Source organism: Peromyscus eremicus, chromosome 1 (assembly GCF_949786415.1).
Source record: "Peromyscus eremicus chromosome 1, PerEre_H2_v1, whole genome shotgun sequence".
Lineage (NCBI taxonomy): Eukaryota > Metazoa > Chordata > Mammalia > Rodentia > Cricetidae > Peromyscus > Peromyscus eremicus.
Genome location: NC_081416.1, coordinates 53058204 through 53188965, shown reverse-complemented (window position 1 = coordinate 53188965; position 130762 = coordinate 53058204). Strand labels below are relative to the sequence as shown.

The 130762-nt window shown below is 49.1% G+C and overlaps 3 protein-coding genes across 10 annotated transcripts; 2 read left to right on the top strand and 1 right to left on the bottom strand.

Annotated features, from left to right (window-relative positions):
* The first annotated feature begins 29964 nt into the window (after window positions 1-29964).
* Window positions 29965-35925, top strand: Rcor2 (REST corepressor 2). Its single transcript, XM_059261813.1, has 12 exons — window positions 29965-30443; window positions 31110-31166; window positions 31414-31494; window positions 31715-31767; window positions 31856-32017; window positions 32130-32254; window positions 32343-32412; window positions 32492-32707; window positions 34045-34122; window positions 34984-35041; window positions 35170-35399; window positions 35479-35925. Exons 1-12 carry the CDS (start codon window positions 30317-30319, stop codon window positions 35791-35793), a joined length of 1572 nt encoding a protein of 523 aa, XP_059117796.1. The 5' UTR covers window positions 29965-30316; the 3' UTR covers window positions 35794-35925.
* Window positions 35926-36540: 615 nt separating this feature from the next.
* Mark2 (microtubule affinity regulating kinase 2) lies at window positions 36541-104570 on the bottom strand. 8 transcript variants are annotated; one of them, XM_059261743.1, is made up of 19 exons: window positions 103940-104569; window positions 51603-51782; window positions 51321-51374; window positions 48524-48572; window positions 48183-48248; window positions 47992-48062; window positions 47729-47785; window positions 46876-47112; window positions 46098-46217; window positions 45893-45992; window positions 45699-45811; window positions 44551-44683; window positions 44149-44321; window positions 43838-43935; window positions 42919-43080; window positions 42136-42393; window positions 40280-40447; window positions 39220-39264; window positions 36541-38620 (listed from the first exon to the last, which is right to left on the bottom strand). In XM_059261743.1, the coding sequence occupies exons 1-19, from the start codon at window positions 103991-103993 to the stop codon at window positions 38260-38262; spliced, it is 2499 nt and encodes an 832-aa protein (XP_059117726.1). In that variant the 5' UTR covers window positions 103994-104569; the 3' UTR covers window positions 36541-38259. The 8 variants fall into 8 exon arrangements, with proteins under 8 accessions (XP_059117726.1, XP_059117753.1, XP_059117745.1 ...); XM_059261770.1 differs by lacking the exon at window positions 40280-40447 and adding an exon at window positions 41158-41184 and having other exon boundaries at window positions 103940-104567; XM_059261762.1 differs by lacking the exon at window positions 103940-104569 and adding an exon at window positions 91363-91417.
* Window positions 104571-119728: 15158 nt separating this feature from the next.
* Window positions 119729-124546, top strand: LOC131909851 (uncharacterized). The gene is given in 2 exon segments (XM_059261730.1): window positions 119729-120810; window positions 120812-124546. Coding segments are annotated over 2 exon segments (4719 nt in total). The 5' UTR covers window positions 119729-119739; the 3' UTR covers window positions 124460-124546.
* The last annotated feature ends 6216 nt before the right edge of the window (window positions 124547-130762 follow it).

Below are 130762 nucleotides of genomic sequence, written 5' to 3'. Positions count from 1 at the left end.
GGGGACAGCTAAGTCTCTGCAGGCGTTCCGCTTTCCAGAAGCTGACCCTCGGCATTGCATGCGTTTTCTAACCAGTCCTACTATACTCATTTATCCTGCTCTACATTCACTCACACATCATTAACGTGCACCTACACTGTGCTGAACCCAGAGGACACAGAAGTTACTGCAGTCTATTTCTGTTTAAAGGGAAAATGGGCGTGCAACTACTGTGCAAGAGTTGTCTAAAAGGCTGCTGTTAAAATAAGAACCCCGGATGTCCTCAGTCGTATTCATTTCAGTCTGTGCAAACACCTGGGGAGTGTGACCTCCGTATAACCTTGCATAGGAATCACCTGGGGAGATGGGGCAGTTTGCAAACCCCTGAGACTAACCCAGGAATCTAGGGTAGGAACGAATCAGAGATTTAGCTTTCTTGTGATTTTTGTTTTGCTTGGTTTGGGTGTTCCCCCCTCCCCCGGCCCTTACCCGCCGCCGCCTCATACTGAGGGTTAAATCTAGGGCTAGGAGAGTTCTGTCACTGAGCTACAACCCCCACTCCAGAGTCTTCACTGATACACAAAATTAGAGAGCCAGCGCTCGACTTAAACTTCATGGATTTTTCAGATTTTAATCGTTATCCTACGTTTATTGCTCAGAGAAGTTGTAGCCCTGGCAACCTTCAGTGAATGCCTCCTGCACCGTAGACACTGTTCTAGGCAGCAAAGAAAAGAATGCCAAGCCAGGTGTTGTAGCTCACACCTCTAATCCCAGCACTGTGGAAACAGAGCGGGGGTGGATCCCTGGAAGTTTGAGGCCATATTGGTCTATATAACAAATTTCAGTCCAGCCAGAGTTACTTGATGAAACTCTGTCCCCAGAAAAGAAAAAGGAGATGAGAAGCTAAGAGAAGGAAGGGATGGCTCAGCGGTTAAGACCACTGGCTGCTCTTCCAGAAGACCGGGCTTCACTTCCCAGCACCCAACATGTTGGCTCACAGTTGTCTGTAACTCCAGTTACAGGATCTGACGCCCTCTTCTGGTCTTCACGGACACTGCATGCACGTGGTGCATAGGAATATATTAAGGCAAACACATACATAGAATAAAAAAAAAAAGCCGGGCGGTGGTGGCGCAGGCCTTTAATCCCAGCACTGGGGGGGGGGGGGGGCGGGGGGGGAGGCAGAGGAAGAGGCAGGCGGATCTCTGTGAGTTCGAGGCCAGCCTGGTCTACAAAGTGAGTTCCAGGAAAGGCGCAAAGCTACACAGAGAAACCCTGTCTCGAAAAACCATAATAATAATAATAAATAAAATTTCAAAAACTTTAATGAGAAAGAAAGAGAAGGAAGGAAATAGTACCAAACAGGAAAGACACTGTTGGTATTTTCTAGAAAGGAGATAATAAATCAATTAAACAAATAATCTACACAGAACATTATGTGACCTAGATTCCATGAAGGGAAATAAAGCATGCCAGGAAAGGGCAGAGTTTATAGTTAAAACTAGGATGCTTGGGGAGAGCAACATGAGGTGGTAGTTGAGCTAAGATAGATAGATATAGATATAGATATAGATAGATATAGATATAGATATAGATATATATCATCCTATAACTAGGATGCAAGTCATAGCCAGGTGTGGTGGTGCCTTTAATCCCAGCACTCAGGAGAGGCAGGCAGATCTCTGTGAGTTCGAGGACAGCCTGGTCTACAGAGTGAGTTCCAGGACAGGTTCCAAAGGTACACAGAGAAACTCTGTCTCGAGAAAAACAAACAGCCGGGTGGTGGTGGTAGTGGCGGCGGCGGCGGCGGCGGCGGCAGCGGCGGCGGCGGCGGCGGCGGCGGCGGCGGCGGCGGCGGCGGCGGCGGCGCACACCTTTAATCCCAGCACTCGGGAGGCAGAGCCAGGCGGATCTTTGTAAGTTCGAGGCCAGTCTGGGCTACCAAGTGAGTTCCAGGAAAGGTGCAAAGCCACACAGAGAAACCCTGCCTCAAAAAACCAACCCTCTCCCCCCAAAAAAAGAAAAAGAAAAAAACAAACAAAAACAAAAAGACCTGCACCACCATGACCCAGCCAGGAATTCTATTTTTAATATTATTTAAAGCCATCAAGAGAATGTAGGAAAATGAATGAATCTCCAGCCAGCTCCTTACCTGGAGGTCAGGAAATGTGTTGCTGATGGTCACTTGCTAGCACTCTGGGGGCCAGACTGGGAGAGGAAGCTAAGGTATGGGTGGGTAGAGAGGACATCTGGATTAACTCTTGGAGGACAAGGCAGGAGTCCAACAGGAAAGCCTGGAGGAGGGAGGCAATAGAGGCTCCAGTCAACTTCCTGCCAGGCTTTCCTCTTCTCCTTCCCTGCATCCGTTGTCATGGTCTGCTCTCTGTCCCGACTCAGCCACGATGTCCCTTCTGCTACCCTGCTCCACCCTCTCCCAGGCTTCTGGAGTTTTCTTGCTTTTGGTTTTTTGCAGTATTGGGTATTGAAGCCGGAGCACCACTGAATTGCCTTTGAGCTATGTCCCCAGTCCTAAAACAAGGAGTCCAGACAAACCCACCCCCACCAAGCCACCTGAGAAGACCAACACCCTATTATCGTCCCCAAGGCAGCATTCTCCTGGATGTCTTTAAATGCTGGCCCTTTCCTTGTTCAGGGCTTCCTAGGTCCTGGGTCTGGCCAAAGCCTGCCTTAGAGTCACGACCAGCCTGGCTTTAAGCCCACTCCCTGCTGCTTACTGGCTTTGTTACTTAACATTTCTCATTTCTTTTTTTTCTTTCCCCTTTTGGTTTTTCAAGACCGGGCTTCTCTGTGTATCCCGGGCTTTCCTACTCATTCTGTAGACCAGGCTGGCCAGGGTGGCCAGGCTATCCTCCAACTCAGAGATCTACCTTCCTCTGCCTCCGGAGAGCTGGGATTAAAGTTGTGCACCACCACTGCCTGGCAGTTACTTAACATTTCTTTGGTTTGTTTGTTTGTTTTTGTTTTGTTTGGAGACAGGGTTTCTCTGTATAGCTTTGGAGCCTGTCCTGGAACTCACTTTGTAGACCAGGCTGGCCTTGAACTCACAGGGATCCACCTGGCTCTGCCTCTCAAGTGCTGGGATTAAAGGCGTGCACCACTGCCACCCCGGCTACTTATCCTAAGCCTCAGTTTCCTTGTTTGTGAAAAGGACCAATGAAAGCAACCCTCTTCTTCCAGAGGTGGTCGTGAGGCTTAACTGGACAGCTGCAGGTCTGGCAGGGGAAGGCCCCTCCTCCTCCCCCGTCAAACATCTCCCATTTTGAGGACGCTTTCTATGAATACTTCATTCACCATTCCCCTAGGGTTGAAGAAACTCTTCTCTATTCTTTCTCTCTGACTTCACAGACAGGACTTTAATCCCTGGTCTCCTCCATGTCTCAAGTGTGTCTGGCAACTCTTCCCACCTGCCCCCTGGATAATCACACTCTTTTTTTTTTTTTTCCCTTGACACAGGGTCTTGTGTAGTCCAAACTGGCCTCAAATTTGCTATAGAGCTCAGGCTGTCTTTGAACCTCTGATCTTGCTGCCTCTACCTCTCAGGTGCTGGGACTTCAGGGTGAGCCAGCACACCTGAAGTCCTCCCCTGTTCTTCCTCCCCTTTCCTCTAATGCAGTCATTCCTCCAAACATCTACAGCCCGGCAAGGGTGTGTGTGTGTGTGTGACAGGAACCCCTCTTCCTGGAGGTACAGTGTGGAAGGAGAGTCATCATACAGCTATCAGGGGAGAGTCTCCCAGCTTCCCAGGGAGAATCTGATTTTAGCTTCCTCACCTCTACACCCTGGGCTTCATCTCTGAACATACTAGTTTTCCTCAACTCTGCTCCTCCCTGCCTCCCGCCTGCCCTAGGGCCTCCCCTCTACAAGTTTTTCGGAAAAGCCAGCCTCCTTTCTGTTTGCATCCCACCCGCTCCCACACAGACTGGGCCAGTGAGCTTCCGGCATGCCCCTCTTCTCATGCCCACGGAGGTTTACCAACTCCAGCTGAGATGCTCTTGTCATTCTGGCCCTTTCCACAACATCTGCCTCTATTATTCACTCTCTTTCTCCTTCACTCCAGTAACATGCACATCCCTGTTTTTGTGAGGTGAACATCTGGCTGGATCAGTTAAAAGCCTGTTAGGGAAGCTGCCTGCGCATGCCTGTAATCCCAGATGAGGAAAACGAAGCGAGAGAAGGGTGAATTCTAGCACTGAGGTGCACAGTGAAATCTTGTCTTTCATATCCAGTCCTGTCTTCATACCACGGCTCAGCATCACGGCCCCTTTTTGTTTTGGCTTAGTTTGGGTACTAGGGTTTGAACTCAGGACCTCATGCATGCTAGACAAGGGCTCTACCATTGACCTACATTCCATGACCTCTTCCTGAATTCTGGATTTTATGCTGTACTCTGTCAGAAAGCCTTTTTTCCCCTCTTATGGTCCACCGTCTCTCATTTGCATGGATGACCTGGGTACCCTGCTGAGGACTTCCACCACCCTTTCCATTTTCTCTATTGTCTACACATCTACCCTTGTTTTGGAAACAGGGTTTCACAAAGCCCAGGCTGCCCCCAAATCTATTATGTAGCTGAGAATGAGCTTTAATTCTTTGTTTGTTTTATTTTGCTTTTTATTTACGTGGAAGTTATGCCTGTATGTTTATATGTCTGGTGATGGAGAAAGCCAGAAGAGAACTCATCATATAGCCTGGAACTGGAGTTACAGGTGACTGTGGGCCGCCATGTCAGTGCTGGGAATTGGACCCAGGTCCTTTGGAAGAGCAGCTGGTGCTCTAAACTGCCGAGCCATCTCTCCAGCGTCAACCTTGAACTCTTGATCCCCCTGACTCTGCCTCTCAAGTGCTGGGATTACAGGAATGTGCTACCGTTATGCAGGGCTGGTGGTCACACGCAGGCTTTCCTGCTTGCTCAGCAATTGCTCTCCCTTCTCAGCTACATTCCCAGGCTCTTCCATCCCTCTGCTGGCTCCCTGCAGCTGGGGATTGTACTTTTCTCTGCCGTGGCTGTTAGGACAGCAGATTCGATAACAAATTCCAGCTTCCCACTTATCTGACACTGAACTGGGTACCCAGTTCAATGCAATTTCAGAGAGATGTTTCAGATGCTAAGGTCGGCACCTCTGTCAGGTCAGCTGTACCTCAGGGACCCAGCTGGTCCTTCGCAGACAGCAGGTGCTCAGTAAATTTCAGTAGGAAGAGTGGTGGCAAGCGTAGGTGCTGTTATGGGTCACCCAGGAGGGAGCAAACTTCTTAGATGAGGGGATACCTGAGCCAAAGCAGGGGGGATATTAGGTCCCAGCATCAGCTATCTCTTCCATGGTGATGCCTCCTGTGGTAGCCTGAGCTGGGTTCTCTCAGGTGCTATGTCCCAGGCCTAACCCTCTGGTACCTGTGAATGTGACCTTGTTTGGAAATAGGGCCTTTGCAGATTGTCATGATCTAGGCTTTTCTCTCTTGAGTTTATGAATTAAGATGGTCCCCAGTGTGGGACTTTTTTTTTTTTTTTTCAAAGATTTATTTATGTGTTATGTATACAGTGTTCTGCGTGTATGCCTGCAGGCCAGAAGAGGGCGCCAGATCTCATTACAGATGGTTGTGAACCACCATGTGGTTGCTGGGAATTGAACTCAGGACCTCTGGAAGTGCAGCCAGTGCTCTTAACCTCTGAGCCATCTCTCCAGCCCCAGTGTGGGACTTTTAAGGGGAAGAGCGAAGGGTAGGGTAATTAGGCCATGGTAGGCACTGTCTGGAAGAAATCAAGTCAGTTCTCTTGGGACAAATTAGTTAGTGCTTGTGTGTTGTCATAAAAGAGCAAGGGTGACCCCAAGCTGCTCTCCCTGGCTTCCTGTCTTGACATGTGACTCCCCTCGTCAGAGGCCAACTCAACGAAGCTACTGATCGTAGACTTTCAGCCTCTATATTAGTTAACTTTGGTCATTGTAACCAATGTACCCAACAGAAACAGCTTAAGAGAAGGTGACTTGATTGGCTTGTGAATTCAGAGGGTTCAGTACAAGATCCCTTATCCCATGTGCATGATTCGAACATGGTGGTGTGAGCACGTGGAGAGGCTGTTGTTTACTACCTCTTGGAAGACAGGATTTAGAGACGGGCAAGCATGAGGCCAGGTCAAAATGTCTCCCCAGGGACACTAGAGGAAGTGATGACTTCCTCTAACTAGAAGTTACTACTTCCCACTGTCCACCACCTCCAATAATTCCAGCATAGGAGTCTTATCCCTTCATGAAGTCAGAGTGATCAAGATACCTTCATAGGTCAGGCGGTGGTGGCACACACCTTTAATCCTAGCACTTGGGAGGCAGAGGCAGGTGGATCTCTGTGAGTTCAAGGCCAGCCTGGTCTACATAGTGAGTACAGCCAGGACTACACAGTAAAACCCTGTCTCAGGGAAAAAAAAAAACCCAAAAACAAAAACAAACAAAACCCTTCATAGACATATCTAAAGGAATATTCCATTAATTTTCTAGCTGTTTCTTTCTTTTAAAAAATTTCTTCTCCTCCTCCTTCTGTCTTCTTGTTTTTGAGACAGGGTCTCACTGTATAGCCTTCACTGGCCTCCAACTCTGTAGACCAGGCTGGTCTCGAACTCACAGAGATCCACCTGCCTCTACCTCCCGAGTGCTGGTACTAAAGGTGTGTGCCACCACAGCCCAGCTCCCTTGGTATTTTGCAGGGTGTTTACCCACAAACCCCACAGCTCCCCAGAGTTTTCTTGAGTGTGAGCAGCAGGAAATATTAGATAGAAGGATTTAGATTGTAGAGATAAACCTACAGAAAATACAGGATAGCCTCAAGAGGGCCTGGAACCTATTCCAACAGGCCCTGACTGTCTCTGCCTCAGGGTATTTATAGAAACGCCAAGGGGTGGAGCAAAAGACCTCCCCCCAGCACAGCCAAGTGCAGACCATCTCAGACACCTGCACTCAGGCCCGTGGTCCTAATCATCCTCTCTATGCAGACCTGCTGAGTAAAGCCACGAGGAACCTGAGAACAGGCTCCTACAGTATTTCTTAATCCAATTAAACTGACAACCGACTCTGGATGGACAGCTAGGGAGCCTGAACGAGACTGACCTAGGCCCTCTGCATGTGTGTGATAGTTGTGTAGCTTGGTCTGTTTGTGGGGCTCCTAGCAGTGGGATCAGGACCTGTCCTTGGTGCTTGAGCTGGCTTTTGGGAACCCAATGCCCATGCTGGGTTGCCTTGCCCAACCTTGATGCAGAGGGAGGAGCTTGGTCCTGCCTCAACCTGATGTGCTGTGCTTTGTTGACGCCCATGGGAGGCTTGTTTCTTTCTGAATTGAGACTGAGAAGTGGATGGGAGTAAAAGGGAAGTGGAAGGAGGGAACAGGAGAAGAGGAGGGAGGGGAAACTGTGGTCGTGTGTAAAATAAATGAAAAAATTAAATGAATAAATAAATAGATACATTGACAATCACAATTAACCAGCACAGTTTCCATCCCCAGGGCCGTAAACAAACAAATACAGCCTTTAAGTATGAACTAAATAAACTTTACAAAACACCAGCCAACAATAAGAAGAAAAAAAAGTGACAACTTACCTCCACTAAACAGTAAATGGACAACTATATAGATGTGATTAAGAATCTTGGAGGTGGGCAGGCGTTGGTGGAACACGCCTTTAATCCCAGCCCTCTGAGGAGGCAGAGGCAGGCGGATCTCTGTAAGTTTGAGGCCAGACTGGTCTACAGAGCGAGATCCAGGAAAGGCGCCAAAGCTACACAGAGAAATCCTGTCTCAAAAAAAAAAAACAAAAAACAAAAAAAAAAACCTTTCCCCTTCTCCCTGCTCCTGCCTTCGAGGTAGATTCACTCCCAGTCAGATCAGAGGACAACTTCAGCTGTCTACTCCGTTCTGTATTTTTGAGTGTATTTCCTCAATTTATATCTTAATAAATCCCTATTACCCATTAAAAAAAATCTTGGGGGGGGTCAGGCGGCGGTGGCGCACACCTTTAATCCCAGCACTCGGGATGCAGAGGCAGGCGGATCTCTGTGAGTTCGAGACCACTGGTCTACAGAGCGAGATCCAGGACAGGCACCAAAACTGCACGGAGAAACCCTGTCTTGAAACCCCTCCCCCCCAAAAAAAAAGAATCTTAGGGGACTGGAGAGATGGCTCAGTGGTTGAGTGGGCTGGAGAGATGGCTCAGCAGTTAAGATCACTGACTGCTCATCCAGAGCACCCAGGTTCAATTCCCAGCAACCACCTGGCAGCTCCAAGATCTGACACCCTCACTCAGACATACATGCAGGCAAAACACCAATGCACATAAAATAAATAAATAAATAAATAAACAAATAAATAAATAAATAGAATCTTGAGCTATGGGGCTGGGCAGTTGTGGTGCGCGCCCTTAATCCCATCACTCAGGAGGCAGAAGCAGGTGGATCTCTGTGAGTTCTAGGCCAGCCTGGTCTACAGAGTGAGTTCCAGGACAGGTACACTGTCTCAAAAAAAAAAAAAAAACCACCAACAAAACAAACAAACAAACAAAAAAGGCTTTTAGTCCTAACCCTCAGGAGGCAGAGGCAGGTGGATCTCTGTAAGTTTGAGGCCAGCCTGTCTATATAGTAAGTTCCAGAACAGCCGAGCTACATAAAAAGATCCTGTCTTTAAGAAAGGAAGGAAGAAAAGAAAAACGATTTTTTAAAAAAGTGCTCGTTCTTCCAGATGACCCAATATCTGTTCCCAGCATGCAAACCAGACATCTCACTTCCACATGTGACTCCAGCTCCAGGGGATCTGACACCTTCTGGCTTCTGCAGCTACTTACACACACACACACACACACACACACACACACACACACACACACACAAACACACACACACCAAATAAAAAATAAATCTTTAGGTGCTGGAGAGATGGCTTAGCAGTTACAAGCACATAACATAAAAACAAGTTTTGGGGACTGGAGAGAGATGTCTCAGTAGTTAAGAGCACTCAGCTCTTCTAAAGAGCCCAGTTTCAAGTTCCAGCACCCACATGTCAGCTCACAACCATATAACTCCAGTTCCACAGGACCTGACACCTTCTTCTGCTCCCATGGGCACCAGACATATGCCTGGTGCACTGATATACATTTGGGTAAAATGCTCATACACATAAAGAATAAAATAGTAACAAATTAATTTTTAAAAAAGGCAGAGACAAGACTGAAACCATGCAGTTTCCAGCCAGGAGACACCAAAGAGAAAGTACAGAGCAGGCCCTTCCTCATCACCTCCCAGAGGAACCAACCTTGCCCACACCTTGACTTTGGTCTTCTGGCCTCTACAAGCACTGGGAGAACATTAATTGCTATTGTGTCTGGTTTGTGGAACATTGCCCACAGGAATTAATAAACTCCAGAGCTGTTTCCTAAGCTCAATTGTAAGAGTCTCCTCCCTGGTCCCTGGCCTCCAGAAACCCTTCTAGTCCCAGATATCACATCTAGCCTGTGGCCGCCAGCCGCTTAGTTAGCCCCAGTGCCACACAGAGGCTAGTGTTCCTGCCTTTACAGTCCCCTCCTGCACTGGATGGTAAAATCTTGCAGAAATGATGGCATGAGGTCCCTGAGATCAGCTTCCCTAGGGGAGCCAGCTTCCACATTCCAGCTCTAGAAAGCATCTCTGGTCATGTAGGTCTGGGTGCTAAGCATTCAAGCCTTCTTGAAGAGCTTATGTCACAAGGGAACACAGCTGGACAGCTGAGGGACCACACTGGAGTGTGAGGAATAACTGAAAGTGTCCAGTTATTCCTCACACTTTCCAGTGACTGAAGCCCTGGCCAACATTTTGATCTCATGGAAGATCCCAAGTCATGACCACTCGGTTGAAACTGTTCATGGAAGCCGAACGTGGTAACTGTGGTGGTTTTAATGAAAAGTCTTGGCGTTTGAACACTTGGTCCCAAATGGTGCTATTTAGGAGAGGTTTTGGTGATGGGGCCTTGCTGGAGGAAGCCTGTCACTGGGTGCAGATTTTAAGAACTAAAGGCTTCACCCTACTTCCCGTTTGCTCTCTCTGCTTCATGCTTGTCGTTCGAGACATGGACTCTCAGCTGCCTACTCCTTACCTTTATGGCTTCTGCTTGCTCCATGCCTCTCCACAGTGATGGACTCTTATCCCTCTGGAACCATAAGCCCAAATAAAGGCTTCCTTCTATAATTCTTGGCCATGGTGTTTTTGTTTGTATGTGGGGTGGGGTGGGGTGTTTTACCTGTGTGTAATCTGTCCACTACCTGCATGCCTGGTGCCAGACAAGGCCAGAAGAAAGCATTGGGTCCCTCGTGACTTGGGTTACAGACGGGGCTGTAAACCATTATGTGGGTACAGGGAAATGGTCCCTCTCTTCTGGAAGAGCCATTAGTGCCCTTCACTGCTGAGTCATTGCTCCAGTCCCAGCCATGGTGTTTTAGGACATCACCAGAAAAGCAACTGATACAGCCTCACACACCTGGGAGGTGGAGGATCAGGAGTTCAAAGTCAGTCTCAGCTGTGCAGAGTGTGAGGCCAGCCTGGCTGCATGACACGCTGTCTCGAAAGTCAGAACCAAGGACTGGCGAGGTGGCTCAGAGGGCAAAAGCGTTTGTGCAGCAAGCCTCATGACCCAAGGTTGATCCCAGAACCCACAATGGGAAGAGAGAGCCAACTCCGGGAAGTTGTCCACTGACCTCCCTGTGCGTCCTGTAGCCCACACGCACACATCTCTCTCAAACACAAATAAAAATAACTAAAGAGCTAGGGAAGGGGGGGGGCATGCACACCTTTAATCCCGGCACTCGGGAGGCAGAGGCAGGCACAGCCTCTGTGAGTTCAAGGCCAGCCTGGTCTACAGAGCGAGCAGGACAGCCAGGGCTACACAGAGAAACCCTGACTCAAAAACAAAACAAAACAAACAAACAAATAAATAAAACAAAATCTGTCCCTGCTTTTTCCCGAGAAAAACACTAAGAGGCAGACAACACAGGTGCACTGGGAAGGCCCAGGAGGCCAAGTCTGGGTAGCCACGCAGTGTCTCCTGAGCCCAGTTATGGCCATGGCTGGGGCCAGAGCAGAGGTCCTGAGGCTCAGGAAGTAAAACTGAAGACAAGGAGTGGATCTTCATCACCAAGCTGGGCCACCTGGTTAAGGTCATGAACCCTGGAGATCTACCTTTCTCCTTCCTCATGAAGGAAGATTATTATCTTTTCCCCTGGAAGTGTCCCTTAAGGTTGAGTTTTATTTGTTTTGTTTATGGCTGGAGGGATGACTCAGTGACTAAGAGCCAGCACTGTTCTTCCAGAGGACCTGTGTGCAGTTCCCAGCACCTACATCAGGTGACTTACAACCACTGTAGTGCCAGTTCCAGAGGATCCGAGGCCTCTGACTTCCCTGGGCACCCACACTCATGTGCATCTGCAAACATACATATACATAATTAAAAATAAAACAAATCTTAAAAATACTAAAATAAAAGACATGAATTATGTCTGCATGAGTTTATGTGCACCATGAGTACAGGTGCTCTGTGGCGGTCAGAGAGTGTTGGATCTCCTAGAACTGGAGTTACAGGTGGCTGTGAGCTACTTGACATGGGTGCTGGGAACCCAACCCAGGTCCTCTGGGAGAGCTGCAAATGCTTTTAATTGCGAGGCCCTCTCCAGCCCAAAGATAAAGTTTTAAGGATCATGCCTGTTACAGAATATTAGTTAAAGATGTGTTTTGTAGCTGAAGTTTTCTCCAGTCCTGCCTGGCCCATGGTCAGGACAAATCTCTCTCACCCACCAGTCCCGCAGCCGCTCAGACCCAACCGAGTAAACACAGAGACATATTGCTTACAAACTGTATGGCCGTGGCAGGCTTCTTGTTATCTAGTTCTTCTATCTTAAATTAACCCATTTCTATTAATCTATACTTTGCCACGTGGCTCGTGGCTTACTGGTACTTTACATCCTGCTCCTCCTCGTGGCGGTTGGCAGCATCTCCTCCACTCCGTCTTCCTGTTCTCCCAATTCTCCTCTCTGCTAGTCCCGCCCATACTTCCTGCCTGGCTACTGGCCAATCAGTGTTTTACTTATCAATAAATCATAGCAACATATATTCACAACATACAGGACATCCCACAGCAGTGTTTGATTCATTTATGCTGTAGGACATTTGTTTAATGCTGCAAAGATGTGTTACATTCTTTTATGTTGCGTTTGTTTAACTCTGTGAAGCTGTGTTACTTTGACCGTCTAAAACACTTGATTGGTCTAATAAAGAGCTGAATGGCCAATAGTGAGGCAGGAGAAAGGAAGGGCGGGGCTAGGAGGCAGAGAGGATACATAGAAGGAGAAAAAGAAGAGAATATCAAGGATCGAGAAAAGAAGGGGTCAGTCACTCAGCCACACAGCCAGACAAGGAATAAGAAAGAAAGAAAAGATATACAGAAATAGAGAAAGGTAAAGGCCCAGAGGCAAAAGGTAGATGGGATAATTTAAGAAAAGCTGGCTAGAAACAAGCAAAGCTAAGGCCAGGCATTCATAAGTAATAATAAGTTTCTGTGTGTGATTATTTGGGAGCTGGATGGTGGGCCCCCCAAAAGAGCCAAAGAGTAAAAAGCATAAAAACAACAACACCACCATACCAGTGATGAAGCCAACTCAAACTGACCACAGACCGGGTTCAAGCTTGGGTTTGGTTGTTTTTCAAGGCAGCATTTCTCTGTGTAGCCCTGGCTGTCCTGGATTTCTCTCTATAGACCAGGCTGGCCTTGAATTTACAGAGATCCTCCTGCCTCTGCCTTCTGAGTGCTGGGATTAAAGGCGTGGGACATCACGCCTCGCATTGTTTGTTTGTTTGTTTTTTTTTTTCTTTTTTCCTTTTTTTTTTTTCGAGACAGGGTTTCCCTGTGTAGCTTTGTGCCTTTCCTGGAACTCACTTGGTAGCCCAGGCTGGCCTCGAACTCACAGAGATCCGCCTGGCTCTGCCTCCCGAGTGCTGGGATTAAAGGCGTGCGCCGCCGCCGCCGCCGCCGCCGCCGCCGCCGCCGCCGCCGCCGCCGCCGCCGCCGCCACCACCACCACCCGGCTTCATTGTTTGTTTTTAAACAGGCTTAATTTATTGCATTTTTCTTATATAAAAACTACTTAGCCACAGCCTAAGCCTGGATTCCATGGAGACTCTGGTTTGCATTTTCACAAGATGTTCAGTCAATTCTCGATATGGAGACTTGGGGAACACAGTCACTTTCCAGAAGTTGGGGGTCAGATAGCTGTAGTTTTGGAATGGACATCAAAAGTGGCCTTGGTGAAGTTGTCTCTGGGAGCACTGTAGCCCCCTGGCTGATCTGTAGCAGTCATCAATATGAGCAGCAGCACCACAGAGCTGAGAAAATGCCAGTGCCCCTGAGGGCAGGGATGAGGCATCCCAGCAGAGGCACAGTGGCCTGTTACCTAGCATGGGGGAGTGCAAGGCTGCAGGGGTTCCCCCAGTAACCTCTCTGCACAGACAATGGAAAGTTTGGGTAAGATGATTCTCAGATGGCACTGACTACCTTCTTACAGTTAACACCCCAACCAACATAACTGATATAGTCTCCAGTGGTGACAAAGAGCTTGGACCTGGAGCTGCAGAGAGTGGTTAAGAGCTCATATTGCTCTTTCAGAGGACCCAAGTTCAATTCCAAGCACAACCACCTGTAACTCCAGTTCCAGGGTATCTGACACCTGTAGCCTCCAAGGGCTCCAGCACTCACATGAACAGACAGCAATCACATGCGCGTGCGCGCGCGCGCGCGCGCACACACGCACACACACACACACACACACACACTTAAAAATAAAATCTGCTGGGTGGTGGTGGTGTATGCCTTTAATCCCGGCACACAGGAGGCAGAGGCAGGTGGATCTTTGTGAGTTCGAGGCCAGCCTGGTCTATAGAGGGAGTTCTACAGGAAGAGTTCCAGGACAGCCAAGGCTACATAGAGAAACTTGTCTTGAAAAGAAAAAAAAAAGTTCAGACCAGGCTGGGCATCACAGTGAGACCCTGTGTCGATATAGGGAAGTAAGGCTAGAGGGATGGCACAGCCATTAAGAGCACGGACAGCTCTCCCAGAGGCCTGGGGTGGGGTTCCCAGGACCCACATGATGGATCACAACCATCTGTGACTCCAGTCCCAGAGAAGGTCAAGCCCTCTCCTGGCCTTTGTGGTCACTGTGTGTACTAGGTGCACACGTGTACAGGCAGGCCAGACTCTCAAGCACACAAAATAAATAAATCAATAAGTAAGAAGAGGGCTGGGGAAGAAACTCAGCGATAGATCACTAGCCTATCTATCCTGTGCAAGGCCCTCTCTTCCATCCTCAGGGAGTTAATTCCCTGATGTTCTCAACTGCAAGTTCCTCAGGCCCTGCCCCTGGCTCTAGAATGCTAAAGGAGGCGATAAGTAGCAGCTGGATTACAGGACAGCAGCTGTCTGCATGGCCTCGGGAAGATGATGTTACATTGTCAGGAGCAGCTGGATTACAGGACAGCAGTAGTCTGCATGGCCTCGGGAAGATGTTACATTGTCGGGAGCAGCTGGATTACAGGACAGCAGTCTGCATGGCCTCGGGAAAATGTTACATTGTCAGGAGTCATGTGTTAGTCACTCTTTGTCACTGTGACAAAATACTGGAGGAAACAAGTTAAGCAAGGAGGATTTGCTTTGGCTCATGGTGTTACAGGTCTCTTTACTGATTGGCTGGCTCCATGGCTTTTAGGCTTTGGTGAGAACATCGTGGTGGCAGTGGCGGTGGGGGAATGAACATGCTCATCTCGTGGTGATTAGGAAGAAGAAGGGAGGGGAGAGGGGAAGAGGAGGAAGGGAATGAATGAAAGCCAGGGACAAAGTATATCCAATTAGGCCCGTGCCAGTGACTTCCTCTCTCCACCCTAGCCCCACATCTTAACACCCTGCTCAGCTGAGAGCCCATCAGTGGGGTCACCATCCCTGCCCCAGCAGGCTCTCAGTGGCAGCGGCTGGGACAAAGCCTTCAGCACAGAAATCTTTTGGGGGATACTTTATATGGTAACTATAACAACTGTGCAGTGTTTATCTAGTCTATACTTCCTTTTCATGGGTGGAAACCAAGGCTAGAAAAAGGGGCAGCCACTTCCCAAGGTGAGCCGGGAGGGAGAGGTCCTGGTTTGAGACCCTTTAACTTTTTAAAATTATGCCATCAGCCGGGCAGTGGTGGCGCACGCCTTTAATCCCAGCACTCGGGAGGCAGAGCCAGGCGGATCTCTGTGAGTTCGAGGCCAGCCTGGACTACCAAGTGAGTTCCAGGAAAGGCGCAAAGCTACACAGAGAAACCCTGTCTCGAAAAACAAACAAACAAAAAAAAAGAGCCATCATTTATTTATTTATTTATTTATTTGATGTATTTGAGACAGGGTCTCACTATGTAGCCCAGGCTGGCCTGGAACTCACAGAGATCCATATTCCTCTGCCAAGTGCTAGGATTAAAGGTGTGCACTACCACACTCAGTGTCCTGCACCTTTTGCTAAAGTTCAGTTTAGTATTGCTTTCTGTTTGTGTGTGTCTAGATATGCCAGAGTACACACGTGGCGATCATGGGGCAACTTTGGAATTGGGTCTCCTATCACTGGGATACCAAAGGTCCAGCCCAGATTGTAAGGCATGTATGGCACGAGTTTTTACCCCTGAGCAGTCTCAGAAGCACAGCGTCTCCTGTATCCTAGGCTGGCTTCAAAGTTACTATGTAACAAAGGATGACCTTGAACTCCTGGATGCCCCTGCCTACCCCTCCGGAGTCCTGGAATGGTTTATTTAGTTCTGTGTCCTGTTAACTCTGTGTAGAGACTATCCCCCTTTGCATTGGTTTGCTAGGTTGGCTAGCAAAAGCCAAGCAGCACAGTCCGGGGGCTTAAACCACAGTCTACGGTTGTCCAGTTCTCGGATGTGAAGTCAGGGCACTGTGACTAGGGGAATGTGATCATGTCACATAGTGTGTTCCTTGTATGGCTTGGCTGAGTCCTACCACCACCACCACCCTTAGAAATTATCTGTCTGTCTGTCCGTCTATTCACCTATCTATCCATCCGTCCATCTGTGTGTTGGGGGGGCATGTGCCACAGTGTAAGTTTGGAGGTCAGAGGAGAGCTTGTATAAGTTGGTTCTCTCCTTCCACTATTTGGACTCTGGGAATTGAATTTAGGTTGTCAGACTTTTTATTTTTTTTATTTTTTTTATTATGTATACAGTGTATATCCCTTCAGGCCAGAAGAGGGCACCAGATCTCATTACAGATGGTTGTGAGCCACCATGTGGTTGCTGGGAATTGAACTCAGGACCTCTGGAAGAGCAGCCAGTGCTCTTAACCCCTGAGCCATCTCTCCAGCCCCGGGAAATTTTCTTGATTGATGGATGTGGGGGAGCCTAGCCCAGTATGGTAGAACCACCCCGGGGCTAGTGGTCCTGGGTTGTATAAGAAGGCAGGTTGAGCAAGCCATGAAGGGAAAAGCAATAACCAATGTTCCTCCATGGCCTCTGTTGCAGTTCCTGCCTCTAGGTTCCTGCTTTGAGTTCCCGCCCTGACTCTCCTAGTGATGGGGCATGACCTGAGAGTGGTGAAAAGAAATAAGCCCTTTCCTCCCTCCGGTCATGTTTTTTTTTTTAAATGATTTTTTTTTTTTAAGATTTATTTATTATGTATACAGTGTTCTGTCTGCATATACACCTGCAGGCTGGAAGAGGGCACCAGATCTCACTACAGATGGGTGTGAGCCACCATGTGGTTGCTGGGACTTGAACTCAGGACCTCTGGAAGAACAGCCAGTGCTCTTAACCTCTGAGCCATCTCTCCAGCCCACGGTCATGTTTTTATCACAACAGAGCCTAACTAGGACAGTAGCATATGTCCATAATCCCAACCCTTACGAGGTTAAGGCTAGAGGACTGAAAATGCTTCAAAAGAACAGCAGACTCTGGGCTGGAGAGATGGCTCAAAGGTTAAGAACACTGGCTGCCCTTCCAGAGGTCCTGAGTTCAATTCCCAGCAACCACATGGTGGCTCACAACCATCTGTAATGAGATCTGGCGCCCTCTTCTGACCCACAGGCATACATGTAGGCAGAACACTGTAGACACAATAAAATAAATCTTTTTTTTTACTCTTCTTTTTTTTTAATTAATTAATTTATTTTTTATTTAATGTCAAATGCTGTTTATTGAAGGAGGGAAGAGGTCTTAAATACAGGCTTACAGCACAATGGGAGAACCCCGGAGGGCAGAAGTTCGCTGCAGATGTTTTACAATCTTGCATCTAAGCTGTTAACGCCCATTATGCAGGATACACAGATAAGGAACTTCCCTTAAGCATTCAGGAGGGTAGAACCCGGCAGGGAATTAGCATAGGAAGGATATCAAGGTCAAGGTCAGCAAGCATGGCAACAGTTACCCAAAATGGGTGCCAGGGCCCTACAGGTCCCCCTTTTACTAAAAAATGAGCTTCTGACTTAGGTTGTGTGGGATGTCAGCAGGTCACCTTACCCGTCATGGAGACGCCTGCCCAGGCCACACAGGCACTCTGTCTTAGGTTGGTGAGCGCCCCCCAGGCATTACCCGTCTTTGAATACTTATTATCATACAGGCTCAATCGTGTGTGAGCTGCAGAGTTAACTGCTGCCAAAGATCTCAAAGTGGCACTGGGCTTGCAATCTGTGTGTTTGACACAGAAAAGACCAACAGAGGGCTGGAGAGATGGCTCAGCGGTTAAGAGCACTGGCTGCTCTTCCAGAGGTCCTGAGTTCAATTCCCAGCAACCACATGGTGGCTCACAACCATCTGTAATGAGATCTGGCACATAATAAATAAAGAAATCCTTAAAAAAAAAAAAAAAGACCAACAGAGGTCCTATCCCACCCATAGCCAGTAGGCTAAAAGCAAGTGAGCCATTCCCTTCCTTAACAAGCCTTACTGCAAGTTGGAGTCCTTGTAAGATGGTATCCTAAAAGCAAATGGAACTTGAGTTTATAAATTTATAATTTTCAAAGCCAATTGAAATGTATATAGCTATTGAGTTAAATTTATCATGCCCAATAGAATGGAAGATTAACTAACTGTGGTAGCTACTTTTGCTGCCAGGGTCTCCACTGTGCTAGCTGTAGTAAGCAATTATGAAATGTTAATCCCAGAAACAGCAGCAGCAGTGGCCGCCACTGCTATGACAGCAACAACGGCAGCAGCAATGTCAAATTCTCTTCTGGAGCGTGTGGACATCCACTGGCATGGATACAACTCCAGGAACACGAACTTCCAAGGCCCATTTTTCTTGATCCCAGAACAACTTAAGCTTCTGACCCGCAGGCATACATGTAGGCAGAACACTGTATACATAATAAAATAAATCTTTTTTTAAAAAAACAAAAAAACAAAACAAAACAAAAAACCAGCAGACTCACTCTCGCCCCTCCCGGGAAAGACAGGGTTTCTCTGTGTAGCCCTGGCTGTCCTGGAACTCATGCTCCAGGCTGCCCTCCAACTAAGAGATCTACCTGCCCCTGCCTCCCAATTGCTGGGATAAAAGACGTTCTCCACCACACCTGGCTGGAGGATACTGTTTGTTTGTTTTTGGTTTTTCAAGACAGTATTTCTCTGTGTAACAGCTCTGGTTGTCCTGGAATTCACTTTGTAGACCAGGCTGGCCTCAAATTCACAGAGATCCACTTGCCTCTACCTCCTGAGTGCTGGGATTAAAGGCCGGCATCACCATGACCAGCTTGAATTCTTAATTCTCCTGCCTCCAAATCCTGGGATTATAATAGTGTGCCTGGTTTTATGCAGTGATAGAGATCAAGCTTGGGACTTTATGCGTACCAGACAAACTCTCATCAATGGAACTAAAATAACTAGTCCCAACACCAGAGTTTTGGAAGGAACCCATTTAAGCCATAGCCAGGAGGAAGTGTGGTTACTGGGGGATCAGCAACACTGCCCATGCCCACACCTGAGACGGTCCCTGCAATTCTGCCTGTCTGTTGGTTGTAGTGTGGTCGGGAAAAGGTTGGAGACAGTCCTCTTCAGTGGCAGGCCTGGGCTGGGGACCCACAGCGATGCCCAGAGGTGAAGATTCCCCTGAGGGATCCAGTGGTGAACCTACAGGGACATTTAACCCAGCACAGAGAGGTAAGCTGAGGGATGATGAGATGTCTGCAGGTGTGAGCCAGTCATTCACTTAACAAACGCTTCTCATCCACACCTCCCTGGGCCCACCTCCTCTCCGGCACAGTCTTAGCCAGTGGATATTGGCTGGCACAGGGCCCGGAGACTGCTGATGGGGACTCTTCTCTGCAGCTTGCTTCAGCAAGAAAAGCTGCCAGGAGGGATTAGTAATGTCTGCCACCGGCATGAAATGGGATGGCAGGGAGGCAGATGGAAGGAAAGAGGCCAGACACAGAACAAATGAGGCACAGAAAGACTGACTTTAAAGGGGACAGCCAGGGGCTTCATGAGCCGAACTGTGTCTTCTCCGAGATTCCTGCGTTAAAGTCCTAAATCCCAGCACCTCAGAAAGTGACCACATTAGTGACAGGCTGTTTTATATCGTGCGTGTTTTTTTTTTTTATATTTATTTATTTATTTTTGAGACAAGGTTTTTCTAAGTAGCCCTGGCTGTCTTAGAACTCACTATATTGACTAAGATGGCCTCAAACTCAGATCTGCCTTTCTTCCTCCCAAGCGCTGGGAGTAAAGGCTTGACCACTATGCCCAGCTTGTGTGTGTTTCAAAAGCATGCCCTGTTTTGATGTTTTAAATTACATTATTAGTGTGTGTGTTGCAAAACATGGTCAGAGGACAACCCTTGGGAATTGGTTTTCTTCTTTTAATGATGTGGGTCCTGGGGATGGAATTAAGGTTGTCAGACTCGGCAGCGAGTGGATTTGCCCACTGGGCCATCTCATCCGCCTGGTTATGTTTTTGTTTCTAAGACAGAGTCTCAAGCTGGGCTGTGATCATGCACACACCTTTAATCCCTGCACTTGGGAGGCAGAGGCAGGCAGATCTCTAGGAGTTCAAGGCCAGCCTGGTCTACAGAGAGAGTTCCAGGCTAGCCAGAGCTACACAGAGAAATCCTGTCTCAAACAAACCAACAAACAAAAAGAGTTCAAAGCCATTCTCTGCTCTATAGTGAGTTCAAGCAGTCCTGGGCTACTTGAGACCCTGTTTCAAAAACAAACAAACAAACAAAAAACAATAGAGAAGGGAAAGATTGAGAGACAGATAGAGAAAGACAGAGAGAATAATGACCCAGGGCTCTGGCTGTTTGGTATCAGCTTCCAACCCCTCTCCTCTGCCAATGTCAAGCCAATGATCTGTAGGTGACCTGAGACTTGGACTTCTCACCTGTGACAGGGTTTCTGGGAGAGTGGCAGAAAAAGATAACTCAGGTAGGGCCCACTGCACACAGTGGTGGTATTTATAAGTATTCAATTCACTTGCTTATTCATCCACTAATTTATTCAATAATAGTTATTGAGCACCCGCTGTGTACTTCTACTAATTAGGGTCTGGGAATGGAGTGTGAAAAACTAATAGGCACTTCAAGTTCATTCTTATTTCTATGATTATTGCAAGTCTTTGGCTTCAAGCAGCTCCGGGTATGTTGATGAAATAAGGGCAAGCTTGGCCCTGAGGTGGCCAGGGACCTACCAGTGTAGTCTGAGGAATGAGAAGGGTCCAGGCAGTTAGAAGCTGAGGAGGAATTTCTTGGGGAGGCAAAGCCTTCAGCAGGCCTATGTTGAGAATCTACTTTGTCTGTGTCCGTATCGCCATTGTCTGATCTTGGAAGCTAAGCAGGGTTGGGCCTGGTTAGCACTTGGATGGGAGAATCTTCCTTGTGTGGAAACCTTGCTGTGGAAACCTATGAGGAGCTAGAGGTGCCTCCGGTGGATAAGACGGCGGCCTCTCTGTCTGAGCTCATGGTAAAGAGGTCAGTGGTGAGTGCTGAAATGGAGAAGGTGCAGATATACTAGCCAAGGTGACATCTGAGCTACATTTGAAGGCTATGTTAGCTGCATTCCAGGTACCAGCGCTCATACTCAGAGCCTGCAGGAGCACTGGGGGGCTCCATGCTGGGAGTGACAGGGTTGCTGTGGTCAAAATGCTTTCAGGTGGCAGAGCATGGAGATTTCCAGCTGTGCTGGCCAATGAGAAAAAGGTTCAGAGGTTCAGTGGTTTTTTGGGTTGGCCTAAGGGCTCAATGTCACTAAGAAACCAATGTTTTTCCATCTCATCAGGGTGCCCTTGAATATGTTGCTTTTATTCTCTCCTCCCTCTTCCTCCTTCCTTTCCTTTTTTTTGTGCACACACATGTGTTCATATGTGCACATGTATGTGTGTGTATGTAAAGGCTAAAGGTAAAGGCTAATATGGCTCATCCTCAACTGGTCTCCAATTAATTTTTTAAAATTTATTTATTTTTATTTTATGCATATGGTGTTTTGCCTGCTTGTATGTCTGTCCACCACATACTTGCAGTGCCCTTGGAGGCCAGAAGAGGGGATAGAATACCTAGAACTGGAGTTCTGAGCTGCTGTGTGGGTGTGGAAATCAAACCCAGGTCCTTTGAAAGAGCAGTCTGTGCTCTTAACCTCTGGGCCATCTCCACCCCTCCAACATATTTTGAAACCTGGAGCTAGACAGCAGGCCTCAGGGATCCTCGTGTCTCCCCTTCCCCAGGGCCAGGATTACAGTAGCCTACCACCTTACCTGGCTTTTTGTTTGTTTGTTTGTTTTCCAAGACAGGGTTTCTCTGTGTAGTTTTGGAGCCTGTCCTAGATCTCTCTCTATAGACCAGGCTGGCCTCGAACTCACAGAGATCTGCCTGGCTCTGCCTCCCGAGTGCTGGGATTAAAGGCGTGCGCCACCATCGCTCGACTTTACATGGCTTTTTTTTTTTTTTTTATGTGGGTGCTGGAGATTGAATTTGGGCCCTTATGCTTATATAGTCAGCACTTCACCAAATGAGCCTCCTCTCCAGACCCCACCTCCCCCTTTTAAAGACAGTGTTTTCTCTGTAGCCCAGGCTGGCCTTAAATCCTGGATCCTCCCACCCACTCCCCCCATCCCCATCCCCACCCCCAGCCTCCAAAATGCTGAGGCTGCAGTTGTGTGCAAGCATGTGCTACCAGTTGTTCGCCGTACTGGGGGTGGAACCCACTTGTGCACACGACAGATTCTCAGCCCTCCTTTTACTTGTTTATTAAAACAGGTGTCTATATGGATCCCAGCCTGGCCTTGAACTTACTCAGGCCCAGGCAGGCCTTGAGCTTTGCTCTCTGCCTCAGCCTTCTGGGTAGCTAACAGGACAGCCTGTACCAACAACTAGTTGGCTTTTTCTTCCTTCCTGCCTTTCTTTTTGTGTAACAGTCATGGCTGTCCTGGAACATGCTTTGTAGATCAGGCTGGTCTTGAACTCACCTGCCTCTACCTCCCAAGTGCTGGGATTAAAAGCTTGAGCCATCACTGCCTGACTAGGCTTTTGCTTTTTAAAAATTTTTCTTTGGCTGGGGATTTAGCTCAGTGGTAGAGCGCTTGCCTAACAAGCGCAAGGCCCTGGGTTCGGTCCTCAGCTCCGGAAAAAAAAAAATTTCTTTACATACGATTTATTTATTTATTTATTTATTTATTTATTTATTTATTTATTTATTTATGTGTGTGTGTGTGTGTGTGTTGGCATGCATGTGTCAGTCAAATGACATCTTGCAGTAACTGATTCTTCTTCTCTGTCATGTAGGTTCTGGGGATCAAACTCAGGCTTGGCGGCAAGTGCATTTACCCGTTGAGCCATCTCATCTGCCTGCTGGTTGGATCTTCTTGAGGATCCAAGATGGCCACCAAGGGTGGGGATGTTGTTCAGTGGGGAGAACACTTACATAGCACGTACAAAGCCCTGGCCAGCATGGAATAAACAGGCACAGTGGTGCATGATTGTAACCCCAGCACTTCGGAAGTGAAGGAAGGCAGCAGGATCAGGAATCCAAGGTCATTTTTTTCTGCACGTGGAGTTTGAGGTCAGCCTGGTATACACAATGGCCAAGTTTGTTTTCTACTGCTGTGATAAAACACCGTGGCCAAAAGTTATTTGGGGAGAAAAGGGGTTATTTCACCTGACAGGTCACAGACCACCAGGGAAGGAAGTCAGGCAGGAACTCAAGGCAGGCAGGTACCCGAGGGCAGGAGCTGATGCAGAAACCATGGATGAATGTTGCCTACTGGATTGCTCCTCCATGGCTTGGTCAGACTGCTTTTTATGCCACCTAGGACAACCAGTCCAGGGGTGGAGCAATCCACAGTGGTTGAGCTCTCCCATATCAATCATTAGTCAAGAAAATGCCCCCCCCCCCCCGACATACCTACAGGCCAATATAACAGAGGCATTTTCTCTGTTGAGGTTCCCTCTTCCTAGATGACAACAGCTTGTAAGAAGTTGACAAACAAACACAAACCCATGGGGCGCTCTCTTTTGGGGTGTGTGCATGTCTGTGCCACACTCAGAGTGTGGAGACTGGAGGACAACTTGCCAGACTCAGGGTTTTTTGTTTTGTTGCTTTGGTTTTTTTCTTTTTTTTCTTTTTCTTTTTTTTTTTTCTACATTGTGGGTCTCGTGGAGACTGAACTCAGGTCATCAGACTTGGTTGCAAGCTCCTTTGCCCACTGAGCCAGCTTGTTCTTTTGTTTGGGGCAGGATAATGAGAAGCAGGGGACTTAATCAGGTCATGTGTTAGGAAGATCATTCAGCTGTGAAATAATAGACAGGTTAGAAGAGTCTAGAAAGATGGCTTAGTGGTTTGGAGGGCTGGCCGCTCTTCCAGAGGACCTGAGTTCCTTTCCCAGTACCCATATGTGGGTTCCCAACTGTCTGTAACTCCATTCCCAGGGGAACCGATTCCTTCTTCTGACCTCCGAGGGTACTGCATGCACATGGCACATAGATGAACATGCAGGCAAAACACCCATAAACATAAAACAGAAACAGAAACGGGATGTGGGGCAGATTAGAGGGGGAAAGAGGAGGCAGGGAGGTGGTGTGAGGCTGGGAAGTGGGGGAGGGGCACCACCAGCAGTTTGGGAGAGTTAGAACCTGAAAGCAAAGGGGAGGAAGGGATGGCAGGCAGCTGGTGGCAAAGATGGCCAGCTTTGCAGTCTCGAGGGAGCCTGGGGCAGAGGGCTGGGCTGGACATAGTGCTGGGGCTGCTCATAGTCTAGATGGGAACACTGGAGCCTGGGGAGCTGAGGGACTCTGAGCCCCAAGGACTAACCACTAAGACTTTGGAGACAGGTGTCCAGTGTGCCCAGGGCAGAATGACCCCCCCTGCCCAATGTCTTTGGCATTTAGAGATAACCACACTGCTGGTGACCTTGGCAGACAGTTTCTGTGGGGTGGCACTGCTTGGATCGGGGAGTGAGTAGGAGGTGAGGACAAGGATAGAAGGGTGTGAACAACCCTTTCAAGAAGCCCAGCCTAGGGGCAAGGAGGCAGCAGTAGCTCTAGCTGGAAAGGGAAGCTATAGTAAAAGGGGCTAGAGAGAGAGGTTCGAGAGGGGTTTGGTTGGGGTCCAGGGGCAAGGATGAGGCAGATGTCTGGGTTGAGGGGAAAGCACCATGAAGAGGTGGACGAGAACTGAGCACTGTGAGGCTAGGCAGAGGGGTGCCTGGGGCGTGAGGAGGCAGAGCAGAATACAGCCTTGGCAGCTGATGGAGGGGCTGCCCCTGGGGCACATGGATGGATGGTCCAGGCTGGTGTTTGCAGGGTGGGTGAGGTTCCTGGAGCTCCAGGTGAGGCTCTGGGGATGGTGAACAGACCTGTTTGGCTGGACAAGGCACAGGCTAGAAAGCCCTCCAGTACCAGGCTGGGCAAGATTTGCAGGAAGAACTATAGAAGGTTACTGAACGGGAGCGGGCCATGATGGAAGAGGTATTGAAGAAATTGTATCCAGTTACGCGTTCATTATGGATTGACAGGATCAGACGGAGGCAGGGATCTAGATTGTTGGTAAGTCTAAAGGGAAGCTGCAGATTGTCTGATGTCACTGAGAAGGAGCTTCTCGGACAGAGGTCAGACCCAGGAGTCCCTCTGTGGCTCCAATAGACCAGTGGTGATGGCCTTAGGCTGGTCCGCAGTGTGTGGGCTACCTCATGCAGTGGTAAACTAAGGCCTGCTGGGGTGCCGGGTAGGTTGGATGCTGGCTCCACAAGGAAACCAGTATTGAGGGATGTTCCGCATTCCACCTGAGACAGTATTGGATCCTCTTAATAACTGATGAGGTGAAAATTATTCCCTTTTAGGAGTGGAGGAGCAGAGGGTCAGAGAAGGCAAGTCATTCACATATGGCCACACAGCAAGCAAGACACAGAGCTGGGAGTCACCTTGGATTGGAGTTCCCTGGCTTGCTTTGGTCTGAGAGGTTCTGGGTAGCTCTGAGGTGGGACTTACTGCGGATGGATCTAAGTAAGGTTCAGTGACTTTCATGACCCAGGGTAGGTGGGTGGGCACCAAAGGCCAGGTACCCAGTCCAGGAGCTTGGATCCTCTTGGTGCCAGACTTAGCCTCCTTGGGAGGACACTCCTGCCCTGGCCAAGGTGGGTCTCCTCTGGTCTGGACTGCCACCGCCAGAGGGCGCAGCTGTTGCCCAGGTGAGGGTGAGGGGCCATCCACTTTTCAAAGCTTCTGGAACCCAAGCAGCCTCCTGGAGCTGGAAGCTGCTTCTTTCGTGGTCTGGGAGGCCTCTGTCACTTTCCTGTCTGTCAGCCTTTAAACCCTTTGCTCTTAGCTCCCCAGACGCTTGGTTCTAGGTATCAGATTTCCCTGGCCCTGGGGGTCAGGAAGCCTAGAGCCCAGCTCTCAGACTTCATAGCTACTTCTGCTTGGCCCAGAGCCTCCTTCAGCATCCGAGCTGAGGTGGTGCCAGACACTGGATTGCCACCCCTGTTACCTCTCAGCATTTTTTTGCACAGTGGGGGTGGGGTGGGTGTTGCTGGAGGGAGTGTTGATCACCAATAAGGCTCAGGGATGGGGAGGAAGCACCTTGGGTCACGGAGGGCTCTGAAGGAGGAATTCCTGTCTGAGTAGTGCTGTGGGGGCTCGGGAGAACTCCCTATGTTTCTTCCATAGGACACCTCCCATACCCGCCGCCTCCTCCGAGAGGGGACATTTCCCCTTCCCCGTTGCTGCACCAGGTTTCTGCCTGGGTCCTCCCACCCTCCTTCCTTCACTCTAGACCTACCAGCCTGCCTCCCTCCCCAAGTTTAGCCCCTTGGCTGTGGCCACTGAGGGCCTGGCGAGGGTCCCAGGCACCACACCACAGCAGCCAGCCTCCAGCCTCTGCTCCGGACAGTCCCAGTCTGTCTGGCAGGGCTGGCAGATTAGGGATTGGCTGGAGCTGCCCCCGCCTTTGAGAGGAGGGGAGGCCGGGTGGCCGGGTGTCTCTCACCCAAGGTCACCCTTCCTTTTCTTTCCCAGCATCCCTGTTCAACCCTTGTCCCTCTGCCTCACCTTGAAGAGGGAGGAGGCAAGATGCCCAGCAGGTCTAGCACACAGGAGCCCAGCTAAGGGGAAAGGCTGGGCTCCTGGTAGCTGCTGTTTCCCTCAGCAAATGCTGAGTGCCTGCTGTATGCTAGGCTCTAAGAACACAGCAGTGAACACAATGACAAGCTACCAAGCACATTTGTGTCTGTGAACTGAGTGGTAAATGAGTTGTTCTGGGCTGACTGGGCCAGAACAGACCTTCCTGGGGATCTGCGGGCCCAGGAGCCTTTCAGGGCCCAGGCAAGGGAGGCAAGCTTCAGGCAGAGGCCTGTATGGGGCCAAGCAGAGCCCCAGTTCCCTCATCTGGGAGAGCACGGGGACAAATGTGCCTGACTGTGGGCTTGGGCTTCTGTGAGGCAGCCTGTGCCCTGGCTTGCATCCCTGGGAAGAAGGCAGGGCGCTGTTATGCTCGCCATCCCTCCCCGCGGGCCCAGAGTGGAAGCTCATCCGTCAAAATGGCGGGAGAGCATTCCCGGGAGACCTGAGCTCCCGCCAAGCTTGCAGGTGGCCTCAGGGAGGTGAGGGACCGGGTTCTTGCAGCTTTGCTTCTGTGCTTTCCTCAGGCTGCATGAGAGGAGGGGCTGGTCCCCGGCTGCCTCTCTCCCCTATCACACCCCATATTCCTGGCCACGTGGCACCTCTGCACCCCACATCTGAGGGAAGAAGGTTCCTGACCTTAGGACTTGGGGAACTAGAGGAAGGTGGGTGGGACCTGGGGTACTGCGGGGACTAGGTCCTGAGGCCTAGCCACACCCCACAGCCCTAGGGCTGCGGGGAGGGGGAGCTGTCTCTTTAAGAGCTTCCAGGCTGCTAGGAGCAGATGGCCAGACCGGCCAGGGCCCCTTGTCCTTTGTGTGCCTTCGCACAAAAGAGGGGGCCAGCTGGGGAGGGGGCGGCTGCAGCAGGTGGGGGGGGTGGGGCCTTGCCCCTCCCCTGAGCCCTTGCAGCTCGGGGGTTGAAATTGATCATGTGGAGCCGGCCACCTCTCTGCACCCTGTGGCCCCCCACAGTCGTCCCTAAACTCTTCTGATGCCCCCTCCTGTGCTGTGTCTCACCTCTTTGGCAGAAAGCTGACGACATCAGGGCTTCCAGACAGCACCCTTACCTCAAAAAATAAATAATAAAACCTCCCCGCCCTGCCCCCACCCGGAGTCGGATCTTCCTTTGGTGTGGGTGTGGGTGTGGGTGTGGGTCAGAGCTGGCTCCAGGGATAAACGAGAACAGAATTGGGTCCTAGTGTATGGGAGAAGTGGCTGAAGACAGACAGGAAGCCAGCCAGTGCTTGGGCTCCTTGCTAGGCCCTGTGCCAGGGCACGTGGGACAGCCCTGGAGGAAGGAGACAAGAACTAAGCACGATGGCCTGGGGTGGGGTAGGGTCTTGGGCTAGCATCCTAGGTTCACGGATGGATAAGTGGAAGATGGGGGACCCAATGGAAGCCTTGACTCGGTCGCCAGAAGCAAGAAAGACGCCATCAAAGGACAGTGTGGTGTGCACACTGGTTACCAGCTAGGCAAAGGCATAGGAATAGGAACATCTCCCTAAAGGGTAGAGGTGTTGGGGACAGGGTTAGCCCCCTGCCACTCTTTTCTAGGGGTTCCCAGAAGTCGCTTTGCCTCTTGGAACAGACCCCTTCAGGTCAGATCGTCTCTGGTTCATTCATTCTTTCTTTGTCCCAGATCTCCCCATCCTGGGGCTTGGTGCCCAGCTCATGATTAAAAGGGAGGTAAAAGGCCCTATAACTCTGGCCCGAGGTGTGGCGGGCAACGTGGCCGCCGACTGGGTGGCCCTATGTGGCCCGATAGTGCTGAAGTCGGGTGGGGTCATGTCTGCCTCTGTCGGCCGCGGGCAAGGAACCCCCAGGAACAGGACGCCCCAGCCAGGTCGTGGCCTGACCACAGGACCCCGGCCAGTCGGCCACAGCCAGTGGGTGGGGGCGGGGATCCCCGGTTGGGGCCAGGGCTGCTTCTAAATTTAGGAATCTGATTACAGAGTGGCCAAGGAAGGGAAGGGAGAGGAGGGCACGAGTGCAGGCTCGGCTGGATCTAGGCATAGCGGGGTGTGCCTGGGTAAGGCGTGTCCAGGAGTCCGGGGCTCCCCGTGGGAGGGGCGGCGGGCGGGGGCTTCGGCCTGTGTGCGCTGCAGCACGTGCCCCAGGCGGCGGGGACGGGCACAGGCGCAGCTCGCAGGCTTCGAGCTGCCGGTGAGTGCGCTGGCTCTTTGTGTGCCTGGCAGGGTGGCTGGGTCTGGCTTTGAAAGTCTCTGCCCACCCCCTCCCCCAACTCCGTCTGTGCCTCCCAACCGGCTTCCCTGTCTGTCACTCTGCCCATGCCTGTCCGGGGGGAGGGGGAATGCTGCTTCCAGCTGGGGTGACAGTGAATCCGGTGGGGAGCTTCGCCCCCTTCAACCCAGACCTTGCCTTATAGCTTCCGTGCCCCTTCCTCTTTGGCACCACTGATTTGGGGCGCAAACTGCAGCAGTTAAGAGACACAAGGGTGACCCCTGGGGACCCACAGATCCGGCACAAGTCAGGTTCTGGCCCAGTAGCTCTTGGAGAAATTCATCTCGCGCCTGTCCGGCCTCCCATCCGCTTTGGCCCCCAAGGGCGCATGAAAGGGGGGGGTCCCCCTGCGGAAGGGGGGGCAGGGAGTTCCTTGGCAGGAAGAGAAATGGAAGGAAAAGCTGGGCTCCACCCGGGCGGGCGGACAGGCGGCCTCTGGGCCCCCGGGGCAGACCACAGTAATCGGAGCCCACTAGTGTGTGGAGCCGGTGTGATTGTGGGTGGGGCTGACCCCGGGGCTTCTCCTGGGGGACACTGAGGTCTACCCACAGGGGCAAAGCCTGAGAGCTCAGAGGCACGAGGGGCGCTCCCTGGGGGGGGGTACGCGGGCCCCATCCTGGTCCTGACCCCACCCCCTGGAGGTCTAGCCCCGGCCCTAGGCCCCGCCCCCCGGGCCCTCCCTCCCACCCCAGGGCCAGATGTTCAGCTGGCGGAGGCATCGACTGGGGGAGGGGTGCTGAGGCCGCAGCCGGCACTACTTCCCTGCCAGCAGCTTCATTGTGTGCGCGAGGAGCGAGCGGCGGCGGAGAGCGGGCGAGCGAGCGGCGGTAGCGCGAGCGCGGCGGGGCGAGCGAGCGCGCCGGGGAGGGTGCGAGGCGGCGCCCGCGGCTGCGCTCCGCCCGCCTCCCGGCAACTCTGCTCCAGCGCCGCACGCCGTGCGCGCCGTCCCGCCGCCAGGGCCCCCGCGGGCTGGCGTGGCTGCCGTGGGGTCCGGCTGGGCAGGATTCCCCCACTGGGGACCGGGCATCCTCGGCACAGCCGAGGGGCGCGGAGCCCGCAGCGGCGGCCACTGCGAGGCAGCCCTCGCCGGCCGAACGGCGTGGGCAGGCGCGCGGCGCGGCTCCGGGGCTCCCCGAGGGCAGCGCGCCCCGATTCCTCCCGGGGGAGCCCCAACCCCGAGGGGCGCACGGAGCGAGTGTGCCCCCGGCCGCGCCGTCCTCCACGTACCCCCACTTCTTCACAAACTTTTCTGCCGTCCTCGCCCGTGGGGGTCGCAGTGAGCGCTAGGGCAGCCCTCCGGGGCCCCGACCTCTCGGACCCTAGCCACGCTGACCTCCCGCCTCTCGTAGCCTCAGTGGCGACCTCTCCAGGCCGGGCCGGGTGCGGCACTCGAGGCAAGCGCGGCAAGCTCCGACGCTCTCCAAAGGCTCCCGCGCCCCCCCGGGGCAGCCGGGCGGGGTAATGCCCTCGGTGATGGAGAAGCCCAGTGCGGGCTCCGGGATCCTGTCCCGAAGTCGGGCCAAGACGGCACCCAACGGCGGACAGCCGCACTCGGAGGATGACAGCAGCGAGGAGGAGCACTCGCACGGTGAGCCCGGTGGCCTAGGGTTAAAGGCGCGCTGGTCCAGGGAGGGGACACGGAAGGTGGGGAGGGGGAGAGTTGCAAACCACAGATGGTTTCTGCCGCTCCTGAATTGCAGCCTTTGCTTTCTCATGCTTGGGGCTGCCGGCATGGGCAATCTACAGCCTGGGCCGCTGGCCACCCACCTCCCCTTTGCCCTCAGTCGCTGAGGGAGCTTAAGGTGCCTCTCTTGGATGGATTGGGTCCCTCATACCTTGCCACCTTGCCCGGGACTGAGGTCTGATTGGGCCAGGGGCTGGAAAGACACCTCCATGCGGAGCTGTGAAGCTCATGTGGTGGGGAGGAGCCCCAGGTTCCCTGCAGGGACCACTCCAGGTCTAGGGGTAACCCTCCAAGCCTCCACCCCCCCAGCCAGAACAAAGCACTTTGCTCTGGCCTGGGCTTTAAACTGTCCTCTTAACCCCCCTCCCCCCATGGCCATGACTAGGCAGGGTCTTTCTCCCAGTCCCCTCCGCCTTGGAGGGTTGCTGGGGGGACCATCAGGGAAAAGTGAGTCTCCTGGGTGGTGGGGGCCCTGAGTGGTCAGAAAGGAGAACTCTAGATCAGCTCCCTCCCCCGCCATGTCCTCCCCCCACTTCTCTGGAGTCTTGACTGCCTCCCCTGGCTCCACAGACAGCATGATCCGTGTTGGAACCAATTACCAAGCAGTAATTCCGGAGTGCAAGCCTGGTGAGTGGCAGGACAGACATGGAGGGGTGGGGGAGGCTGATGGCTTGGCCTGCAGCCCCACCTGGGAACTCTTGGCTGGCTCCTGCTTGAGGGACAGGCGGTGGGCGGGGTGGGTGGCCCCGTGGTACTGTTACTTTTCCTGCTCTGCCTTCCCTTCTGGGCCTCACCTCCCAGCTTGACAGTGTTGCCCAGTGGTCTCCTGTTCCCGTGAGTGCCACAAAGCCAATTCTGCTCTTCTGACTTCCAGAGAGCCCAGCGCGCTATAGCAACAAGGAGCTGAAGGGGATGTTGGTGTGGTCACCCAACCACTGTGTATCGGATGCCAAACGTGAGTGGGGTGGGCCGCCCTCAGGCCCAGTCTTGGGAGCAGGAGCCCTGCTCTCCCCGGGCCAGCTCTTCCTGAGAAGTGGGCCGTTAGCCTCCTCTACGTGGAAGTCTGTGGTCGGAGCTTGAGACCAGCCTGGGCAAGATAAAGAAGGGGGCTGTAGGCTGACAAGTCTTGCTTCGGGGGCTTACCCTCTGTGACCCCCCACTCCTTCCCCCTGCAGTTGACAAGTACATTGCCATGGCCAAGGAGAAGCATGGCTACAACATTGAGCAGGTGAGCCGGAGGTCCTGAGGGATGGGAGTGGGACGGGGTAGAGCAGTCCTGGGGTGGCCGGGCCTGAGCTGCTTCTGTCCTGGGCCAGGCACTCGGCATGCTTCTGTGGCATAAGCACGATGTGGAGAAATCCCTGGCTGACCTGGCCAACTTCACCCCCTTCCCCGATGAGTGGACGGTGGAGGACAAGGTGCTGTTTGAACAGGCCTTTGGATTCCACGGCAAGTGCTTCCAGCGGATCCAGCAGATGGTAAGACTTGACGTCCCTGGCCCATTGCGTGTTCCTCGGCCCTTCAGTCCCAAACAGCTTACCTGGGGCCAGAGTCTCAGGTGGACTCCTGTTTCTGGCCTTGCCTCCCCAGCTACCCGACAAGCTGATCCCCAGCCTGGTGAAGTATTACTACTCTTGGAAGAAGACCCGGAGTCGAACTAGTGTGATGGACAGGCAGGCCAGGCGGCTGGGTGGCCGCAAGGACAAAGAAGACAGGTGGGGGTGGGGGTTGTTGGTAGGGGCAGGGGGCTGACTGTTTTGGGTTGGGCCTTCCCTCATTTTCTCCCTGGCCCTGTGTCAGCAGTGATGAGCTTGAAGAGGGACGAGGAGCTGTGAGTGAGGGAGAGCCAGACACTGGAGACCCCAAGCGAGAGGTGAGGTCCCTAGCTGCTCTGCCCTGGCCACCTCTCACCTTGGCCTCAGACATACACAGTGTTCTTTATTTCCCTTCAGCCTCTGCCATCTCGACCTCTGAATGCACGGCCTGGTCCTGGGAAGAAGGAGGTTCAGGTGTCTCAGTACCGCCACCACCCACTTCGAACTCGGAGACGGCCGCCCAAGGGCATGTACCTGAGTCCTGAAGGCCTCACTGCAGTATCAGGAAGCCCAGACCTTGCTAACCTCACACTCCGAGGTCTCGACTCACAGCTCATCTCTCTTAAGCGCCAGGTGGGGGCCCAAGGAAAGGGGGCCATGCAGAGGGGGTCATCAGCTCCTGAGACCTGTGTTGGGGCAGCTGCGGTGTAAGGGAAATGGTGCAGTGCCAAGCTTGGCTCTGTCCCACTGTCAGGGATTCAGGGTAACTTGACATTCTTTTCTGGTGTGTGTGTGTGTGTGTGTGTGTGTGTGTGTAGGCATGCACATGTACGTATGATAGGTGCATGGCACTTGTGCTTTGGTGTTCACGTGGTTCGTTTTTTCTGCCTTTTCATGAGTTCTGGGTAGCAAACTCAAGTTGTCGGGCTTTGTAGCAAATACTTTGAGTACTTTTACCTGCCTGTCTGGCCAGCTCCCTGGCCTTTTTTGGGGGGAGTGGGGAACAGGGTCTCATGTATTCCAGGCTAGTCTCAAACTTGCTCTGTAACAGAGGATAACTTTGAATTTCTGACTCTCCTGCCTCCACCCCCCACCTCCAGTGCTAGGATTACAGGCATGTACCATCATGCTCTATTTATGAAGTGCTGGGGATCATGCAATGCTGGGCAAGCAATACCAACTGAGCTACTCTCTAGTTCTTGTAGACTGTAAACATAGACAGGTGGCTACCCTTGGCTACGTAGTGAATTTGAGGCTATCTGGGGCATATGTGAGACCTTACCTCATTTATTTTGTTATTATTTTGTGCGTGGGGCCGGGGCTCCCACATGCCATAGTGTGGAGGTCAGACAACTTGTGAAGTTGGTTCTCTCTACTAGTTAGGTCCTGGGAATCAGACTTGGGTCAGGATTGGTGGCAAGTACCTTTTAAGGGTATGCAAGATGTATGTATGTGTATATGATATGTATATGGGCACAGGTGCCATGTGCTCACGTGGTTCTTTCCTTCCCCCGTTACGTGAGTTCTGAGGATCAAACTTAGGTTTTGATTGGGCTTTGTGGCAAACACTTTTACCTGTCTTTTTCACCCCTCGGCCTCCTGGCAAGCCGCAAGACTTGGTCTCAAATAAGAAAGCTGGGTGCTGTGGCAATTACTAGTAATCCCAGCACTTGAGAGGCAGAGGCAGGAGAATTAGGAGTTCTCAGCTCTATAGCAAGTTTGAGGCCAGCCTGGGTTGTGGTTCCCTCAAAAAAGACAAAAAGACAAAAAACAAAACAAAACAAAACCCAATCAAACAAAAATGTTCCACCCACATGAGCCAATCACTAGTGTCCTACGATTGTGAAGGAGGAATGGACTGGATGGTGGTGGCAGTCCCCAGTGCTCTACTGGGGGAAAAAGGACCTGGGGGAGGGGGCGGCCCTTCCTAGGATGCAGAGGTCCATGCTCCTTTCTCCTTCTTGGCCTAGGTTCAGAGCATGAAGCAGACCAACAGCAGCCTCCGACAAGCACTGGAGGGTGGCATCGACCCTCTCCGCCCCCCTGAGGTAAGGCTGTTATGTTTTTATTAGAGTACAAAAGGGGCTTTTCCCTAAAGGCAGGACAGAAATGAGGAGGGTGTCTGCCTAGGAAGCATAACCCCCCCCCCCCCCCCCACGGTTTCTCTGTGTAGCTTTGGAGCCTGTCCTGGATCTCGCTCTATAGACCAGGCTGGCCTCGAACTCAGAGATCCGCCTGTCTCTGCCTCCTGAGTGCTGGGATTAAAGGCGAGCGCCACCACCGCCCTGCGGAAGCATATGTTTCACATTTATTAACTTGGGTGGGGTGGACTCAGATGGGGTGGCGGGACCTGTCATAGTGCCTGCGTGGAGGTTGGAGGGGTAATTTGTAGGAGCTGGTTCTCTTTCCATGTTGTGGATCCTGGGGATCAAACTCAGGTCATCAGGTTTGATGGAAGAAGCCTTTACCTGCTGAGACATCTAACCAGCCTCCACATACATATTTTAATTAATTGATATTTTTGGTTTTTTTGAGACAGGGTTTCTCTGTGTACCCTTGGCTGTCCTGGAACTCACTCTGTAGACCAGGCTTTCCGCCTGTCTCTGCCTCCTGAGTGCTAGGATTAAAGGTGTGCGCCCCCACTGCTCGGCGTACTTTTAAAGATTATTTCTATTCATGTGTAGGAGTGTTTGTCTACATCTTTGTAAGTGTACCACATGTGTACCTGCAGTCCATGGAGGCCAGAAGAGGGCACCAGACCCTAGAGCTGGAGTTTCAGAGGGTTGTGAGCCTCCATGTAGGTGCTCTCCTGGAGAGCCAGTGCTCTTAACTGCTGAACCATCTCTCTATCCCCTCTCTCCCTTTACATATTTTCAGTATAATGGTTATTTATATTCCTTGTTTTTTAGGCCAATACCAAGTTCAATTCCCGCTGGACCACAGATGAGCAACTTCTGGCTGTACAAGGTGGGTCAGGCAGTGGCGAGAACTGAGAACCCTAGAGACCTCTTACCTTTCCAGGAGTTGAAGTGGAGGGGAAGTAAATAGTTCTGGGGGGGCATTTAACAGTCTGCTGCCCTTTTTGATCCTCACAGCTATTCGTAGATATGGCAAAGACTTTGGGGCTATTGCGGAGGTGATTGGGAACAAGACTCTGACCCAAGTGAAGACCTTCTTTGTGAGCTACCGTCGCCGCTTCAACCTGGAGGAGGTGCTGCAGGAATGGGAGGCTGAGCAGGATGGGGCCCCTGCAGCTCCAGTCCCCATGGAAGAGGCCAGGCGAGGGGCTCCTGTGCCAGCCCCAGCCCTAGAAGAAGATGATGAGGTGAGAAGCAGGGGGGAAATCTCCAGGGCCGCCACGCATGTGCAGGAGCAGGCCTCCTCACCCTTCTCTCTCCCCTCAGGTCCAGATTACATCTGTCTCAACATCAGTACCCCGATCAGTACCCCCTGCACCGCCCCCGCCTCCGCCACCTACCTCGCTTTCCCAGCCACCTCCACTGCTGAGGCCACCTCTGCCCACAGCTCCCACATTGCTCCGCCAGCCACCTCCCCTGCAACAGGGCCGCTTCCTGCAGCCCCGGCTGGCCCCCAACCAGCCCCCACCACCTCTCATCCGCCCTGCCCTGGCTGCCTCTCGCCACAGTGCCCGCCCTGGTCCTCAGCCTCCACCTGCCCTGATGGGAGCCCCCTTGGAGCCCCCTGCACCCTCAATTTGAGCCCTGGATCCTCCACTGCCCAGAGGCTCCTGAACCCCTTGGCTGGATGTCTCTAGCATCACTAAGGACAGAAGGGACTAGGGCTTTTGCCAGGTCTTTCAAAGACCCAGAGCTGCCAGTTGGCACAGCTTGGACCTGTGGGTTCTGCATGCGATCCTGGCAGCTGAGCTTGTCAACCCCCAGCCAGGGGCTAGAGCTCAGGGCCTGCAGGGACTCTGCTTCCTGGCTGTGACTGGAACGGCCGCCTCCTTGCCTGCCTGCCTGCCGAGGGCCTGGCCTCTGGGCCTACCTTTTGTGTGGGGGTGGTGACTTTAGCATGGGGTGGGGGAAGAGGGCAGCTGAGGTGTTGGCTGGCCTCACTCACCTTTCCCTCCTTTTAGCAATAAGTCAGGTGCAGTGGGGAGGGGTCTGGGGTGGGGATGGCAGAGACCTGGTAGGAAGAATGTCGAGCAGCGTGAGGGGCCCACTTTGTCCACCCCCAAGCTTGGAGAAAGGAGGGTTGGGGACTTAACACAGACAAGGGTTTATTTTTCAACATTTTTAAAAAAGAAATAAATGCAACCTCTTAATGTATGCATCTTCATGTCTTTGTGAGGGTGGAAGGGAACTGGCCACCCAGCATTGGCCTCCCCCAGGACCAAGACAGTAACCAATTCTTTCCTGCAAGGCAGGCAGGCTAGGCCACATCTTGCCCAGGGGCGGGCACTGAGTCCCCGCCGGCAGGGAGAAGAGACAGGAGGTGGCATCTCAGATTCCAAACATTCTCTTTATTACGTGTTTGATCCAGAGGAGAAACTAAGTGCAGGGTAGAGGAAGAGGGGGCTAGGCAGGGAGGGGCCACCTTGCCTGGGTGCCCCGGCCCCCACCCCATTTGCTGGGAGCCAAGCCATGCCCTCCTGGCCCCCTTGGAGCACCCGGGCTGTTCCATAGGGCAAGAGGGGAAGGAGGAGGAGCCCTTGGTCTGAGACATAGCCAGTGGAGCATGGGGCTGGAGGGTTGAGGTTGGCAAGGTCCCTTCCTGGAACCCAAGGACTCAACATGTGGCGGAGTCTGGCCTGGTCTGGGAGCCAAGGTGATGACCGGGTGGGAGGGGGGTGACACACGACACTGGGGCTGGGAGTGGAGTCATCGTAAATCAAAAAAAAAAAAAATAATAATAATAAAATAAAAAATAAAACCCATCACAAAAAAAAAAATGTACAACTCAGGTGAGGGCAGGGGTAGCCTCTGTAAGACTCCCCCAATTTCTCAAGAACTGAAACAGCAGAGAAATAAATTAAGGGGTGCAGTGGCCACCACCAGCCAAGCGCCTAGAGCCACCCATTCACACACTGGCCTTGGAGGTTAGCAAGCGGGAGTCACTTTGCCCCACCCTATGGAGGACAGAGGCTCCTGGACCTGCTGCCCAATCCAGCCTTCCGCCAGGCAGCCCTAGAGGCCCTGGACAGTCTCCTGAGAGGAGGGCAGCAGCGCCAGGAAGAAAAGGCAAGGCTGAGAGATGAGAACGGTGCCCAGATTAATGCCAAGGAAGGGGGAGCAGTGGGGTGGTGGTGGTGAGGGGCTGTGCTTTCAGACAAAGACGCCCAGAACGGAGAAGCCTGTGTCCCTGTTCCCAAGCGGCCCCCTGGGGGCTGAGAGCCCATGGCCCAGCCCCCTTCCCTCTCCCAGTACTGGGGTCAGCCCCGCCTTCCGCCGGAAAGGTGGGAGATGGCACAGACTTCTGAGGAGGGGAACAAATATCCCCACAGCAGCTCATGGAAAGAAGTGCCCAGCTCTGGGGAAGGAGAGCAGAGGATATGGTATGGAGGGAGCCAGGGTCCCACCGCCCACCCTCGCCAAGGCTGTGCAGTACCCCCACTGGGCCCCAGCGTAAAGGCCTGTAGCCCAAGGGCCTGGGGGCAAGGGAAGGCCACCTCTGGTGGGTTGCTTGGAGGGGAAAGAAGTGGGGAGAGGGGAGAAGCCCAAAGTGGGCCTGGCGGAGGGCCTGCCCGGGAACTCCACCGCTCTTGCCTGAGAGTGTTCCAGCCCTGAGCCACCCTCCCGGGAACCCCACAGATCCAGTCTTGACTGTCCCAATGGGGCAGGAGGAAAGGTGGCCGCTGGGATTTTTTTTTCTTTTTTTTTTCTTTTTGGTAATAAAAATTTTCTTGGTTTAGGCGAAATACTCTGTGCAACCGCAGTACCGAGGGGGAGCCCTGCCCCCACCCCACCCTTCCCCTTCCTTTGCCTCCTGTAGGGGAAGAGGGGAAGGAGGGACTTCTGGGCAGGGGCGAATGTGAGGGAGGAAGAACCATTTCCCTTCCCCCACAAACATGGAAGAAAAAAACTGAGAAGGGCCTGGAAGGGGACAAGTGCCAGCAGGGGAGACACACCAATTCATCCCGCAGTTTCTCCCAGGGGAACGCAGGGTTGGCCCAAGCAGCCAAGTCCACCGGTGGGTCTCCGCTGCCCCCTCCCGACAGCCTGTTAAAGCTTCAGCTCGTTGGCTATTTTGGAGGCAATGTTTTTGAAGGCCATGGAGGTGCCCGATATCCGCTTGAACCGAACACCGTTGAGAGAGAGCCGGGGCAGTTTGCAGACCTCCATCTCCCACTGCACAAAGTTCTCGTGGCCCGGGGTGCCGTGCATGCACAGCAGCATGTACCGCTCGTGCAGCTCGCTCTGGCAGCTGTTGGCGTCCAGCACCTTGCGGATCTCCCGCATCATCTCACTGGGCTCCATGGAGCTCGTGGTCTTCATGCTCCAGGTGAAGCGCAGGGAACGAGGCTTGGCCTCCCGAAACTCTTCCTTTTCCTTGTCGTTGCCTCCACCGCCTACCACGGGAGGTCTGTGGAGAGGGCAGAGGGAGGCCTAAGATGGAGGCTGAGGCATCCCACCCATGAGAGAACCACCCTGGCAGACAGACCCTGGCAGACAGAGAGGAAAGCAGGAAGGAGTGCGGGCGGCCAGGCTGCAAGAGGGAGCAGCGGTCCCTTGTCCTGGCACATGGGACATGGGAGGCCTCTGGCTCTTGTCTCTCAGGATGGAGGGGTGAGAAGAGCCCAGCTAGGGTAGGGTGACAGTTCCATGCTGTTAACTGGTTCTTTTCTTTGGGGGATCAGGCAGGAAACAAGTGCACTGAGCAGCACCAAGCAGACTGTCCTCCATGAGGATGATGAGGCTGAGCAGCAAGGCCAGGAAGGGTGGGAACCTGGAGCACCCTGCCCTGTCAGGGCTCTGGTTCGTAACGCACCAGGACCTGAGCAGGGCCCAGAACCACTGCAGGTAGGCGTGGGAAAGGGAAATTCTCCTAGGAAAGGGAGCCCCCAAGAGGGAGGCAGAGCAGAATCGCCAGAGAGAGCGCCAGTGGCAGGAGAAAGAGGAGCAGGAGGCTGACAGGCCCGGTGGCTTGGGCAGGGCCGGCAGTGCTGGCTCCGGCCCTCTCACCTGAGCGTCTCCACTCGGTCTTTGCTTTCAGGTTCATTCAGGTTCCTCAAAAAACAGAGCGAGGGAGAGTTTAGTCTGGGATCTCTCGCTCCTTCCACCCTGCAGACCCAGGTGAGGTTGGGTCTGGGGACATGCCACCAGTTGGGGGGCAGGACCCAAACCCAAAAGCTACTTGCCAGTCATCTACAGGCCAACATGGCTTGGCAGCGCCCCACACAGGCAGCTTGACTGCCTCACTCTGACAGGGAACCCCAGCAGGGGGCTGTCCCTCCCCACATTCCCAGAGATCTGTGCTGGTGGAAGGAGCCCCAGCTCTGGGGGAGGAGGGTGTGGCTGTGCAGGCACATGTACCCAGCACACAGCCCAGCACCAGTAGCTCCCCTTCCAGGCCACAGTCAGGCTCAAGATCGCTGGAATCAGGGCTGGGAGCAAATTTTTGTGCCAATAACCAGGGTGTCAGAATGATGATAGAAGAGGGACCGTGAAAGCCTCTTAGAGGTTTACTGTGTCAGAACCTGGAGTTGTTAGGTAGATGACACCTGGGACAGGTGCCTGTGGCCCAGTGGGCAAGGCCACTGTGTTGCTAGTTCCCCTACTGCTGGCTGCCAGGCTGGCTGCTCACATAAGGCAAGGGCTGGGCAGGGCCCTAGGGAGGTGAGAAAGAGATCTGGCCCCGCTGAGCGGCTTCTCCAGCTCCTGCCAGGAAGATGAGTGTCTGGAGCTGGGATTCTGGGGGCTGCAGGGGAGAGGAGGGACAAGAAAGAGGAGAGTGCAGCAGCAGCACATGTAAAAGGAGCAGAAGACACAGACACAGATGCCAACAAGCACACTGTGAGCAGGCCCGAGTGCAAAGGATAGGGCTCCGGCTGCTCTCTCCAGGCCCCTAGGGGGCAGGCCCTGCCAGCCATGCGGTGAGCTGGGGTCAGGTGGGTGGGTGGGTAGGGATGTCTCAAGATCCCATCTGGCCCATCTCGCCTTCATCTGGGGAGCCAAGGCACCTGCCAGGCAAATCCAGAGCTCCCAATCTGGCCCTCAGTCTGCAGCTCAGTACCTGGCGTACCTAGGCCTGCAGAGGACATGGCCAGGCTGAACAAGCCAGGATCTATCCCAGGAAGGGAGATGCAGGAGCAGGGTGTGGGCCTCCTGCTGTTTCACCAGGGCCTGGCGGCAGAATGACCCCTGCCTGAGAATATCCAGCTCTTGGCTCTTTGGCAGGCTCAGGCGACATCTGGAGGAAACAGCCCAGAGGAGAGCAGCGTAAGCGCCCAGATGCTGTGCCAGGGTGGGCTGGGTCAGTTCTGCAGCACCTACCAGAAGGGGGCGCTGTACTACATCTATGAGGTAAAGGCTTCGGGGCCTGGAGGAGTCAGGCTAGCCAAGGGACCCTAAGGTCCCTGTAGTACTCCAAAGTCCTGTCATGCCATAGTCCAGGGGGGATAGGTCACAGCCCTGAGGTTCAGCAAGCCCAGGACACACCAAATGAAACCTCATTCCAGATGTGCCTCAACCCCGTGAGGTGACTTGGAGCACATGCACACAACAGGGAAAGGACCAGAAAGGGAGCCCAAGGTGACCAGACCTGGGTGGGTAGGACACCATCTTAAAGGGACAGTCCCTGAGGTCTCCTCTCCTCTCCTGAGGACAATGCGCCTGCAGACCAAGGGAGGTCCCTCACTTTCAGAGCCATCTGCTCTGAGGGACTCAAATGTCCTCTCAGAACATGTATTTGAAGTCCTGCCAGTGTGAAGGTGCAGGACGGTCAGCTTAGGGCTAAGACCCCAACAGAGAAGTCTTCATCCCTTTAAGATAGCAGACAGGAAGTCCACATACACAAGGTAGAAAGACAGGAAGCATCAGCCAACAGGGGAGTTAGTGACAGAGGCAGGACAAAGACACAGACAGACAGACACACACACACAGAGTGGGCTCAACGCCTACCTTCTGGCAAACCTGAAAGACAGATTTCTAAAAAAAAAAACAAACAAAAAAAGACAAAATAAAAAAAGAAATAAAAAAAACCCAATCAAACAAACAAACAAAAAACAAAAACCAACAAGACGGTGTGTGGCTAAGCAGGTGGGAGCGGGCTTTCCAGGCTCAAGGGTCTCCCCAGTCTCAGAAGAGCCGCTCAGCGAGACCAGAGTCCTGGACTTCAGCTCTGTTCACCCTGCGGCCTCGCTTGTGTCTGGTGGCTCGGATGGGTGAGGGACAAGCAGCAGGGGTGGAGAGGTTTGCTCTCCAAAGCCCCACCTGGTTCTGAACAGTTTAGACTCCAGGGTTGAATAGGGACAGAGTACCCCAGGAGATCCCATGGCTGAGCCACCTTAGGCCCCTCATCTCTGTGACAGGGGCTCAGGCCTGAGAAGCCTCATGAAGAGATTCCCCACCTGGGTCTAGGCCAGGAAGGCACTGGAACCCTGGCGCTGCAGGAGAGGCCACTGCAGCCCTCAGCAGCCATTTCATTTATGGGCTTTGCCCTGGGAAGCCCTGGGGCAGAAGAACATAGTTAGAGCCAGACACAATCTACCTGGGGGATGGAGAACAGGGAAGGAGGTCAAAGGGGCAAGAATAGACTAGGAAAATCTTGTCAACCCAGCCTGGCTCATGCCTCATGACTTTGCAGCTGCGTCACCAAATATAAGTTTCCATGGGAACCCAGGAGAGAAGAGGGGGCTTTTATTTTAGCATCTGAGTTCACACTCCCCTAGAGAGGAGGCGGCATCGCCCATCTGCTTGGGGCCATCAAATTAGGGGTGCCTGAGAAGAGCTGGGGAAAGGCCTAAGAGGATGAGTCTAGGTGCCTAAGATGTTGAGAACAACTCTATTTCTTAGTTCTGCTGAGGCCCCAACCCCAGCTCTGCGGTCCCCACCCCAACCCCCATGCAAGTGAGAAGGCCTGGACCCAGCCCCTCTCACCTGCGGACAAACTTGGAGGTGAACTTGCTGAAGATGCTGCCAGAGGCCCCCCGCCGGCCCTGGCTATGGCCAGAGGGAGAAGCTGGGGTCACACCGTAGGGCAGATTCTGCTGGTCCCGCACCTGTCGGAGCTGCCCAGCATGGAAGGTGCTTCGACTGGACACACCCCGGGGGAAATTAGTTCGGTCTGGGGCTCCACCACTGCTGCTGATGTTGTGGGCGGAGGGGGAGGCGACAGGGACACGCTGGGGGGCTGTGCTGTGGGAAGAGAGGTAGGGCAAAGGCACATGTCAGGTACAGGGAGCCACTGTACTGAGCACACGCAGGCCCTGGGATGGCGATGGGGGAATGCTGGGGCAGAAGCAGCCATCACAGAGGACACAGAAGGAAAGGACTGACCATTGAGGACAGTAGTGAGATGTCTGGGGAGGAGGGAAGGGAGACAAGGAGGACCCATGTATGCAAGCAGTACAGGCTGAGAGAGTCGGCGTGGACCTGCGTGGGGACAACGAGAACCCTCGAGAGCTGACTGTCCCTGAGGAAAGCTAAGAAGGTTCAGAATAGGACAAAGAGCCTTCCCTCTGGAGCTCAGGACAGCTTCCTGTGCGCCTGTTCTGAGGGGCTGGAGGAGGAAGAGGAGGAATTACTACTGTTTGTGTCCTCCAGTTCCTGGTTGTTGCTAAGATGACAAAAAGGGAGCAGGTCCCCTAGGTGGGAAGATACTCTAGGGCAGGGGTGGGGACAGGCTGGGGACAAGTTCATTAGCTACCCCAGCACACTTGCCTGGGCCGAGGCACCTCACAGTTACTCTCCGTGGGGGGCAACCCAGAGGCCTTGTTGGGGTGTACGGAGGCAGACATGGATTTCTGGTGCTGGCGGGGCCGGGCCGCAGAGACTGCGGCAGAAGCAGAAGCCGTGGAGGCCCGGGACCCTGGCATGGTTAGGCTAGGAGACAAAAGCAGCGGAGAGGCCCGGATTAAGGGTGAGATAAGAGCCTGGGTTAGGAAGCAAGGGCAAGGTCAGAGCTGTAGCCTCAGCGGATGCAGGTCAGGCCCAGGGAGTGGCTCCAGGCCAGTGAGAACTAAGGTGAGCCATTAGAAGTGGAGGACAAGGTGAGTAAACAGCCAGGGAGGCCAGAGCCTGGGAAGAGAAAACCAAAAATGAGGGAAGCTGACAAGAGGCCACCGTCTCGAGGCCACACGAGTCTCCGAGGAAATGTGAGAACAAGGATTTTCCCTCTACACAAAGAATAGAATACTGCTGAGGAGAAACGTCCATTAGTCTCAAAAGAGGTGGGACCAGGAATGTAAGACACCAAGCAAGGTGGTAGGCAAGGAGGGAACTCTGCTTCTGAGGCCACAAGAAAGCCCTCACTGGGGAGTCCTGTCCTCAGCTGGGACCCCAACCCAAAGCCGGAAGGTACCTAGAGAGATGGGCAATTCTAGACTTTGTGTGGCGAAGAAGCAGGAAGACTGACGAGCTGCTCACTGGTACCCTAGGCTTGGCAAATGTCAAGGAGCAGAGGAGGACAGGAGGAGGGGATGGCATGGAGCAGGGAGGGTGGATGGCTAGACTGGACAGGGCCAGGACAGGACTCCAGGGACACTGCTCTGGAGAGGCAGCAGATGAGGCTACTGACAGGCATCACTGCCCACTGTGAGAAGTGGGCCCCAAGCGCACGGCAGGCAGTCCAGGTACTCACCTGTCTTTACCATTCTGGATAGAGGACTGGCCAAGGCTGGCCCTGTCCAAAAGTGGGGAGTTCCTGCTTCGGTTTGTGCTGGTGGAGAGGACGCTGTTCTGTGAGGAATGGAGGGCAAGAACTGTCTCACAGGAGCCAATGTCGTTCCCCAGGACCACTGGATGCCCCTGTCCCAAGCTGCTCTGTAGCCTACTTTCTACAGTAAGCTCAAGGACAGCCAAGGGCCAGGCCTCAACAAGGAAGACCAGAGGACAGGAGGGAGACCGGGACTGGGGGCGGGGGTGGGGTCTGTGTGTTAGCTCAAGGCTTACTGTGGAGGGGGTAGGAGTGGTCTTCTTCCTCTCCAGGCCAGGCAGAGGGCTGGCAGGCACTTTGGCGGTGCTGCTGGCTTTCCGCCCTGTCTCTTCCTCAGGCCGCTTGGTTTCTGCGTTGTTACTCTGAGGCTTCTTAGAGTAGGAATTCGAGGTGGGAATGGCAGGGACGGCTATGGGGCAAAATTGTGAAGTGTGTAAGAGCAGTAGTCTGCCTGAAGACCCACTGTGTGCTTGGCCCTTTCTTCCCATCACAGTCCCATTTCACGGAAGTGGAGGCACGTTATTAACCTGCCCATGGCCAAGCTATTCTGAAGGAGCTGAACCAGGACTGAAATGTAGCTGTTACCCAAAGCCCCAGGAGAAAGCTGTCCCTAACATGCAATTCCCAAGAGCACATACCCTGGTCGCTGGAGCGTCGCTGCTTAGGGTTGGCAGAGACACTACGCTGAACCTTGTGGGATGGAGATGGGGCACTACTGTTGGTCAGATCAGCTGAAGGCCGGGGCTTCAGAGTGATGGTGTCACCTTCCAGCTGCAAGAACAGAAAACATGGCTTCAAAGGAGAGTCAAAGTCCTGAGGAGATTCCTCCAGATGGACATGCCTGCATGTTCCACCCTGCCCTAACACACAGAGACTTCATCCTCCACCCTGCCCTAACACACAGAGACTTCATCCTCCATGTTCCACCCTGCCCTAACACACAGAGACTTCATCCTCCATGTCCCACCCTGCCCTAACACACAGAGACTTCATCCTCCATGTTCCACCCTGCCCTAACACACAGAGACTTCATCCTCCATGACTAATATAGACAGGTGCCCTTGATCACACACGCCCTGACACAGACAGGAACACACACACACCAAAGACACCCCACAAAGTCACCATTTCCTCAGAGAGGGCTACTCATGCCTGCATACCCAGAGACATATACACCCACAAGAACACACACATTCAGACTAAGAGACCCATCCCTTCCCACAGAGAAACGGGCTCGTACCAGGTGTCATGGAGGTACCTCTAAAACAGGTTAAAGTGATAACCAAGAGAGACCCCACCACCACCAGAGCAGGAGGCTGTGAGTACAGGTGGGCACTTAGAACCCAAACTGGCAAAAGAACAATCCTAAAGCTTCCAGATCCATAGCCAAGACAGACCTGTGACACAGAGAAACATATCCAGATACACTGGGGGAGCTTCCTGTAAAACATAGATACACACAGAAACCTAGAGATGGACACTTCCAGACAGACAGACAGACAGATATTGGGCCCTACACAGAACTTCCAGCCAGACCACCTCAGTCCTTTCTAATCAACACAATGAGCCACCTCAACTCACCCCTCAGAGCCCAGGCCTGGCCTGGCCCCACCTCCTCCTCTTTCACTGAGGGCCTTATCCATCATGGCGGAGGCCTCATGTTAATTAAGCAGAGGGGATATGTATTTAAGACACGGGCTTCCGTTCTCATCAGGGGCTAAAGGCTGGGTGCCACCCACAGCACAGGTGGCAGGCAGGTCAGGGCCTGAGAATGGAAAGCACGCACCTCAGAGCTCTTGTAGCCCAGAAGCAGATAGGTGGCCATCACTTCGTTGTACCTCTGGCCCACCAGCGAGTCCTGGATCTCTTCCCGTGTGTAACCCATTGACACCATCAACTCTGGTGGTTGGGGGAGGGAGGACAGTTAAGGCTGGGCTCCATCTGTGGGCAGGCTCCAGCTCCCAGCCAGCACAGCCTCACCTGTCCGCCGGGGGTCCTTGTAGTCAGGGAGTGGTTCCACATAAGGCTTTAGCTCATCGTCCTCGTGTCCCACGTTCATCCACCGATCTTTCATAATTTGCTGGGAAGAGAGGGAAGGGCAAAGTACAGAGGTGGAGGAAACTCAGCATGGGGGTCTCCATGGGAACCCCAGGATTTCTGGTCAGCTGGGTTCTATGCTGCTCACCTCTAAAGTGCCTCTCTTACTAGGATTAAGTATGAGAAATTTCTTAAGCAGGTTTTCACAGTCCGTGGACATGTAGAACGGAATTCGGTATTTTCCCCTCAGTACCCGCTCCCGTAGCTCCTGTGGTTAGAAAATGTAAGTCACCCCAGGCCAAGGGAACAAGTCTCACATCCAGGATCCAGAGAAGCAGACATTGGAAAACAGGATGCAGAAAGCCTGGGTCACAGCAACTCACAAGTGAGGCAACCAAGCCCTACACGCCATGCGCCTCTTTAGAGTGCTTCAGAGGGGTGGACGGACACACACTGTCTCTTCCAAGACAGGATTGAGATTCTAAGACCATTTTTTTTAAAGAAAAATACTGTTTATTTTGTGGACAGGGTGTGTGTGCTACAGTGTGAGTGGAGGTCAGAGGATAACTTGCAGGAGGTCAGGTTCTCTCCCTCTACTCTGTGGGTTCTGGGGATCAACCTGTATCCACTAACCCACCTGGTTAGCCCCTTTTGGTTTGTTTTTGAGATCTCTCACTCTCCAGCCCAGGCTGGCAAGAAATTCTGAATCTTCTTGCCCTGGCCTCTCCACTGCTGAAATTACAGGCATGTGCTACTATATCCAGCAGGGAAGACCATTTAACTGCTTTTTTCTCAGCGGGCCTTTCCCTGAAGCTCTGACTTGAGAAAAATGTGGACAAGTAGAAAGTTATTGAGAGGGTAGAGATAAGACCAGAGGCCAACAAGAGATGAAAAGTAAAACGATCTAAGGTTGCACTTCACTCCACCTTGAGGTTCTGTCCATCAAAAGGCAGGGATCCGCTGACCAGTGTATAGAGGATGACTCCCAGGCTCCACACATCTACTTCAGGACCATCATATTTTTTGCCCTGGAAGAGTTCTGGGGCAGCATAAGGAGGACTACCACAGAAAGTATCCAGCTTGTTCCCAAAGGTGAATTCGTTGCTAAAGCCAAAGTCTGCAATCTTGATGTTCATATCAGCATCCAAGAGTAGGTTTTCTGCCTGAGAGGTAAGATGGTAAGCGTCAGAGCCCCAGGTAGAGAACCCTATGGCATCCGTGCAGGCAGGGTCAAGGGCAACGGGAGAGCCACCAGCAAGTCATCTCTAGTTTCAGAACTTTCTCCATCTCCAGGGCAGGGTCAGTCAGCACAGACAGGCTGGACAGGAGGAAGGCATGAAGCTGGGATCTGTAGGCCTAGGGAGCCTGGGAGCTGCACAGGGCTTCAGAGTGGGCCCATGCTTCTTGGTCATGCCTGCAAGTTCTTTTAGCAATGAGGAGACTCACAGGCAGTACAAATATGAATACCTTGGTAACACAGATACCGTGTGTATGTTTAGAGAGCAGCTGTGATATCAGAGTCACATTCACACCCTTTCCTAGGTCAGCCGCCAGGATGCCTGAAGGACCAGGAAAGCCTGGAGTATCCCCGCCATACCTGGCAAGGGCAAAGACTCTACGCTTGCTAGTGCTATGGCGGGAGCCTAAGTCTGGGTACAAGGCCATCCCTAAAGACTTCCAGGCCATCTAAAAAAGTAAAAATCAATGGCTGGAGTTTCTGGACTACTCAGAGAACAGCCAGACCCACAGGAAGGCACAGGAGATACAAACACACCTTACCTTTAGATCTCTATGAACAATAAACTTCTGGTGACAGTACTGCACAGCAGACACTATCTGAAAGGAAGGAAGAAGGGTTAGCTTGGGGGTCTGAGAGTGAGCCACAGGATTGACAGAGTTGTCACTAATGATCTATTTTGAAGTTACTAAGCAGAGCTCAAAGTACCCCCTCTTCTAAGGCCACCTGCTCAGGCAGCCCCTCTCCTGTGCCAAACCCCAAAAGGGAGAGCTGGGCCGATAGCTAAGGGTGGAAAGACACCCACCTGGCGGAATTTGGCTCTGGCTTCTTTTTCTTTCATCCTGCCATGGGCTACCAGGTAATCAAATACTTCTCCTGCAAGAGATGAGATGGGAGAGCACAGTGAGTAGGGTGGGAGTGGAAGGTGTGGGCAGGAACAGGGAGGGGAGAAAGACGGAGGTGGGAAGTAATAGCAAGAGGAAGCATCAGACCTACCGCCACTGGCATACTCCATGACAAGGTAGAGTGTCTTCTCAGTTTCGATCACTTCAAATAACTTAACTGCAAGACCAAGGGCTGTGTTGGGACTCGGGGCACACGTCAAACCCTCTGTGCCCAGACATGCTAAGGACCTCCTGAACCACCCAAATTACTCAGGGCAGCCCACAGTGCCAGGAGGCAGCTGAACTGTGAGCTGAGCCTTCAGAAAGCAGTCTGACACCCTTCAGGCCACAATCATCCACAAGGCAATGTGATGTGGAAAGGATGCGTGTGTAGATGCGGGCATGTGGAGCCTTGCTGAGGGGGAGGAAGAAAGAGATGACAATACTTCTCACCTATGTTGGGATGATTCAAAACCTTCATTATTCTTACTTCTCGGAATAGCTGGAAGAGAAACACAAGGGTTCATCATGCCTGCTTGATGAACTTAACAGGTCCCCCAGAGCCCCAGTGAGGTTTCTTTCTTCTTTTTAAAACAGACCCCCCCCCACCCCCGAAGAAACCAAACCCAAACCCACAAAGAGAGGGGAAGAGCCGAGAGGGAAGCTGGAGCAGAGCCAGCTCACTACCTCAGTGCTCAGACCGTGCCCTCGTCCATCCCCATCTATATCCAGCCTCCAAAGAGCAGTTCAGTGCCTCTGCAGGAGAAGCACCCGAGTCTTTGAATACTTGAGGATTCAGCACTGCGCTCCTCTGCCAGCTCCGAGTCCAAACCTTCGAGCTGGCCCTGGTGACTAGAGAGGGACTCCAAAGGGTCACCACGTCATCTAATGTCAGAGGCCTGCACTGGGGGGAGGCCTTTCTCTCCTGAGCCTCTGAGGTAGCGACAGTAGAAACCACTCCTATATATAGCTGGTGCCAATTTTAATCAAATCCACCTCCACACACTCACGCTCTCTTTGTGAAACAAAATCAGGACTCCAAACCATACATTTCTATACAGAGGACGACAGAAACCAACTTTTCCTCCCTGTGGGGGCCAGAAAACTAAAAGAAAGGTTTTGCAACTTCCCAGGCCTCAACACTTATACATGAACTGGGTTTGTTTGTTTGTTTGTTTGTTTTTGGGTGGTGGTGGTTTATCTGGAGTCCTAACCCAGAATGTAGTTTATAGAATATAGTAAAAACGGTTTTCCCCTTTAGCGGTGTCCCAGAGCTTTCAGGGACTGGAACGAAAGGGGTCTGATCCACCTCCCCTCATCAGCTCCCAGGCTTTCTTGCTCTTTCTTCATCCACTGGTTAGGATGGTAAGAAAGCACAGGCTCCTGTCCACCATCTCAGGGGTGACCACTGGTGGCCAGGGCCATTACCACCATTCCACTCTCAAGCATAGCCTTTGGTCTGGGGGGCACTCTTCTGGGACAGCCTGGAGCTTTCTGGGCTTGTCTAGAACCCTGAAGGGCCAATGTCTTCAAAAACTCAAACTTTAGGGAGCACTGCTAAGAAGAAATGTAAACAGAGTGAATGGCCAGAATGACATTGGCCTTGCTAAGAAAACACATAAAAAGGCTTTTTAAAGGGCTATATTTCTGCCCTTGGGGGTAGAGGCAGGAGGAACAGGAGTTCAAGGCTATCCTCAGCTACACGGTGAGTTCAAGTCCAGCCTGGGTATAAAAGACCCTGTTTCAAAAAAGAAACAAAACAAAAACAAAACTCTATTTGTCTGGCACTGGTACCCTTTCATCAATCAGGAAGAAGCAGGGAGAAGAAAAGAGGTAGGGAATGAGTTGTCTTGGTTGTTAATGGCAACAGGGTAAGCCACGATGCTCCAAGGCTCAAGGCCCACCCCATGCTAGTTTCACCTTTGCAGGACTGGAGCCAGTGCACAAGGCCAGGCCTCCTTGTCTTCCTCTACCCACTCTGAGCAGGAGGCCTGGCGATGACACGCTGCTTTGTTTGATAAAAACCTCTCAGGGCTGACAGATTTGTGAATCCTTCGATTCTAGCCGGTAGCATACACACCAGGGGAAGTCACTCTCTCCACCCTAATTCTGGGAGCAACTCCCTCCACAGCAATCCCTGGCTCCTCATCCTGTGTCTCTCATCCTTGTGGCTATTTACATGGTCATGTCCCTCCAATTCAGCCACTGTAATATGTTCATAAAAAAATCCCTTGGCCATAACAGATAAAGAACCAGGTTTTAGAAAAAAGTGAGCAGGGGTCAGCTACAGTGGGAAGGCCAAGGGAAATTTGACTAACCTGGGTAGGGGCTGATTTATTTTGCCAGTCTGGAGCCCCCTTCTCCTAAATACCTTAGCTCAGAAAAATGAGGGGGACAGTGTGCTTCCAAGTCTGTCAGTCACTTGCAAGCTACTCCCCTTTTGTACTCAAAGTCGCCTTTTCTTTTTTCACACACATCATACCTCAAAGTTTCTTTGATACAGGGTTTATGTCCCTACTTGGGGATTCTCCTACAACCTAAAGAAGACCCCAGTTAACAAGGTAGTTCAACTTCATCTAGCAAAAGGTGCATACTCCCCAAATGAGTATCCAGTAAGAAAGCCTAAAGATCAGGGATACCGAGGGGTGCCTTGAATCTGTGCACCTTGTCACTTAGTGTTCCGTATTTCTTCTCTGAAATGGAGCTGGCAAAGAATCCAGAGGCAGGTTCTACTTTTTCCTCCCTGAACCTCTAGCGGTACTCCACTGGATCACTTGGTGTAGCTGCATGTACTTCTAGTAAAGCTATAGATGTGTGTTTTTACAGAGAGCTGGACATAGGCCAGGAGATAACATGATCAGGAAGTAGGTCAGACAGGTAGGGCCAAGTGGCTGGAAAGGGGCAGACTTCAGAAGAGCCTGTGCCTGTGGAGGCCTACTGGGTGGAGTTGACACAGGAAATCCAACCAGAGGCATAGGGGAGGGGGAGAAATTTTTTGGTTTTTTTGTTTATTTGTTTGTTTTGAGACAGGGTTTCTCGGTATAGCCCTGGCTGTCCTGGAACTTGTCCTGTAGACCAGGCTTGAACGCAGAGATCTGCCTGCCTCTGCCTCCCGAGTGCTGGGATTAAGGGCATGCACCACTACTGCCTGGCTTGAAGAGAGAAAGTTTTAAGGTAATGGTCTTACGGGGTCAGCAGATCACTCATCAGAGAGAGACTTAGAAAGGGATGGGAGGTACTGGGCACTTACTTTCTGAAGGCTGGAGGAGTTCAGCTGAGTCTTGTCAATGATCTTCACAGCTACCTGAACATGAGACAAAAGCCTAAGATCACTTCCTTGACCAGGCTAAACCAGGACTTGAGGTTACTTTCTCCATTGGTTTCCTACTCCTTTTCATGCTTGGCTCCTAGCATACCTATCAGATCTCACTTCTGCAGAGAAACAAGAGGCTGGCTGTGGGAACAGTCTCAGCACTGCCTGTTGGCAGTGTCAACAGGAGGGGAGCGCCATGGCCCCAACCCCAGTGCTCACCTCTTTCCCCGTCAGGATGTGCCGGGCCAACTTCACCTTGGCAAAGTTACCCTTGCCAATGGTCTTAAGGAGCCGGTAGTTGCCAATATGGGGCTGCTCGTCAGCAGAGGTGGCTGAGTTGCGGCCCCGCAGCATGTTGGATTTACTGCTGGGCTTGGAATCAAGGTGTCCCAAGGCGGGCTGTAGGGTGGAAACAGACAAGCCTTTACAGGCTGCCCCTCCAGTTCTGTCTACCATTACCCTCAGTTCTGAAAAAACTGCAAGACGCTGGGTGCAGGGGCAGACTCCACCAGACTGGCAGGCATGCAAAGAATCATAACACAGGAGGAAGAGGGCAGGAGAGGGCATCACAACCAGTCTTCATGGCAAAGGCACACAACACAAGATTCAGGGCTAAGATCCTGTTCACATCAGAGCTCAGGACCACAGCTGTATCTCATCAGCACCACCAACCCCCATTAACTCCCATTAGTAATCTAGCGGAGACCGCCCCCCTCCCCCCATCATGGTTGGGAGACCTTGTCTCTTGATAGTCCTGTTCCCACTGTGAGAATGCTGCCTGTCAGTTGCAGGAGCACATGGTCTGACCACTTCAGTCTTCCTCGTCACTCAGTTCTTAGCATCAACCTCTACTATTCATTCTTTACATTTGTTTATCGTTGTGCCTAGTGAGATTGGAAGCCCATGAAGACTGGCCTATAATATCCTTTATTCACTGGCACATCATATCGCAACACCTGACACACTGAACTATCGTCAGTGCTCAGTAAATCACTATTCAACAAATGAATCGAATGACTGGGTCTGTGTAGTGCAGCAGCCTGCCCTGCTCTGCTCTCCTGTACACAACGGTTCAAACAAGGTGCGAAGCAATAGCAGTTACACAGACTCTGCACAGCTGTATGGGCTGAAGACAAAGTGCATAGTTCTAATGAAAAGAGGTATGAAGACCTATACATTTTCCAAAGACTAGGAGTCCCAGTAATTCCTAGGTATACGCCCATGAGGAAGGAGAACACATGTCCACACAAATCCCTGTGCACTAATGGTCACAGAAGCATAATCCTCAATGCCAGAGGGAAACAACTCAAATGTCTATCAGCTGTCAAATGTGGCCTAACAACTCAAGGTAATACGAGTTGACCATAAGAAGAAGAAAGGAAGCACTAATACATGTTACTCTACCAAAGAATCCTGAAGAGACAGAGAAGCTGGCCATGAAGAACCATCTTATCTAACTCCACCTTTATGACTGTCCAGAACACATAACTCTAGAGAGGCAGATGCAGATTCGTGGCTATCTAGGGGGCGGCGGGAAGTTTGAGAGTGACAAGTGAAGGGTATACAGTTTGAGGGCAATGAAAATGTTCTGAAATTGAACGACACAAAACAATCTAATAAAGGCCACTCAACTGTACATGGGTAGATGGTATGGTGTGTGAATTATATTCCAATGGAACTGTCCAAGGGAGTCTGGTTTCACCCCTACTTGGGCCCTGATTCACCTCTCATTGGACATCTTAACACACTGGGAAGCCTGAGTCAGATCCAAGCAGAGCTGCCCTGGATTCTTCAAGGAGGGGCAGCAGGGTGACTGGAGATGGAGGGTCCAGTGTCCTCCTCTCAGAGCCCCTCCTGACTCTAAGGGAAGACTTCAGTAACTACAGAGGAAAAGCATGACTTATTTCAACCCAGGGAGCTGTCTGGGGCCCCTTCTCTACCATGTCAGTTCAGGGCCTTTGTGCAGCAGCTGTGTGCTTGTTTGTTCTCAGTTGCTAACTCAGACCCCAGAAGTACTTGCACATGGACAACTGTGAAGGCCCCCCTGACCCTTGAGGGAATGTCATCTCTGTTCAAATTCCTCACCATTTCTCATGTTCCACTGCTGCCAATCTGTAGCTCTCTACAGCAGAGCCTGGACAAGTAGATTTTTCAAGTTTCTGCTTCATGCCTTCTCAAAGGAACCCTGTGGCTCACACTTGCGAGAAGGCAGTTCTATCCCTAGCTATGTCTGCTGGGTCGGTCTCTTGAATGACACCCTGAGTCCATCCATAGGTCTCAAAGGCCTAGCTTCTAAAGTCTCCTCTCCTCAGCCCCATCCTCCGTGACAAACTGCCCTCAGGGTTCCCCCCACCCTCAGAGCACCAACACCTGGGAAACCTTCCTCTGCTTCAGCTGCTCAGTGGGTAAACTCCTTGGCAACTTTCTTTTCTGTGGTACTGGGGATTGAACCTGAGATCCCACACATGCTAGGCAACTGTTCTACCAATCTACCCCCAGACCTTTTCCTTGACAACTTAAAAGACAATTATGGCTGGGCGGTGGTGGCAAACACCTTTAATTCCAGCACTCGGGAGGCAGAGGCAGGTGGATCTCTGTGAGTTCGAGGCCAGCCTGGGCTACAGAGTGAGTTTCAGGAAAGGTGCAAAGCTACACAGAGAAACCCTGTCTCAAAAACCAAAAAAAAAAAAGACAATTATGTGAATGTGCATGTGCCTGAGTGTATGTATGTATTTGCACCATATGTGGGGATAAGTCTACTGATGTCAGAAGAGGGCACTGGATCCTCTGAAACTAGAGTTATAGGCAGTTGTAAACCATTATGTGGGCACTGGGAATTGAATCCAGGTCCACTGTTATAGCAGTACGTGTTGTTAACTACTGGGCCAGTTCTCTAACCCCTTGGTAACTTTTAATGCAAGTTCTGGTGACACCCTTTTTCCAAGTGCACAAACCAAAGGTAGTGGGAGCTTGGTAGGGCAGAAGCCCGAAGACCTGCAATTCTCATTTTAAACAGATGTGAGGAGCTGGGCCTTTTGCAGCTCTGAAGCACAAGTTAGGAAGTTGCAGCCAGCCTGCTGCTCCCTCCTGCTAGCCCCTTGGTGTTTCTGGTCTGGGTCTGGTCTACTGAGACAGGCAGCATTTCCCCCGGGCTCAGCAGTGTGCTAGACTTTAGACATAAGCCTGCCTGCCATGTGCCTGCTTCCTTAGGGTTAGGGTTAGCAGTGTAGATACTAGACACAAACTGCCGGAGTTCAGACCCTACCTGCCACTCAGCTCAAGTTAACTTTCTTGCTATCAACATCTTCCTGAAAAGGGGAGAGGAGAACCACCCCAACATGACCTGTGCTGGCATCCATGCTGAGGGACTGTCTGGAGTACAGAATAAGGTCCAAGCCCTAGCTCCTCACCTACTAACTTTAGTTTCCTTATCTGTAAAGTGGCAATAAAACATTTCCTACTTTTCATGGGCAGATGAAAGAACATATGTCAACTGTTTTATTCAAAGTTAAATAGAGAGCAACCATCAGGTCAGTCTAGGCTACATAATGAGACCACGGTTTTTTGGTTTTTGAGCAACGTCTCCAAGTGCTATTGTTAAGTCCTCAATGAATGTTTTGCACCCAATCTGAGCCTGCCAAGCCAACTATGGTCTCACAGAGATGTACAGGAGTAACAAGGGTCCAAGCTAAAACCAGTGCTAATTTCCAAATCTAGTGAAACGCAATCTGAGCTGTTTGCTGATTATCACAGGCTTTGTAGCTTAGGAGGAAATAAGGGGTGCCAGGCACCCAGGTGGGACAGCTGTGAAGAGCTGGTCCCCAGCACAGTGAGAAACAGCTCCTTGTGTAGGACCCACAGAAGTAAGCCAGCTGCTAAGTGTCTGCTCCTAGGTTCCCTGTTCTAGTCACCAAACCCCTCTCTTCAGATCTGAGCCATCCAACTCTTAGGACTCTACCCAGTATTTCTCTAACCTCACTATTTCTTTATGTCACAAGAAAGTTTCTCCAGCAGAGAAATGGGGACAGGGTGAGGAGAACCCATTGGGAAGAGCACAGAAAGAGGTCAGAAAGGAAAACTTTCAGCTGGCTGGTGGCAGTGCACACCGTTAATCCCAGCACTTGGGAGGCACAGGCAGGCGGATCTCTGAGTTTGAGGCTAGCCTGGTCTACAGAGGGAGAAGACAGCCAGGACTACAGAGAGAAACCCTGCCTAAAAAAAACGGGGGAGAGAAAGTAAAACTTTCTGCAGACAATGCTTCTTAAGCCACGAGCCTAAGGGAGGTAATTCCTGCCCTCTCCTGCTGCTGCTCTGAGGTAAGAGAGCAGCGAGGTGGCTATTATGGAGGGAACTCCCCTCCTATGGTTCAGTCCAGGCCCATTCTTCCTGGTCCAAATAGGCGGTGGGGTGAGACCTAGCTGTCCTTCTGGACCACAAAGCAAGATCTGGCTAAGCCCTGCTCTCCTCCCCATACCCAGCCTCCTGGTTCACAGCAGGATGCATAACACCAGAGCTCTGACCCATACCCTATCCTAGGCAGGCCCCTAGCCTTCTCAGTGAAAGATCCCCTGTGGCTCTCAAGTGGCCTTCAGAGTTTCTAAGCAGCCCTGATCTAGGAGAGTCAAAGAGCTCTGGAACTGGTGAGAACAGACGGCAGAGTCTTGCATCCATTGGACCTGTAGAGACTTTTAGACTGGGAGTTCAGAACCTGGCCTTGGCATGCGGCCGGGCTTACCTGAAGACAGCCTCCACCCCAGAGGCCCAGCGCTGACTCAGGCAGGGCAAGGCCCCCTGCCCTAATATTGGAGGCTGCCACCAACTATTCTCTTGAAAAGTTGTGCTCTGGGGCTCAACACACAGGGTTGGCCCTCAAGAGTACTGTAGCTTCTGTAGGCTGGGAAGGGGCCAGACTGAAGGGGTGCTGCCAGGCAGGCACTTCCTGGCCAAAGGCAGAGTAAAAGCTCAAGTGAGGTGGAGTACAAAAAGGTATCCGTGGAACTCGCCCCAGGCCCCAGCTGGGCTCCCACTGTGACACCCCTTCTTCCATAGCCTGTATCCTTGTCTCTGGCTGCTGAGACAAAAGACCTTGTGGTATCTGCCCGCTTTCCTCTCCTCCCTCCTAGCCAATCCCTTTCCGACATCTGGATGCCCTTCCTGAGGAGCTGACTACCTGGTGCTAACGCCCTACTTCACTGAGCAACTCTGCAAGGTCTTGTTTGAAGCAGATGAGAAGGAGAGGACAGTCCCAGGGGCAAAATGGGGGAAACATACCCAGCCGGAGAAAGGGATAAGGGATACCAGCGACTTCCATTCAGCAGAACCTGTCAGGCAGCGAGGGCAAAGTACAGAGGCCGGGCAGAGCCAGGCCCAGGGCGGGGGCTGCCGGCTCAGCCAGCCACCCTTACTCAGCCGGCACAAGCCAGACGACACCTTCCACCACCTCCTCAGTGAAAAGCGAAGCAGCCAGGCCAAGTGGTTCCTGCCTGGGAACCTAGACTGTGTCGCAACCGAAACCACCACTAGCAGAGGGGGAGGGGGGGAGGATTTGGCAAAGAGCTTCAGGGACAGGGTCTACAGCTTGGCCAGGGTGGGTGGTCACAAAGTGTCCAGTCCAGGATGGTACACCAGAAGTTAGGTGGGAGGAGAGGGGCAGGAAGGGAGACCAAGAAGAGGCGGGTTTAGAACAACTTCCTTCTCCCTTCCCCCTCCCTCTGTCCCCGGAAGTGGGCTGCCCCACCCTCCCCAAGGTGCTCTGCTGTAACAGCTGGAGAGAGTGAAGAGCAGACTTCAGACTGGGCTGTCATAAAGCCCTTATCTCACCTGCTGGAGCAGGTGAGACCTGGGGAGGGGCAGATCAGCAAGGCCTCTAACATGGCGCACACTGTGTGACGAACCAAAGCAGGGTGGGTACAAGCAGACACTGGTAAGCTTACAGTGACAACCAGACTTCCTACAGCTCAGCGCTCAACCTTAAAAAAACGCATGGTGCACCAAGGCACCAAGCATTTCAGTGTAACTTCAGGGTGTCTACGAATACATGAAAGAGAGTGAAAGTCTTTTCCTAACTTCTGCCCAAAGGCTGGGAACAACCTAAATGTCCCCTTTCTTTCTAGCCCTGCTTCTGCAGACATTCACCTCAAGCACCAAAGAACAAAGTCCCTGTGACCTGAGTGTGGGCAAATCTCTTGTCCTGCCATTGACAGATCACCCGGGCCATGCTTGTGAACCTCAGACCTCTCTGCAGACCTCTCTGCTGTTCTCTCCAGCACTCTAGGCTCTGGCCGTCCATTGAGCCAAGCTATTACCGCCCGCCCCCCAGTCCCCCAGTTCTGTAAAGACTTCAAACTGGTTATCCATCAACCCTCTGGGAACAATCAAGGCTTCCTTCGGTGTCCTCCAGGCACCACTGGAGACGCTGCTACTCAGGGAGGACAGAAACACCTGCCATACATCAAGGCTCCTTGTCCATTAAGAAACTGATCCAGGTTACAAGACATACGCAGGGTTCCCCAACCTCTCAGTGCAGAGCTGGGGTAGAGTCCAAGGGCGATTGCCCCTCTTAGCATGACAGCACCTACTGTTTAAGGCCCTCCTCCACAGGCAGCAGGAGGGGAAGCAGCTCAGGGACAGTGGAGGCACAACAGAAAGGCAGGTCTCCCTCAAGTCAGGGGTGAGTGCTGCTGGAGGGGCGGTCACGGAGCACCCTCCCCTGCACCCTCCCAGGAGGCTGGAGTTTCAGGAAAGAGTTGGCATGGATCCTGGAGTCCAGCTTGCCCTTGTCTAGGACTACCTGCCTTTCCATCCCCTGGCAGACTCAGAAGCCAGAATGATACCAAACAGCCTCACTGTCTCAGTTCTCAGGTTTTGCAATGTGACAGAATTATTTCCTCAGTCAGTATGGGAAACAGCAGTTTTGTCAACTGAAGAAGTACCGGGCACTGACCTTGTAAGAGAGCAGTTAGGGGAAAGTGGGGTAAGACTCAGATGAAGTTATGGGGCTATAACAAGTGCCCAGGCTTCATTCGGAAGCCTTCCTGACATTCTCTGATCCCAAGCAACTGTCACTCTCAACTGCCAAAAGTCCATATACCAGGAGCATTCTGGGTAGGAGAGAACACAAAAACTGTGCTTGGTACTTACCAGCCCCCCCAATTCGCTGAGATAGTTTAACTGGGGAAGAAAACACCTACATTCTGTTACAACAAGGCTTCAAAGACATGCTTGCTTTCTCCAGCCAGGGTAAATGCCTCTTGGATTATGAATACCAGCAGATCGTGCAACTGAAGCCACCAGTGTGGCTTACAACCCTCATCCCACAGCAACAGTCAAGATCCTGCCTGAGAAAAGCAGGCAGCGTGCAGTGAGCTGAAAGCCGTTCACCCCTTTCATGTCTGGAAGCCATAATGACCAATAATCCTCAGCCTTTGGTCTTCAGGGCTACTACAGACGTTCTCAGAGTATTAAGCATCTACTGTGTACCCAGAGCACCTACAAGTTTCTAGTCCCATCTCATCCTTGAGTCTGCTCATTGCTGTTTTGTCTCTCTTGGGCTAGTGGTGTTCAGCAAGCCACTGTCAAACATCAACCTGTGTAGTAGCTAGGGCCACTTGCAAAGTCCACTGTGCTTGGGTACCTGTCTTCTTGAATCAAAGTGAACTGTGGAGAAGGTAGGTACCCAGTCTCTGTCTACTGTATAGAAGGGGAAGCAGGGCTCAGGAGCAAGCCATATCTCTGCTACTTACTAGTTGACTATGCCAGAGCAGGGTTATGTGACTCCTCTAAATTGGAACCTTCCCCTCCTTGCTGGTGCCTTAACTCCTTCCTTCCAGAAACAGTCAAAGAAACAGCCAACATACCAGTACCACATGGTGCCAAGGGCTGGGGGAAGCTCACATTGCCAGCCTTGCACTTCATTTGGCTCCTCCCGTACCAGTGGGTTATTGTAACCATGGAGACGAGTGAGTTCCTCCATATCACAGGAGAGCCAGGCTGCCAGCAGCCCAGGCTTTGGAGGATGGGGGCGGGGTGAGGCAGGAGGCAGCCAGCAACATAAAAGCTTGACTGGCTTTACAGGGAACTGTGGGAGTAGACGGACACTACCAGTGCAGCTGGGGTGCCAGGGCTCCCTCTTAGGCTCGCATCCTCCTCTCTGACTAGCAGTTGTTTGTGATGTACTCTCTGGACTATGGGCTTCCAGTCCCAGTTCCACTGCGGTGTACTGGGAAGCTGCCACTGCCTTAGACCAGCAGTGGGTCCTGTGACCTTGGTTGTCACATAGAGAAGGGAACAGAACTACACAGATGTACACACACTACAGGGAAGTGCTTCATCTAGTACATAGTGCCTTTCTTTAAGCAATCCAGGAAGGGAGCTCTGCTCCCCTGTTCATCTCAAATTTGGATACCTTCATAGCCATTCCCTTCTCTGGACTTCGAAGCACATGACTTGCATTATTCATTTCTTCTTTTGTCCCCAACATCTTAACTCCTTTCAAGTTCTGCAAAGTCAGATAGTGTCTTGTTCACCTTCATATCCTTAGTGTCCAACAGTGCTCACACTTAACTAGGTCATGTTAAAGTACCGGTAGAATAGAGCAGGTGTAATTTTTTTTTTTACGATTTATTTACTTTTTATGTACATTGGGGTTTTGCCTGCATGTATGTCTGTGTGAGGATGCCAGACCCCCTGGAACTGGAGTTACAGATAGTTGTAAGCTGCCATGTGGGTGCCAGGAACCAAACCTGAGTCCCCTGGAAGATCAGTCAGTGCTCTTAACCTCTGAACCATCTCTCCAGCCCCCTGCAGGTGTAATTTTTTTGATCCTTACAAGTTACCCTCCCCTGACCCCTAGGGAATAAGACAGGGAAGAGGAAGGAAGGTCAAAACTTCTAACCAGAGAGCCATTTACTCCCTTTCAAATATTTGCTGCCCTTGAAGTTGGTAAGTTAGTACCTGTCCAAAGGAGGGACTTTGGTTTGTCTTATTCATGCCCCAGAATGCCTAGCACAGTATTCAATAAAGTACTAAATAATTGTGCAGAGTGAAGAAGAAAATGAGTTAGGGGCTGGAGAAATGGTTTGGCAGTTAGGAGTACTTGCTGCTCTTACAGAGTACCCAGGCTTGGTTCTCAGCAACCACATTAGGCTGTTCACAACTGCCTACAACTCCAGTTTTGGGGATCCCATGTCCTCTTCTGACCTTCTTGGGCATCTGCACACACATGCTACCCATACAGACATGCAGGTCACAGATATAGATAAATAACATATAACTCTTAAAAAAAAAAAAAAAAAGCCAGCCAGTGTGGGTGAGGTGTGGTGGGATGTCTTTAGTCCTAACACTTGGGCAGCTTAAGACTGGTAGATCTCTGTGATTTCAAGGCTACTCTGGGATACAGATGGCATTCAAGGGAACCAACCAGGACTACATAATAAGATCCTGTCTCTTGGGCGGTGGTGGCACACGCCTTTGATCTCAGCACTCGGGAGGCAGAGCCAGGCGGATCTCTGTGAGTTCGAGGCCAGCCTGGTCTACAAAGCGAGTTAAAAAAGATCCTGTCTCAAAAAGGAGGAGGAGGGGAAAAAAAAACAAAGAAAGAAAGTAAATGTGTTGGGAGGAAACAGGGGATGTCGCTCTGTTGCTGAAATACTTGTCCAGAATATACAAAGTCCTGGGTTCCACTCAAAGCACAGTATAAAACCGGGCATAGTGTCATACATCTGTAATCTAAGCACTTGGGAGACAGAAGTATAAGCATCAGAAGTTCAAGGTTATCCTCCACTAACTACATACAAGGTTTAAAGCTGGGCAGTGGTGACGCACACCTTTAATCCCAGCACCCAGGAGGCAGAGGCAGGCAGATCTCTGTGAGTTTGAGACCCGCCTGGGCTATAGGGTGAGTTCCAGGAAAGGCACAAAGCTACACAGAGAAACCCTGTCTCGAAAAACCAAAAAAGAAAGTTTAGGACAAGTCTAGACTAAAAAAGGAAGAAAGAAAATATGTTGGGGAGCTAAGTGTAGTAATATACACCTATAATCCTAGCATTCAAAGGCTGAGGCAGAACTGCCATGAGTTCCAGGCTTGCTTGGGCTACAGTGAATTCTGGGCTAGCCTGGTTTACCCAGCAAGACCTTATCCTAAGAACAACAAAATGAGGGTAGTGTACTGACTCAGATGGTCAAAGCACTTGCTATCCAAGCCCTGACTATCTGGGCACCATCCTCCAGACCCCATGTAGAAGCCAGGCATGGTAGTTGTACATCTATCTACTTTCCCAACATTCCTACACAGAGATGTGAGGCAGAGACAGGAAAATTGTCAGCTTAAGAGCTAGCTAGCCTGGTATATGCTACAAAAAGAAACAATAAAGCACTTGCCTGGCATGCACAAGCCCCTGGGTTCAATACCAGCACTGTATAAACTGGGTGTAATGGCAGACACCTACAATCCTCAGAAAGTGGAAGCAGGATTCTGAATTCAAGGTAATCCCTAGCAACAGAACAAATTCAAGGTCAACCTAGGATACTTGATTCAAAAAAGGGGAAGAGTTGAGGTGTCTTCAGATGTCCAATGTTCTCAGCTTACAACCACCAAGTGGGTTCTTGCCTACCAATGGAAGGTAGGTATTCAGTCATTAAAGGAAACTGGAGTTCACACAGACAGCCAGGGATCAGCAAAGCAGAGTATCCCATCTGCTCCTTGGCTCCCTGTTTCTCCATAGGGGGAATCCTTGCCTCTCACGGCAATCAAGGAGTCCCACTTAAGACAGCTCTTCTCTTTGCCTCTCTACATTCAATTCCTCCTGTTCTGCTAGAAAAACAGCATGTGTTGCAGAGAGAATGCAATTCAATTTGAACCAGTCAAAAGCTACTGAACAGGGAAGTGACAACCACTTGTATAAGGACTGCAGGGGACATTAGTATGTGCTATGCTGAGAGTGCTGCTGTGGTATTCCCTGCTTGTACCGTGCTCTGGTTGGTTACAAGGCCCTTTCAACCTTCGGGTGCTCACAAAACACACTGTCCCACTACACGGAGCAGCGAAATTTCCACCCTGCCCCTCCCCAAAATACCTCCTGCTACAGTGAGGCACGCAGGAACTAAACACAGCAACGTCGAGGAGCTTAATGACTCACTCAGCACGACCAACTCCTCCCAGAATCTCCCCACTTCTCCTGGGGCTTTGCCAAAGCAAAGCAACAAAGACGCTCGAGATTTCAAAAAACACCAAAAAACCACCTCAGCATTTATGCAACAGTTTTTCTACTTGATACAGACTTAACCCTTTGCTCCTGCCCTGCCTGACATGACATCCTATGGTAGTTTCACACCTAGGAGTACAACCAGCCCCGGGGTAGGAAGTAGGCTTCTAGGTCTTATCCAGTTCCAGAAGCTGCTGGAATGTGCTGAACAAGAATCATGTCTCTTTCCACTTCACCTTTTCCTGAAAGAATAAAAAACGACAGCCTCCTACCCCTGCAAGTTCAAAGAGGGAGCTGACGGAGGAAGAAACAGGAAAACACCAGGGCCGTTCACCACCCTATTAAGTCACTGTGGCCAGAGGTCAGCTTGAGGAGAAAGGTTTCAGAAACCACCCAAGGCTGTCACTGCTAATTTGGGCCTCACAACTGCCCCCAGAGCAGACTTTCCACAGTGGGGCTACTCCCTTGAAGTGACTGTTAAATATTCAATTGGCTGCTCTTTCCAGAAGCCAGGCTCCCTTACCCTGATGGGCAGAGGTGCTGAATGACCATCTTCTGCAACTAGAATGGAAGAGGGTCTGAGCCATGGAAGGAGGACTGCCAGATCACAGAGTAAATTCACTACACTGGAGATCCTGGGCACACCTGTTACTCTGGGCCACACCAGTCCAGTGCCGCCTCAAGCAAGCGCCCTGTGAGGAAAGAGGGAGTTTCTTTTCTTCTTTGTTGTTTGGCATCTGGGACAATTTTATACGTGTACTAGCTGCTGGAACTACTGACTGAACAGAACACTCAGGCAAGCACAATCAGATGCAGTGTGTTCCTCCAGAAATTCCCTACTTGCTACAAGTTCCCTTCTAGGAGCTGGGATGGGGTTTTGGAGGAGCTCACTGGTGTTGTGCTGGCTCTACCATGAGCCTGAGGCTAGGTCCCTGTCCAGCACTGCTAAAAAGTTCCCTTCTGAGAAACCTTATCAATGGTGGCAATGCTCTAGGCCAGCCCATGAACACCCCTATTGCATTGGTCCAGCTTGGGAATGTATCTCGGCTCTCTGAGCACCAGAAACATGGAGCATCCTAATCTCCTAAATCTCGGTGACACTGTGACACAGAGGGCTTGAACACGGATGCTTTAAAAACTCTTAGCATGTCTGGAGCTTGCAGTGGAACCCGAGAGAGGGTCTGAGGAGATAGGAACCCAGATGGAAATGAGCATTTTGAACATCTACTTATAGGAGAGAAGAGCTACTGCAAGAGAAACGTAGAAGCAAATTTCCAGCTAGAGTAAGGAAAGTGAACCTGTGACAGTGTCCTGACACACTCGGGACCAGTGGAGCTGCCTTCCCTATAGCACAACCACAGCAGGGGTGCCTATCTGCCACCCTGGGCTGAAGGCAGACATGCTGTATCCTGTTACTAAGCAGCCACAGTGGGAGCAGGCATCTTGGATAGGCTAGTTGTCAGCAGTGAGGTGAAGACTGGAAAGTCCAAGCTTCCCAGCAAGACCCAGGCCCTCAGCTTGCCATTCTAGGCCTGGGGACAGAGGTGGCAGAGGGGTGAGTAAATGTTCAGCTACTGACAGTACTTTTAGCCTAGAAGCAAGGCATGCAAAGCAGATCACAGCTGTCTTTTACTACATGTGTCTTCTTTTGTTTGTTTGGTTTGGTTTTGGTTTTGAGACAGGGTTTCTCTGAGTAGCTCTGGCTGTCCCGGAACTCGCTCTGTAGACCAGGCTGGCCTCAGATTCAGAGAGATCTGCCTGCCTCTGCTTCCCAAGTGCTAGGATTAAAGATGTGCACCACCACACCCAGTTCTTAAGAGTACTCTTACTTACAGGCTGTATTTTCAGAGCCCTAGGAAGAGATCTTAGGAAGCTATCCTGGCTTTCAAGAGAAGTGAAAGATGCAGAAGAGCCAGTTCAGCCCTGGTGAGGTGACAGCAATCTAGCTCTGGGCTTCCCAGCTTCTGACCGGAACCTGCAGGAGCTCCTGGCGTGTATTAGTGTGTGTGCTGGGCAACCCTCAAGAACAACTGCATTTAGAGGTGTGCTGGGGAGAAAGGGGCCACTCTGGGGTCATCTTAGACGGACTGTTCCACAGGACTGACTGAAGGAAGCAAGGCAGCCAAGGCTGTGGCTGCACACCTCTGAATCGACTGAGAGAGCAGGGAAGAAGAGTGCCAAAGGAGGACCGTGAGGGTCAGCCCCTGAAAGGAAGTTCTAATTGGCAGTAAGCATGCCGGCTTAAATACAGACCCAAAGAAAAGACCTACCTGAAATTACAACCAAGCTGGGCAGGAGGCCATTCCTGTACCCATCCTATCCCTCCACCCATCCACACTACCCACCAAAGACAGAGTCTGGCAGGAATAAAGAGGCTTCTGAACAGCAGTCTTGAAAAAGTAAAATGAGAACTTACCAAATATCCAACTCCACCCCAAACTCTCTGAATAATCCTGGTCTGTTTTAAATGCTCAGGACACACTAGCTATCATTACCGTGATTCCATGCTTTCTCGCTATTCTGTAGGTTGCCAGAAGATACAGCCTGAACTTCTTTACCTAGTAACTACCATAGATACTGTGCACTTCCAAGAGACGGCTCTTCTCAAACAGGTCCAGGGAAGCTCTTTAGTCAAAGGCCAAGTTCTGGTCATCTCACACACCTCAGACAGGGACTTGGGTTTCTTAAAGAGCTGGAGAAGGCTCCAGCAGCTCAGCTGTTTTATCCTTTCCATAAAAGGCCACGTTAGACTCCCCTGATAACAAGCACTTTAAACAAAAACATCCCACCCTACAAAAACTCAGAGTACATCACAGCTCCTGAGGCACAAAGTATTGCCGTCTTGCCAAGACTTTCTGGATAAATGGGTCTGGAAGCTTTGCAAGTTAACAGTCATGGCAGGAAATGTGACTAAAGTTTAACACACATGTGCACAATCATGTAGCATGTACATACAAACACTGCTGCATGGATACACTCAGATACTTACTAAAGCTTAAGCTGCCTTTCAGCCTTGAGGAGAAGAACTTGTGTATGTATACGTGTAATGGTGAATGCTCAGCTCAGCTACACTTTCAGTTCCTGACTGTCCCTTCCAAGAGACATTCTATGGTGGCCAGGTTCCCATCACCACCTGTCTACCACTAACAGGATAACTATTTGGGAAGATAAGATTCGGAGGTATTAGGGCTGCTATCCTGTGAACTAGCTGGCACCTGTCTCAGGGACAGTTTCCTGAAAAGCTGCATGCCGTAGACCCTTAAAGACAAGATCTGAGAGCAGGAGAAATAAGAGATGCTGAAAGTAGGGACGCTGGGCTAATGAAAGCAAGGAAGGAAACACCTCACAGCCGCAGCCCTGCTCTATGGACACTGACGTTTCCCCCCTGGACCTCACTAAGGAATCACACAGGCTCCCATGTCCATTCCTTGGCAGACCCACACTTCCTCCTGGCCTCCCCCTCTTTCACTCAGTCAGCTCCATGAGGTCAAGTGACTGTGGCATCTAATGCCGACACTTGTTACCCCACGAAGAGATAACCAAGGTCATGTGAGCTGGACGGACACGTTCTACTGCACTTGTTTATAAGCAAGAGGATTAAAACAACCTGTCAGGGAGGGAGCAGAGGGGCAAACCTTGGACACAGGGCAAGCACTGGGAACACAGCATAGAAGCCTCCTGCCAAGAAATCTTTTGCTCAAATACAAAGAAGAAATCTCTTACCAAACACCAAACCAGCTACCTATGCCAAATACCACTGACACTCCAGTGACCTTGAGGCTCTGCTTCATTTCTCCTGAGCTCTTTATATGAAATGTTGGTTTGGGTTTATCTGGGGTGAGGTGGAAAGCTAAGCAGATGAGTGACATAAAGATCCTAAAGAGTCCCAAATTGGTCAGGTGAGGCAGAGGCCAGTGGATCTTTTGAGTTCCTGGCCAGCCTTATCTATGCGTAGTGAGTTCCAGGTCAGCCAGGGGCTACATAGTGAGATCCTATCTCAAAAAAACAAAAACAAAACAACAACGAAACCCCGAACAGTCCTAAATCGAGTAACACCCAGGCAAAGTCTTCCCAACTCTCTAAGAAGCACGTGTGCTTAAACTTAAACAACTCATCTAAGGGCTCTACTATTGGGCTGCACATGCACCCAGCCCAAAGAGGAGATATGCCAGGTGTGTACTTTAAAGGAGTTCTGCTTTCAGAGACCCAAACTCAGCTAGAAGAAAAACACCCAAACAGACCTTCCAGTGATCATATCTTTCCCTAACCGATGTCAGAACTGCTAAAACCAAACAAACAAAAAATCGCCTTGAGGTCCAGCTCCAGGACACACAGGATTGAAACAGCAGAGTCAGGATCATTCAATGTGGCCTGGAGGTCAACCTGACAATGATGGTCACTAGCCAGACACAGGAAGGGTAGGCATTGGGCACACAGCCTTTGCTCCAGGCAGCCAGGCTGCAGAAGCTGACCTCTGGCTCTGCAACCACACTCCTCACCAGCTCCAGTTCCCATTGACCCTAAGTAACCACTCCTCCCACTCAGCAAGCTGGGGCTCTGCTTTAGGTACTCACAGCTGCCAGCAGGAAGTTGTTGCCAGTGGTGCTTTCTGGCTGACCACAGAGGTCAGCAAAAGACTAAGGTGTCACTGCCTCTGGACAGCCAAAGGAAGAACAGATACAGCCACTGGCAGCCCATGCCCCTCTACTACATTCCCTTTCCAATACAGGAGCAGCACTTTCCCAACCTGCCACCCACAGTCCTGAGAGGCAGGGAAGGTGCCTCCTCTACCCACTGCTGCTAAAGAAATGTAGTGTTGGCAAGATGGTTGAGAGGATAAAGGTACTTGCCAACAGGCCTGACGATCCAAGTTTGATCCCTGAGACCTATATGGTGGAAGGAGAGAACTTAATCCAGCTACTCCTCTGACCTCCATGCACACTTCACGGCACACAAATACCCCCCCACATGTACCAAATACATAAAATTTAATAACAAATTTTATGAAGTTACTATTTAAAAAAAAAGAAAGCCTGAATGTAACTAAGTCAGGAATAAAACAGCCAGCTTAGCTGGGTGTGGTGGTGCACATCTTTAATCTCACTGCTTGGGAGGCAGAGGCAGGCAGATCTCTGTGGGTTCAAGGCCAGCCTGGTCTACATAGTAAAACCCTATCTCAACAAAACAAAACCAAACAGCTTTAGGGTTTTAAAACAACAGCCTGGCTGAGGGGCAATGTCCTGCAAAAGGTTTCAAGGACAAATGACCCGGCCCCTAGCTTCCCGGGCAGCAGGGTGTGTGGAAGTGTTCTTCATTTCTCAGCATGCCAGAGAACACAGTGGCCTTGGGCAGAATGCCGGATACCTGGTGGGGTCACTGCTGCCTCTAAGGACCTTGGTCTCCACTCACAGGAGAATCAGTCTGCTGGCCCAAGGAGGCACAGACCTCATATGCTCACTGTCCATTAGTCTCTTTCTGATCACCGCTGTCATGCAGAGCAGCGAAGCAGGAGAGCTGAGGCCCACTCAGAGCCGGTCACTCCAGTTTACCTGGCAGCATGGCAGTGGTGTGGGGGAGGAGGAAGAGGAGCGGGGGAATTATGATTCTTTATTTTTAAGCTCCACCCCAGAGGCCAGGAAAGGAAGCAGCTGTGTTTCAACTGCAGGACCTCCAATCTCTAGCCACTACAGAGCCAATCAGCTGCCGAAGAACTCTGGGCAACAAGCACATCAAACGGAGCTGGAAAAGGGAGGGGAAAACCAACCTGGGTAGAAGTGGGCTGGGCTCCTGCCAAGAACTTTGAATGGTTCTCCTATCCAAACTAGAACACTGCAGGTGTATGCTCCCTGGGAAAAGGCAGACTTGCATGGCACACAGCATATCCCTGGAGGGAGACAGGTCAGCAGTCAAAGCTTCCTCCTGAAGCCTCCAGGGCAGAAAAAGGTGCACTCTAAGCTTAGGTCTAACTTTGCTCCCAGGTGTACAGCATGGTCATCTTGGTCATCTCAAGACAACACATCTTGGTTATCTCAGGTCAGGTCTGAGCACTTGTGACACTGACTGAATGATAAGAGGGAGGGAAACTCTTGTTAGCTGTTGTGTGGAATCCTGCCTGCAGCCAAGGGTAGAGCAGAAGCTATATACGAGGGCTTCTGCAGAGAGAGGAGGGTGCCTGTCTCCTTAGCACAGAACCCAAGACTGCCACAGAGAGGTGCTATTTGGTGACAAACAGGAATGTCTGTGGGGAATGGGGGGCAAGCCATTAGATACCTCCTCTTCTTCACCAACTGCTACATCACCCCCTAGGTCTTCTAATGGCACCCAAGGCCTGTGAGTCCCTCCTTATGAAAAAGGAAAGCAATCCTGATCTCTGGCTTAACAATGGTCCAGTATCTCCAGCTAATCCTGCTGCAAAGCCAAGTCTCACACAAGGATGAAAACCTCAGACAGCCTGCAGTCCACACACACACACCTGTCCTACTTCCTGTACAACATGGCTTGTGGTGGCAGAGGGAGCACCAAGCAAGCATTTTGTCAACAGGGTGCCCAGCACCAGGAATAGGAAATCACACCCCAAACACACCTTTCATATAATTCTGTCTCAGGCTGGTGAGATGGCTCAGCAGACACAGGTACTTGGTGCTAAGTTTGATGAGCCGTGATGGATCGCCAGGACCTGAATGGTAGAAGGAGAGACTCAATTCCTCCAGGTTCTCCTCTGACCTACATTGCATTCACACACACAAAATAAAAAGGTAAATGTATAAAAACAAAATTTTTACACATTTTTATCTCTGCCTTACCTCTCCCTACCCACAGTTGATTTATATATTTATGAGTATATGTCTACCTGTATGTTTATATCTATATACATATACACTTAAAGTTGATTTCCAACTAGACTCACAGGTTTCCAAACTGCTTCTAACACTGCATGAGAGGCTAGCTGACTTCCTTTCGTGACAGCAGCTGGGTCCCAGCCACCTGTCTTCAGGTTTACAAAGAAAGACCTCCAGGTTTTTGCTGTAGCTTCCCACAGCCTGGGTCACTTTCCCTCCATTCAGATCCCATCCTTCCTTCTGGTGAACTAAAGCCAGACATCACTCTCACCAGGAAGCTTCCTAGGCTTCCACCTGGCTTACTTCACTGAGTCTCCACCACGTCCTCCTAGACATTATTAGCTTAGACCATAGGAGAACGCTACTGCTCACTGGCTGGTCTCCTTTGCAACTTGTAGTGGGGTTATTTTGCTCACTAGTATATAAAACTAAAAGCAGCCTCAGGGAAGTTTCCAGGACTCAGTTACTTCTGTGTTCTTGGTGTCTTGGCACAGTGGTGGCCACTAGCAGGCCCTCCAGAAATGTCTTCCTAAGTCAAAATGGAACGTTATGGGGTCAGATCTTCATGATTCCTCTTTACCCAACAGCCCTTAACACAGCTCTCATCCATGTGACCCTTTTGATCTGAGCCAGGGCTCAAATGCTGCTGCTGCCTACTGTTTTCAATCCATTCCCTAGGAACTTCTGGCACCTGGATGGCCACAGTCCCTGCAGAGAACCTAGCGTCTTTGGTGTGTAGAGCTGGGGTCTGGTGCCCTTCTATCTGTCCTTTCCCAGATTGCTTCCTGCCACAGAAGGCCTTCTAAGGAGTACTGCCATTAAATTGGGGGCTACAGGGACAAGCACCAAGGGCCCCAAGGGAGATCTATTATGGACCCAATCTACCCAAACACATTACATAACTTTGAACAAATCACCCTCCCTTGGGACCTGTTTCCACACTTGTAAAGGCTAAGGATCTGTCCTGAGTGAATGGAGTTCTTCACATCTGTGCTCAAGTTTTCTAGGCCTGGCCCTCAGACCAGAGCAGGAAGTGAGCAGGGGCTGCCGGTCATGAAGCCCACTTCCTGATCTTGGTTAACATCAAGTGAACCTGCCAAGGAGGCTGGTTCTCTAAGAAGCCTTGTCCAGCATGCTGTGGACACTAGGCCCACACACTGAAAAACTTTTGGCTAGGGTTAAAAAAAAATTAAAGGAAACATTCAATTCTAAACTCAAGGTGTTAGACGGATGATTCTTTTCTTTCCAAAGATTTCGTCTGTCCCATATATAAGCTCCTCACTCCTCCCAGCCAGGAATGTGGCCACAAGGCACAGGACAAGGCACTGTGGCCCAGTCTATTTCCCTCAGGCCTCCAGGCAATTCAGCCTTCAGTGAGCAGGGAGCCTTTGTGCATGCTCAGGGCCCAGCAGGCAAGCAGTACACCCAGCAAGCTGAGCAGAGGCTGCCCCCACCCGCATGATTCCCACAGTGGCTGGCTCCTGGGTGGGGAGCCACCCGACTGCAGCGAGCAGGTAATCCCTGAGGAGAAACTGACTTGGCAAAGCCCTGCAAAGCAGCAGTTTCAGTCTCCCTGCCCAGAGTGGGGGAGGGGAGCCAGGCCCAAGCAGACTTGTTCAACAGGTCCTTAGTTCTATCACCAGCCAGAGCTTCTTCCTATGTTCAGACCAGGAGATGCAAAAGTCATCTCACAAGAAAGGAGAAAGGGTCATGTTCTCACTCTTGTCTATCTATGATGGTCCTGGACAACTCTGACCTCACAACTACTGGTCCATCTAGAAAAACAACTCAGGGCTGGAGAGCACTTGCTGCTATTCTAAAGGACCTAGGTTCAATTCCCAGAACCCACCCATACCTGTCTGAAACTCCAGGTCCAGGGGAGTAAATGACCTCTTCTGGCCTCCATCACACAAAGCACAAAGTGGCACACATACATGCAGGCAAAGCACCCATTCACACAAAACGAATGTTTTTCTTTTCTTTTTCTTTCTTTCTTTTTTTTTTTTTTTGTTTTTTTTTTGTTTTTTGAGACAGGGTTTCTCTGTGTATCCTGGAACTCACTCTGCAGACCAGGCTGGCCTCAAGCTCACCCACCTTCCTCTACTTCCTGAGTGTTGTGATTAAAGGTATGTGCCACCATGACCTGGCTAAAATAAAGTAATTTTTTAAAAAATTAGAAAGGAACCCATCACCATCTCACCCAGAAGGTTCTCATTTTCTCAGATCCCAGAACCTAACCAAACAGAGCCAGGCCTGGTTAGTACTTAGATGGAAGAAAAGCAACTGATCTCTAATACGTCCAAAGAAGAATCTGGGTCCTTGACATCACCAGTCCTGAGCTGGTGTGAAATCGGTGCTTCCTGTGGCACACTCCTGAGTTTCTCTGCCCTATAAACAACCTGCAGCCTTCGGACTGGAGCGCAGGATATCTCCTCTGGACAGAACTCCCTCAACTGTTTGCCTATCACAGAGGAAAGGATGAAGCCAGTTAACCAGCCACTCAAGCATCGACAGAGAACTAATGCCAAGAACAGAGGGCTTGGCTTTCTGGCTCTTGTCCCCACTTCGGAAGCCAGACAGGGATTCCTTAGTAGAGCGTTCTCTTCTGTGGTTTCCTGAGTTCTTATCCAGCAACAGTGTAAACCTTCCCCCTCAGCCTTTCATTTTCAAAAAGCATTTCTTTGGGGCCAGTGAGATTGCCAAACGCCACGACCTGAGTTCAATCCCTCGAACTGACACTACAGAGGACAACTGACTCCTGCAAGTTGTCCTCTGACCTCCACACTCCTCCAACCACTACAAATGTGCTTCCAACACACCCCAAAATAACTGTAACTATATTACAAAGCATTTTTAGTAATTATTATAGTTAATTAACATACTGATTAAAACTTGTGTCTTAAGCCAGGCGGTGGTGGCAAGTACCTTTAATCACAGCACTCAGGAGGTAGATGCAGGTGGATCTCTGTGAGGTCAGGGTAGCCTGACCTACAGAGTAAGTTCCAGGACAACCAAAGTAACCCTGTCTCAAAAAATAAAAAATATAAAAATTTAGGGCCTGGAGATATGGTTCAGCAGTTAAGGACACTAACTGCTCTTCCAGAGGACTAGGGTTTAATTCCTAGCACCCACAACTGTCTGTAATTCCAGTTCCAGGGGACCTGACACCCATGGCGAAACACCAATGCACATAAACAAAATAAAACAAAAACTTGTGACTTAAATGGCCAAAGAACTCAACAGAAAAAGGTCTCTGGTTTGTAAAGCAAGACAGGACCATTTCCCTCAGGGATACTACAATGAAGATAGCCATACTGCAATTTTTATTTTTTGCAGTGATGAGACTCAAATGCAGAGCCTTCACCAAGGCACACCTCAGATTAGTCCTTAGTTTTCATCTCACAGCTAATTCATTAAGAGATGACTGTGAGCCGGGCGGTGGTGGCGCACGCCTTTAATCCCAGCACTCGGGAGGCAGAGCCAGGCGGATCTCTGTGAGTTCGAGGCCAGCCTGGGCTACCAAGTGAGTCCCAGGAAAGGCGCAAAGCTACACAGAGAAACCCTGTCTCGAAAAACCAAAAAAAAAAAAAAAAAAAAAAAAAAAAAAAAAAAAGAGATGACTGTGAAAAGCACCCCAGGCTCTGAAGAGAGAAGGGTTTTATAGACATACATGGGGGGGGGGGGCAGTCTTCAAAGCGTCAGCAGTCTAACATGAAAGATATACAGACTACAACCCAAATTTAGAACCTGAAGTTATAGTTAGTCCATTCACCCTTACTAGTGGTCTGTGGCCTTTAGTTATTTTTCAGAGAACAGTGGACAAAGACAATCACAGACCTCACTTTGAGTGAGGACCACCAGTGCTGCCAGGATCTGCTTTAAACCTCGGGCCTTGACGAATCTGGACACACAGGCACTGAGTGGGTTCTGCTAAGAATCACTCTGTACCAACCAAGAGGAAAATAACCCAGCAATACTGACAATAATCGTGTCGCCTTCCTTGTCTTTCATCACTATCTGAACTTCAAAGTCAGGCCTGATAATAAGATTATGAAAAAAAACTTTTAAAAAAGCCAAAAACTTTGCTCTAGGGCTGGTGACACGGCTCAGTAGGCAAAGGAGCTTGGCGCCACGCCTGAGGCCTTCAGGTCAATTCCTGGACCCACAGACTAGAAGAGAACTGACTCCTGTGGGGTTGTCCTCTGACCTCTGCGTGTTCACTGCAGCACAGACACACCACACCCACATGCATACACCCCCAAAACATAAATAAACACATGTAAATAAAAAACTGCTCAGGATTCAGTCATGGAAATAAAGACAAAATAGGAGCTGGGTGGGTTGTCTTGGTGAATCCTGGGAACTCCAGGATCTGTATCAGAATCCCCATCGCAGCCTGCACTGGCTGTGACTAAGCATGTTTATAGATTTTCCTTTTGTTCCCCAGTGGTCAATTATCAAGTCTGGTTTCCTTCCTTAACTCCTGTTGAACTGGCCCAGGTCACACTGTCTCACTACTGCACAGGTTTCCCTCAGTTACAGAGCTCTTCAGGAAGGAAGCAGGGAGAAACAAACAGAAGGAAACAGAAAGAAATAAGATTCCTGAGACAAACAGAAAATTTGATGCCATCAAAGAAAGAAAGCTGCCCAGTGTGGTGGCGCACATCTTTAATTCCATTACTCAGGAGTTAGAGGCAGGCTGATCTCTTAAGTCTGGTCTACATAAAGGGTTCTAGGACAGTCAGGGCTATACAACGAGACCCTGTTTAAACGGACCTCCCCTCGAAAGCCACAAATAATAGAACATCCTTTTAATCTCAGCACTTAGGAGGTTGTCTTAGGGTTACTATTGCTGTGATAAAACACCATGACAAAAACAACTTGTACAGGAAAGGGTTTATTTCATCTTACACTTCCAGGTTACAATCCATCACTTGTGGAAAGCCGGGATAGAAACCTGGAAGCAGGAGCTGATGCAGAGACCATCAAGAGATGCATCTTTTTGGCTTGTTCCCCATGTCTTGTTCAGCCTGATTTCTCATACACCCCAGGACCACCTTGCCTGGGGATGGCATCACCAGCAGTGGTCTGGGCCCTCCCCTATCAATCTCTAACAAAGTGCCCCAGGCCGGGCAGTGGTGGCGCACACCTTTAATCCCAGCACTCAGGAGGCAGAGCCAGAGGGATATCTGTGAACTGTGAGTTCGAGGCCAGCCTGGGCTACAGACCGAGATCCAGGACAGGCACAAAATCTACACAGAGAAACCCTGTCTCAAAAAACCAAAAACAATGAGGACATTAGTAGAAGCAGTGAACACCAAGAGTTCAAAGCCAGTCTGGATTACATCACAAGTTCAAGGCTAGCCTAGGCTACACAAGGTTGTCACAAAAATAAAACAAAACAAAGAGATAAAAAGAAAAGTCAGGGTTGGGGATTTAACACAGTGGTAGAGCACTTGCCTAGCAAGCACAAGGTCCTGGGTTCGGTCCTCAGCTCCAGAAAATAAAAAAGAAAAAAAAAAAAAAGAAAAAAGAAAAGTCAGGGCTAGGGACTACAGCTCATCGAAGAAGCACCAGCTTGGTATGCACTTGGGCCCTATGTTTGATCCCAGCTCCAAGAAAGGAAGGAAGGAGGGAGGGAGGGAGGGAGGGAGGGAGGGGGGGGGAAAGTCAAATATCACATGCTTGGGCTACTTAGGTTACATAATGAGACCCCATCAGGAAAACAGGCTGATGAGATGGCTTAGCAGGTAAAGGCACTTAACTTGAAAGCCTGAAAACCTGCACTTGATCCTCAGATCCCATGATGGAAAGGGAGAATCAGCTCCCCAAAATTGTCTTCTAACCTTCCTTCATATGCAGATCCACAGTACCACACACAAATCCATATATTCTTTAATAGTCAGTTAATTCAGAACCCAGGGATGTGGCTAGTTCTTCTATTTTCTGTTCTTTGTATGTGTAGGTATGTATGCGCATGGAAGCCAAAGGTCACCCTCAGGCGTAAATCCTCAGGCACTGTTTCTCAGACCATCACCTTGTTACCGTTTATTGAGACAGGGTCTCTCACAGCTTTGTTGCTCACAAATTAACCTGGGCTGGCTGATCAGAAAGCCCAGGGATCTTCCTGTCTTCGCCGAGCGTTGGCATTACAAGCACACTAAACCTCATCTAGTAGTTCTTTTGTGATTTCTGGAGCTCAAATTCAGGTCCTCTGACAAAACATTTCCCCAGTCCCTCTTCTCTGATGTTAAAACCAGGATGACCCAAGGGCATACACCTACTGTCTCGACTAAAGGCAGGAAGACCACTTGAACCAGCCTAGGTAAAAACAAACAAAATTTTGGAAAAGCTGGTGAGAAGACTGGTCTAAATCACCTCAAAATAAGATCCTTTCCTGGAATCGGAAGCAGGGATGTGGTGAGAGAAGATGGGGGTGAATGGCAGCAGCAGCCTGCCTAAAGCCTGTCCTTCAGCAGATGGTCTGCTTCTCTGAAACGGCTGAAGAAGAGCATGACGAGGGAAGACTCCAAATGCAGACAGCTAAGTCAACAGCTAAGTGCTACTGTAAGACCCTCACACCACGATCCGACCAAGGGCAACAGCATCAGTGTGTGACTCTGTCACTAAGGGACTGGCTTTAACAGTCTGGATCTGGCAGCCTGCCCTCCACAGCAGTTGTCTGTGGTTTCAGAAGGCAGGGTGTTTGCTTCTGAAACACTGTCTTAAAATATATTTCAGAATAACCATCACCCATTCCAAGACAGAAGGAGGGAATGAAAACCAAACCAAATAAAGGAATCTAATGCTGCCAAACAGAAAGGGGCACACTGGAGGGAGAGCAGGGTATGAAGAGACATTACTCACCACATTGCACCAAAATGGAAGCCAAAGCTACTCAAGACTACTTACTATTGAGCTAGACAACAATGGGGCTGGACATAAAGCATGTACTTGCCTTGTATAGGGCTCTCAGTCTGAGCCACAGCATCACATAAAAGGCGCACCATCACCACCGCCTACCACTTACTCTTTTCTTTAATGTGATGCTATGGCTCAGACCGAGGACCTGGCGGCAACGGCACACACCTTTAATCCCAGCACTTGGCAGGCAGAGGCAGGCTGATCTGTGAGTTCGAGGCCAGCCTTGTCTACAGAGTGAGTTCCAGGACAGCCAGATTGCTTCACAGAGAAACCTTGTCACAAAACAACCACATACACACAAAAGAAACTTGTGGACACAGAAGTGCGAATGTGAGATTAGTAAAGGAAATCCCTACACATCTTCATCAACTTACCTAGCCCAAATTCATTTATTTATTGAAAACAAAAACAAACAAACAAAAACAAGACAAACCATCGGACGGTTCCATATACATGCAAAGGTCTGTCACCTAATCAATTAGCAGCTATACCTCTCTGCCAGCATGCTGTCGGTAATTAAGGCCCTGTGCTTATTTTCTCTGGGAATATAAGCACAGAAGGGCAGAGCCTCTATGGACCTAACCCATTATGTCAGCTCTTTCATTAGCAAGGAAAACACTGCCATGCGCTCTCCAAGGAAGGGTGGCTGCATCACTGAGGACACCTGAAGACACCTGTGTATGAGCAGCAACAACCTCCGTAAGAGAATCTGCAGCAGATAGATGGGAATAGAAAGGGGAGATCTACTCACAACAAAGTCAGCTGGATTAGAAAGTCAGTGCTCCTTAAAATAGTTCATGTGAATTTGGGCTTTTTCATTTTAACAAAACCAAGTGTATTCTAAAGAATTTTTTTTGGAATTTATCAGCTTCTAACACCAATGATCCTATCTTTCTCTGCTAATGGGATCCAGTGGGCTGGTTAAGCTATTGCTTTACCAAAGGTGGCAGTTCAACTCTTTACCCCATGCTAGCACCTTCAAAGAAAAGGTACCCGTGCCAAGGTTAGATTTACAAGGAGAGAAACCGTACACGCATGTTTCACTCTGTAGCAGTGTACACAGCAAGTACTTTCAATCACAAACTGCAGCTGCCTAGGACGGCCAAATGCACTGTGACAGAGACCAGCTTCAGCAGACAAACATGAACCAGAGCCTGAGAAAATACAAACAGGAAATGGTGGCCCATTATACAAGGCACCAGGCTAAAGTTGTTCTAGCAGGATGGCCCGAGTTTGGCTCCCAGGACTGAACTAGCAAGGCCCAAATGCACAGTAGCCTGGCACTACCAGCTATGGTGCTCAGAGCTCTTGGCAGTGAAGGCCAAGACCAAATAGCACTCAGAGAGCTGTAAAGAGAGAAGCTGAGTTTGCATCCTACGGATAAAATTACACACAGTTAAACTCTATATCAAAAGCTTCTTTTTCTTTTTCTTGTTTAGGGCAGGGAGGCTGTGCTTAAGGAAAAAGAAAAAAGAGGGCCAGCAAGATAGCTCAGTGGGTAAAGCCACTTGTAGTCAGGCTTAAGGACCTGGGTTGATTCCTGGGACTCCCATGGCAGCTTCAAGCACCTGTAACTCCAGTTCCAGAGCATCTGACACCCTTGTCTGAGTTCTGAGGGCATCAGCCATACATGAGGTACACAGACACACATTCAGGCACAATACCGGGGGGGGGGGGGGGGGGATTTAAAAATAAAAGTTAAAAATTGAAAAATAAATATAATTTTAAAACATGAGGTCTAGCGGGCAATGGGGCGGTGGTGTCGCACGCCTTTAATCCCAGCGCTCAGGAGGCAGAGGCAGGTGGATCTCTGTGAGTTCAAGGCCAACCTGATCTACAAAGCAGATGCCAGGACATCCAGGACTATTACACAGAGAAACCCTCTCTTGAAAAACCACACACACACAAATTAATAAATAAAACCCACAAGGTCTAGAATCCCAGTATTTCCTTGTGCTACAGAGCAAGGCATTCACATCTAGAAATCACAACTTGCCAGGCGGTGGTGGCGCACGCCTTTAATCCCAGCACTCGGGAGGCAGAGCCAGGCGGATCTCTGTGAGTTCGAGGCCAGCCTGGGCTACCAAGTGAGTCCCAGGAAAGGCGCAAAGCTACACAGAGAAACCCTGTCTCAAAAAACCAAAAAAAAAAAAAAAGAGACCTTGTCTCAAAGAAATCACAACTTGCTGTGAGGTCCTTGAGATGGGGAGGAGAAAGCAGCAAAGGAAAAGTCAGGGTAAAATGAAGTGCCCACTGTCTCTAATGGAACCAGGAACTGCCCATGCTGTGCTGTCTCGCTCCTGCTACATTCCAGACAGGACAAAGACAGAAAGAAACAGCTGTGAGCCTGCAACACACAGCTGCCCCATAAAAGGTGCTAATCCTAAGGAAAATACAGGTTGAGTAGCCCTCATCTGAAATGATGAGGACATAGTGCTTGGAATGTTTTTTAGATTTTGAAATATTTGCACATAAGAGCTATCTTGGGGGTGGGACTGAAGTCTAAACATGACATTTCATGTTTCTTAAAACAAACAAAAAAACCCCATCTATTTAGCCAGGATCTCATGTAGCCCAGGATAGCCATAAATGACTATAGAGCCTGGGATGACTTTGACTTTTGAGCCTTCTGCCTCTACTTTCTGAGTGCTAGAATTACAGGTGTGTGCCACGACACTGGTTTATGCCTAGTATAACATCAACTCAGAATTGAACCCAGAGATCTGTGTATGCTAAGCAAACATAACTGAGATATCTCCAGCACCCCTTTTTAAATATTCTTTCTCTGAGACAGTGTCTTGCTATATAGGCCCCAGTTTGCCCTCTAATTCATAACGCTTCAGTCTCAACTGCCAGAGTTGGGGTCATAGGCAAGTAACACCTTGCTTGGCTCACATACTTATCTTCTATATAAACCTGGAGGTAAATTTTATTTTATTTTGCTTCGTTTTGTCTTGGGGAGGAGGGTTTCCTGACACAGGGTCTTGCCATGTAGCCCTGGCTGGCCTGGAACTCCCCATGTAGACCAGATAGCCTCAAATTTGTAAGAGATCCACCTGCCTCTGGATCCCAGGTACTGGGAATAAAGGCGTGCATCACTGTGACTGCATTTGTTTTGTTTTTGAGAGAGGGTTTCTTTGTCCTGGGACTTGCTCCGTACACCAGGCTGGCCTCCAACTCCGAAATCAGCCTGCCTCTGTCTCTCGAGTGCTGGAATCCACCACCACCCAGCCAAGACAGGGTTTCATACAATCCAATATGGCCTCGAATCACAAAGTAGTTGAAGATGATCCTGAACTTCTGATCCTGTCTCCACCTCCCAAGTTCTGGGATGACAGGGTTAAAGATCATTTTATATATATATTTTGATGTGCCTGAATTTTAACTGCAACTTTTCATATGGGCTCAGGTTTTCCATCTGTGGAGTCATCTTAGTGCTAAAAAAGCTAAGAGCCCTCAGTGTTCTTGCAAAGGACCCAAGTTCAGATCCCAGAACCTATGCCATACAGCTCACAACTCCCTCTAACTCCAGCTCCAGGTGATCTGATACCTTTTTCTGGCCTCCACAGACATCAATACATACATGGCATATACATATAGACACACACATGTACTTATATAAATAAAAAGTAAATCTTTTTTAAAAGTTTCAAATTTGTTATCTTTCCTTTTCTAGGTTTTGAGACAAGGTTTCTCTGTCTAATGAAGGCTGACTTTCCTTCCTCTGCCTCCCAGGTACTGGTATTTCAGATGTACACTACTGTGCCTTTCACTTTGGATTGGGACACAACTGAAACCAGCAGAGACAAGCTCCTCACACCTTACAATGGCTTGTTCAGGCAGCAGGACTCACTCTGGACCACCTAGTTATGGCGTTAGACCAGTGGTCTGACATCTCTTGGCCTATGTCCTTCATCTGAGGAGTAGAGAAAATAGTAAGATCTACTATCCCATAGAGCAATGGTTAATGGATGTAAGACAGCTAAATAAGTAATAAGGACAAAGTCAGTGCTCAGTAAATAAATAGTGGTTATTATAGGTGTAGTTAAAGACACATAGCCTCAGAGGCAAACCACCTAAATGAGTGGGAAGGAGTAGGGCAATGTTTATTCTTCAAGTACCCATCCATTCCTTTCAAACCAAGTTTCCCAACAGTCGGAACAGAGTTCTGCATTTGGAGATCCATCCAGGAGGCATCGTTACTGAGTCACCACTGTCTTTGCTAGAAAACAGATTTTTGAAAGTGAAAGTCTCTATCGTCTCTACAGACCAATGGTCAAATAAAAGATAGTATATCAAGTTCAATTCTGAAACTGAAGAGAAAGCCATGGCCAGGGAATGTAGCCCAGTGGTAGAATACTCAGAATGTGCAAAGCCCTGGTTCAATTCACCACACACACACACACACACACACACACACACACACACACACCCCATATGTAATTCTGAAAAGGAAAAACAATACAAAACAACAACAACAAAAACCTACTTTGTAGAGAGAGGTTATGGGACTTGATGAATGATGGGAATGGAACTGTAGTCCTGCCAATCTATTTGTAGATGCAAATCAATGACAGAAATTTTGTTTTTCAAAATTATTCCAGAGCTAGTGAGGTGGCTCAGCATGAGGGCCAAGCCTGACAACCTACTTTGATCCCAGGTCCCCCATTGTGGAAGGAGAGAAGTGCCTCCTGCAAGCTGTCCTCTGATTTCCACATGCACACACCATAAATAAATATAATTTAAAATTATTCCAACAAGACATGATTCAATGCAAATGGTATTAGCTTGGCCAGGCAGTGGGGCTCAGGCCTTTAATTGCAGCATGGATCTCTGCAAATTCTTGGCCAGTCTGGTTTACATACATAGCAAGTTCTAGGATAGCCAGGGCTATGGAGAGAGATCCTGTCTCAAAAAACAAACAAACAAACAAAAAACCCAAACAAAACAACAAAAAGAAATAGTTGTTAGTCCAACCGAAGTTAATCCCAGCACTTGGGAGTTTGGTCTACATAGTGAGTTTCAGGCTAGCTAGAGCTACATAGAAACAAAGGGTGGCTGGGGTGTGTAGCTCAGCATGGGTTCAATCCCCAGCACTCCAAGAAAAGAAGGGAAGAAGTGAGGGAGGCTGAAGAGAGTAAAGTAAGAAAGAAAAAGGCACAAAGTATGCAGGCTCTGTAGCCAGGAATGGATCCAACAGCTTGGTATGGGGTCTAGGCCCGATACTGCCAGACTCCAGGTATCTTAGGCAACCAGGCTCTCCAAGGATGAAAGAGTGCAATGCAAGCGCTGCAGTTTTCAAACTGGGAACTGACCAATAGCCAACATATAAACTTTTAAAACACCTGCTATAATGAAATTTAAGTAAGCCGAACGATCTTTTTAATGGAATTTTTAAAAGGCCAATGCTATGCACTCAAAGTAGAAAAGGAGCCAACTCTGAACCAAGTCCCCTAGGTCACTAAGAACCGACTTCCTCAGCTAGAATGACTGCAAACCCAGGCGGTGAGTTCCTGGGGGCAGGTCAGGAATCACAAACACAGGCTCACAATGAAGTCCTATCAAATGGCCTACCATCAAGGGCAGTGCTGACTAAGCTGGTATTTGGTTATTTACCTACAGGAACGGGTCTCACACTTCCGTCTAGAATTCTCTGCACTCCTTCCACCCCAAGCTCTTCCCTTTACACTACAGTACCCATGGCATCAAACAGCTTTTGTTCGTGTGGCTACAGCTCTTCCTATTGATACCATTAAAATTAAAACAGGCCTTGGATATATCTCAATGAAAGAGCACTACTTGCCTAGCATGCATGAGGCCCTGGGTTCAATTACCAGCACAAGAAAATGAAAGTAAAACAGGAAATGTTAAACTGTGGATTCATTTAAAGTTCATTAACCTTAATACAATTACAAATGGCATTTCTTATGAAAAGTAACTGTATTTTCCTTTTCTTCCTTGTTTTTTTTTTGTTTTTGTTTTTGTTTTTTTGAGACAGGGTCTCTCTAGATAGCCCTGGCTGGCCTAGAACTCACGATGTAGACCAGGCTGGCCTCCAACTCACAGAGATTTGCCAACTTGTACTTCCTAGAGTGCTGTAATTAAAGGTGTGCATAACCGCACCTGGCCAGTAACAGTATTTTCAACATACCAAAACCCAGGTGAACGAACTGGCCTTTCTTATTTTCTAAGATTTATCTATTTTATATGTATGTACACACAGCACATGCATGCGGTGCCAGAGGCGGCCAAGAAAGGGAGGTGGATTCTCGGGAACTGGAGTTACGGATGGCTGTGAGCACCATGTGGGTGCTGGGAATCAAACCCAGGTCCTCTGCAAGAGCAACAAGGGCTCTAGGCCATTTCCCCAGCACCACTACCTGAATCAGAAGTAAAGCTTCAGCATGAATGAACCCTAAAATATTACATTTTGAAATCGGCCAGACACAGGACAAATATGATTCCAATCACATGAGGAATTTAGAATTCATAGGGATAAAAAAGGAATACAGGTTGCCAGGGTTGGAAGAACTAGAAAGGGAATTACTATTAGTTAATAAGAGTAGATTCCATTTCAGATGATAAAAAAGTTCTAGAAATCATAGACTTACATAACAATGTGGATCCACTTAAATGACACAGGACTAAATAAAAAAATTATCAAACCGAGTGGTGGTGGGCACATTCCTTTAATCCCAGCACTCAAGAGTCAGAGGCAGGAGGATCTGCTACTTCAAGGCCAGCCTGGTCTACAAAGTTCCAGGACATCCAGGGCTACACAGAGAAACCCTGTTTCAAAAAAACCAAAACACCAAAACAAACAAAACAACAACAACAACAACAACAAAGGAGCTGGAGAGATGGCTCAGCAGCTGAAAATAGTGCCTGCTCTTCCAGAGGACCCAGGTTCAATTCCCAGGACCTACATATCAACTCACAACTATCTTTAACTACAGCCCCACAGGATCAGACACCCTCTTCTGGCCTCTATGGGGACGACACACACGGTGTATTAACATTTATGCAGACAAAACACTCATACACATTCCACCCCCCCACACACACAAGACAGAAACGTTTCTCTGTGTAATCTTGGCTGTCATGGACTTGCTCTGTAAACCAGGCTGGCCTCAAACTCACAGAGATTCTCCTGCCTCTGCTTCCCCAGTACGTGTGCCTCCACCTCCCAGCCACAAAAATTTTAGAAGAATCGATTATCAAAATAAATTTTATGAGCCAGCCGTTGGTGGCATACGCCACCAAAAATAATTAAAAGATAAATTTTATATTACGATTTTTACCATAGTAAAAGTGTGCTGAAGCACAAGGTCATAAAAAAATTTCAATTTCAGACTATTGTAACTGAGAAACAGTCTCTAAAATAAATGACCAGCATTCTTTAAAAGAATAAAGACTGGGGCTAGCTAGATGGCTCAGAGTAAAGTGCTTGCTGCTCTGGAATGAAGAGCACAATTCTGATACCCAGAACCCACACAAATGCCACATGGATGTGGCAACCCACCTGCAGTCTCAGTATATGAGAGGCAGAGATTGGATCTCTGGAATAAGCTGGCCAGCTAAACACAAAAGCCAGGCGTGATGGAGACACACAGGAGGATTTCTACAGCTGGGAGTCCACATCCCAGTGAGAGACCTTGTCTCTGACTTCCACATGCACACATACACCCAAATATTATATACGTACACATACAGAAAAGAAGTTTAAATGAAATAATTATATGTAAACTATGGTGATATATTGTATCCCCCAATATATTGTGCATCCTAATAAACTTATCTGGGGTCAGAGGACAGAACAGCCACTAGACAGACATAGAGGCCAGAAAATGGTGGCACACACACCTTTAATCCTGTCACTTGGGAGGCAGAGATCCATTCTGATCTCTGTGAGTTCAAGGACACACTGGAAACAGCCAGGTATGGTGACATGCACTTTTTTTTTTTTTGTTGTTTTGTTTTGTTTTTCGAGACAGGGTTTCTCTGTGTAGCTTTGCACCTTTTCCTGGAACTCACTTGGTAGCCCAGGCCGGCCTCAAACTCACAGAGATCCGCCTGGCTCTGCCTCCCGAGTGCTGGGATTAAAGGCGTGCGCCACCACCGCCCGGCGTGACATGCACTTTTAATCCTAGGAAGTGATGGCAGAAAGGAGAAAGGTATATAAGGCGTGAAAACCAGGAACTAGAGCTGGTTAAGCTTTTAGGCTTTTAGCAGCAGGTCAGCTGAGATTCATTCTGGATGAGGACTCAGAGGCTTCCAATCTGAGGAAATAGGATCAGCTGAGGAATTGGCAAGGTGAGGTGGCTGTGGCCTGTTCTGTCTCTCTGTTCTTTCAGCGTTCACCCAATACCTGGCTCTGGATTTGTTTTTATTAATAAGATCTTTTAAGATTCGTGCTACAGTAAACAGAAATTTTTTTTTTAAACTTTTTTGTTTTGTTTTGTTTGTTTGTAGTGACAGGGTTTCTCTGTGTAACAGTTCTGCCTGTCCTAGAATTCACTTTGTAGACCAGGCTGGCCTCAAACTCACAGAGATTCTCCTGCCTCTGCCTCCTAAGTGCTGGGATTAAAGGTATTCGCCACAACACCCGGCTGAAATTGTTTTTAATTAAAAAATAGTTTTTTTTAATTAAAAATTATTTTTTTCGAGACAAGGTTTCTCTGTGTAGTTTTGGTGCCTGTCCTGGATCTCACTCTGTAGACCAGACTGGCCTCGAACTCACAGAGATATGCCCAGCTCTGAAAAATATATTTTCTAAACTCCAATTTAATTTATACCACAGGAAGTGCACTTGATGAACTGATATGCAACTAAAACACACAGGCAAGTCTGGTGCTACTCAGTGGTAAAGTGTCTCTCTGGCATGTGCAAAGTTCTGGATCCAATCTCCAGCACTCAAAAGGCCCCAAGCCAAAACCTTTGCAACAGCATGGGGGAGGGTGGATGGGAGCTGATTATAACATACAAAAGACAGAAGACTAAGTTCTGATACACTGCTCCACAGAAGGGTGATTAATATTGAATGCTATAAATCAAATGGCTAGGAGGTGAATGTTCCCATCACAGAGAAATGACAAATGTTTGAGTTGGACAACCAAAAATATCCTGAGCAGATCATTACATAATGTATATGTGCTAAAATACACTCTACCCTATAATATGCATATGATTTTGGAGGCAGGGTCTTGCTATGTAGCCTAGCCTGGCCTCCATGGCAATCCTCTTGCTTTAACCTCCCACGCACTGGGACTGCAGGCATGCACCACCACACCCAGCTAATGCACACACATTTTTATTCAATGTCTTACATTTATCCATTAAAATACACATTTAAAAAGATTTTTAACTGGGCAATGGCATCCCACAACTTTAATCCCAGCACTCAGGAGGCAGAGGCAGGCGAGTCTGAATTTGAGGCCAGCCTGGGCTACAGAGTTAGCTTCAGAATAGCCAAGGCTATACAAAGAAACCCTATCTTGAAAAACCAAAACCAAAACCAAAAAACAAAAACAACAACCCCCCCCCCAACAAAAAACAAAAACAAAATTAGCCAGACCAGTTTGAGGCCAGCCTGGTCTGCAGAACAAGTTCCAAGACAGCCAGGGCTACACAGAGAAACCTTGTCTCAAAAAAAAAAAAAAATTTTTTTTATATGTATGCATATATGCCTGTATTGGGGTATGTGCCCATGAGTACAGATGCCAGAGGAGACTAAAGGTGTGGGATCCCCTGGAGCTGGAGTTATATGCAATTGTAAGCTACCCAACATGGGTGCTGGGAACTGAACCTGGTTCCTTTGCAAGAGCAGTTCACATGCTTTCTTAAGCACTAAGTCATCATCTCTCCAATCTCTAAAAGCATACATTTTTAAGAGCTAGGAATGTGGAGTGCTTGCCTAAAATCCACAAAGCCTAACACTAAGACCCTGTCTAAAAAAGATATAAAGGGATGCAACTAGCTCACATCCCGCACAGTAACAGAACCCCACGACTCTAGGTCAAGTAATCCCCACCTCAGCCTCTTCCTGTGTTGGACCACAAGCCCATACTACCTCTGCAGGGAAGACAGATCATTTTATAAAGTATTTACTCACCCAGTATATGTTTATACAACCTACTCTTTTTAGAAAAACATCATGTTTTCTAAAACAACTGAAATTTGATAAAAACAAACAAACAAACAAACAAACAAAAAACAAACCCAAAACCTGCCTTTAATATATTTGGCTTCATGACAGGTGACTTCTTATATCTATTTTTGCATTCAGTGTTTCAAAATGTTTTATGAAATGTGCAAAGAAATCCAACTTCATATAGACATACAGGAATTCAGCAGCCTTCCAAATACTGATATTTTCTTCTTTGACTAGACTAAAACTCACTGAGCGAGAGCTTTAAAGGCTAGTCATGGGCCAGTGAGATGGTTCAGCAGCTACAGTGGGTGTCACTGGGCCTGTGAGTTCACGCTTGGAGCCTCTGTAAAGGGAGACAGAGAGAACCAACTCCTGCAGGTCATCCTCAAGCCTGCCCCACCCCACCCCTGCTTGAGAACGAACACACACGCATGCCCACAATCACAGTATCTGTATCATGAGTCCAATACTCTTATCAATGAAACTTCTGTACACATCTAAGTTAAAAGTCATGCTATCAGCCGGATGTGGTGGTGCATGCCTTCAGTCCCAGCACTCCGGAGGCAGAGGCAGTCAAGATTTCTGAGTTCAAGGCCAGCCTGGTCGACAGAGTGAATTCCTGGACAGTCAGGGCTACACAGAGAAACTCTGTCTTGAAAAGCCAGAGGGAAAAAAAGAAATCATGTTGTCCTGCACTTTGTTTACAAACTGGTAATTTGGAAAATATTCTTATACTGAATTGTGTAGAATTTCCAAATGCTAATAGTTTTAACAACATTAAATCATGTTAATTTTATCATCCATCTCATCAAAAAAGTCTGACAAATACAAATTTTCCAAAATTGTTTTTTTTTTTTTTTTTTAAAGATTTATTTATTTATTATGTATACGGTGTTCTGTTTGCACATATCCCTGCAAGCCAGAAGAGGGCACCAGATCTCATTACAGATGGTTGTGAGCCACCATGTGGTTGCTGGGAATTGAACTCAGGACCTTTGGAAGAACAAGCAGTGCTCTTAACCTCTGAGCCATCTCTCCAGCCCCCAAAATTGTTTTTTGCTCTGTATGTAGTAGGGTCTCACCATGTAGCCCTGGCTAGCCTGAAATTTGCTTTGTAGACTAGGCTGGTCTCCATCTCAGAGCTATCCATCTTCCTCTGCTTCCCTAGTACTGGGATTAAAAGTTTGTGTCACCACCCTGAGATTTTTTTTTTTTTTTAATTTACCTTTAGCCAGATGGTGGTGGTGTACACCTTTAATCTCAGCACCCAGGAGGCAGAGATAGGCAAATTTCTCTGAGTTTGAGGCAGCCTGGTCTACAGAAGAGTTCCAGGACAGCCAGGGCTACACAGAGAAACCCTGTCTTGAAAAGTTTTAAAAAATTACTTTTATTTTTGTTTGTATGTATGTGTATGCCACAAATGTCTAGCTACCCTCGGAATACAAGGATCCCCAGAGCTGGAGTTACAAGTGGTTGTAAGCTGGCCACTGAGTGCTGGCAACCTGACTCAAGTCCTCAGGAAGTGCATCAAGTGTTCACAGCTGCTGAGCCAGCTTGGTGGCACCCCAACCTCATTTTTTTTTTTTTTTTTAAGAAGTAAGCATTTATTTCCATGTTTCTCAAAGTCAGCTGAGTTGGCTGCTTTGAAGGGATTTGTCAAAGAGAGCAAAGCCCACCCCCTCATCTGACTCCCGACTGACTCGTCCTTGGCATCGATCTCGGTGGGGGCAGCAGCAGCAGCAGAAGGGGCAGCACCATAAACGCAGATGGCTCAGCCCAGAAGGCCTGGACCTTTTCAGCAAGTGGGAAGGTATACTCAGTCTCCAGAAAGCCAGGACCTGCTTGTACCCAATGATGATAGAGTGTGGCACTGAAGCAACTGTCAGAAAACTAATCCCGCACCCCAAATTTTAATTTGTTTGAAAACTTAACAAGCTCATTTTATTCATTTCTAAGAAAATGAATTTTGAAGTATGAATAACCAATTTGTATATAAGTTGTTACTTCAAGTTAAAATGACCCACGTAGCTGGTTTAGCTCCATCACACACATGCCTTTCTATCACAGTATGGCATATAACAGTAATGCTTTATGAATACTTTGCACTTCATCACTGAAAATATGAGAGACATTATTATTATTTTTTTTTTTTGAGACAAGGTCTATGTTTGGTTGGGTTGAACAAGCAAAAATATCCTGAGCAGATCATTACATAACGTATATGTGCTAAAATACACTCTACCCTATAATATGCATATGATTTTGGAGGCAGGGTCTTGCTATGTAGCCTAGCCTGGCCTCCATAGCAATCCTCTTGCTTTAACCTCCCACGTGCTGGGACTGCAGGCATGCACCACCACACCCAGCTAATGCACACACATTTTTATTCAATGTCTTACATTTATCCATTAAAATATACATTAAAAATGTTTAAGTTATTTTAAATTATATGTATTTGTGTATGCCTGTGTAGGGTATGTGTATATGAATGCAGGTACCAGAGGAGAACAGAGATGTAAGATCCCCAGAGCTGGAGCTATACCCAGTTGTGAGCTAGCTGTCCTGGAACTTGCTATGTAGACCAGGCCAGCCTAGAACTCACAGAGATCCACCTGCTTCTGCTTCTTGAATGCTGGGATTAAAGGGTCAAAGAATTAATGAAAATCATTTGTTGTCAGCTCTTCATCCAGGCCACTCTCATATGCAGATAGCTTTTCTTCCTGCTGAAAATATGTGGCTGAAATGAGCACTCTGGGCACTGGCAGTTTGGTGCTACTACCTTGAGGCTTGTCTTGACCCCAGTAGTTTTCCCTGCCACTACGTCTATACCATCAGTGTGAACGGAGATTAAGCTGTTCCAGGTAACTTATGAGATTCAAAAAGTCATCCATGTGCTGGGTGTGGTGGTGCATACCTTTATTCCCAGAACCAGGGTGGCAAAGGTAGGTGGCTCTCTGAGTTCAAGGCCAGCCTGGTCTACATAGTGAGCCCCAGGTCAGCCAGGGCTACATACTAATAACCTGTCTCAAAAAAGAAAACAATAACAAAGTTATTCAGCCTTCAAATGTGTAGCACTGCTGTGTCTGCTGCTGAGTAATTACACAAGAGAAACTACTCTGTGACAATTGGTGGGTGCCTATGAAGCACCCTGAGTACTCTGTACATCTGCTTGTATGTTAGATGAAAGAAAAATTCTGCAATAAGGAGCTGCAGAGAGCTCAGCCATAGGATGTAAGTTCTGTTCCCAGCACCCAAGTAAGGTGGCTCACAACCACCTGTGTGTGACTCCAGCTCCAAGAGATCCGATGCTTCTAGCATCCAAGGATACCTGCACTTATGTGCACATACCCACACATAATTCTGCAAATAAGACATTAACCTGACTTTTGCGTATGCAGCTATCTCTTGCCAAATTCCAGTAACAACAGAAGCCAGCACTGCCCTGAAATCTCCTGACTTTTCACCTATTCTAGGCAGGCCAGCTATACAAGACTGAGTAATGGAGGGGCCTCTCCACTCACAGCAAGGTGGTCACTTATTCTATACCATACCAGGTTTCAGGAACCTTTTGGTTTTTCGAGACATGGTTTCTCTGTGTAGCCCTGGCTGACCAGTAACTCTCTCTGTAGACCAGGCATGTTGGCCTCGAACTCAAAGAGATTTGTCTGCCTCTGACTCCTAAATTCTGTGTTCAAAGGAGTGTACCACCACACCCAGGACTTTTCATCTCTTCTTTGAAAAGCTGAAGAATTTGGCTTTTAAAGCACACAGAATATGGACTTACTACCCAACCTCTTTTATTTCAAACTCTGAAGGACTGATCTTGCTACAACACTGTAGCTTAACTGGCACCGTAATACTATACTAAAATATTCTATTGCATAAAATACACTATTACAGCCTACAAAGCTGAAAAGACAGCTTTCATTATCATTTCTTTTTATTGCAATTCTTTATTTATGTTGAGAAAGGGCCCCATGTATCTCAGGTTGGCCTCAAACTGACTCTATAGCCGAGGATGACTTTGAACCTGTGGACCTCCTCCCTCCATCTCCCAAGAGCTGAGATTACAGGTGTAAGCCACCTCTATTTGGTTTACAGAATGCTGGTAATCAAACCCAGGGCATTGTGTACACCAGGCAGGCACTCTACCAACTCAGCTACTGTACCCTGATCCTGGGTAGTTTTTTCTCTCTCAATATCTTTAAATAAGAGTTACATGGATAGGTTGAATCAGCAAGTATTCTAATTATATTTTTATTTATTCGGGGGAGGAAGGAGGAATGCACACCATAAACTAGTAGTCAGAAGACAACTTTCTAGACTTGGTTCTCTCCTTCTACCATGTGGGTCCTGAAAGGAGTCAATTTCAGGTTGCCAGGCTTAACGACAAGTGTTTTTGCCCACTAAGCCATCTCATTGGCCCTAATTTAATTTTTTTAAACCAACAATTGATCCTTAAGTATAGGAGAAACATAAATTTTCTTCTACTTTAGGATAAAGTAGAATGAAATGCTAAAATAAATTAGAAATTAAAATGTCTAATTAGAAGTTTTTCCAAATGTCTTTATAAGTAAGTTTCCTAAGTTGTATTTTATTTCTTGTTGTTTCCTCAGGTGTCAAGAAAATATAAAGATTCCAAAATAATGACTTATTAGGTAATAGCTCACTATTGGTTCATGGTAAATCATTATCACGGTAAAAAAACTATCAAGGTAAATGGTAGAAAAGTATAATCACACAGGACTAGTAAGGACACAATTGAAGTTCCAAGAACAAATTGAGTTCATTACTGAAAACTCCATATTTATATGTGAGACTATTACTCTAAAAGCTCTTGAAAACACAAGAATACAGAATTTTACCTCTCATGAACCATCAGTGTCGGGTCATCATGCATCATTCAGCCCTCGGAAGACACCACTGCACACTAGTGAGGAGATGAGAATGAAGAATTCAGGGGCTGGGGATAGAGCTCAGTGGGTAAGACCACCTGCTATATAAGCCTGAGGACCTGAGTTCAGATCCCTGGCACCCATGTAAAAACCAGACATGGCTACCTATGTTTAGAACTGTACTATTACAGGTTACAGAGACATGCAGATCCCAAGAGTTTGCTGGCCAGCCAACCTAGCCAAAACACCAGGCTTTAGGACTTCAAAGGAGAGACCCTGTCTCAAGGAAGTAAGGAAGCAAGTGAGAGCAAAATATCCAGTGTTCATTGGTCTCTGCCCTTGTTCATGGGCACACACCACACACACATCTGCATATACAAACTCTACACATTAAAAGAAAAAATAATAATAATAAAATGCCAACGGGGATGGGGGAGGCCGGGGATGGGGGAGTGGCCCACACCTTTAATCCCAGCACTCCAAAGGCAGAGGCAGGTGGATCTCTGTTGAGTTTAAGGTCAGCCTAGTCTACAGAGTGAGTTCCAGGACAGCCAGAACTACACGGGGGTGGGGAGGTGGCGGTGAGGGTGCAAGTACTGTGCTCATGTAACAATAAAAGTAATTTTGATCTGAAGAGATCTAGGTAATACCCAGGACTTCCAAACTACAATGAAAACCAAACTCAACATTGCATTATCCAAGATTAACAAAATTAAAAACAAGAACAGGGTCTATCTAAACACAGCATTCCTGATAAGTCAGAGGGAAACGCTCAGAACTGGCTTAGGACTCTGTCACCAAGGAAACCAAGATGCAGTCCCTAACGTTGTCAGGTCCACAGGCCTAATTTTACTAAGCAAGAGAGCTCCAAAGGCATGCAAAAGAACTTGTTTTTCTTTTTCATTTTATTTATTTTTCATTACTATTTTCTTTTGTGAAATAGGGTCTCTTTATTTAGTCCCAAACATGCCTGGTTTTCTTCCTTCCTTCTTTTTTTTTTTTTGAGAGACAGGTTCTTGCTATGTAGCCTGCAATCCCCCTGCCTCAGCCTCTGAAGTGTTGGTATTATAGGTGTGTGCTCTGATGCCCAGCAAGAACTTGTTTCTTAGAACAGCAAATCCAGGGCTGGGCATGAGGCTCACTGCTAGCATGTGTTCTGAATGCTCAAGGCCTTGGGTACAATCCTTATACTGAGAACAGTAAATCAGCAATTCTTTAACTGTACAGAAATCAAAGCAATAGACAGAGGACAGGATTCTATGACTATCAAAGCCTCTTTCCTGGGCTAGTGGGATGGCTCAATGGAGAGGTATTTGCCAACAAAACTGACAACCTGAGTTTGATCCCCAAAACCATGGTGAAAGGAAAGAACTGACTCCTCAAAGTTATCCTCTGACCTCTATAAACACTGTGGCTTGTATGCACACATACACACATTAACTCTAGGGTTGGAGAGATGGATCAGTGGTTAAGAGCACTGATTGCTCTTCCAAAGGACTCAGGTTCAATTCCTAGCACCTCAGAAACATCTGTAACTAGTCCCAGGGGTTCCAAAGCCTCTTCTGTCTTGTGGCCTCTAAGGAGACCAGGCACACATGTAGTTTGGTCACAAATGCAGGCAAATTCCCATACACATAAAGTAAAATTACACACACATATATTGTCACACATACACACAAACAGCACTCACTCCTCCAAGAGAGATGGTCCATATCTATAATCCTATCAAAGTGGCTTAGGCCAGATGATCTTGAGTTTAAGGACAGCTTGGAGTACATAGTAAGACCTGTAGCCTAAAAGAAAAAAAAAAAAAGCCTTTCTTCAGAGAGGTAAACAGGTAAAGAAGAGTGGGAGCTGGGCGGTGGTGGCGCACGCCTTTAATCCCAGCACTCGGGAGGCAGAGCCAGGTGGATCTCTGAGTTCGAGGCCAGCCTGATCTACAGGGTGAGATGCAGTGGACAGGCACCAAAACTACACAGAGAAACCCTGTCTTGGAAAACCAAAAAAAGAAACAAGAAAAAAAGAGTGGGATAAGGAGACAAAAACCTGAAATGATAGGAAAACTGATGGACAAGATAAAGGAGAGAGTTCAAACACACCAAACAGTTAAATAAATAAATAAATAAATAAATAAATAAATAAATAAATAAATAAATAAATAAATAAGAAATGTGACAAGTTGGTAGAGGTATGAAGAGGAAATATAGAGACAAAAGAACTGCCCAATGATCTCTGAAGTGATTGATGCTGTTACCTTCCTTCCTGGCCATGGCTTCAATGTAAAATCCCAGCAACTCGCTATTCTGTACAGGTATTCAGGCTCCAGAGACACCAAGAAACAAAGATAAACAATGAACCAACGTAGACCACAATCTCAGCCTAAGATTGAGAGTCCACAAAATCACAGGGGCAGCTGAGAGAGGCTGTGCCCCTTCATGCATTTGAAAGAAGAGGTAACAAGAATCTCCACTTGAAGGCTGCTTTGCTAAGGAAAATGAAACCTCAACTACCTGCCGAATTCCATGTGGTCTGTAAGAGAAACAGCGAGCTTTCTCTAGTAACCAGAGTTAACACTCAGTGAACAGAGAAAAGGACAGTGGTAAAGGAAAGCCCTGCATGGAGGGTTAAACCTTGGGAGGGGAACGACCACAGGACACACTACTCCTTTAACACTGGGATCCCAATTCTTATAAAATCTACGGTCTGGTAACTTTGGGGTGGCCTTCAAGTCATTAATGCATTAGCCTGCACATTCACCACCACCACCACCAATCATGGCACAGAAATATGGACAGGCAGTTGATAGTGTTTTTTTCCTTTTATCAAAATTGCCTACTATTGAAGCTTAAAGAACAAAAAAAGGGATCCAGACAGTGGTGTCACACACCTTCAATTCCAGCACTTTGGAAGCAGAGGCAGGTGAGTTGAGGCCAACCTGGTCTACAGAGCGAGTTCCAGGACAGCCAGGGCTGTTACACAGAGAAACCCTGTCTCAAAAAACTGAAGGGGAGAAGAGGGAGAAAGAGCTGAAAGAGCTGCAGGGCATGGGGGAAATCATACATAAAATCCCAGCACTTGAGAAGTTGACACTGGAGGATCACATGTTCAAGGCCAGTCTGAACCTCTCTGTAGAGATAGAACCTCATCTTTTTAAATAAAAGTGCCCACTTAGGGGCTGGAGAGATGGCTCAGAGGTTAAGAGCACTGACTGTTCTTCCAGAGATCCTGAGTTCAATTCCCAGTATCCACATGATGGCTCACAACCATCTGTAATGAGAGCTGGCACCCTCTTCTGTATACATAATAAATAAATAAATCTTTAAAAAAAAAAAAAAAAGTGCCCACTTAGACCAAGCTGACCTCAAACTCATAGCAATCCCTCAGCCTCCCCAGATATAGAGATTATCAGCACATGCCACTATGGCTAGGCCTCTTTTTTCTTTTAAAGTGGGCTCAAAATTACACCAAGTGGGACAGGCATGGTGGTACATGACTTTGATCCCAGCACTAGGGAGGCAGAAGCAGACAGATCTCTAAGTTCAAGACCAGCCAGGGGCAACATAGTGAGACACTGGTTAAAATTAATTACCGAATTAACTAATTAATCAATCTAAATAAGTACTAGCTGCTCTTTCAGAGGACCTGAATTCAGTTCCTAGCACCCACATCAGGTGGCTCACAATCACTTGTAACTCCAGTTCCAGATTAGACATCATCTTCTGGCCTCTCTGAGTAGACGTAGACACACACACACACAGGCTCAAACACACTCACACAGTTCATGAAGCTATCCAACAGCACTCTATTTCTTTCAGATAGCTAACTAATTTTTTGGTCTTTTTGTTTTTTTGCGACAGGGTTTCTCTGTGTAGCCCTGACTCTCTTGGAACTCACTCTGTAGACTAGGCTGGCTTTGAACTCTCAAGAGATCCACCTGCCTCTGCTTCCCAAGTGCTGGGATTAAAGGCGTGTGCCACCATGCGACACCAGACAGCTAATTAAAAGAAAAAGTTAGAATTGGTAGAAAACACACCTGTGGGACGTCCGTGACTGGAAATGCTGGGAAGAACAAGATCTCTTCAGCCAATGGCACAGACTAGATTCCAGCATGTGTCCTTCTGCCACCTAAGCTATAAGGATGTCCTGAGCTGTTCGACTGGAACAGCAGTGACACTGATGGAGTGTCCCACACACCCTCTACTCACTTTATGTGTACCCATAGCTTACAAAAACACCTACAAGATAGCTGTTGTTTGGTTTTTAGCGACAGGATTTTGCTATATAGCCCAGGCTGGCCTTTGACTTGCAATCCTATTGCCTTGGCCTCCCAAGAGCTGCATCATAGGAGTGCACCTTTAGCTACAAAACCTGCTCATAATTATAGCAGAACCATTTATGGAATCTGAAAGTATACTAGGATCTTGTCTTAACTCTGTTAGAAGCTCACCTCAATGCTATGCTACATCAAGCAGGCCAAAGGAGCATACTTCCTGTGACTAGAGAATCAGTCATTTTGAACTCCTGTGGAGGGCTGGAATGTAGGTCAGAGTGCTTGCCTAATATACAGGAGGCCCTGGGTTCAATCCCTAGCAAGGAAAGGAGAGGGAGAGGAAGGAGGAGAGAGAGGAAGAGAAAAAGTGAGAGAGCTCAGTAACAAGCAACAGCCCATGACTGACCCCAGCACTGCATTTGGTGACACAGATGGAGAGGTGGAAGACATGGCACTAAGGGAAGGTGTGAAGGGTGGGAGGAGGGGCGTTCACCCTGCAGCTGGGGTATCAATAACAGAAGGACTCTGGGCAAACAGTTCTCAGAACAACAAGCAGGTCACCGCGGCAGTGACAGAAGCAGCCAGCCCACAGGCTGGAGCTGTCTGCAAGCAGATTCAACCAAATTACCAAACTTCCATACCTCAGATTTTCTGCTTTTGAGGAGACTGGGCGAGCAGTCCTGCTCCCCCTCCCAGCTCTGGTTACCAAGTCTACTCCCTGAGAAAGACTCCCTATGACATCCAGATAACTTAAGAGGGGAGGACAATGGCTAAGTGCTAAAGACCAAGAGCTGTGCCCTCTAATCCTCCAGCAGCGTGGGGCAGTCCCATGGCTCACACTCCAAGGGTCTGAGGTCACTGAGTTTAGTGTCCACATCCCAGGGCCAGGGTTCTGGATTCCAATTCCCTTCCACACCCCAAAAGAAGGTCCAACCACACATCCCAAACTCTTCCTTCTGACCAGTCTGACTTTCTGGCAAATGAGTGGGAAGGGGCCCAAGAAAAGAAGTTGTACCTTAGAGCTTCCAGGGAAAGTACATAAAACAGACCAGTCGCTTTGAGGATCAGCATAGGTTGAGAAAAAGCCCCCTTTCAGAGGAGGAGATTCAATTCCCAGGCTCGTTTGGTTTTGGGCACTTGCGGAGGGCAGGAGGTTGTTTACAGAGGTTGTCCAAACTCACTCGATCAGTCAGTCTACTGGAGGCAGACCTCTGTGCTGCCAACTTCCCAGAGAGGACAAGGGAAAATAGGCTGGCTCTGCGCAAAACCAGCTTGACTGGTTCTACAGAGCAACCCAGCGCCTGCTCCACCCACCTCACATTGAAAAGAAAAGGCCAAAAGGGTGGCTAGGAGCAGTCACTAAATACACCTCTTTCCTTTCTTTCTCCATGTCTACCTCAACTGCCTGCTCCCAAGAACCCTCAAGGCAGTATGAGCATCCATCTCCACCTCTCTCCTACCACCCATGCTTTACACTTGGATTCACAAGCCTCAATTTAACGATTGTACACTAGAGGAAACCTTTTCTGCTGGTTTTACCCTGCAGATGAGAAATGTTAAGTGGTATCTAAAAGTAAAGGTGAGTACAAACCCAAAGACAAGACACCTATGGAAAGAACCTACAGACACCAATGAACTATCAGCATGTCAGACAAACAGACATGCAGATGAAGGGATCCAGTCCATGTGCACCCCAAAAGGAGGAGCTAGGGCACTGAGTAGGGCAAGCAACAGGGAAGCCCCCGCTTTCTAAGAGATAACTGGAAACCAAGGCCAGATTCTTTTGGTATTGTTTCAAAACTGGTGGTTCCGTCCCAGTCTAAAAGCAATGGCAGGGAGCTGGAAAGATGGCTCAGAGCACATACTGCTCTTCCAGAGGACCTGGGTTGACTCTCATCACAACTGCCTGTAGCTACACAGTGGTGGCACATGCCTTTAACCACAGCACTCTGGAATCAGAGGCAGATGGATCTCTGAGTTCAAGGCCAGCCTGGTCTACAGAGTGCGTTCCAGGATAGCTAGAGCTACACAGGGAAATCCTGTCTTGAAAATAAAAAACAAACAAAACCAAAAAATCTGCCTGCAACTCCAGTCTAAGTATCTGATGCCTCCAGCCTCCTACAGCACCTGCACACAACCCCACAGAGAGACACATACATACACATAAAATTTAAAAATAATAGAGTGTGGGGCTAGGTTGTGGTGGCGCACGCCTTTAATCCCAGCTCTCAGGAGGCAGAGGCAGGTGGAGCTCTCTGAGTTCCAGGCCACCAGCCAGAGATATATAGTGAGAACCTGTTTCAAAAAATAAAAATAAAAAAAAGGGGCGGTGGCGGGGGGAGATATTGAAGAGATGGCTCAGAGGTTAGGAGCATTTGCTGCCCTTCCAGAGGATGAAGGATCCATTCCCAGCACCCACATGGTGGCCTATAACCACCTCTAACTTCAGTCCCACAAAGGACCCAATGTCCTCTTCTGCCCTCTTTAGGCACCAGGCATGCAGGTGGTACACAGACAAATATGCAGACAGACACATATACACATACAACTGAAAAAAAAGTAAGTCCCCATCAGAAAAAAGACCCCATTAAATACTAATAATTTTTGTTTTTGTTTGCTCGAGAGGGTCTCTCTACGTAGTTCTAGAACGTGCTATGTAGACCAGGCTGACCTTAAACTCTCAAAAGATCCACCTGTCTCTGCTGGACTTGAAGGTGTGTGCCACCATGCCTGGCTATAATAATAATTTTTTAATTAAAAAGACAAAAGAAGGGTGTTCAGTGGTATTCAAGGGTATCCCAAGAAGCTGTGGTCCCACAGTGCCATTGTGCTGGGTAAGCAGGGATAGCCTGAAGCCTCCAGTGGCAGCACGGGAAAGGCTGAGTTCCTCCCCCAGGAGGGTTGTAAAGGCTTATTCTTCCTTGTGCTGAAACAGAAGGGGAAAGCACACTGCTAACATCTCAATGACTCACAATCATGTTTGATGAAGGCTTGGAGAAAGCCTAGAGAGAACCCAAGCTTCAAGTGCAAAACGTACAAATACTGGAATCTCCCTCCCATGAAGAGAAGGAAACTTGGTCACCTATCCTGTTTGTCATCTTGCTGAGATTCCAAGGAAGGGCCAGGTTGAAACACCACCCTTTCCAATATTACTCTGAGTTTTTGCTTTGATAAGAAAGCATCAAACCTGGCAGCAGCAGCATAGCTAGAAGAGAACAAACCAAAGCCTTCACATACACCCCTCAGAACAGAGGCCAGGCAGCTGGGCCCACGACTTAACCAAGCATAGGGAAGCGACTAAATCTGGGCCTGGGTACAGCAGCAGCAATCTTTATCAGGCAGCCTAAGAGAAAGAAGATGACCAGCCTTCTGGCCCTTTCCATCTGCTGAAGTTACTACATCCCACTCCATTAATGGGCTTCAAAGTGCTGCCGGGCGAGTCCATTTAGCACAGACACTATCATGGGGCCAAAGGTGGCGCCCAACCCCCATCCCACTTGTCAGTAATGTGCCACAAAGTCTGAGGCCTGACTGCACTATAACCATAAAATATTCATTCAAGCCAACATAATACATATGTAGGAATACCATGGAAGCTCCTGGGGGATGAGAAATGCCAGCTAGGTGGCTAAGTGCTCCATGAGAACCAGTTCGTGAAGGCCTAGGTTAGTCCTAGTCAAATGCCCACTGAGAATCATGCTGTTCTGTCCAAAAACAGTCTAGCCAGAAAAATGCTGACCCCTGAGAAATCTCACCATGCAAACCTCTCAGGTAAACAAGATCATCCATCCACCTCTTTCTACCTCACGGATAGCAACTCTGCCTCAGATATGTATGCTCGAGATTCCCAGCCCAGGCTGTGGTCACAGTCTGAAAGACACAGCTATCCCTATGGAAACTTGATTTCAATCTGAAGGAGACCAACTATGAACCACTTACTTGTACCATCTGTTTAGCTAGCTCCCCAAATCCACAGAATGGAGAAGCATTATTGTAATTCACTATAGAGTTACTTTTCAAGTCAAAGGATATAATGTCACTGTCTCCATCCCTAAGGCCCAGCAGCATCCTCACCCACAAGACAGAAGCCCCATCAAGAAGCCCCACCATCAAGAGTCAAATCACAAAATCCCACATCCTCAAAAATGTAGTATTTGGTCCAGTGTTAGCCAAAAAGGAAGCTGGAATCTCACAATGTGTATATGGAATGACTTGTTACCCCAAAACCATCCTCACACCCACCTCAATGGAGATTGAACCTTCAGCCTTGTGGACGCTGGGCAAATGCTACACCACTAAACTACATCTCCAGTCTTCTTTACTTTGGATTTTGAGAGACAGGGTCTCACTAAGTTGCTAACCTTGAATTTATCCTGTAACTCAGAAAGATCTTGAACTTGTGACTCTCCTGCCTCAGCCTCCAGAGTACCTGGGGTTCCATGCCCCCACAAATGGCTGGGTAAGAGGCTCTTTTGTTGTCATTTTATAAATTATTATTATTATATTTATTTAGTGTGTGTGTGAGTGAAAGAGAGAAAGAGAGAGAGAGAGAGAGAGAGAGAGAGAGAGAGAGAGAGAGAGAACAAGCATGTGTGTATGGAAGTCAGAAGTCATCTTGCCAGAGTGTGTTCACTTCTTCCACCAAGTATATGAATCTCAGGGATCCAACTCAGGTCATCAGGCTTGGTGGCAAGTGCCCTTACCCACTAGGCCATTTCACCAGCCTTCAGCAGTATGTTTTTAAAGGATTCTGTAACTTAGATTTGCCTTCCTCATCAGTCTCCCAAACTCCTCTTCCTTGAGAATATATTCTGCCACCCACTCTCTAGAAGGGTTGGGGCAGCACTATCATCTGACTGATGGGTAGCAAAAGGCTCCTGTTTTCTATCAGGTACCCTCTGATTCCAGGGTCTGAAGCCATGTGTCCCTTCCCCCCAGGGATTAGGGAAAGCTCTAGCACGGGCAGGTGGACTCTGGAAGTTGTACCCTTCTCCACATTTGACTATTAAGGCTGCTGCTGGCTGGAAGACAAACAGTCATCTTGCTGATTGCTTTCAAGGCTGCCAAGCCTCCAGGCCAGCAGAGCCATTTGGAAAAGCAGCTCACAGAAAGCTCAGCTCAGACTTAAGAAACCCCAAAACTACTAGCCCCAGGTCACAGTCCTGCAAAAGGAAGCTACTATGATAGAAAATGCACATCTAAAATCAGGTGTCACCAAAATTATCTTCAAGATAGAGCTTGGCTGTCTTTTATCTCCTACTTCCACTGTTAGAAACAGGGTTGACAGCAAACAGGCGATCTCCTGCAACATAAGGTTTATTTTTATGCTTCAGCATGTTCTGTGTGTGTTTCAGATGTGGTCAAAGAGCTCCTAGAAACAGCGTATCAGCCAGTTTTAAAGAAAGGGGGAGAAAAGGCACAAGAAGATACTGGAACCGTCAGCTGGAGTTTGTTTACCTGTTCTCTGGTAAAACCAGTTTAAATAATTTAAATCTAAACAAGGTGACAGTGGAGAGGGACCTGCCCAACCAATTCCTTGCCTTCTATTTCCTAACACCACGGCTACTACAATGGTTGAGCTTCCACAATGGTTTTACCATTTGCAATAGGATTGAGGGGAGGGTACTCAGTTTCACCTGGTAGCAGGGTCTACTCTACAGAAGTTGAATGCTTGAGGAGCTGTCTCTTGTCTTTTTTCTTTTTCTAAAGAATACAGGGTTGGGCTGGGGATGCCACTCAGTATAGAGCATTTGTCAGTCAGGAGCACAGCCCTGATCCAATCCTCAGCAGCACTAGAAACAAAAAGAAACAGCTAGGCACCTGTAACAGGTGTGCATTTAGCTTTTTCAAGTCCAAGTTTCCACTCAGAGGAGGAAGAATATAAAGCTGACACTGAGTGGAGAACCAGGAACTGGCTCAATACAGCTAAGTTCATGAAGAATCGAGGCAAAGATGAGCAGGATGACAATGCAACCTCTGCTCTGGCCTAAGTTATCCCCGAGCAGCTCACAGGCAAGCTGGTCACTGATTATCACTCTCCTGCAATCAGTGTACATGCACCAAATCCAAACTATATGATCCAACAACATGTGAAACACATTCTAGCACATGTAACAAGAAAAAGAGCAAGTGGACCAATAATGCATTTATATTTAATAAACAGCACAAAGAAACCACACTGAGGCCACTCTCTGCTCAACACAATGCCCCCAGAGCCTCTCTGGCTCTCTGAGGAACAGGCAGGCCAACCACTCCCCAAATGCCTGAAGATGCCAGTCAGTCACTTGGCCTCCTCCTCCCTGCTCATAAGCAACCATCTGGGAAAGTTCTCCAGTTAGGGAAGGTCTACCTACTAAAATAAAGGTAAGAGGAAAGGGGATGTACAGAGCAACCTCACAAGAGCTTAGAGAAAGTGTTTCCCAGGAGAGATGCAACTGGCAAGCTCCTCAATTTCCAAAGACCTCTGTCCCAGGCAGGACCAGCTGCCAAGCCCAGTGATGAAATCAATCAGCCACCCCTCCCTCTCAAGCCCTGCTTTGCCCCAAAAGCAAACAGTCCATAGGGTAGTACGGATCTACCATGACAGCAGAAAACTCTGTCCTGATGCCTCTTTAGTTTCTAAGTGCCCAGGTATCAGACAGCAAGAGGGTAACAAGGCAGAAAAGTACAGTTAAGAGATAAAGAAGGCTTTTCAAAGAAGGAAGTTAATGCTAAGCAAATACAGCAGCAGCTCTATCCTACCTGGCTACAAAAACCAACAGGAACAAGAGGGAAACACAAAGGGTGCTGGAGGCAAAGTATGCTCCTTTTTCAACACAAGTTTGTGTTTACCAAAATTCACTCAGAAATGTATGACAGGCAAGGGACTGTCCAAAAAGCAGGCAGCAAAGGACACAAGAGACAGTGTAACAAAGGGGAGCAGTGGAAAGTGGACGCCTCAGCTCAGAGGGGAGAGGATAACACAGAAAAGGCAAAGACTTGGGTGACAAATAGCAGTGATTGCCAGGATGAAAGGGAAAGTATAGGGCCAGCGGCTGACCTGCAGCATAAGCAGCTAGCATGCACCCTGGGAACGGCAAGGACTAGCCAATAGGGAGGGAACGAACAGAGCCTAAGAGGTGCAAATAAACATGAAGAGGGCAGGAGGCCCATGTGGACATGGAAAACAGCACTAATTAAGAGGTATACAGAAAGAAAGATGGGGGGAGGTTGAGCAACAGGAAGTAGCAAAGGAGGAAGATACTATGATACGATGAGAAGTGACGGCACCGGCGTGGAGAGAGAGTCAGTATCCTAATTTGTGGTGCAGTGTAAGTAGGCAGTAACGCAGGGACTGATGCCGCTGATGCAGTCCGCGAAAGACTGAGCAACAGGTTATGTTAATACAGCCAGGCTGAAACACTGTCTTTCCCATGATGGAGAGAGCCCAGGGACAATCTGGGAGACCATTCGGACAGCAGGCCCAGGAACTTAAATGTCAAACCCCAGGGGGAAGGAACAGGACCGATCCAAAGACTCTGAAGGGAGCGGTGGCTGGAACCCCAAAGGCAACCTGTGGGAAAACTATGCGCATGACAGCTGTATGGGAAACACGGAAGCGACACATGCCAGTGCCAGGAGCCAGGGAGCTCCTGCCGAAAAGAAGGGAAAGTGATGAGCAAAGAGTAGGCGAACGATTTGGAAAGGTGACGAGGGTGGAGCTGGTGGGTTGCAAGCAACAGGGAGAGCCCAATTTGGAACAGGAAAGGAGGATAGAAAAAGCTGGGAAAGTGAAAGGAGATAGGGACCGAGAACACACTCCGGGGCAAGGACCCTTGAGGGAGAAAACCTTGGACTGGGAGAGCCGGTGCGGGCAGAGGGGATGCAAGGCTAGAGAGATGCAGGAAGAGGTGGGCAACAATCCGCCACAAATCGTGGGGTGTTATTCGAGGAGCAGGAAGGTGGCTGCTTTAAGCGTGGGTGGAGGAAGACCAGAAAGGCCCCTGAGAGAAAAGGGAAGAGAAGGGGAAGCTGGGGAGATAGCACGGAAGAACGCAGGAGAGCGGTGAGAGACAAGGGGCGTTTGGCAGAGATACAAGTGTGCAGCTCAGTCAGGACGAGGTGGGGTCCCAGGTCAGGACTCGGAAGAGGGATGTGCGGGGCTAGAGCCCGGGGCCAGATGACAGGACAGCCTAGGCTTGCAGAAGGCAGTAGGAGCACGAGGAGAGCAGAGGGAGGAGGCTCCGCAAGGTGCAGGGGCCCAGCCACAGAATTGGGGGAGCCCTAAGGGCTCCTTACCTGCTCCGTGTCCCTTTCGTTCAGCGTGGGTAGGGGGGTCCGAGCGCTGGACATGGCGCCGGTATCTCAGGGGAGGGAACCGAGCTTGGAGGAAGGGAGGAAAGGGAAGGCTTGGAGCCCGGCCGGGCGGGGCTTCTCACAGCAGGAGCACCCGCTGCATGGGCCCCGGCCGGGGGTGCGGGGAGGCCGGGCGATCGCTCACGCCAGCCCGGGGATGCGCCGCTCGGGCTAGGCCTCGCCGGCTCCGAGCGGCTCCGGACCGCACCCCCCCGACCCCCGGCTGGGCTGTGCCGCCTTTCGGCCCGGCTGCGCCGCTCCGCCTACTCTCTGCCGCCGCAGCCGGCCGCCTGCCTCGCTCCTCCCCTGCCCTCAGCCGCACTGCTCCGCGCCCGGCACACAGGCAGCCGCCGCCGGACCTGCTGCTCCCAACATGGCCGCCACCACCGCCAGCCCTCGGCTCTTTCCGCCGGCAAGAGCCGGAAACATCCGAAACAACTAGGAACGGGAGGGGGACGAGCCTTCTCCTCTCGGCCCAGACTATGGGTGCATTCCGGAAACTACCGAAGAAGGTAATCCCCGGGGACGCGCGCACCTCCTCGATTCCGAAGACCAAGCTTCGGCTCTGTTTACGGAAATCCACGAAGAGACTCTCCTCACCTCCAGAGCCAACCAACAGCCACGCCTACCGGCCTTTCTCCGCCCACTTGGAGCTGGCTTTCGGTAGTTTCCGGAAACACCCGAAGAGTCTCCGCGTGTGCTAAACCGGCCACGCCCCCGTTCCGTTGCTCAGCCCGGGCGGTAGTCAGCCATTTCCGGCAACACCCGAGACCTACCGAGGTTAACAGTCTATCTCTTCGTTTCTTTCCGTCAGTTTTCGTTTATTTTCAAACCTTGAACAGGTGTGGGTCACCTGTACCTGTGATTGACTTCTTAGAAAATACTACTATTAGCTGTTCCTGTGATTGGTGTCTTTTGATCCTAATGCAACTTCCCATCTGCATGTTTGTCTCTTAGCTCATAAAACCCACCTTATCATTCCTTTCTATCAACATATGTCAACTGCCAAATGTGTTGTCACCCTATTACCTGTCTCCTGCTTTGCACACCTGCCATCTTTCGACTGTCATGGCTTCTAGATATATATCCGACATCCTCAAATTCAGTCCCCTTATTGCTCCAAAAGGCCTGGGAGGCACCAGGTCAGGGTCCATGAAACTTGACAGTGGACAGGCACACAGACATGCACCTTTAGGATACAGCTCTGTCCTGAGAAAATGCTTGTGTGATCTTGGGGTGTGGGATCACATAACAGAGGCCGGCAAAATGGCTTAATGGACCTGAGTTTGATCCTGGGGACCCACATAGTGAGAGAACCAAGTCTAAAACATTGTCCTCTGGCTTCCATGGGCATGATACCCTAATAAACTAAATAAAAATGTAATTAAGATAGATATGTATGAGTTGGAGAGATGGTTCAGAAGTCAAGAGGGAGCACTGGTTGCTCTTCTAGAGGACCGATATCCATGTTTCCAGCACCCATATGGTGGCTAACAACTGTTCGTAACTCCAGTTCCAGTGGTATGATACCTTCTGGCCTCCACTGGACATACGATTGCACAGACCTACATATAGGCAAAACACCCATACACACAAAAGGTTTTTAAAAATTGAAAAAAAGGAAGGAAGGAAGGAAGGAAGAAAGAAAAAGAAAACATAACAGGCTGGAGACATGGTTCATTAATTAAGAACACTTACTTTTTTCCCAGAGGACCTGGATCAGGTCTCAGAACCCTCCTGTAACTCCAGTTCCAGAGGATCTGATGCCCTCTGGCCTCTACCAGCACCTGCATGCAAGTGGTGCACATAAACCCATAAAGGCACACATATAAACATACAAATAAATATTTTTTAAATCACGTAACATTTGTTTTTACTGTTGGTTTTGATTTTGTGACATGGTTTCACTAAGTAGACCAGGCTGGCCAAGAACGCATAGAGATCTATCTTCTATCTGCTTCTGCTTCCCAAGTGCTGGGATTAAAGGTGTATACCACCATGCCCAACCATGTTTTGTTGTTGTTTTTGTTTTTTTACACAGGGTATCATGTAGCCCAGGCTGGCTTTGATATGCATCCAAGGGTGCTTTGAACTCCTAACCCTCCTGTCTCCATTCTCTAAGTACTTGGATTACAGGTGTATACTATCACCCTGATCTTAAATTACCTTTTCATATATTCTACAAGGCAAGTCAGGAGAGACCATTTCATTTTAATTATTTCAAATCTCCCTTCTAAGACAAAGGAACTCATGGTAAAAGAATAGGCGTTCATGAAAATGAGGATTCCTGAGGTTGTAGGATAGTGGGAGAGTGCTGTTTAATACCCATAGCATGTAGGAGGCCCTAGGGTCATTCCCTAGCATCAAAAACAAAAGACAGACAACCAAAACAAAAGGATTCCTCAAACTGAATATGGTGGTCTGCCCTGTAATCCTGACACTAAAAAACAAAGGCAGAATAGATGTTTCGAGGCCAGCCTGGTTTGCATAACGAGTTCTGGGACAGGCAGGGCTACACAGTAAACTCCTGTCTCAAAAACAAAACAAAAAAAGGCACATGCCTTTAATCCCAGCACTCCAGAGGCAGAGGCATGAGGATCTCTGAGTTTGAGGCCAGCCTGGTCTACAGAGTGAGTTCCAGGACAGCCAGGGCTACACAGAGAAACCCTGTCTTGAAAAAACAAAACAAAAACACCAAAACAAGTTGCTGGCTAGGTGGCTCTGCAGTTAAAAGCACTTGCTGCTCTTTCAGAGGACATGGGTTTGGTCCCATGGTGGCTCACAATCCTCTTCTGGCCTCCATAGGCACTGCATGTGTGTAGTATAGATACAGACAAGCAGGTACAACTGGTACCCAAATATTATAAACAAACAAACAAATAAATAAAAACATTCCTCAGCAGGGCATAGTGGTGTATGCCTTTAAACCCAGCACTTGGGAGTCAGAGGCAAGAGGATCAAGGTTAGCCTGGTCTACACAGGATAGCCAGGGCTACATAATGTCTTGGCAGGGAGTCGGGGACAACAAAACCTCAGAATAGCACAAGTGGGCCAGACCCCTTGAAGACGTTCCTTTCCTTTCCTGGGCCTCAATTTCTCTATTGATAAATGGATTTACTGAATTCAACAGCTCTGAAGTCTTTTTCAGCTTTGGAACAGTCCTGACTCTTTACAGGAAGTCCATGTAGCAACCTGGGTCTACCTTCACTTTCCTCTGGAGTCTCCCTGATCTGTCCAATCTGTGCCCAACCCTGAGGCACAGACTTAACTTAAAACATGATGAGACTTTTGTATGTGTTATTTTTATCTATAACTTGATTACAGTTGTTTGGTTTTTTGTTTTTTGTTTTTTTTTTTTTGGTTTTTCGAGACAGGGTTTCTCTGTGTAGCTTTGCGCCTCTCCTGGAACTCACTTGGTAGCCCAGGCTGGCCTCGAACTCACAGAGATCCGCCTGGCTCTGCCTCCCGAGTGCTGGGATTAAAGGCGTGCGCCACCACCGCCCGGCTGATTACAGTTTTCAAGCATGGACTTTGTAGATGACAATGCACTGTCGGAATCCCACCAAGCAGAGGCGACAGCCTAGGCTGACTTCTGCTTCAAGCTACTCCTGCCCCTGGTTCCACAGAAGTTAGAACTTGCCCACTACCCTCCCCCTAAGCGCAACAGGAGGGGTGGATCCTGGGTCTCTGAATGTAAAGAAGCTTCTGGGGTTATAGGGAAAGCACTAATTGAACCGCTGAGAGCTGACTGGCACCCATGATCTGCTCAATTACAGGGAGAGCGGGACAGATGCAGAGCAGTTAAGAAAGGATTTCCTAAGGCAACAGGTCCGCAGGACTAATCAATCCATGGGACTACAGGAAGCTCCCTCACGCTCCACTCCGGCTCCACACAAGCACCAACCCTGGGGAAGAAGCTGGGGAAATCAGAGCTGTAGAGTTGTGGGAAAAGGGATGGCGTCCATGCCACGCCCCCACCCCAAATTTAAACATGAGAATGATCTGCCCTCTGGTGGCCAAAGGGAGCTACACTGTCGATCCTGTGCCAGATGTCACTTTTAGGACCAAGGTCTGAAGAGCAGGGAGGAAAACGGAAACACTGAAGGGTAAAGGCAGACACATTCAGGGGGCTCCTACTGACCTTAAATAGACTCTGCCTCCTCAAGATTCTACTCAAACCCTGACCTTCCCCTTGATCAATTCCCTTCCTCTCCTCCTCTCACAAGGCTGCCAAACCAGTCGACCCAGCCTCTGGAGAAGCCAAAATAATCTTCAAGTCCAATTCCAGAGACATCTGTATTCATCTAGAACACTGTCCTCAACTCCCCAGAGGGCTTAAGTCAGGGTCACTTTGTGAGCCAGTGACCTATGTGGTCACACACAGCCCTGTACTCAGAAGAGTATTTAATGTAAGATTTAATGTAAAGCTGTTATTGTTTTTTGTTTGTTTGTTTTTGTTTTGTTTTGTTTTTTCAAGACAGGGTTTCTGTGTAGTCCTGGCCGTCCTAGAACTCACTCTGTAGATCACACTGGCCTCGAACTCACAGAGATCTGCCTGCTTCTGCTTCCTTAGTGCTGTGACTAAAGGTGTGTGCCACCACTGCCTGGCAAAGCTGTCATTCTTATGAAAAAAATTTAAGCTAAGAAGGCTCCTGCTTGTTTTTGTTTTGTTTTGTTTGTGTGTGTAGTATATGTATGCATTTGCACGGTTATGCTCATGTGCATGTGAGTGCACTTGAACACACGCCAGAGACAAATCAGCCAAAGTTCAATGTCTTTTCTCAGTCCCTCTCCATCTTAGTTTTTGTTGTTGTTTATAATTATTGATTTGTGTGTGTCCATGTGTAGGTGCATATCCCATGGAGTGCACGTGGAGGTCGGAGGACAAGTTGTGGGAGTTGGCTCTCCCTTCCACTGGAGTGGGAACTCAAGTCTTCTGGCCCAAAGACAAGTGTCTTATTCGCTAAACCATCTCATCAGCTTTCCAACTTCATTTTGTTGCTGTTGTTGTTTTTGTTTTTGAGATAGCATCTTACTATGCAGCCCTGGCTGTCCTAGAACCCATTATATAGTTCACAGTCTGGCCTCGAACTTACAAGTTGCCTGCTTTATAAGTGCTTGGATGCTTGGATTGAAGGCTATGTCCAGACTAACCATATCAGTTTTTCTTTCTTTCTTTCTTTTTTCAAAAAAAGATTTGTATATGAGTATTTTGCCTGCATGTCTACATGTATATCTGTCCACTACGTGCATGCTTGGTACCCTCAGAGATCAGAAGAAGGTGTCATATCTCCTGGAACTGATGCTATAGATGTCATGTTATAGATGGGTTATCAATCATTGTGTAGATGCTGGGAACTGAATTCAGTTCCTCTGCAAAAAGCAGCCAGTGCTCTTAACTACTGAGCAGTCTCTCCAGTCCCTTGCTGTTGTTCTGTTTGTTTGCTTGTGTTCTTGCTTTGAGAGGGTCTCTCTGTGTAGTCCTGGCTGTCCTAGAACTCATTATATAGACCAGGGTGGCCTTGAACTCACAGATATCCTCCTGCCTCTACCTCGTTCATTGGAACCGGGGTTCAAATCTGCTAGGTTGGCTGGCCAACAGTTCTAGGGACCTGTCTGTCGCAACAGGTGCTAAGGTTACAGATATGCTACCATACCAACTGGGGATCTCAACCCAGGTCCTCATGCTTGCATGGCAAACGTTTGACTAAGTTATCATCTCCCCAGTACCAAGCCACTCATTTTCATTCTACACTGTGCCCCCACAGATTATGTAGGTGGTCCTGGTTGTGAGAGAAACTTTTGTCCTGCATGCCAGAGTTGGCTTAATCTGGCCTCAAATTGTCTGAATAATACCCACTCTTATTTTTTTTTTAAGATTTATTTATTTATTATGTATACAGCATGTATGACTGCAGGCCAGAAGAGGGCACCAGATCTCATTACAGGTGGTTGTGAGCCACCATGTGGTTGCTGGGAATTGAACTCAGGACCTCTGGAAGAGCAGCCAGTGCTCTTAACCCCTGAGCCATCTCTCCAGCCCAATACCCACTCTTAATAAGTATCCCTGGTAGAGAGGTCTGTTGTGGGATAATCTTTTTGTACACTGTGAAGAAGGTCTTTATCAAGCATCTTCTGATTAGTTTAATAAAGAGCTGAATGGCCAATAACTAGGCAAGAGAGAATAGGCGGGACTCTCAGGCATGGAGAAGAACTCAGAGGGTTAGAATCTAGGATCAAGAGAGATGCCAACAAGACCCTGAAGTAGTTGGACATACAGAATGAAAAGGAGGTAAAAAGCCACATGGTAGAATGTAGATTAATTAAAAAACTGGTTAATTTATGTTGGGAACAAGCCTAAGCTAAAATGGCTAGGCTTTCATAATTAATAATAAGTCTCAGTGTCATTACTGGGGAGCTGGTGGTCCCACAAAGTAAAGTCCAACTACATTTGGCACCCAACATGGGGCCACATATATCCACACAGGGCCTGAAAAGGCTGAAAAAAAAGAAGTTCTGAACATGGAGTCGGATGTGGCTTCCTGGTGGCCACAGTCTCGTGAGTAGGCTTGATGCTAGCAGTGTACAGAGGCATGGCTCCTTTAAAAGGCTCTGCAGTGCAGCAGAACACTTGAGCAGCCTCCCTGGGTAAAAATGCCTGCAGCCTCTGTACACAACAACTTTCCAGAGCTGGAATGGTTAGGGCAGCTGGGACATTTAGTCTCAGTGCTCACAGCTGCCTGTAGACCCAAAGGGGGCAGAGCCAGCCTCCAGCACCATGTGCTAAGCCAGTTTAAGATTTGACTCACATGGTCAGAGGAAGCTGCAGGCTCACAGAGAGCCAGGTCTAGCCTGAAAAATCCTCTACATAGGTACAGTATGCTTAAAGGTATGCTTAGATGCTGAAGGAAAAGAAGAAAATGGGTATAGATAGACAGTCATAAAAAAATAAATAAATAGTTTAAAAATAATAAAATCTTTTTAAAAAGAGTAAAGTAATATAAAAAGAATAAGCAACATAAGGATGGGAAATAAATAGGGCAACAACAGTGCTTTGTTGACTTTGAATTTTTAAAATGCTGATGAGCAAAGGGCAAATGCTGCAGAGACAATAGATTATAATAAAAAAAAACTGCGAAATTAAACCAGCCTATATATTTTAAGGATTTCTTAACTTTAAAATAGAAGTCAGAAAATGTGTTGTGATGGGAGAGAGGTTATGCCTTCGTTTCCATGGGAAACAAAAAGCTATGGATTCCTTCAAAATCAATAAAAAACAAATTTAATCAGGGGTTGGGGGGAGGAGACCACCTGAAAATCTTGGCTTCAGACATGAAGAAAGAAACCAAGAAAGACTACAGGACAGGTGGGAAATATGCTGATCCCTCTAATATGGGAACAGCTCTGAGACTGGATGAGACATGATAAATCTTGTTGGGCCGGGCGATGGTGGCATATGCCTTTAATCTCAGCACTTGGCAGGTGAACCTCTGTGAGTTCAAGGCCAGCCTGGTCTACAAAGTGAGTTCCAGAACAGGCTCCAATCTACACACAGAAACCCCATCTCGAAATGCTGCGCACACACACACACCCCTGCCCCACCCTGCCCCACCACCACTGCCTCCAAAAAAAAAAAAAAAAAAGTAGAAAAGAAAAAAAGAATCTTGTTGGTACAGAGTCCTCGTGACCTATTATTACATGCCATCCTTTCATATGACATGGATGGAGATTTATATTATGGTTTGGTTATGCAGTCCAAATGGACTTAGAAAGTTGACAGATGCTTTTACCTGCTCAAACAGAGCAGAGAATCGTCATTAGCTGATGTGTACTCACTGTACATTCCATGCTTGTGTTAATGCAGTGTACTGGCTGGTTTTGTGTATCAACTTGACACAAACTAGAGTCATCAAAGAGGAAGGAGCCTCAGTTGAGGAAATGCCTCTGTGAGATCCAGCTGTAAGGTATTTTCTCAATTAGTGATCAATGGGGGAGGAATCAGCCCATGGTGAGGGGTGCCATCCCTGGGCTGCTGATCCTGGGTTCTATAAGAAGGTAGGCTGAGTGAGCCATGGGAAGCAAGCCAATAAGCAGCTCCCCTCCATACCCTCTGCATCAGCTCCTGCCTCCAAGACCCGGCCCTGTTTGGGTTCCTTGTTGGAGTCCACTGGGTTTCCTAGTGGCTGTACCCAGCATGACTGCATAAGAAGTTGATTGGGAGGCTGGAGAGATGGCTCAGAGGTTAAGAGCACTGGCTGCTCTTGCAGAGGTCCTGAGTTCAATTCCCAGCAACCACATGGTGGCTCACAATCATCTATAATGAAATATGGTGCCCTCTTCTGGCGTGCAGATATACATGCAGGCAGAACAGTGTATACATAAAATAAATAAATAAATATTTTTTTAAAAAAAAAGAAGTTGATTGGACCACAGGCCTGGGTACCAGGTGACTGTAACTAGCAAGGGGGAGGTCTTTTGCTCCACCCCTTGGCATTGTTATAAATAGACCTTTGGAATAAAGTTCTGGGCCTGTGGATAAGGATCCAGACCACCCGAGTCTATCCTGTGTTTTCTCTCTGTTTTTTCTCTCTCTATATTTTGAACTGAGTCTCTTATCCCTCATCCCTCAAGAGTTCCTGGGGTAAATAAGTGTGGGGGTTGGTCCTCTACAGTTCCTGTCCTGACTTCCATCAGTAATGAACAGCAATGATGAAGAGTAAGCCAAATAAACCCTTTCTTCCTCAACTTGCTTTTTGGTCATGGTGTTTCGTCATAGCAAAAGAAACCCTGACTAAGACAAATTGGTACCATTAGCAGGGTATTGTTGTGACAGACCTGACCAAGTATTGGGGAGGATTGAGAAAGGACTTTGGAATTTTGGGCTAGAAAAACCATTGAGTGTTGAGACATCAATGCTCTGGGAACTTGGAAGATAAGAATATTGAGAGAGAGCTGGGCGGTGGTGGCGCAGGCCTTTAATCCCAGCACTCGGGAGGCAGAGGCAGGCAGATCTCTGTGAGTTCGAGGCCATCCTGAGCTACAGAGTGAGTTCCAGGACAGGCTCCAAAGCTACACAGAGAAACCCTGTCTCGAAAAACAAAACAAAACAAAATAAATCTTTAAAGAATATTGAGAGAGGTGCAGAGGATGGAGACCTGGTTTGGAAAGTTTCCAAGGGAAATTTAAAGACTCTATTAGGGCTTTCATTATTTTGAATTATGATGCTGTGGTTCTGGTTAGCTGGGGCTGAAGAATCAGCTATGATTAACAAGATACCAGAACTCTTAAAGTGTAGACAGAAGTTTCTGTCCCACCTAGTTCTGCAGCCGTTCAATCCCAAATAAACACACAGAGGCTTATATTAATTATGAACTGTTTGGCTTATTGCTCAGGTTTATAACTAACTAGCTCTTACACTTAAATTAACCCATAATTCTTGTCTATGTTTAGCCACGTGGCTTGGTATCTTTTTCAGGCCAACATGCTCATTTTACTTCCTCTGCATCTGGCTAGTGACTCTATCTCTGCCTTTCCTCTTCTCAGCCTTCTCCTAGTCTGGTTAACCCACCTACACTTCCTGCCTGGCTACTGGCCAATCAGCATTTTATTAAACCAATAGGAGTGACAAATCTTTACAGTGTACAAGAGCATTATCACACAGCATTAAAGGAAAATTTTGCTTTGCTTGGGTACATGATGTTAGTTGGTTAGAGCTAAGAAATTAGTGGTGATTAAGAAGAGACCAGCAGCACTGAGGTGAAATCTTCTAAGAAGTGTTTCCTGAGAGCACAGAGAAGCTGTGTTCCGGAGGTGGCCAAGGTTGTTCCTCGTGCTGGCAGCTGGACTTGGTGATGTGTAAGAGTCACCCAGGCGGTACTGGTTTTGAAGGCATGAAGGGGTCATGGAGAGCAGCTGAAGTTTGGCACTGTGAGAGGCCAGGAGAGGCCATTGGTGAAGGTGCAGCCTCAGTGGCAGTTGAAGGCCCAGGACTGAAGGGGTCATGAAGAGAAGCTGAGGTTCGGCACCATGAGGAGAGCCTATGAGAGCCTACTGATGAAAGTGCGGCCCAGTTGCAGCAAGGGACCCCAGCATTTGGAGACGCCAGTACCATGGATGACCACCAAGAACAGCAGCAGCAGCAGTGGTGGAGCATGGAATAGAGCCAGCCTGAGCCTAGAAGACAAGTTGTGTGTTCTGCAGAGGGCAGAGCTGGAGAAGTGATTCAAGACCTTTGCAGGAGTCCAGAAGATCATGAATGGATCCCAGACATTGGACAGTTGAATTTAGTTTTAATTTGACTGTGACTGTACCCTTATTTTTCCCTCTTGAAGTAAGAACATATTTTCCTGGAGCCCACAGTTGAGAGACTTTGAATTTTAAAAGATTTTGGTTTTTGAAAGAGATTCGCTGTGAGGTGATCCTTCTGTGGATGTGTGTTGCTCTCCTTGGTTAATAATAAAACTGTTTGGCCTATGGCAAGGCAGGATAAGGTTAGACGGAACAATCAAACTGAGGACATGGATGAAGGGGGAGGAGTCGAAGGAGATGAGCCACCCACCCAAGGAGCAAGACGCCAGAGGACTGGTAACGCCACGGCCACATGGAAATACATAGATTAATAGAAATGGGTTAAATATAAGAGCAGTTAGCAATAAGCCTGAGTTATCGGCCAAGCATTTATAATTAGTAGAAATCTCTGTGTGGTAATTTGGGAAGAGAGTGCCAGGTATTTGGGAACAGGCGGTCAGGACAGAAAACTCTGCCTCTGTCTACAGGATTATTTTAAAGGAACTAAATTTTAATGTGTTTGAATTTGTAAAGACGGTGGGACTTTTAAAGTTATTTATGTTCTTGGGGGCTGGAGAGATGGCTCAGAGGTTAGGAGCACTGGCTGCTCTTCCAGAGGTCCTGAGTTCAATTCCCAGCAACCACATGGTGGCTCACAACCATCTGTAATGAGATCTGGTGCCCTCTTCTGGTCATACATGCTGTATACAAAGTAAATAAATAAATCTTTTTAAAAAAAAGTTATTTATGTTCTTAATGAGATCTTGGGGATGAATAAGAAAGGAAGGGTTATGTCTTTTTTTAAAAAAACCTTTTTAGAGCTTTACTGGGAGAGAGAGGGGGGAAAGAGAGAAAGGACAGACTGAAGGAGAGAAGAGGAAAGAGGGGGAGAGAGGGAGAGAGAGAGAGAGAGAGAGAGAGAGAGAGAGAGAGAGAGAGAGAGGACAGACGGAAGGAAGGAGCGGAAAGGAAAGAGAGGGTGGGTTATGCCTTAATAGTGATGTGTTTGTATGTCAAATTGACAAGGGGTCAGTTGTACTGGCTTGTTTTGTGTGTCAACTTGACACAAGCCAAAGTCATCAGAGGAAGGAGCCATAGGTGAGGAAATGCCTCCATGAGATCCAGTTGTAAGGCATTTTCTCAGCTAGTGATCAATGGGAGAGGGCCCAGCCTATGGTGGGTGGTGCCATCCCTGGGCTGTTGGTCCTGGGTTCTATAAGATGGTGGGCTGAGTAGGTCAGGGGAAGCAAGTCAATAAGCAGCTCCCTTCCATAGCCTCTGCATCAACTCCTGCCTCTGGGAACCTGCCCTGTTTTGAGTTCCTGTTCTGACTTCCTTCAGCGATAAACAGCAATGCTGATGTGTAAGCCAAATAAATCCTTTCCTCTCCAATTTGCTTTTTGGTCATGTGTTTTGTTGAAGCAATAGAAACTCTAACACATGTAGATATATGTTACTTTTAAATGTTTGTGTGTTTTCAGAAAAAAAAAAAAAAAGACCAGACATCAATGAAGACAAGTAGCCCAGGTGATCCAGCCTTGCAGAATGCCTTTGTTACAGTTTCCTCAAAAATCTGTATCCAGAACAGCTTCAAAGTGGCTACCTGTGAGGGTCCAGACTCACGGACTACTCTAGTCCTGACTTCAGATGAGCCCTGTACTTTTTTTTTTTTGTTTTGTTTTGTTTTTTGTTTTTTGAGACAGGGTTTCTCTGTGTAGCTTTGCGCCTTTCCTGGATCTCACTCTGTAGACCAGGCTGGCCTCGAACTCACAAAGATCCACCTGCCTCTGCCTCCTGAGTGCTGGGATTAAAGGCTTGCGCCGCCACCACCACCCGGCAGCCCTGCACTTTTGTATCACACAAAGATGGACAACAAATGATACAGCTAGCTCTCCCAGGACTTGACCATTATCTCAATTTTATCAGGGTGCCCTAAAGATGCCACCACCCCAGACAACAGGAGGTAATTTTAAGAACACAACACCCATTCCCAATAGGTGGGGTGGGTGGTTTTTAGTTGTTTAATGAGTTATGGATGTTTATCATTGTTTTGAGGGTGTTGGTTACAAGTTGTTACTGGTCATGGTAAGGGAGGAAACTAAACAAGTGAGTGTTGTGGAATATTAACTAGGCAAAGATGTGTTACATTTGTTTATGCTGCATTTATTTAATTATGTAAAGATGTGGCACTGGAAGGTGGTGGTGCACACCTTTAATCCCAGCACTCAGGAGGTAGATGCAGGTGGATCTCTGTGAGTTTGAGGCCAGCCTGGGCTACAGAGTGAGTTCCAGGAAAGGCTCCAAAGCTACACAGAGAAACCCTGTCTCAAAAAACAAAAAACAAAAAAAGTGTTGCTGTTTCACTTTGCCTGTGTAAGGCAACTATGTGGTCTAATTAAAAGCTGAACAGCCAATAGCTAGGCAGTAGTGGGATGATCGGAGCTGGCAGGCAGAGAGAATAAATAGAAGAATCTAGGCTTGAAGAGTAGAGAGAATGAGGGAGAAAGAGAGATACCCTGGGCCAGACACAGAGTAGGACATACAGAAGGAAAGAAAGGTAAAAAGCCCTAAGGCAAAATGTAGACGAAGAGAAACAGTTTAAATTAAGTTATAAGAGCTAGTTGGGACAAGCATAAGATAAGGCCAAACATTCACAGCTAATAATAAGTCTCCATGTCATGATTTGGGAGCTGATTGGTGGACCAAAAGCCTGCTACAAGGGAGGTTGGATTCAAGGATCTCTTTCTGAAAAGAAAAAAAAGGGGTGGGGGGGGAATATAGGAATGATAGGAAAAAAGGGTAAATAATTGAATCTACTTTTAAACTAAAAAAACCAACTACTAAGCCGGGCGTTGGTGGCACACACAATTAATCCCAGCACTCAGAGGCGGAGGCAGAACCAGAGCCAGGCGGATCTCTTTGAGTTCGAGGCCAGCCTGGTCTACAGAGCGAGTTCCAGGAAAGGCGCAAAGCTACACAGAGAAACCCTGTCTCGAAAAAACAAAAACAACAACAACAACAACAAAAAAAACACCAAAACAAAAAAAAAAACAACTACTAGTCTCAAATATTTTACATCGGTATGGATTTTTTGTATATTGATACAAATTTAAGGTTATTTTGTTATACTGTATATATGTTTCTCCTCTTGTTTAAGATATTGTACCTATGTAGCTCATTTAAAAATGTAATGTAAATTTATAGTCCATGAAAATTATTATTACAAGCTATTTAAGATAATTAAGAAATGCAGGTTAGCCAGGCAGTGGTGGTGCACCCTTTTAATCCCAGCATGAGGGAGGGAGAGGCAGGCAAATATCTGTGAGCTCAAGGCCAGCCTGATCTACAGAGTGAGTTCTAGAACAGTCAGGGCTGTTACACAGAGAAACCCTGAATTGAAAAACAAAACAAAATAGCAGTTAGTCATCTATAACAATCAAATTTGTGGCCATGTTAGGTATGTTTTCAATGTCAGAGATATATTTTAGATAGTCTTCAAATACTTCAGAGACCCACAGAATATGGCAGTTAAGATGTTTTAATAGCCGGGCGGTGGTGGCGCACGCCTTTAATCCCAGCACTCAGGAGGCAGAGCCAGGCAGATCTCTGTGAGTTCGAGGCCGGCCTGGGCTACCAAGTGAGTTCCAGGAAAAGGCGCAAAGCTACACAGAGAAACCCTGTCTCGAAAAACCAAAAAACCAAAAAACCAAAAAACAAACAAACAAAAAAAAGATATTTTAATAACATAAGGCTTTCGTGACAGTGAGACATGTCTGCTCCTGGCAGCACCAATTCACTTCAAAAGATGATGATGAACATTGATGAACCTTCATATGGAATTTACTTTCATTGTGGCAAAGTTAGCCAGTGGGGAAGAAATTGCCCTTGCCTCAACTGCTGACAGTATGTGGTCGAAATTGGACAAGCAGACACTGAAAGACCCCCAGCCTCCCCGCCTAACATAGCTTAGCTCAGCTGTTTTTGAATAAAGCCTGAGAGGTACTGAGGAGTTCAGTTAACGGACATGGAATAAACAGAACATTTGTGGTTAGCCACCTGGCCCCAGAGCGAGGAACTAAAAGGTCAGAAAAACACCCTGTACCCTAGACAAAAGCTAGGCGTGGCGAGTTCGGGGAGAAACCACGAACTGTCCTGGGTTTGAACCTGGCTTCATTTGAATCATCCAATCAAAACCCTGTAACCAGGCTTCTTGCTTCTGTACCCGAGCTTCGGCTGCCCGACCCTATAAAAACCCTCTGCTCCAGCCCGTGGGCGCGCCAGTCCCTTGAGCTTCTTGAGAGACTGTGTCGCCCCGGGTACCCGTGTTCCCGAATAAAGCCTCTTGCTGTTTGCATCTGATTCGTGGTCTCGGTGTGATCCTTGGGCGAGGGTCTCTCCTGAGGGAAGACTGCCTTCAGGGGGTCTTTCATTTGGGGGCTCGTCCGGGATTAGAGACCCCCTGCCTCGGGACCACCGACCCACTGTCAGGAGGTAAGTTGGCCGGCCACTATCTGTCTTGTCCCAGTCTGTCTACTTGTCTTCCGTTTTCGTCGGGCGCCCTAATTCAGGTCTGAGTCGGTGGGGGCTGAAGGAGCTGACGAGCTCGGACTTCGCCCACCGAAACCCTGGAAGACGTTCCACGGGTCACTGAAGTCCCCTCTGGGGCACGGTTTTTCGGGGCCTCTCCCGTGTCAGAAGGATACGTGGTATTGGCAGGGGACGGAGATCGAGGTTCCTCCACATCCCCGTCTGAGTTTCTGCTTTCGGTTTTACGCCGAAGCCGCGCAGCGCGAATTTCTGTCGTCTGTCTTGTCTTTTTGTTTATCGTTACTTGTCTAACACTTCTTTATCTAGAGACCACCATGGGACAGACCGTCATCACCCCACTGAGCCTAACCACGGACCACTGGTCCGATGTTAAGGCCCGAGGAAACAATGAAGGTGTCATTGTCAAAAAGAAAAAATGGATCACCCTCTGCGAGGCCGAATGGGTCATGATGAATGCTGGCTGGCCGCGAGAAGGATCCTTTAACCTCTCTCTTATTTCACAGGTGGAGGGCAAGGTTTTTGCCCCTAATCCTTATGGACACCCCGACCAGGTCCCATACATCGCCATCTGGAGATCTCTGGTCGAAAATCCATTTCCATGGGTCAAGCCTTTCCTTCCACAGCCCCCTCCAGTCTCTGGGCCCTCTGCACCCCTCAACCCGGACTCTTCCCTTTACCCTGTGCTCCCTCACAAGGAGACTCCCAAGCCCCCTGTCCTTCCCCCGGACTCTAACTCTCCTCTCATAGACCTCCTGACAAACGAGCCACCGCCCTATCAGCCACCCCCACCGGCACCGACCGCCCCTCCAGCGGCTGAGCCCGTGGCGGCCCCAGCTCCGGCATCGGCCGCCTCCGTGGCGGCGGCGGCCTCTGCTGCGGCACCAGCCATGACCGGCAGCGCGCCCCCTATGATGACCTCGCTCGCTGAAGACTCGGAGGATGAAGAAGAAGCAGTCCAGTCTCCCGTCGCAGGTCGCCTCAGAGGCCGACGGGCCGCCTCTCCCCCTCCTGCATCCAAAGCCTTTCCGCTCCGGGAAGGGCCCAACCAACAAATGCAATATTGGCCCTTTTCTGCCTCAGACCTTTATAATTGGAAACAACATAACCCCCCTTTTTCCAGGGACCCCGTTGCTTTAACTAACCTAATTGAGTCCATCCTAATGACTCACAGGCCGACTTGGGACGACTGTCAGCAGCTCCTGCAGACCCTCTTAACAGTAGAGGAAAAGCAGAGAGTTTTCCTGGAGGCCCGGAAGCAGGTTCCGGGCGACGATGGGAGGCCAACCCAACTCCCGAACATCATCGATGCAGCTTTTCCTTTGACCCGCCCTAACTGGGACTTCAGTACACCTGAAGGTAGGGAGCATCTACGTCTCTATCGCCAGTTGCTCTTAGCGGGTCTCCGAGCGGCCGCTAGAAGGCCTACCAATTTGGCTCAGGTAAGGAATGTGATACAGGGAAAGGAAGAGACACCCGCTGCATTTCTAGAAAGGTTGAAGGAGGCTTATAGGATGTACACTCCGTATGATCCAGAAGACCCAGGTCAAGCACCAGGTGTCATCCTATCATTTATCTATCAGTCTAGTTCAGACATCAGAGCCAAATTACAGCGGTTGGAGGGTTTACAGGCGCTAGGGTTGCCAGACCTATTGAAGGAAGCAGAGAAAGTATTCAATAAGAGAGAAACTCCTGAGGAGTGTGAGGAAAGGAGATGGCAGAAACAAGAGGAAAGGGATAAGAAACAACATAGGGAGATGAAGAAGGTTCTGGCCGCCGTTGTGTCTCAGGGACAGCGGAGAGAGAGAGATAGGTCGGGAGAACGAAGAAGGCCACCCCTAGATAAAGATCAATGTGCTTACTGCAAGGAGAAGGGACACTGGGCCCGAGAATGCCCCAAGAAGCCGCAAGGACCCCGCCGGCCCAAGCCCAAGACCGTGGACCTCCTTAGTCTGGAGGACTAGGGGGGTCGAGGCCAGGAGCCCCCCCCCTGAGCCTAGGATAACCCTCAAGATCGGGGGGCAGCCCGTGACCTTCCTGGTTGATACTGGTGCCGAACATTCAGTCCTAACTCATGCCGGAGTGCCTCTTAGCCGGCATTCTGCACTGGTGCAGGGGGCAACTGGAAACAAGAGATATTATTGGACTATCGAGAGAAAAGTCCAACTGGCTTCAGGGCAAGTAACTCACTCCTTTCTGCACATACCTGAATGCCCCCATCCGCTGTTAGGACGGGACCTACTAACCAAATTAAAAGCGCAAATCTATTTTGATGAGAGGGGACCGAGGGTCACGGGTCCTAAAGGAGACCCTCTACAAATCCTTGCCCTCAATTTAGAGGAAGAATACCGTTTGTTTGAGTCAGAACCCCCGGAGAAATCACCTGAGGAGCTACAGAACTGGTTGAGAGAGTTTCCTCGCGCCTGGGCAGAGACTGGGGGCCTGGGGTTGGCACGCGACCAGCCACCGCTGATGATCTCATTAAAGGCCTCTGCGACTCCCATTTCAATCAGACAATACCCAATGTCACGGGAAGCTCATGAGGGAATCAAACCCCATATCCGGAGGCTCCTGGACCAAGGGGTGCTGAAGCCCTGTCAGTCCCCATGGAACACCCCTCTCTTGCCTGTTAGGAAACCGGGGACAGGGGACTACAGGCCAGTCCAGGATTTGAGAGAGGTCAATAAGTGGGTGGAGGACATACACCCCACGGTGCCTAACCCCTATAACCTTCTGAGCACCCTCCCACCGACCCACGTCTGGTACACGGTACTAGACCTGAAAGATGCCTTCTTTTGTTTGAGACTACACCCTCAAAGTCAACTACTGTTCGCCTTTGAATGGAGGGACCCAGAACAAGGGCTCTCGGGACAACTAACCTGGACCCGGCTCCCTCAGGGCTTCAAAAATAGCCCAACCCTCTTTGATGAGGCCCTACATGCAGATTTGGCCGGGTTCCGGGTCGAGCACCCAACCCTGACCCTGCTCCAGTACGTGGATGACCTACTCCTGGCAGCCAGGAGTCGAACCGAGTGCCTGGAGGGCACTCGGGCCTTACTGGCCAGACTTGGACAGAAGGGTTATAGAGCCTCGGCCAAGAAGGCTCAAATATGCCGAGACAAGGTTACCTACCTGGGCTACACCCTGAGCGGGGGGCAAAGGTGGCTAACAGAAGCAAGGAAGGAGACGATAATCTCCATCCCCCCTCCTCAGAACCCCCGCCAAGTTCGAGAGTTCCTGGGTACGGCTGGGTACTGCCGCCTTTGGATTCCTGGCTTTGCCGAACTGGCAGCCCCATTATACCCCCTCACTAAACCAGGGGCCATGTTCCAATGGGAAGAGGAGCATCAGAAAGCATTCCAACAGATCAAGAAGGCCTTACTTGAGGCCCCGGCTCTGGGTCTGCCAGATCTTACCAAACCCTTTGAACTGTTTATAGATGAGAACTCGGGCTTTGCTAAAGGGGTGCTGGTGCAAAGACTGGGACCTTGGAGGAGACCTGTGGCGTACTTGTCCAAGAAGTTGGACTCGGTGGCTACAGGATGGCCTCCATGCCTCCGCATGGTGGCAGCCATTGCCATATTACTCAAGGATGCTGGGAAACTAACTTTGGGACAGCCGTTGACTGTGCTGGCTTCCCATGCAGTGGAGGCCGTGGTCCGCCAACCTCCGGACAGATGGCTTTCCAACGCCAGAATGACTTACTACCAGGCCTTACTACTGGACTCAGACCGGGTAAAATTTGGACCGATAGTCTCCCTTAACCCTGCCACCTTGCTACCGCTACCTAGCCCCTCCAAGGAACATGACTGCCTCCAGATTCTAGCCGAAGTACATGGCACCCGCCCTGACCTGACAGATCAGCCGCTTAAGGACCCCGACGTTGTCTGGTACACAGATGGGAGCAGTTTTCTGGAAGAGGGGGAACGCAGAGCCGGGGCAGCTGTTACCACCGAATCAGAAGTGATATGGGCATCGTCGCTCCCGCCTGGGACATCGGCCCAACGTGCAGAACTGATTGCGCTTACGCAAGCCCTCCGGATGGCAGAAGGTAAGAAGCTCACAGTTTATACAGACAGCAGATACGCCTTCGCCACTGCACATGTCCACGGGGAAATCTACAGACGGAGGGGTCTGCTGACATCTGCGGGTAAGGAGATCAAGAACAAAAAAGAGATCCTAGACCTCTTAAAGGCCCTGTTCCTTCCGCTCCAACTCAGTATTATCCACTGCCCAGGGCATCAGAAGAACGACTCTGCGGCGGCCAGAGGGAATCGATTGGCGGACCTGACTGCCCGAACAGTAGCTTCCCAGCCAGTAGAGAGCAGCCGGTTGATGGCTATCCAAGAACCACAGTCTGAGAGAGACCCCATGCCCTATAGCCCAGAAGACCATGAGCTAGCAAAGAAAATGGGGGCGGGCTGGGAACAACGGAGGCAAGCCTATATATTAGGGGACCGGGTGGTCATGCCAACCTCCCATACCCGATATATGCTGAGATTCCTCCATGCGTTGACCCATTTGAGCAGAAACAAAATAAAGGCCCTATTAGACAGAGAAAACACCGGGACAGTACTACTGAACCAGGACCGGGTGCTTCAGCAGGTAACTTCTACCTGCCCAGCCTGTGCCCAGGTCAACGCAGGAAAAATTCATCTAAACAAAGGGGCCCGCCAAAGAGGCCATCGTCCTGGTGTACATTGGGAAATAGACTTTACAGAAATAAAACCCGGACTCTACGGGTACCGGTACCTCCTGGTCTTCGTGGACACCTTTTCAGGATGGATTGAGGCATTTCCAACCAAGAATGAAACGGCTAACGTGGTAACAAAGAAACTGTTGGAAGAGATCTTCCCCAGGTATGGGATGCCTCATATATTGGGGTCGGACAACGGGCCTGCCTTCGTCTCTCTGGTAAGTCAGAAAGTGGCCAAATTATTGGGGGTTAATTGGAAACTCCATTGCGCATACCGCCCCCAGAGTTCAGGACAGGTAGAGCGAGCTAATAGGACAATTAAGGAGACTTTAACCAAATTAACGCTTGCAACTGGCACTAGAGATTGGGTGCTCCTACTTCCCTTGGCTCTTTACCGAGCCTGGAATACTCCTGGGCCGCACGGCCTAACCCCTTTTGAAATTCTATATGGGGCCCCACCTCCAGTCGTAAAATTTCTCCATCCTGATATCTCATCTTTTGCCACCAGCCCCACTTTAGAGGCACATCTACAGGCCCTCCAGCTGGTGCAGAAGGAGATCTGGAAACCCTTGGCTAAAGCCTACCGAGAGCAGCTGGACAAGCCGGTGGTCCCCCACCCTTTCCAGATTGGGGACTCTGTTTGGGTCCGGCGCCACCAGGCTAAGAATCTAGAGTCACGGTGGAAGGGGCCCTACACTGTCTTGCTGACCACCCCCACTGCACTCAAGGTCGACGGGATTGCTGCATGGATCCACGCCTCTCATGTGAAGGCTGCCGGGGAGACCGACCCAGCAGGATCCAGAGAATCAACATGGACAGTGTACCGCACACAGAACCCCCTAAAAATAAGGTTGGCCCGCGGCTCCTCTTCCTCCCCCTCTTCTTGCTCTCTGTCTACCCCCAGGGGACTAGGGCGGCAGAGAGCCCGCACCTAGTCAAGAAACTCACTTGGCAGGTCATCTCACAAACTGGGGAAACGGTCTGGCAGACGACCGCCCTTCATACCCCCTTTACATGGTGGCCCCCCCAACCCCTGACTTCTGTCAGTTGGCATTGAATTCGGGACTCTGGGGGGTTGAGGGCATTAAGTTTGATGCCTTAAACTCCTCCACCCACCCGGGGGGGGGTGCATTGGCCGGATCCGGGATGCCGTCACCCTCAAGCGAGATGTAGATTCGCCCAGTCGGACTTTTATGTCTGTCCGGGGGATGGGAGGGGCTGGGCCCTCGCCAAGAAATGCGGGGGGGAAGGAGATTTCTTCTGCGCCCAATGGGGCTGCGAGACCACTGGCGCAGCATATTGGAGTCCTAGCTCTAGCTGGGACCTGATCCAGACCAATAGAGGTTTCAGGAAGGCTACAGGTGGGGGGTCTTGCTCAGCTGGGTCCACCGAGGTCAGCCGATTCGAGCCCGGGCTCTCACTCCCCCTAAATATAACTTTCACTGGCCCGGGGAAGGCTGATAGAAACTGGCAACGGGGGCGCACTTGGGGGCTCAGGTTATATGAAACCGGATATGATCGGGGCGTAAGATTCACTATCAAACTTAAGATTGAGGAGGCCTCCGCCCCTATAGGCCCCAATCAGGTTCTCTCTGACCAGAAGCGCCCCTCCTTACCTGTTCCAGCACCCCCGAAGATTACCCCTCGACCCGGTTCGATTACCAGCCCAGGTATAACTCCGGCCACTACCAAACCGCCCCGGCCAGGAACCGGAGACCGGCTCTTGGGTCTGCTAGCAGGGGCTTACCAGGCCTTAAATGTAACCTACCCAAATAGAACGCAAGAATGTTGGCTATGTCTGGTTTCCCAACCTCCCTACTACGAGGAGATAGCAACCCAGGGTAATTATACTAACACTCACAGTCCCCCTCCGAGCCAATGTCTAGGGACAGCCCAACATAAGCTCACAATCTCAGAGGTGTCAGGACAAGGACTATGTCTAGGGAGCGTCCCCCGCACCCACCAACACCTGTGTAACCGCACCCTATCCATAAGCGCTGTCTCTGGTTATGTCACCGGCCCTAATGGTACCTATTGGGCATGTAATACTGGGCTCACCCCCTGCGTTTCAGCCTCAGCCCTCAATGCTACCTCTGATTTTTGTGTGCTCATCGAGTTATATCCAAAGATTGTTTACCATACACCAGAGGAGATTTACCCACACTTTGAGATGAGACCCTATCGGTATAAGAGAGAGCCGGCGTCTCTCACTCTGGCCCTATTATTGGGGGGGCTGACTATGGGAGGAATAGCAGCCGGGGTAGGGACAGGCACCACCGCCCTAATGGAAACCCAACAATTCAGACAGCTCCAAGCGGCCATGAATCAGGACATTCGGGACCTAGAGGAATCAGTAAGCGCCTTAGAAAAATCCCTGACCTCCCTCTCTGAAGTAGTGCTCCAGAACAGAAGGGGACTCAACATTCTATTCTTACAGGAGGGAGGGTTGTGTGCCGCCCTTAAAGAGGAATGTTGCTTCTATGCGGATCATACTGGGGTGGTAAGAGATAGCATGGCTAAGTTGAGAAAACGATTAGAACAGAGACAAAAATTCTTTGAAGAGCAACAGGGATGGTTTGAAGGATGGTTCAGAAGGTCCCCCTGGCTCACCACCCTCATTTCCACCCTTCTGGGACCCCTTCTGATTCTATTACTCCTCCTGACGTTTGGGCCCTGTATCCTAAGTAGACTTGTCCAATTTATCAGGGAACGCGTCTCTATTGTTCAGACTTTGGTATTAACTCAGCAATACCAAAGGCTCAACCAGATGGAACTCGAGTCACGTCACCAATCTTCCCCATGAATGGAGGATTCCATTCCTGAGATAAGAAAATGGGGGAATGAAAGACCCCCAGCCTCCCCGCCTAACATAGCTTAGCTCAGCTGTTTTTGAATAAAGCCTGAGAGGTACTGAGGAGTTCAGTTAACGGACATGGAATAAACAGAACATTTGTGGTTAGCCACCTGGCCCCAGAGCGAGGAACTAAAAGGTCAGAAAAACACCCTGTACCCTAGACAAAAGCTAGGCGTGGCGAGTTCGGGGAGAAACCACGAACTGTCCTGGGTTTGAACCTGGCTTCATTTGAATCATCCAATCAAAACCCTGTAACCAGGCTTCTTGCTTCTGTACCCGAGCTTCGGCTGCCCGACCCTATAAAAACCCTCTGCTCCAGCCCGTGGGCGCGCCAGTCCCTTGAGCTTCTTGAGAGACTGTGTCGCCCCGGGTACCCGTGTTCCCGAATAAAGCCTCTTGCTGTTTGCATCTGATTCGTGGTCTCGGTGTGATCCTTGGGCGAGGGTCTCTCCTGAGGGAAGACTGCCTTCAGGGGGTCTTTCAACACAAAAGAAGCCAACTGCCAAACTTTGCCAAGATAAGGTAGGACAACCCTTCAAAATTCCTGCTTCACAAAAGTCAGATATTTTAGGCCTATAGGGCCAAAGATGGATGCTCCAATGTTGCAGAGGAAACTTGGGTGACTATCCAGGCAGCCAGAAGTTTCTGCTGTTTCTATAGTTTTTGAAGTTGCTTGCTCTGCATTTCCTGTTTACTCAAGGTAATATTGTATCCTTCTGGGATCTTTGATGGAGTTAAAGATGAAATAGTTATAGTTACAGTTTTCCTTGTTACCAATTTTTAAAAAAACTTATAAAAGAGATACAAAGTTTATAAGGTTGAGGGACATAAAAGCTTAAGTTGTTTAAGAAAATATTTTGTTTGTTTGTTTATTTATTTATTTTTTTTTTGGTTTTTCGAGACAGGGTTTCTCTGTGTAGCTTTGCGCCTTTTCCTGGAACTCACTTGGTAGCCCAGGCTGGCCTCGAACTCACAGAGATCCACCTGGTTCTGCCTCCCGAGTGCTGGGATTAAAGGCGTGCGCCACCACCACCGCCCGGCTTGTTTGTTTGTTTATTTTTGGTTTTTCAAGACAGGGTTTCTCCATGTAGTTTTGGTGCCTGTCCTGGATCTCACTCTGTAGACCAGGCTGGCCTCAAACTCACAGAGATTCTCCTGGCTCTGCCTCCCCAGTGTTGGGATCAGAGGCGTGTGCCACCATCACCTGGCCAAGAAAATGTTTTAAGGTGTAAGAAGATATTTTTAGCATGGTAATACAAGTTATAATAAAAATTGGTTTAGGTATAAAACTTTGGCTCCCCAGTTTTCTGGAGGCAGAGGCAGGCAGATCTCTATGAGTTCAAGGCCAGCCTGGGCTACAGAGTGAGTTCCAGGAAAGGCTCCAAAGCTACACAGAGAAACCCTATCTCAAAACAAAACAAAACAAAACAAAACAAAACAAAACAAAACAAAAACAAAAACAAAAAATTTTGGACTCACCAAGATAGGATAGATAACAGAGTAATTTCTCTGAATTTGCCAAATATAAAGGTACGGGACATTGTGATGTAATTTTGGTTTGGTTTGGTTTTTTGAGATAGGGTTTCTCTGTGTAACATCCCTGACTGTCCTAGAACTCACTCTGTGGACCAGGCTGGCCTTGAACTCACAGAGATCCACCTGCCTCTGCCTCTCCCAAGTATTGGGATTAAAGGTGGGTACCGCCACTGTGGGAGCCCGTTTTCGTGTTCCTCGTGGCTTTACTCAGCAGGTCCGCATAGAGAGGATGATTCAGACCAAGCGCCTGAGTGCAGGTGTCTGAGATGGTCTGCACTTGGCTGTGCTGGGGGAGGAGGTCATTTGCTCCACCCCTTGGCGTCTCTACAAAAACCCTGGGGCAGAGATAGTCGGGGCCCATTGGAAAAGGTTCCAGGCCCTCTCGAGGCTATCCTTTATTTTCTGTCTTTTTATCTCCACAATATTCTCCGCAATAAATCCTTCTATCTAATATTTCCTGCAACTCACACTCAAGAAAACTCTGGGGAACTGTGGGGGTGGTGGGTGAACGCCCCACAGAATGGCGCCATGAACGGGGACTAAAGAAAAAAAGGGGGGACTAAAGAAAAGGGGGGACAAAAAATGGGGGACTAAAACAAATGAACAGGGACTAAAGACAAAGGAAAATAATAGTTTTATTAGAGAGTGTTTGTCGAAAGTGCTGAGTCAGCCCTGCCAGTGGAAAGTGGCATGCCAGTGTTATGGAAAATTTGAGGGGCAGGGGTTTTATCCTCGAGAGAAAAGAAAAGCAGACTGGAAGGATGTCTGATGCTGCAGTGCAAAATTCTCTTCTGTCAAAATTTCTATCTTCTATCCCTTTCTCAATTTCGATCTGTGAAAATTAAGTATAAGGTACAGCGTAGTAACATAGTGAAGGAAAAACTTAGAAGTATAAGATCATGTAGAAAAAAATAAGTAAGGCAACTAGACAGAAAAAACTCTTCAGTTTTCTAACTTTGGGACTATGAACTCAAACTGGGCGAAAAATCCTTCTTTGGGCTTTATGGGTAGTTAACTCTTCTCTGAGCTTATGGGGAAGAAAAAGTTTCCTATGGAAGCTTTTGTCCTGGGGACAGCTGAAATGCTTAGTCCAGGTAGCAGGAAAAAGTGTTTTCTCCCTGAGGCAAAAATGGGGATGTAAAAAGCCAAAAAGTTTAAAGTTCAGAAGTTTTGGGAAAAGTTGGTCTTTCTCTCTTGGGGGAAAAGTCTCTCTTAAAAAGCTTTAATCTTCCTCAAAAGCTCTCTTAAACAAACTTAAAAACTAAAGCCTTTAACTTTCTCAGAAGGTCAAAAATTAGAATCACCTGAAGATATTAGTATGGGGACCACCTGTGATTAGCTCTAAGGGAAAACAACAAACCTCTTAAGACAGCAAAACCTCTAAGTTCTGTCTTTCAAGCTTTAAAAATCCTCCCTGCAATGCAGGAGGCAGGGACAAGTTCCTAAAAACATCTTCTAAGCTCTGTCTCTTCAAGCCAGTAAAAGACAGTGGGTCAGAGTCCCCTGAGGGAAATGCTTGGGAGAATGTGGGTAAAGAGCTACAGAGAGCCCAAAAGGGCAAGAAACTTCACCTGAGAAAAGCAAAAAAAGCCAAGCTTTTCAGTTACAGCCGAGCTGAGGCATCAAGGGTTTTGTTTCTGAGTGAGCATTTCAGAATGAAAAGGTGCTCCTAAGTGTCCTAATGCAAAGATCCCCTGAAGCATGCAAACTGTTAGCATTGTATCCTAGCTTCTGACCCAAAACCCAGAGGTGACTGGCCAGCGTCTCTGAGTTGGGGTGCATTTCTGGGATACTAGGGTTCCTGCAGTGGTAAACTTCCTGGAGCACAGAGCTGAGGCAGGAAGGTGCAGGACCCAGGGGAAGATTGCTAATGAACAACCAAAAGCTAAAGCCAGTGGGAACGGCACAGTTGCCTGCTTTCCTACAAGTCCCAGTTGATAGGTCTACAGCTGCAAAAAGAAATCTGAGAAAAGCTTTCCTATCAGAGTAAGGACCTTTCTGGGAAAACAGTGAAGCTGAACTGTGTCTGAAGCAGTTGTGCTGCTGAGTCAGAACACTGTCTGGGGAAAGAGCCCAGCCAGGGCAGAATAGAACTATCCAGGAGTAAAGCTTTCTTTTCTATCGGAGAAAGCATCTTTTTGAGAAAAGCTTTGTTTCAACTGACTCCCTGAGATAAGGGAGTGTAGCCCTGAGGGGTGATTGCCTCTGGATATAAGCTCTGTCCTTCAGCACCCAGACAAGCAAACACAACCCACTGGGGGACTGGGTCAGGTGAAAGGCCTGAGGGAAAAACACCTGTCCTAATGCAAGCTTAGATATGGCAAAAACCTCCCTTGCTAAGCTTGATTTATGAACACAAACCTCAGAACCCGAAAACAGAAACAGACTAAAGCCCCTATCTTCAGAAGCAAAAAAGCTGTCACTGTGACATTGGGAAATGTTTCTGGGGTAGAGGGGATAAATTGAGACCAAACTGGGAACTGTCTGGGAGAAAGACTCTGAAGATACAGAGAAGGGACATAATCCTTCCCAGAAAATACATGACCTGAAAAAGCTGCTAGAATTTGAGGCAGATTCAGGAGGAGAAAAAAAGCCCCTACCTCCAAAGGCAGCTAGCAGAGGTACAGAGCTGCAGACAGATACCTGAAGCTCTGTATCTGGTGGGGAAGGAACAAGCAAAATGAGAATAAAATCAGTGGGAGAAAATCTCTCTGAAAGAACTATGGAAGCTATTGTACATGATCTTGTTTTTCACTGACTGGCTAAAAGACAAGCCCCGAGGAAAGTTGCTATCAGAAATGCCAGCCTCAATGCCGGCTAAGGAGGCAGGTGTGGTTCTGATTTGGGG

Bases quoted from the DNA above. Each gene is read 5' to 3' on its own strand.
- Rcor2 (XM_059261813.1), top strand. From the start codon at position 30,317: ATGCCCTCGGTGATGGAGAAGCCCAGTGCGGGCTCCGGGATCCTGTCC. The intron at 31,495-31,714 runs GTGAGTGGGGTG...TTCCCCCTGCAG, and splicing joins CTGTGTATCGGATGCCAAAC to TTGACAAGTACATTGCCATG. The intron at 35,400-35,478 runs GTGAGAAGCAGG...CTCTCCCCTCAG, and splicing joins CCCTAGAAGAAGATGATGAG to GTCCAGATTACATCTGTCTC.
- Mark2 (XM_059261743.1), bottom strand. From the start codon at position 103,993: ATGTCCAGCGCTCGGACCCCCCTACCCACGCTGAACGAAAGGGACACG. The intron at 45,993-46,097 runs GTGAGCAGCATA...CTCTCTTCCCAG, and splicing joins GTAAGAGAGGCACTTTAGAG to CAAATTATGAAAGATCGGTG. The intron at 42,394-42,918 runs GCAAGTGTGCTG...CTCTTCCCACAG, and splicing joins TGTGAGGTGCCTCGGCCCAG to CACAGCCCCCCAGCGTGTCC.